A 144,179-nucleotide genomic window follows, 5' to 3' on the forward strand; every position below is an offset into this window, starting at 1 on the left:
ACTAAATATCCTTGTTTTAATTAATGATTTTAACGACGAGATTACGACGAATAATTAACTTTTTGTAATTTTAAGCTTTCTGCTACAAAGTGTAAAAAGTAGTGAATTTCTTACTTTAACTTGTAAAATACATATAACAATAAAAACCATTTATTAATTTTGTTTTTGGTATACTTTAAAAGTGTTTAAAAAAAAAACGTTTGAACTTACATTTTTTTTAAGCTTCCTACTTTATTTTCTATTACCTTTAGACTGACCAGTTAATGTATCTATGAGGTCAATACTTTTGAAATATTCACGTATGGTCCATTTGTTTGTGTATCACTTGAACTCTAATGGTAGATTTTATATAATGGTTTACCTAAGGTTTGACAGAATATCATCCAACATGTGACATAACAGTCTGAAAGTGAGCAACATAGATTGACATCAGCTTAAACGTTGTCTTTGATATATTTGGCAGGATTTTGCATGCCTCATGTTGTTACACTGCCGAGTCGTGTCATTATACACGTTATATATTTCACTACGTTCAAATTTTATTTTGATTGTGTAACGGTTAACAGTGAGTGTCATTTCTCTATTATTAACAGTCTTCAGCATTTTAAACTAAAGACTTGCTTTTTTTTAGAGAAATTGCATGACGTCGTAGCAACCTTAACTTGAAAAAGCCTCCCCTTTATTATCAACAAAATCAATAACTGATAGACTTACAGTTTTTCATCTATGCTTTCCACTTTCTTTTTCCTTTCACATAATTACCTTTAAACTGACCAGTAAATTATTTATAAGGTCAAAATTTTAATATATTCACGCATGGTCCAGTTATTTGTAAATCACTTTAACCCTAATTATAGATTAACTTTTATGGTTTACCTAAGGTTTGATATACAATCCAAAATGTGGCATAGCACATTTAAAGTGACCAACAAAGATTGACACCAGATTAAATTTTGCCTTTAATGTTTTTTTAAGAAGGGCAATTGTACCGGATATGAATCGAATTATTGAACCATTTTCACCTTTATAATATATCTATTAGAATCACAGGTGGGGTTTTCGTATCAATGTTATAGTCAATAGGTGTGTTTTGAATATATTATACATTTCATCGTTTAAAGGCATGTTTTGGAGGACTGTGTCAATGTCATTTTAACTACTGTATTGTTTACGTCTATATTTTGCCTTTTATTTTATTTTATTCCGATAATATCCATTGCATGTGATATATCATAAGTAAATGCTAGAAAATATATTGAACATGATAAGCTAATAAACTCATAATCTCAAACACTGTAAAACATTTTTTGTCAAATCAATATAGAATAAATACCCGTAATGTCATTTTATTGTAAAAAAATTGGGCTTGTAACTACAATCATGAATGTGACTTACCTAAATTTACTATTTACCGGGTTTGTAATAACACGAGTAACCCGACGGGTGCCACATGGTGAACTGGATCTGCTTAACATTCCGGAGCACCTGAGATCAACCCCAGGTTTTGGTGGGGTTCGTGTTGCTTAGTTTTTAGTTTTCTATGTTGTGTCATGTGTACTATTGTTTGTCTGGTTTTCTTTTTTCATTTTTAGCCATGGCGTTTTCAGTTTGTTTTCGATCTATGAGTTTGACTGTCCCTCTGGTATCTTTCGCCCCTCTTTTACATTTCTATATATCATCATTCCAGCAGCACCTGCACATGAAGTAAAAAATCTCCCAGTTGATACGGTATTCCAGTATGTCTGAAGACCCTATTCTATTGCAGACAGAACTTAAGTCAATATAATGGAAAATAATTCCGTAGAACATGCAGATTAGCCGGCAATGTACCGTTATTTGTATAACATGCAGATTAGCATACAAACAACGGTACATTGCCGGCTAATCTGAATGTTCCACGGAATAATTGTCCATTATATTGTCTGCTTCGCCTTTCTTGTACTTATGGCTACTCGTAAGATGCACATTAAAGTCTTAAACCATGCACTTAGTATACCCCTATCATAAGAACATTCATAACATTACAGACTTATCAATTAGTATACTTAAAGTATATATTTAAATCATTTATCACAGTTTAACTTACGTATGACTAAGCGACAAGTATACATCTAAAATCTAAAACAAAAAAAGTAGTTAAAAATTATCACTTATATAAGCTTTAATTATAACCACCTGACTGAATTTGAAATATTAAAATCTACCATAAGCTAAAATCTCTAAATGTCATTATCATCTTTAACACACTTTAAAAAAATATTTCACTAATTTGAAAAACTAAATGGACAGTCTTTACAGTAATACACTTGTTCTCTTCTTATGTAGAGCAAAACATAGGCTACCTGACAAGTAATAATAGTTTTAAAACAGGAATTTCGTACAGTCCACTATTAATTGTAATAGATTATTATCCAAGTTAAATAAATCTTCCACTAATACAAAATGTAGTAAGTTCGTCGTATCATTCAGTAGATTTCTAAGTAGAATATTGAATGTCAGTCTAACTCCTTCCAGTGGTAAACATTTTAATAGAAAGTGCATTAGATCTGCAGGTTGTTTAAAAAACAAAGAGCATAAAGAACTTGTTCTGTTTTTATTAAATTTAACTCGATCAGCTTGAAGAACATATGTCCCACTTACTACTTTGGCTTTGAAGCACCGGCTCTTTTAACAGATAATAGTTCTGATCCACTATCCCAGATATTATGGACAACACAAACATTAACGTTTTCAAAATTAAGCAGTTTCATAAATACTTTAGCCCTATCCTCAAGAATTAAACCAATAGTCATTCACTGCGTTATAACCATTTTTTTTCAATTATGCTTTTCTGGAACTTGATTCAGTACCTCTATTGGGGATGGCAATTCATATAGTTCTGTTAATTCTATAATTTGTCTTTCAGCAATGCTGCGTTCAACAGATCCATGATTATCCGCAATGTCCAAAATAGGGAAAGCATTTTTTATGAATTTCAGATTGAATAGGTAGCTGACCAGTTGAGATTAAAACAGCACAAATTGGCATTACGAGACGGTAGATGCTGGATTTGTTTCAGCAATTGAGTATAATACATGGATAGTTTAGTGATATCAGTTTTTGTTAATCGGATATCAGGCCATACAGTAGCCTTAGTATGACAAAACACTTCATCATGTGAACCGAGACCTTCGGACTAATCCCATTCAAGCCATAGAGACCTGCACCCATCACCGCATATACTGTTTTCGACCAGTTTGTATTTTATCTGGTACAACTTCTTTAACTCCAAATTTAGAATTTATGTTCCTTTTTATTCCTAAGTGGGTAGCATTAATCGGTGTATTTAACTTTTGATCATTCATTTACCAAGTAAGTTCTGACTTATCTCCTATTTTCAAGACACAAGATTACTGGTCACATATAGTATATCTAAACGTGTTTGCTCGGCCTTTTCAATATCTATCATTATAAATATAGTTTGTAGATCATTTGGATCATTAGGTATCAATGTAACATCGTTAGCTACAGTTGGATCATTGGGTATCAATGTAACATCGTTAGCTGCAGTTGGATCATTAGGTATCAATGTAACATCGTTAGCTACAGTTGGATCATTAGGTATCAATGTAACATCGTTAGCTACAGTTGGAACATTAGGTATCAATGTAACATCGTTAGCTACAGTTGGAACATTAGGTATCAATGTAACATCTTTAGCTACAGTTGGATCATTAGGTATCAATGTAACATCGTTAGCTACAGTTGGAACATTAGGTATCAATATAACATCGTTAGCTACAGTTGGATCATTAGGTATCAATGTAACATCGTTAGCTACAGTTGGAACACCATGCACAGTATATTCAACCTTCTGTATTTTCCTGATACGCTGTACTAGTAGATTTTAAGTAAAGAGAGTTAATAAAAAAATGCATACGCAGATGGAGACCAAACACCTCCTTGGCGGACGCCTTGGGGTTTTTTTTTAAACCCCCGTGAAATATTCCCTTCCCATTTTACTTTTGTAGTTGAGTCTTCAAATGTTATTAAACGTATATATGCAATGCTTAAGCTAATTATCACAAAACATAAATCATGTTTGAATTTTAATGGCCTCACTTTTACTGTGTTTGGGTAATGCCCCTTTACAAATGGAAAAATTGCAAAAATTTTCTATTATTCTCTGACTAAGTTTTACTCAAGCAAATGTTATGAAACTAATCCACAATTCTTATAACCTAAAAACACAGATTAAGCACACATTTGGGTAGTGTCACTTTTACCAATCTTGAGTTATGTATCTTTATAATCCTTTATACAAGAGGGTGCATCACCTTTGTCCCATGGACACATTCCCCATTTATCTTTATATTTGGTGCCTGTTTATCCATTATTTAATATCATAACATTTATGCTTAAATATTGAGGACATTTTTTTGCTTAAAGTTTTTATCAATTTGACAAGTTTTTGTCAAATAACAGTATACAGATGAACTAGAAATAACGTTTGTTCCAAAATGTACCTAATAGCATTTTCTAATAACATAAGTGCTTATAATCAATTATAAGAATTTAATTTGCATATTAATTCGTGTAATATAGCATTATTTCTTTTCATCAACCAATCGCTCAACATTGGAACGAAAGTCACGACGCCTCTTATCTCACGAATGATGTTCACTAAAAGCAAAGTTTTTATGCCTGGAAATGCAACAAATTCGAAAGTTGTCTATTTGTTTTGTCTTGCTGCAACGAAGTCTTTAAATCTTATATAAGGTACAAAAAATGTTTGCTGTTTTTGGCATAGCCAATGACCATGATCACATTAAAAATTTGTTAGGGTTATGCCCTTTTCCAAATGTACACATTGCTGTTTTTTTGGGTTTTTTTTCGTTCTCTAAGTTGAGGTAGTCTTCATTTTTTTACATAAATAAGGCCGTTAGTTTTCTCGTTTGAATTGTTTTACATTGTCTTATCGGGGCCTATTATAACTGACTATGCAGTATGGGCTTTGCTCATTGTTGAAGGCCGTACGGTGACCTATAGTTGTTAATGTCTGTGTCATTTTGGTCTTTTGTGGATAGTTGTCTCATTGGCAATCATACCACATCTTCTTTTTTATATTATCAACTAAATTTAATGAAAATCATATATAATACTTTTAACCACAAAACTCAGTCAAAGTTCATTTTTTGGAAGCGTCACTTTTACAGTTCTTGAGTTATGTCCCTTTATAGCATTATATGTAAGCGGGTGCATCATCTGTGTCCCTATGGACACATTTCACATTTAATTCAACTACCTTTACTCAGTTTCGTATACATAGGTCAATTTGATTGACATCTCGTTGACCTGTAAAATATGCAAAAAATCATTGCGAAAACGAAGCTTTAGAGTCTGTGACGTCACAGGCACTTTTCATTTTTTCTGACTGACAGCATCAGTCACTCATCATTTTCATTAGCAAAAAGAATGAAAATACGTTTTCGTAGGACACTGACATTAATGCAAACAAGCCATGGTGCATTGTGCAGCTTAAGCAATGTCTAACTAAATAAAATCTATGAAGGGCTGGCTTTGATTTCAGGGCATTTTTAATTTATTCTTTATTTGGGGACTGCTCTCCATGCAGTTATAACATTTCAACTGTCACAACCTTTGCAAATTTATGCAAAGTTGCCAACATCAAAACCCAATTCGTCAGCACAGTCACAAAGAAAAAATACAACATATTTATAACATCAAATTACAAAACGCAAAATTGCATTTACGTTCTAACGTTTGGAACTTGCAAATTACAATATGTTGGTGAAACAGAAACACCTTTTAACATCCGACTAAATAACCATCGGTCATGTTATACAAAAGAAAGAAACTGCCCAATTACAAGACACGTTTTAAGAGCAGGACATGATTTTGAAAACGTCACATTTCAAATCATTGAGAAAAATCAAAATTGGGATACACAAGGAAGACAAAAGAGAGAGAGAGAGATTTTTGATGCACCAGTTACGAACTCTTGAACTTGATGGACTTTAATGAGAGAGACGAAAAAAGATTTAAAAGCAAATCAAAACCATATTTAACTTGAAATTATACAAATTAATTTATAGAAATTCATACAATTAATCGAACATCTATAAATGTGTTAAACTTTTGTTTCAACTTTATGTAGTTGTAGCTACAAACATATTTTATGCAACATCAATTAATATGTGACACTTTTCCTCAAATCTTGCACACGCCTGATGAAGCTAACTTGTTTAGCGAAATATTGCGTATTTCTATTTAAAATCTAATAGAACTTTTTAATGTATTAATTAGTATGTTTATTCTTAGACATTTTTAATATATATAAACGAGTCTAAATTGAAAACTACGTTCAAACCTATGATTGCGTTGGATAAAAACCGCAGTTTTTATACGTGTGCATGTAAAACAAATTTCGTTGTAGAAGGGTCTAAATACAGCACAAACAACATTTTCAAAAAGACCAAAAAAGTGAAAAAGTATATTTAAACAAAACGCATTTGACTAACAGGTCGAACAACTGATGTTCTTTAACCCTGCTGACTGCCATTGGCGATTGCCAAATAAAATTGATCACAAGATGTAACAAAATGGATCTTAATATACATTTAATACTAAACAGAAAACAATTAACTTGTGGCCACGATGTTATGCCACAAACAAAACTTGTGTCAATATTTTTTTTGGTACATCAGATCCGGATTTCGACAATTAATGTCTCTTCATCGAAACGGTATTTGGGAGGCCATATAAAATGTACCATCATTTTAAGATAGTGTATTTTAACTGAATGTACAGTTTTCAACTACTTACAAAAAAATCGTAAACCCAGCTGACGTTTCCCGGTTAATTTGATTTCCTTGATACAAATTGATAAATTAAATCGTGACTTACATGAACACTGGTATTAAAGAGATAATCGTAACTGCAATTACGATTATCCCAATATGGCGACGGTAGATATAGGTAAAATCTTTACACTCATTTTTCTTAAATGTAGCATGTTTTTGTCAATAGTTACTCAGCTGCAAGGTTTATCTATACCATTTCATCATATTTGAATCGTAACGGTGCACTGGAATTGTCTGAGCGCTTTGAAAATAGCCGTTGAAAAATTCGGGATAATAATCGTAACTCGGAAAAAAGATAATCGTAATTATGGTATTTGAAATAAAAAAGATAATCGTAACTGGAAACTGTTTTATTGATATTGACACTAAAAACGTATATCTGATAGCATATTATGAAATTATGGCGATGAATTATTTACAAAACGTCCTAACATCTTATGACATTTCTTTTTATGCATATATAATTAATTGTTCTTTTATAGTTTGGCCAAAAGCCCGAAAATCAAAAAATAAAATTGATGTAGCTTTAAATTTTCTTACAAGAAATACTTATTCAAAGAATGACTGCAAAGATGAGAATATAATAACGCATATTCCGCAAAATTAGAAACAAACTTATTAAAAATTCATAAATACTCGGTATATGAAAAGTATGCTGCATACATAAGCATGGAAGATATTGTAGAGAAAAATATTGAAGGTACTGAACAAGGAACATTTTTGTATTTGCATACTTGCCATATAATTAGTACTTTTCTATTAAATGAAAACATAAATTAGCCTTTCCTAATTTTCATGCATTTTTCTGAAGCACAAAATATTTGTTTTAAAATCTATAAAAATCTTTGTAATTAAACCAGTTCCGACTGTAATAATCTACATGTTTGGCCCTTTGATGTAATTTATCAATATACATATTTGTGTTTTTTTTCGTCTGTCAAATGCTTCGTAAGACTATAGGTAAGGCTAATAAAAACAAAAAATAAAAGTAACAATAAACAAAAGTAACAATAAACAAAAGTAACAAAAAACAAAAGTGACAATAAACAATAGTAACAATAAACTGGTAACTATTCTGGATCCTTTACCATCCACACTGTTTAAAGAAACGTCCTAAAATACATGGGAATTTGATCAAAACATTTGAATTTAATTTTTAAAATCATATATCAGTATAAAATAGAAAAAAGTGAATCCAAAGGAAAAATATGGACGGCTGAATTTATTGATAAGAACTAAATCATCAGCGTATAACAGATATGATATATCATTATCATTTAACTTGGGTGGTTCACATGTTGAGTCAAAAATAGATGGTAAATCATTAATATATAAAGAAAATAATGTAGGGCTTAAAATCACCCTTGTTTTACCCCAACTGAGGAATTAAAAAAATCAGTGATACCTTCCGAGATCATTACCAAGTACAAAACCTCTTTATACATATCTTTCATTATACTAAAAAAAGGGACCATCTATGTTGTAATAAGACAATTTGTAAAAAAGGGCATCTCTATTAATAGTATCAAATGCCTTCCTGAAATCAATGAAACAGGCATATATCTTTTTTGACATATGAAAATGTGGTATACGTGACTTTCATTTTGAGCAATGAATTGAAAGGATTGCACTTTTGGAATATGGAATATAGTTAATCCATCCTTTTTCTCATCAATTAGAGATATATAGGTAAATTTATCCTAGATATTAACCTGTAAGTTTCTTCATTTATTTTTATATACGTTAATGTCATCGTTTAACTGGGCATTTACATTTTTAACACACAAAATACAATTGAAATGCTGAAAGACACATTTATTATGTTTCAGTTACTATTATCATATAAAGAAAATTACGATTATCAAAGAAGAAAAATACCATAGAGTTACGATTATCATCCCGAATTTTTCAACGGCTATTTTCACAGCTCTTAGACAATTCCAGTGCACCGTTACGATTCAAATATGATGTAATGATATAGATAAACCTTGCAGCTGAGTAACTATTGACAAAAACATGCTACATTTAAGAAAAACGAGTGTAAAGATTTTACCTATATCTACCGTCGCCATATTGGAATAATCGTAATTGCAGTTACTATTATCTCTTTAATACCAGTGATGAATAAGCTGGATATGGTGTTCTTTATATATTGTTCTTTTTATCTATACATTCCTTGTTATGTTAACTAACAAATTAATCAAATAACCACAAAATCATTAACGAATAAACTGTTTATTGAATCATATAATAATTCTTCAGAACCACGAGGCAAACCATGCATGGTAATTCCTAGTAATTGTTGTTTCAGTTTGGTATAAAAAAAAAAAAAAAAGTAAATACGGTTTCCGAATAACGCGGGTTGTATCAATATTGTAAGGCAGACGTTCGGTCTAAAGCTTCCCATACCGTATGAGTTTTGTTCGTAATTCAAGGCCGTACGGATATTAGGTAGCAATACACAGTAACGAGTGTGGTTTCGCATTTGATGCCCATGAGAAATCCAATAGGTTAAAGCCCTAAAAAACTCTCTTGTGGTTGAAAAACTTGGATGCAATAGGCTTGATGTAAGTATATGAAATTACATGTGTAGGCCTAGCTTTTTTTTTCGAAGTTATCATGTATAGTTTTTTGTACAGATTTCTGGTGGGAAATATTACTAATAGTTATAGCATCTAAACCTTTATTATAGAATTCTACTAAAATAAATACGTTTTTCTTAAACTGTGGAAGCAGTTGATACGGGTGTGAATAGTCTATGGCTAGCTGTGTCCAATATTATTGCAACTAATCTAAACAAAAGAGAAGTAGAATCAATAACGGAAGTATTTTGTCCTCTTAAAATACAGAAGATGGTGTATGATTTCTATGAACACGACTTCTATTTCGTCGAGCAGAAGTGTAAAATAATTATAGTTTACTGACAGTACTACACCTGGGACTAGGGCGACATGCAAACAGTTGACGTTCATTTAACAGTCTTGATAAAAGTTTTCCTATTTAATTAATTGGTTGACTGAAAAATCTGTTTGCAAACATATTAGCTGCAACTCATTTAAAACGTTTCTTCTTAACAACATTAATTTACGTTTCGGCAATAAAGTGTATCGACAAGTTGTATGTATTCATATGAGCACCAAGTGTGCTCCATTTATAGCAGACTTGTTACTATTCTAATATAAAAAAATGTTCGTTATTCTCATTTAATTCCATTATTTTGGTATACGTAATATCTCTCTTTTCAGCAGCTAATCTGCTTGTGCAGATCGAAGTTTTTGCTTCTGCTCTTTCATTCGAATATAGTTAATGCTAGATTTTACCCTCATCAACAACTTCAGTCATATCTGGGGTCCACTCCCTTTTTTTCTTAAATCGCTTTTTCAATTTTGGGCAGAGGATTTCGGCAGTAGTCACAATAATTTTAGAAAAAAAATGTTAAGATGTGCTCAATGTTTCCAACTGCTTCAACAAGTGACACATCATTAAATTCTTTTAATCTCTCTTGTAATAAATTTTCATACTTTTGTTTATCTTTTTTTTTTCCCATTTTATACGTTAAGGTCTAGGATTATGAGTGTCAGTTCTTTCAAGACAACAGTTTATTGAAATCATAATTGGATCATGTGTCGATTGATTTTGAAATTAACCATGTTTACGGTTAAATGACATGTATTTCTTGACCAACGTCCCAGTTTCCACAAAATAGTCAATTTGAGATTCATCTCTGTTATTGAAGTGGGAAAAAAAGTATTTAGCTTTTTTCAAGCGGATGGTATTGACAGTTCATTTGATTTCAAAAATTCATCAAAATCAGTGTCACGAGGTATTTTATGCTCATTTCTATATATGTCACCTATAATTATGTCAGAAGTCGGCAGATATTTTTCTATCATTTCATTTAGCTCATATAATACAGTTTTTTTTTATCTTTATTCTAATACAGTTTTAAGTCTTCAATTGTGATATTACCTTCTCTAGTTTACATGTAGACGCATATAAGCACCAGCGGCTGTTTTGTGTTAAAACGGATATTTATTACTCTATTAGTACGGTAACCAGAGTGAACATTTTAAAAACTTAATTGTCAAAAATGGTATACGGTTGTATCATATATCTTTCGATTCGAAAATATGTGTACTTTAAAATTAATGTGGTCGTCAAAACAAAATATGGTGCAGATTTTCAGAAATCGATATCAAAGGCCAACCACCATTTTCCATACACAATTGCAATGGCTATTAGATAACAACTAAAATACCTTATCGCATATATTTTTAGCAAAACAGCATGGATTATGTTTTCTCATTCAATTTTTCATCCAAAAAATTAAAAAATCGTCCAAAAATAAATTGTATCGATAAAGTGAAACACTTTTAAAAAAAAAGGGGGGGGGGTGATTTTTATCTTACAATGATGTATTTTTGTCGAAAAATTCATTATTACAAGCATCAAAACCATACTAAGTGAATATAAAACATGTCTGATTTAAGATAAATATCTTTTATTGCCCAATATAAGTTTAACAATTAAGTTTTTTACTCTTAGGATAGGGTTGGTACACGCCGAAATAACACACCGACTAATATGTGGCTTTAAAACAAATGTATGTAATACCATGCATTACAAGGACCACAAGTCAGTGCAGGACATAGTTTTACGAACAACTGTAAACAGGAGTTTGGATTACAAGAACTGCATTTAACTGTGCATTTAACTGTGTAGAAACTTTAGATTTTTAATAAAGGTCTTAGTGATGCATCAGAAATGCACATTCAATTTGAAAATCGCACCAAAAGCCTTACTGACAAATAAAATTTAGTTCTCAAACCTCTTCTATAAGGGCACGCGTTTGAACGATCTTGTAGGATTCTGATCCTTGGCAGGAACAGAAGTCGGTACATGCAAGGTTTTGGTCGACACAAACACATGACGTTTTACTTTGTGATTTTTCCCTTGCATGAACACACGAGATCATGAAGAAAATCTGCTGACATGTTGCATTCAAAGTAGACAGGATGCAATGAATCTTTAAATAATTTCCATCCGTTTTCCAATGGTGAAGGCAGGAGTTGTTTTACAAGACAGGAAGCATGCCAAATTTTGGTCTGAAATGAGGAACGAAGGATATGCTCTCGAAGCGCCGTTTCAGAGGGTGACAATTTGACCAGACTTGAATCCGTGATTGACAACAAATTTGTTACGTCGGAGGACGTGTTTTTCAACAGACTGTCGGCATTCCAATGGGTAAAACTGTGCCCCTCTTCTTGTCGACTTGTTTCTTTATTATTATGAGGCTGACTTCATGCAGGAACTTCTTAGGAAGAAAGATAAGAAGTTAGCAATATCCTTTAATTCTACTTTCCGCTATATAGATCTAGATGATGTTCTTTCACTAGATAATTCAAAATTGGTGACTTTGTGGAACGCATCTATCCCATCGAGCTAGAGATAAAGGATTCTACAGATACAGTTAAGTCGGCCTCATATCTTGACTTACATCTAGATATTGACAATGAGGGTCGGTTGAAAACAAAACTTTACAACAAAACAGATGATTTCAGCTTTCCAATTGTGAACTTTCCATTTCTAAATAGCAACATTCCAGCAGCACCTGCATACGGGGTATATATCTCCCAATTGATACGATATTCCCGTGCTTGCATTTCCTATCATGATTTTCTTGATAGAGGGTTGCTGCTCACAAGGAAGCTATTAAACCAAGAGTTCCAAATGGTGAAGTTGAAATCATCCCTTCGTAAATTTTACGGACGCCATCACGAGTTGGTTGACCGTTATCGAATAACCGTTTCACAAATGATATCGGATATGTTCCTTACGTCGTAACTACAATCCCCTTCCCTTTCATTAATGTGACCTACTGAATTAGACTATTTATCGGATTTGTTATCACACAAGCAACACGACGGGTGCCACATATGGAGCAGAATCTGCTTACCCTTCCGGAGCACCTAAGATCACTCCTAGTTTTTTGGTGGGGTTCGTGTTGTTTATTCTTTAGTTTTCTATGTTGTGTCATGTGTGCTGTTGTTTGTTTGTCTTTTTCATTTTTAGCCATGGCGTTGTCAGTTTGTTTTAGATTTATGAATTTGACTGTCCCTTTGGTATCTTTCGTCCCTCTTTTGTAGCAACCTTAATTCGCATTTGAGCATTCCTGAATAAGGTAAATCCAGAAAAGCGCTTCGGACACCTTGAAAGTACTTCACGTGTTGTTTTCAATTATTTACATCACTGAGTCGATACCTCTGCTGGTGCACTATCAGTCCCCGATGGTATCATCAGCTCAGTAGTCAGTACTTCGGTACTGACATTATTTAACAAACTTTTCCGTTTATAAATTTTAAAATTATTAAGAAACTAAGGTTTCAACTCCCTCAGACAAAGTTGACTTTAGAAGATTTGGCTATCAATTTTAGGTATTTTTGTCATATAGCTCTTCAACGATTTCTGCACTTATACATCCTCGGATTTCAAATGTTTGGCTGTGAGCGTTCATAATGGAGGTAAATCCAGAAAAGCGCTTCGGACGCATTGAAATTATTAAACGTGTTGTTTTCAATTTTTTGTTAATGCCCGATGGCAGGCTGCATATTTCTTTTTTTTTTTTGGTCGTAAAGTCTTGCCACAAACAATCTAGAGCATGATATGGCAGTATATGTTTCAGAATCTCTTAAATTGTACAAATCACTGAACTCCAGTACTGCATCTTTCAACACTTTATACACTGACCAATTCCAAATAAGGAAGATGTAGTGTCACACCCAGAGAGAGCATGTACGGTAGGATGAACTTTAAAATGATTTCAGGGAGAAAAGAACACAGCTGGTGAATTGGCAAAAACATTCGATTATCTTTTATAGTACCAATAATTCCTATTTGGACCCCAAATTCACACGTGTTGGTCATCTGCTTAAAAAAATGAATGCAGAGAACATTGACGTTTGTATCAGATGATTTTATAATGATCCTGCCTTTCTTTCCTATTTCTTTCAATCTTTTTGTCTGCATGTAAAGCCTGAAGTATCATGCGGGTGTCTGCCTCTTCCCGATTACCGAACAATTCAGGAAATTTAACGACTTCCTGGTCAGAAATAACTTTAGCAATTTCAGGCTCATCAAAGGAACCTGCCATATAATTAGTATGTCCAGGAAGCACTAACAGAGGATTGCTTTAATGAACTTTAACAGGAAGTCACCAAAACATTTAATAAGAGCCTGCTTGTTTTCTTTAACAGAAAGAAATTTCTTCCAGTTGGGGAATTTCTTCCTTCAATTACTAGTACTTGAAACACCTTTGCATGAGCAGTGACTTTCGTACGACGCTCTATTTCTGCTGACTTAATGGAATATTTTACATCATATCGATCAGAAACATCGGCTACTGTGTGTGATTTTGTAAAACAACTTGATAGATAATTGCAATAGACAAGAGCGAGATCTCCAATGGTTTTATGTTTCTTTGCATCCATGGACTGAACTATAGCCATACCGTCTCTAATATAAGTTATCAACGAAGGCTCAAAATCTGGCAAAGAAAGAACCAGCGAGACTTCAATTTCAAACTGTTTTACTAGATCTGATTTACAAGATTTTCTTATTGTTTCATTTTCATGGAACAAAGAAACCGGGGTAGGCCCAAGTGGAAGTGAGAGAATACTGTCAATAGTATAATCATCTCTGTTATTAGCCAAAATCAGAGCACGACTTAAAACATTTTCTGGATTGATATGGCCGGATATGATTTCGCCAAGATTTACCCTTACATGTTATGTTAGCGTTCATATGTTCAAATGTTTTCAATTTGGACTTGGTAATAGGGCTATAGAAGCATCCGGAATGGTTTACAGAAACGCTCTCTTAACAAATTTTGCACATACTTTCTCCTTCTTCATTTACTGCAGAAAGCTAAGAATCTTGAACTTCTCGAGTAGCATGCATCAAATTGAGATTGGAAATGGGGAATGTGCCAAAGAGACAACAACCCGACCATAGAAAAAAACAACAGCAGAAGGCCACCAACAGGTCTTCAATGTAGCGAGAAATTCCCGCACCCGGAGGCGTCCTTCAGCTGGCCCCTAAACAAATATATACTAGTTCAGTGATAATGAACGCCATACTAATTTCCAAATTGTACACAAGAAACTAAAATTAAAATAATACAAGACTAACATTTCTCAACCCTCCCCCTATACCTCTATCCAATGTAGAAAAGTAAACGCATAACAATACGCACATTAAAATTCAGTTATAGAGAAGTGCGAGTCTGATGTCAGAAGATGTAACCAAAGAAAATAAACAAAATGACAATAATACATAAATAACAACAGACTACTAGCAGTCAACTGACATGCCAGCTCCAGACGTCAATTAAACTGACTGAAAGATTATGATTTCATCATATGAACATCAGGCACAATCCTTCCCGTTAGGGGTTTAGTATCATACCATCATAACGTATATGAGAAGAACATAACCCGTGTCATGCCAACAACAACTGGTTTTTGAATAAATGTGTTTAGTTCCGATGCAAAGACCCTATAAGTGAATCAATATTAACGCCAAAATATGCTATATTTAATGACCTGACAACAGTATCGTAACTATATCCCTTCTTAATAAGTCTTTTCAAAGGTTTTGTTAGTTTTTTAGGTGAATACTGACACCTTTGTGCTTTATAAAGAATATTTCCATAAAAAAATTGGATGTGGAATACCTGAACGTATGAGAAGTCTGCATGTTGAGCTATATTTAGGAATGATGTCCTTATACCGATGATAAAATTTAGTAAATGTTTTGACTAGTTTGTGACAAGGGAACGTCACCATCTAAAAATGGATAATTAACGATAGGAAATGAAAAATTATCTCTTTTATCATAAATTTTAGTATTCAGCTTTCCGTTAGTGATATAGATATCAAGATCGAGGAAAGAACAGTGGTCATTGTTAGTATTAGCTTTATTTAAAGTAAGTTCAACAGGATAAATTTCTTTAATATACATACTGAAGTCGTCATTATTGAGAGCCAAAATATCATCCAAATATCTAAAAGTATTATTAAATTTGTTTACTAACGGGAAGGATTGTGCCTGATGTTCATATGATGAAATTATAATCTTTCAGTCAGTTTAATTGAAGTCTGGAGCTGGCATGTCAGTTAACTGCTAGTAGTCTGTTGTTATTTATGTATTATTGTCATTTTGTTTATTTTCTTTGGTTACATCTTCTGACATCAGACTCGGACTTCTCTTGAACTGAATTTTAATGTGCGTATTGTTATGCGTTTACTTTTCTACATTGGTTAGAGGTATAGGGGGAGGGTTGAGATCTCACAAACATGTTTAACCCCGCCGCATTTTTGCGCCTGTCCCAAGTCAGGAGCCTCTGGCCTTTGTTAGTCTTGTATTATTTTAATTTTAGTTTCTTGTGTACAATTTGGAAATTAGTATGGCGTTCATTATCACTGGACTAGTATATATTTGTTTAGGGGCCAGCTGAAGGACGCCTCCAGGTGCGGGAATTTCTCGCTACATTGAAGACCTGTTGGTGACCTTCTGCTGTTGTTTTTTATTTGGTCGGGTTGTTGTCTCTTTGACACATTCCCCATTTCCATTCTCAATTTTATTATCAGATGTTGTTTCGATGGGTCTTTGCTTATTTTTGTCATAAATTGTAACTCATAGCAATATAAAAACAGGTCCGCAATAAGTGGTGCACAGTTAGTTCCCATTGGAATTCCGATAATCTGACGATATACGGAATCCCCAAAGCGAACAAAAATGTTATCTAGTAAAAATTCAATGGCATATATAGTATCAAAGCATGTCCAATTGACATAGTTTGTTTGTTTATTGCAACTAAAAAATGACCTAAAAGAGTTTGAACATATATATTCACATTCTGATTTTTTTAAATGCCCATTTAATTAGGTGTGTGTATTTTTTCTTAATGAGAATGTGAGGCAATGTGGTATACAGGGTAGAAAAATCAAAACTTTGAACAGATTCAAAATCACCAATATAAGCATGCAATTTATCAAGTACTTCCAACGAGTTCTTGACACTCCAGAAGTAATTAATTCCACTATTTTCGAAGGCCTTATTTGAACAATTTATTATCAGGTTTTTAATTGTACCAAGTGTGCTGGTAAGAAGAATAGACAATTTAGTAGTGTAACAATGGCTTGAAGACAACGAAATAAATCTATATTTGTAAGGTGTTTTGTGTAGCTTTGTGTAGTTTTGTGCATGCATGTAGAGATATTAAAGAAACAAGGAGGGTGGGCATCTATATCAAAGGGATCATTCATGGTTTGGTTCAAATGGGTAACTATTGCTTGTACTTGTTCTTCGTCTCGCTTCAAAGCTGTTTGTTTGATTTCCTCATGCGAATTGTCACTTTTGCATGTAATGTAACGAATGATTGGCTCATAGTCAGAATAATGTATCTGGCTAAGGTGACATGCCTTTCTAAGGTCTGAACGACGACATTAAAATCAGATTCAGCGTGTTGGTCAATTATAGGGTAGGGTTAATATTCCTATTACATTAACATGTTAATATTCCTATAACATTAACATGTTCTCGTCCAGAATATCCATATTATCTTGCCGCTTAACATTAAGCATGAATAGTTATTAGAGGTTAGCAATTCATTCTTCAGTATATCTTTTTTAAACATTTAACTTTGTCAAAAAAGTGGTATGATTGCCTATAAATAAACTCATCATAGATACCAGGATTGAAATTTTATATTTACGCCAGACGTGTGTTTCCGACCTACAAAAGACTCAGCAGTGACGCTCAAATAGCCAACTCTCCATAATGGTATAGAAGTTAACAAATTTATGTGACCGTACAGCCTGCCATGTACAAACTTAATAGCTCATATTAAGTTGTAAAAGGCCCAGAAATGACAAATGATGAACAATCTGAACGAAAAAATTAATGACATGATTTATCTACAAAAAAAAGAGAAAATTAATGGCATGATCTATTTACAAAACAATAATCGAAAAACAATTATTACATACATCAAGAAACAACAACCACTGACAGACACTTACAAAATGTAGCGGCTTCAAACTTTTTTGCTAGCACCATACCCTCGCCATTCCATAGAATAGTGTTGAAATCGTATACCATAAGAAAAATTTAAATCATCGGATCGATACAAATCATAACAAATCATAACAAAACACAAAAAGAAACAATTTACAAATCTGAGAGTATTCACAATTAATTAAAATTCAAATCCAATAATAACTAAAACAAAAGCATGTGTCAAAAACTGAAATATCAAAAAATACACCCACACATCAAATATATTTATTATAAAAACGGCATTGACAGTCAGACAAAAACATGATCTAGTGCAATGCAAAAAAAGAGGTTACCTTGATCTTATCTATATGTATGGGCATGGTAAAGAATATCATCGTAAACATTAGAATATGTTATCTTGTTTGTTATACTTTATCTAATGCATGTTGAATTGTTTTAAATGTGTTTCATTTAATACTTCTAGATATTAACAAAAATTGTTTGATGTTTTTGGAACAGAAATCATATAACCAGTACTTTAGTTGTTCTATATAAGATGAGAGCACTTACGATATACCCTATGTAGCATCGTATGCTGTTTTATAATACCTCTTTTAAAGCTAGGGCATGTTCCCATTATAGTTGTCATTGACGAGGATATGTCCCTTTCATAAAAACAGCTTCTACAGATCTAGAGTTAAGACGAAAATCAACCAATACTGACACTGCATACGTTTTACGGTCACTATCTACGCATGTGTTGACCAATACGTTGTGTCTGTGTCTTAAGTCAAAGCAAATGTGATGCTAAAGTCGTCAACGTATCTGTATTCTCATTCTCAATTGTGACATTTTAACATACTCTCATGCTGAGTGATTAATGGAAAGTAGGAGACGCTTATCCTGTTGAAGTATCTACGTTATAACCATTTTAATGGTTTAAAAGGTTGTTTTAAACAAGGCGAAATTTGAAAGTTTCACCACAACGTCCGATTTTTGGAGGGCGTTGTATATCATTGAGGTGACCGTAAAAGAAACGGATTTTTCAACAAAAAGTCAATAGTGTTCACTGGTTGAAATTTCTTTGGTATGAATATCTGACAAGTAACATTGTCTTCGTTAGAAAAATGAATTGCACATATATAATATCGCCATGCTATAAGCATTAACACTTATACTTTCCAAGATTTTGCCTAGTCAATATCAATAATGTGGTCATTTTTATAAATTTCCCGTTTACAAAAGTTTGATTTTTTTGAAAAACTAAGGATTTTCTTATCCCAGGCATAGATTATCTTAGCCGTATTTGGCACAACCTTTTGGAATTTTGGATCCTCAAATACTCTTCAACTTTGTATTAATTTGGCTTTATACATATTTTGATATGAGCGTCACTGATGAGTCTTATGTAGACGAAACGCGCGTGTGGCGTACTAAATTATAATCCTGGTACCTTTGATAACTAATTACCCTATAAAATTCATCATAAATACCAGATTGAAAATTTCGCACGCTAGATGCGCGTTTTGTCTACAAAAATAACACAATCCGAGAAAAAATCAAAACGGAAAGTTCCTAATCAAATAACAAAAGCAAAAGCCCCAAAACATCAAACGAATGAAAAGCAAATGACTCACCAGTGAACTAAGAATCAAAAAAGTCAAAATAGAAAAAGTTGAAGAGTTTCGACGGCCTAAAATTCAGAAGATATTTGCCAAGTATAGCTACGGTAGTCTATTTAAAACGCGACTTTTGGTCAAGGGTGATAAATACAATGAAGACCGCTTACTCTTTTTTATATATACATAAACGAAGATTTACATAGTGCTATTCGATTTACACATTAATGTACATAAAAGTGCAGTTTATTTATATCTTTAAATTCATTTTGACATTTCTATAAGTAAATTACCACTGAAGCAGTCATCTGTTAAATGCGATGAGTGTAAAAGTATTACTAAATCACCTTAATTTTATTTGAATGTTTCTTTAGCAACAGAGATTAATAAAGTTTACTTGATTTGCGTTATACGGATGTACCAATAGCTACAGGATATATTATTTATTTAACCTTTTGTGAGCTAAGATATGCCAGTTGGACATACGGACAGTGTTGATGGAACAACAACAACAAAAGTCAAAGATAAGAAAACAAAACAATCGGTAACATTTTTTTAATTTTACGTGTTAATTTTAGCATGTTTTAGTATTTAGGAATATATCTAAAAAGTTTCATTGTTTTACAAGTTTAACACGACGTGCTTGTTGTTTATCTGGCCAAGAACTAATAGCAATGTATTTTTGCAAAAATATTTTCTGGTATTCCTATAAAATATCTCAGTTGATAGTTATCAAAGGTACCAGGATTATAATTAAGTACGCCAGACGCGCGTTTCGTCTACATAAAACGCATCAGTGACGCTCTTACCAACAAAGTTATAAAGCCAAACAAGTATAACATTGAAGAGCATTGAGGACCAAAAATTCCAAAAAGTTGAACGTTAGAGCTTTTTCGATTGAGGGCTGATGTGTCATGTTATAGAACAGCACTACAGATTTGATACGTAATTAGGTCTTTCCACCTTTCCGTGGAAAGACCTATTGGATTTCTTCTGATTATTAGGTCTTTCCACCTTTCCGTGGAAAGACCTATTGAATTTGTTCTGATTATTATTTTTTTTTTTTTTTTTTTTTTTCTTCCCCCTAATTTTTTTCTTGCGTAGTATTGTTGTTTCATAAGATGTCGCTTAGATATTTGGAATATGATTTCGTATAGTTTATACGCTTTAAAAATTTACAACGACATAACAAAATACTTTACGTTGTAAGAGTTATCTCCCCAAACACTGTTTTTCTTGTGGCCACTACTCCTTCGCAGCCGTAAAAGATTACGACAAATTTATTTTACCAAATTGCTCGTTACATCTTCAGGATTAGGCAATTCATTTGGACCGAAGCTTTCCAGAGACTCCATATGAGAGTTATTTCCCCTTATATAAATGATATAAGTAATATGCATTTCTAACTGGTAAACCATAAGTGATAGAGACCTAGGGTCTTCAGATTTGAGGTCCTTGGTCCAAAAAAATGAAAATGAGGTCAAGGTCAAAGGTCAAAGTCATGTCCTAAATTTTGATTTTTGCTTATTTTCACTAATTTTCTAATACCGTATGACATATCGACAAATAATTTTTCATAAATTGTTAGTTGCGACATGTCCTAACTTGTATATTTTGGTTGAAAAGGTGCACAGAAAATAAATGGGAGTTTTTGCCCATCTTACATTTAGAATTACGCGTAAAGTGATATTACTCTTTAACCAAACATATTAAAGACCTAGGGTCTTTTGAATTAAGGTCCTTGGTTTGTGACCTTGAAATTGAGGTCAAGGTCATAGGTTAATAGGACGTTCTAGATTTTGAACTTTGCTTTAAATTGATGTTAATACATCATAAAGCCATAGGAACTAACATTTTAAACTGATTTTCATATTTCAATATCAAAATACATCTTTACTAGTGGAAAGACCTTCAATTGTTCTCTGAACAATTGGTTTTTAATTATTATTATTATTTTTTTTTTTATTCTTCCGCCTAATTCTTTTCTTGCGTAGTATTGATGTTTCAAAAGATGTCGCTTAGATATTTGGAATATGATATCGTAAAGCGTATGCACTTTTAAAACTAACCATTGCGTAACCAAATACTTTACGTTGTAAGAGTTATCTCCCCAAACACTGTTTTTCTTGTGGCCACTACTCCTTCGCAACCATAAAAGATTACGACAAATTTATTTTACCAAATTGCTCGTTACATGCTCAGGATGTTCTGTTTTATTTTGACCGAAGCCGTATAGAGACTCCATATGAGAGTTAGTTCCCCTTTTGTATTTGAAATTTTGAAATGTATTTTAAACTGGAAAACCATAAGTGATAGAGACCTAGGGTCTTTTGTTTTGAGATCATTGGTCCAAAAAAATGAAAATTAGGTAAAGGTCAAAGGTCAAGGTCATATTCTAAATTTTGATTTTGGCCTATTTTCACTAATTTTCATTAACCTTATAAGATACCGACAAATTATTTTTACTATATTGTTAGTTGCGACATGTCGTTACTTATATATTTTGGTTAAAAGGGTGTGTAGACATAAAATGGGAGTTTTTGCCCCTCCTATATTAAGAATTAAACGTAAAGTGATATAACTCATTAACTATCTATAATACTAAAATTACGAGGTCCAATTTGTCAGCCGTCATCACGTAAAAACGACGAATCAAAGAATTCAACTTTATATACAACTAATATAGTACAAAGGTGTAGATTAAAAATTACACCACTCCAGGCTCTTTTGTTTTCCACGTAATTAATATTACCAATAATTAGGAAGTTCCGGGTCGAGTCCGATACCGATACCAATAGTATAATCACCTGTTACCTATTACCTTATCTGTACGTTCCGCATCTGACAGGCGCACCACCAAACGGTGTATTCAGGATTAATATGCTATATACACGGGTCATAATCACAGGGTTGACACTACTAAACTGTCAAATTGTTACCTATAGTAGTATTTTAATCCGTAAGACTTTCTAAGATTACAATACGAATACTAAAAATTTCAATTTTTAGCGGGCATGACGTAAAACAGCGAATCAAATAATTCAACGTTATTTATAACTAATATAGGACAATGCTGTTGATAAAAAAATACTCCATTCCAGGACCTTTTGTTTTCCAAATAATTAATATTACAAATAATTGTTAAGTTCCAGTTCGACGGGTTCAAACAAAAAGATTTGAAAGCAGAGAAAATTGTGTATCTTATAATCGGCATGACTTTATCAGATGACAGTACTAATACTAAGAGAAGGCTTGCGCATAGTTATATACTTTAATTCAGTCACGGACCCGCGATATCACGGGTGTGTTCTAGTACATATTACAGACCTAGGGTCTTTTTATTTGGGGTCCCTGGTTTATGACCTTGAAATAGAGGTCAAGGTCATCAGTAAATTTGACGTTCTAGATTTTGACCTTTGCTCAAAATTCATATGTATACATCATTAAGCCATAGGAACTGACATTTTCAACTGAATTTTAATATTTTCATATCAAAATAGATCCTTATTGGTGGAAAGACCATCAATTGTTCTCTGAACAATTGGTTTTTAATTTTCTTTGTATTCCGAAAAGAATTGCATAATACAATTTAACAACATAAATATAATCTATCAAATATACAAAATAATAGCATAGAGTAATAGATAACACTAGAATGGGTTGTATGCTCTTTAAAAAGCAACCAAACCAGAAGGAATTAGATTTTATATGAAGATATTCGAAAAAGTTCTGATATAAGACAAATGAAACAATGCTAGCATCTTCATCAGCTTTTTAATCAAATTAGTTTGTCAACACTTCCTAACGTGTGACATATTAGCAATCGACTGACCTTGACTACTTTATGATTAGTCGATGAGAATCATACAATTATAAAACATAAGATATAAACACCTTTGAACAATTATATTTAACATTATCAGAAATATTTGTTATCTATTATTTCTCTCCAGCAACAACAGTACACATGGCATTTGAGAGCACAATGATTATAAAACCCCAAAAAAATTATAAGATCATGTAGACGACTTTTAAAAAAATAAGGAGAAACAAATAATTGCTTTTTGATATCTTTGCATAATCTGATCAAACGGGTGAGAATATATTCTAGTTTATCTGGAAGGTTTTAGATTCTTCATAAAAACACATCACTGGAAGAGTTGACCTGTTCACAATAACTTCGAACGCCTCATTTAATATAGTAAAAATTGTCAAAATCATTGTAGGGAAAATTTAGTAGTGCATCTTATAGACCACGCTTTTTAACGTTTGTGATGTGGTTTTTGTATAGTTTTGGCAAAGGTGCAGGTTTTCCTCACTTTGAAAAGTATCAAAAAAGTTAAAAACAAAAAAAATGAACTATATATAGATATCACAATAGTTTTTTAATTATATATAGTTTCTTTAAACCTGTAAACCTGTTTCACTAGACATATATTTTGTTTTTCTTTTAGGATAAGAAATACTACGATGTAAAGAAAACTGTAGCTGAATGCTTGCTAGACTTGGCCATCCTGATAGTTAACATATTCATGTTGAAAGCCGTGGTCGATACCGGACCTAAAAATGAATATTTCGAAACACTAGTTGTTCTTATTTCAGTTTCAGTTTTCTGTCAGATTTGTGTTGGATTGCTTCTGTTAGTCATTGGAATTGGAGAAAGTAGAGATAGCGGTAATAAAGTATGGCTACATCGATTCAATACTGTCAATGTTGCGTTTATTATGCTGATTGCCATTTTGAATATTGTCATCGGTACTATAGGAATTGAACTCAATTCTGGTGATGATTCGAAATACAATCGGACTTTAGGCAATTAATATTCTATAGTGAAATACCTGCTTGAACTTCCAAAAACATTTTGCTGTATTTTATCATATGTAGAAGTCATAAAAACTATGAATAAACTTTTGAAATAAACCAATGTTTCAGTTTAAAATATTTTTAAACGAAAAAGTGTCTGCTGTTTCTAAAAGCAGTGATGACATTTATTAATTTTATACTGAGACCGTTGACCTCTTATATTGATTGCCAATCAGACACAAATCCACCAGAGTTTAAATGAAGTAAATGTTAGCAATTACAGGCAACCGTTTGGCCTTCAACGATGAAAAATCTCATACCGTGTATTCGTTTATAAAAGGTATTACAAATGTAGATGTAGAACAATTCAAACTAGAAAACTAATTGCCTATCATATAACAAAACAATATACCAAAAAGACACATGACAGACAAGAACCAAACACAGCCACTGAATAACAGTTTTTTGACTTCTTTGCAATTGTTCCCTAACCTGGGGCAGTAGTATAACATTACAACTTAAGACCAAACTGTAAAATACAATCCTTTAGCTCAAAGGATCGGTACGAAAAAGAAGTAAAACAAAAATACTGAACTCCAAAGAATATTTAAAGGGAGAGGTCAATAACAAGTGACAGAATCTTACGTTACCAGCCATTCATGTTTCTGCCTTTGCACATTCGGAGGGTTCTTCCTGTTTTATTGCCAGCTAAACCCCCACTTGTATGACATTTTATAATACCGTTATATTATAAACAGGTATAACATGTTAATGTGACTATAATTGGGACCAAGCAGCCAAACTTTTGTAAACATGTATCACAGACATGCAACACAGCGGTGTAAATATTTTAAAAAAAAACATTCCAATAAATATAACAAAGACATAGACTGTCATTTAACAATCTCTAGCTGTGTGACGATAACAAGAAAACATAGCTAGAAATATGTGTACTATATAACACACCAACGTCTTACTTTAAAAAAACGATAATATGACCATGAATACAGATCACGAGGGCAAAAATAAATTTAAAACAGTAACAGTACAAACGATCTAAATGATAAATTCTACCAATGTAAAACAAAGTTATGATTCTGAACATTTTAAGTTAACCTGTAAGTTAAAAATTGTTATATTCATTTCATATATAAACTGAAAACTTTTCGTATACAATCATGTTTATACGTTCTGTTAGGAGCTACAATTAATGATTAAAATCAGCAAAGACCAATCGAAACAACATCAGCTACAAAGATTTAATAACTCTTTACTATATATTGGCTCTAAAAAAAGACGACTTAAGTTTATATGTTAAAGAGATTTATCCTGCTGATGTGACTTTAAATCAAGCTAGTACTAACAATACACATTACCTATTACTGGATCTTGATTTCTATAGCTTTAACGGGAAGCTTAATACCAAAATTTATGACGGATTTGTCACCATCTTATGGTGTTTATATATCTTAATTTGTTCGATTTGCTTGTATCAACGTATTTGACATTTGGTTTGATGTTAACGAAATAAATTTCTGTATAACTCAACAAATATTACACCAAGGTTTTCAAAATCACGAATGACTCGAAATTTTATCCTCGATAAAATGACATCATTTGTAAATATAAAGCAATGTTCAGACATCTGGAAAGTTCATGTATTTCACCTCCAATCTTTTATGGTAAACTTCTATTCAAAGCAAACATATGTCGCGGCGTTTTCCTCAAAAACTCACCAAACCTTAGACTTATTTAGAAGGAATATAGTTACAATACTGTTGTCAGGTCATTATGGAAGTCATATTTTGGAATGAATATTGATTCCCTCATAGGGTCTTTGTATTGTATATTGAAAATATATTTAGTGGTTTCTTGTGTTTCAAATGTACGTCAGTCCATAATTTACGTTTTGCCATTTAAATAATTACAACCATATATTTAAACATACGAAAGAATATGCTTTGAAGCGCCTCGTGGACTTTGGTCATATATAAGCACGTGCTCCCGCTAAATTTTCATTCCACGAGTATTTTTCAACAAGATTGCACAACCCACCATCTCTCCCTTTAACAAACAAAATTGCTGCTGTTTTTAGTTTATTTTTCAGATTACATGGTGAACAGGTCCAAATGTTTTGACTGTTCCTACTAGGTTGTCTTGTATCATCAAAAGTGTCAGACGTTTCAATATTCATCGGCAGATCCAATGAAACCTGAATATTCAAGGAATTTGCAGGAATAATAAAAATAAAAAGAGTGTCTATCGTCATGGCATTCCGTTCAATATGGAAAGTGCGTGGGATGTCATCATCAACATGATTCAACTGGCAGTGATTTATTCAAATATCGTTCATTAAGCTGTTATGGATATGCCAAGCAGCTAGAAATTGTTATGCATTTACTGTTGGTTTCCCTTCAATGATCAATTGTCATCAAGTTTTAACTTGTTGGCCAGTTTGTTGGTGTTGGTTGTTTGTTGGTTTATATTGTTGAATATTGTTGAATAAATGCCATGACAAATAATCAACCAAATTTCAATTGTTTGTTTGTTGTTTATATTATTATTGCGAAAGAATGAAACAAAACAAATCTGCAGTTGTATATTCATTGCGCACATTGAATATGCAATAAACCATTTATTCTGAAACCAGTTGTTGGGATAATACGGGTTATGTTCTTCTTATATAATTTATGATGGTGTGATACTTAACCACTAATGGAAGGGATTGGACGTGATATTTTCATGTAATGAAGACATCATCTTTCAATCAGTTTAATTGGGGTTTTCGGCTGGCATGTCTGTAACTGCTAGTAGTCCCTGGTTAATGTATGTATCATTGTCAATTATTTGTTTATATAAAGGAATATGTGGTATCATTGCCAAGAAATAACTCTATACAAGAGACCAAATGACAGAAATTAACAGCTATAGATCACCATACGGCCATCCAAATCACAAATGTTAATCAATTCAAACGAGAAATCTAATGGATTTATTAATGTACAAAAACAAATATTTTTTCACATATTCTGACATCGGACTTAGTCTTCTTTTAAACTGTACGTACTCCTGTGTGAGGTAAAAGGGTATTACCCTACATCATTGTTTGCGACTGTCCCAAGTCTAAAGCCTGTGACCTTTGTTAATTATGTATGTTTTTTCTTAATTTTACTTCAGGTATATGTTTTCGGAGTTTAGTATGACGTCCATTTTCACTAAAATAGTACAAATTATTTTACGAAGTCTGCTGATGCCCGTCTCGGGGTGTGGTATTTCTCACTGTGTTGAAGACCCTTTGGTGGCCTTCGGTTGTTTTCTAACTTCTAATCGGGTAGTGGTCTTTTTGACACATTCCCCATTTCTATTCTAAATTTTATGCTAGAAAGGAAAATTTAAACAAAATATGATTATAGATAAACTATCATGCCGTGCTAATTGGTATTCGAAATATTCTAAATTAATGAAAGCAATACGGTGGTTACAGAAGATACCGTTAAATCAAAAGTTACTACTGACTCAAGATATAAAAGGAAATATCGTATAAATTTACATTTTAATCTTTAGCAATTAAAAAAAATATATATACCAAGATTCATATTATTTAATAATACTGAATATTAAAAAGTGTATCTCGATTCCCATTAAAGATAGCCGATTTCAATGATAACTGAATATAACCTTACATCAAAACGTTCATGTATATTTTGATGTATAAGGTAGGAAAATAAATGTCAATCATTTTTATTGAAAGTGTTAAAATCGATACAAATGTCAACGGTTTATTCATTCTGTCTGGTATCCTGGTATAAACTATTTGAAATTGTGAATACACGAAATTGATAATGAGTCATATATATTTGATATTTTGGGTTTATTCACATCGTTTGCTTACAATTTTTTTTAAATGACTTGGATCGTGATTTTAAGCCGATGTAAATAAATCACAACATATTTAGTAACCAAAACAGACTCTACACACACATGAAATAGATCTTTTACGTTTAAAATGTAACGGGTGAGATTTTCAAGTCTATTTTAACTTTTTTTAACATAGAAAAAAGGATGCAGAAAGGAAAATCGAATGAAGTAGTGCCGTCGGATACATCAAAGTCTAAACAGCAAACAATTAAGAAATCGGTGAGTTAACATATTTAAGCACATTCATTGTTTCATATTCATACCCTTAACAGCAAATGTGATATGTGGGATACATCGACAGCTTGAAATTTATATTTTTTTTAAATTGAAAAGGCACTTCTAAGAGAATCGCCAACAACGTCCGATCAAGCTCCTTTAACGGTTCAAGTTATTTCCTCGGTATCTGTTTGTTGCCTTCATTGTATACTCCTAATTAATTTATGAGCCTTTAACATAGGTAAATAATTGTCGACTTGTAACAGAGACGAACGATACCAAAGGGACATTCAAACTCATCAGTCAAAAATCAACTGACAACGCCATAAATAAAAACGAAAAAGACAAACAGGCAAAAAACATTATAACACAACACAGAGACTGAGCAACATAAAAACCAGCAAAAACGAAAGTGGGGGACATCCTCCCCCAAATATGGCACCGGTGGTGTTGCGGACGTACAAACCCGGTGGTGATAAGTTAATTCAGTAGGTTACATTTGGGCAAAGGGGACGGGATTTTACTTGGAACATATCTGTAGTCGTCTGTGAAACAGACATTCCGTAACAGTCAACCGACACATGATGGCATAATATTACGGGGGGAATGAATTTCAACTTAAACACTTTGAACTATTGTATGAAGCCAGCCTAATTTGAATAAAAGAATAATTCGGCACAAGCAGGGGCACAGTTGATTCTCATAGTTTGTTGCAAAATACACGTCACGTCTTTCAAACGTAACAAAGATGTTGTCAATCAGTGAGTCAAGAATGCAGATAATGTCAGTCTCAGAGAATTCGTTTGAATATGATTTGGTTTTTTTTCTCATAGTACGATGCATCTCTCTCTAAAACAGGACATTTGTATCTACGTAGGTCGTTTTTTGTTAAGAAACACAATGGGATCAATTCTTTCAGTTTGTCTTATAGTTGTGAATGAGGACTAGTTGTGTAAAGTGTAGAAAGGTTTAAAACTTTTGCTAGTTGAAAGAGTCTTAGATTGTTTGTACTCTTAAAAGTAAAATAAAAAATATATACTGAACTCAGAGAAAAATTTGAGCTTTGAAATTCGTATGTATCCACGCAGATGCTTGCAGATTGTATAATCAACAAAATGATACTTAATATGATTGTCAATGAGACAAATTTTCCCAGAAGTTCTAATAAAGTGGACGTAAGCTATACTAGGCAATCGTAAGGCCTTTAACAATGCGACAATTCCGGGTCATATAGTCGACTAGTTCCGTAGCAGCTGTCTTAAATTGTTTCACGTACTTATTACTTTACGAAAGTTCAATAGGTTCCTTAACTTGGACAATATCCCGGTTTAATAGGTTCCTTAACCGGGACATTCGAAATAACATCCCAGATCTGCTAATCATTTGCAAGTAAATAGTTCCTTTTGTCAAATCATCCAATTTGTCTGATAAGGCTTTTGGTGGTTTTTCATTCTTCACTTTTAAAAGTTAACGTTATGTTCGACTTTCGATTTTTAAACCTTGCTTAAAAACACAATGCATTTTTCTCTATAACTCATTAGCTCTTTTTAATTTTTCAGGATAAAAGATCCTATGATAAGAAAAAAACATTAGGACAGGGACTATTGGATGTAGCATTGTTAGCTTCAAATGTAGCTATACTAAAAGCAGTGGTCAAGGCAGGACCGTCATACGAGTATTTTGTTCCTATGATTGTGTTTATTGCTCTGTCGTTATTCGTCATAATTGTGGTCGCTATTCTTTTACTGATCATCGGAACTACAGAATATATTAACAATATTAGAAAAAAATCATTGGAAAGACTTGTAATTGCAAGCATTATTTTCATTCTGTTTGTATTGATATTTAATACTTTTATCGGTGCCCTCGGTTTAAAGGCGGACGACGAAGACGACTAAATATAACGCACAATAAATATTCATTAAACTTTATAAAAACAGTTTTACAATGTGATAACAACAGTTCTATTGTTTTTACTTTTTTACTTTTATACTCTGTTTATATTTAATCGTTGCATGTTTGATGGTTGCTTCAGATTTTGTGTGTAAAGCCGTTGACGCATTGTGGCTTTACTGTAGTACAGGTAGTTACTATAGTATAACCTTATTTTATGGTTCATGGCATTGCAGTTGAAGGTTCATCTGAAATCGTAATGGTTGATGAGAATGAGATGCAGTAGTTTACTGATGTTCCAATCTCATAAATCGATAACAAAGAGACAACTCACGGTAACATCAGAATGGAAAACAACTGTCCTATTCCTGACTTATACAGGCAATTTCTCATTTACCCTGGTTAAATAGCTAACTAAACCTCTCACTTGTATGACAGTCGCTTCAAAATCCATTATATTGACAACAATGCATGAGCAAATGCAAACAGACATAATACAAAAACTGCAGGAATCGAGCGAGACTGAGTGCCGCGATACGGCAAGTGTCTCTTAATATGCATGCATATGCCATACGAATCCACACTCATTCATAAACTACGCATTCGAACACAATGGTTCTGAGTGTATCTCAAGTGTTAATATTGTTAAGGGACTTACCTTTTAAAAATGGTAAATCACAAAAACTTCAAAATTTAACTAGGAATTTTGACATTGATTTAAAATCTCACAACTGTTCTAAATCAAATTAACTTATTAATAAGATCAATCCCAAAAAATATAAAGAAGATAAAACTTTTAAATTGTAAATCTCAACCATCGAAATAAAACTTCACTGAATTATACTATCAATGGCAATGTGTTCTTTCAGACGATTTGGTATAGGTATGCTTTGATTGTCATCCGGAAAACAAAGAAAACTCAGTTTTAAGGATGCTCATGGTATGGTTATTTTTATTGTGAATTAAATGCGAAACCTGACAAAATCTTATGACCCATATAAACATTGTGTTACAAATCGATACACTTAGTTAATCAGAACTATAGTATACATATGCATCAGAAAACCGAACGTGTGACGTGCATGGTCAACAAAATTGAACCAAAATTCTTACCGCGTTGAAGCCTTAGAATTATTTAATGTTTTATATTACATATTGTATAATAAAAAAGGTTAATCAATCTGGTATTTGGTCATTTATTACTAAATATTGATGGAAACCAAACGGACTATAATATAGTGTCCTACGAATAGAGACAAAATTGGCAAAGAACATTAAATAGTTTGACAAACACACAAATGGAACATTCAGTATGAACCTGACATAAAGTATATTATCCATTATAATAGCTTGTTATTTTTGTTATATCTCCTCACGCCATGGAGTTTCCATTGCTCTTGGATTTATGTTTAGTCCTTTCTCCTTTTTGATAAAACTGATTAGTTCTTCCTTGCTCTCAAATATGTGAACACTAAACGGACTTCCACGGACATTATGGCCCGACCATTTAACAGTAATGACGTATGCTCCCGGTTCTTGTGGATCATACTGACACAGAATTGTTCTATCATTATGTTCCTCTCTTTCCATATCCACTTTAAATGCACCTGAAAGACACATATTCAATTTAAAAACTTTATATTCGATCATGTTTTATGTTTTACATTTAAATAACACATGGTTTGAGTAATTATTGGTGTTTCAGGTTTACAAAACATCGAATACTAATCCGCTATTTTGTGATGCCTAGTCACTTATTACAATGTATCAACGTATTTTGTAGTAGGACCACGGGTGTTTATAGCCTTTATTTTCTATATACTAATTCAAAATATTTTGAAGAACTTACTTACATCTAGGTCAAAACATTTTGATTGATTGCTATTTGCTTACTTCTTGGAGCTCGTAATATCACATCATTTCTAATTCTAAGCCGTTGCGTTCTGAACACTTAATTTTAGACACTCAGATTATGCTTGTTGGCTTTGCTCTATGAAAGGTTTATTCAAATAGATAACTAACCTCTGGGTCCTTTGATTCTAACCGCTAATTGTCCTGCTCCAGCACCAGACGTTTCCACAAGAAATCTACTTTGGTATGAATGAAGTATTCCATCTTCAATACCGGGACCGTAGACATGAACTTTCCGGGGATCAGGAGGTTCCCCAATCGGTATTTTGAACGGACTTCCTAAAATAAAATTCAACTTCAACATAGAGTTTGATTTGTTGTAAAATTTCATGCAAAATTCATTGAACAATGTGTAACCATTTTATTAGCGAATACATTCGAAGTATGACAAATGTGTTAGCAAAGTTTAATGAAAAACAACCCAAAAGTACAGACATTATCAAATGTGTAATACTGAATGCGATTTATAACCATTAGTCTACCTGCATTAGTACCTACCTTCCAGAGGTGCCTTGTTTTGCTTACACCAGAATTAGGTGGAGTTCGTGCTGACAAAACTCTAAATGTCTGTGTTATATTGTTATTAATGTTAAGACCGATGGTGTTGCATGTTCAAAGAGGACTTGTGATTTTAGATCGCACCCTTGATGTCTTTTTTTCTCTTTTTACATTAACGTAACATTTGTTCAAGCTTCTGATGCTTTATTCTTACCGGACACATTTTCATGGTCATATTTGATTGTCAGTGTGTGATAAGCCGCCTCTGTAGGGAAAAACCTAATCAAATAATGGCCATTTCGTTGATCTATAACGTCACATCTTGCTGTATGAACTTGTCCCTGACACGATGCCGTAAGTTCACCTGAAATCAAATGCAGGCTAACATGTATGTATTAAAATGAATCATGAGTATACAAGAAAAAACAATAGTTTACCTGAGATCACCTCGTTTGGGTAAGGTTTGTGTTAATCATTCTAGCGTTTTCAATGTAGTGTTTTTAATCTGTTGGTTTTTTTTCTCGCGATTTGTCTTTTAGGCCATGATCTTTATATGTTAATTTTAACGCATTAGTAATTAAAAAAAAGTACTTCACACGGCGCGTCGATTAATCGGTCATTTTGTCTTCTCTGTCTCATTTTTGAATACCACTACTATAAAAATTCAAACTAATAAGCATTATGCCTCTAGCACGATGAGTATACTAAACATAGGGGTGATGATCTAGAAGAGTTTTTGGATAATCAAAATTAATTGAAAAGTTTGACTGATGTACACCTATCTTTGACGTTTTTACCTATTATGTCTGTTTTGTTCAAACATTGTTGTCAATAAAAATTAACTTTAGGCAATTGTGATACAATTGAGAGATTTAGCTAGTTATAAAATCATGTTTAATCCGCAAATGTCTACATAAGAAAATGCCAATACTAAGTCAGGAATGTGATAGTTGGTATCAATTCGTTTGATGTGTTTGACGTTTTGAGTTTGCCTTTGCTTAGGCTATTTCCGTTTAGGATTTCCCTCGGAGTTCGGTATTTTTGCCAATGTTTTCAGACAGTGCATCGTTTAATGATAATAATATGTATGGTTTTGGGTAATTAAAATTCATAGATTACAAACAGCAAAGACAACACTTAGCTGTCCTATGTTAATATTCTTTGTTTAATTCATTATTTCCTATCATAAGATTACAAATATAAGACTGGATATCAATGTTGGTTGTTATATCATATTTTGTAAACATTAGAACATTGTAATGTTTTGAGATAACCAATTGTATTACGCTTATTGACAATTAAGCTGAATAAAATAATTTAGGACAGCAGAGAAGATAATTCTGTTTTAATTGGTTATTACTAACCGACTTAAATAAAATAGTTATACTGTAAATTTATGATGTCTCTAGTCTGGTCAAAGGGTCAGAGTGTACTACCTAATTTAACAATAAATGTTTGAAATTAGATAACATGTTCACACGTGCATGATTGAATTTCATCTTTCTTATTGGTCACTGATCTTGCGGGTCAGCACGAGTTCACGTGTAAGTGCATTGTGGCCACTTCCTTTTATCATCAGTATTTGATGTGTTAACTTGTGATTCTTATTAAACAATTTGTTAAAAATTCCTACCCACATACCTCCCTTAATGTTATCTTTTGAAGTAAATATGTTTATTTATGGGGCAGATTTTTCTCCCAACCTTTGCTATTCTTTGTCATTTATTCAATTGATATGATATTAGTTGATGCAATTTCGTATTAATTGTGTATTATTATTTCATATTAAATATGAACTTTTATGTGAAATGTTTTATTTGCAAAACATATTTTTTGCATTTAATGATTTTGAGTAACTGACCTTTTTTCGTCAGTTTAGTTTTTTTATCATATAGCAAATCTAGCTGAGACTCTGGCCTGTGTATACCTAGCATGTTTATGTTATCTAGCTGTCTGTCTACAAATTAGATATGTCTTACCGTTACCAGCTTCTTCTGTATCTACAGTGACTTTAAGCTCCTGGCCTACATAACCTCCCTTTAAACCTTGACCGGAAACTTTCACCTTACTCCCAGCACCCTTCATTGTCAGTTCACGTGTAAGTGCATTGTGGCCACTTCCTTTTATCATCAGTATTTGATGTGTTAACTTGTGATTCTTATTAAACAATTTGTTAAAAATTCCTACCCACATACCTCCCTTAATGTTATCTTTTGAAGTAAATATGTTTATTTATGGGGCAGATTTTTCTCCCAACCTTTGCTATTCTTTGTCATTTATTCAATTGATATGATATTAGTTGATGCAATTTCGTATTAATTGTGTATTATTATTTCATATTAAATATGAACTTTTATGTGAAATGTTTTATTTGCAAAACATATTTTTTGCATTTAATGATTTTGAGTAACTGACCTTTTTTCGTCAGTTTAGTTTTTTTATCATATAGCAAATCTAGCTGAGACTCTGGCCTGTGTATACCTAGCATGTTTATGTTATCTAGCTGTCTGTCTACAAATTAGATATGTCTTACCGTTACCAGCTTCTTCTGTATCTACAGTGACTTTAAGCTCCTGGCCTACATAACCTCCCTTTAAACCTTGACCGGAAACTTTCACCTTACTCCCAGCACCCTTCATTGTTGCTGATATTTTGTACGGTGTACCGCCAATTAAGTGTTCAGACCAATAAACATATATCAAATATGCACCTATCAAATGTTCAGTCAAAATGAAATCAAGTTCTAAATTGCATTTTCACAGTAAAAGAGAATAAATAAATATATTAATTGTTTTCAGTTGTTAGGTTACATAATGATAACTTCATGAATCTGCATTATTTGATGAAACAGTCGAAACTTGTACAACATGTTAATTTATAAAGCAGTGTCTACTTGTACAATGTAACAGCGGTATACCAATGTTGCCTTTAATGTGCATCTTGAGAAACCAGAAAAGTCGTCAGAACTTTATATTAACCGTTTCTGTCCTATCTCCTAAAGTGATATTTGACTGATTTTGGCAATTAGGGAAGTGGTATGGTTAAAAATGAGACAATAGAAAACATTCCGTTGCCACAAAATGTAAGACAATTAAAACTAAGGCTAGGTTTGTTGGATTCGTTTGACAGGCGATAGCAGTAAACGTTTGCACCGTCACTGAACCCGGACTTGCGGTCATCAAGATTTCGAGCACGATAATTGTTTTCGGATTCAAAATCAACCAATCAAAATACTGCATTTGATGTTTTGCGCACAATCTTTGTTCTCCAGGTATTGGGTTAAGCTTTATGACCAAGTGCTCAAGTCTAGCTTCGTTTAGTGTTCAAACGATGCATCTCCTATTTTTTTTAAACTATGTTTGTGCATTTAAACAGTAGATACGACTTTTGAACATATGTTTATGCTATTATCCGTTTAATTGCATTTGAGACCGGCAAATCCCCTATTGAGGGTGACAACTCTTCAAATGCAGTACTGTTATTTCTTCATTTTAGTCGTATGACACATCTTACCGTGAAGAAATAAATAGTAGAGCCATCATTACCGACTTTTAAGACACCAAAATGCATCATTCAGTAAATCATTCGTTCTTACCTGGAAAAGGAGCTGTATAAGAGCACTGATAACGATCATATTTTAGTGGCTTGATTGATACTGATGGATCCATTTTTACACCTTTAGCAATTACTTTTGGTACACCTGATAAACAATAGTCATGATTTATCATATCTTTATGTGCTTGTAGGTGTAATGTGTATGTAAAACCTTATATAACTATTATGATAGGTTCAGAAATTTGACAGAAAAAAAGTATTATGAAACATGATTTTGTACACATAATAGTAAATGCTGGTAGTTAAATTATATAATCTATTAATAGATCAATTCCCCTCAGAAACTTACAAAACCTTTGAATAGACTTATTAAGAAGGGATATAATTACGATACTGTTGTCAAGTCATTAAAGATTGCTTATTTTGGCGTTAATATTGAGTCACTGATAAGGTCTTTGCATCGGAACTAAACACATTTATTCTAAAAACAGTTGTTGGCATGACACGGGTTATGTTCTTCTCATATATGTTATGATGGTATGATACTAAACCCCTAACGGGAAGGATTGTGCCTGATGTTCATATGATGAAATCATAATCTTTCAGTCAGTTTAACTGAAGTCTGGAGCTGGCATGTCAGTTAACTGCTAGTAGTCTGTTGTTATTTATGTATTATTGTCATTTTGTTTATTTTCTTTGGTTACATCTTCTGACATCAGACTCGGACTTCTCTTGAACTGAATTTTAATGTGCGTATTGTTATGCGTTTACTTTTCTACATTGGTTAGAGGTATAGGGGGAGGGTTGAGATCTCACAAACATGTTTAACCCCGCCGCATTTTTGCGCCTGTCCCAAGTCAGGAGCCTCTGGCCTTTGTTAGTCTTGTATTATTTTAATATTAGTTTCTTGTGTATAATTTGGAAATTAGTATGGCGTTCATTATCACTGGACTAGTATATATTTGTTTAGGGGCCAGCTGAAGGACGTCTCCGGGTGCGGGAATTTCTCGCTACATTGAAGACCTGTTGGTGACCCTCTGTTGTTGTTTTTTTATTTGGTCGGGTTGTTGTCTCTTTGACACATTCCCCATTCCCATTCTCAATTTTATCATTTATATAACTTACATCCAATATCGTTTCTTTATCTTTATAACAAATCCATCCTAAAGAGTTCTAACAAGCAGATTACTTATGTTTATACCTAAACAGACTTAACAAACCCGGGTTTATTTTCGATTAGTAGATGTATGACTATTGAACAGCGGTAAACTACTGTTGCCTTTTTTTATATAAAAGTTTTCTTACCAGGACCAGCTTTTTTCCCGTTGATTAGAAATTCGGCCGGAACCGCTGCTCTGGCTTCCCTTAGTCCGCTCCCTGTTAATATAACCTTGGAATGGTCCACAGATAATATTGGTCCTGGACAATAGGCAATAATTGGCGATGAATCCAGTGGAATATCTGACCAGTATAAATGTATGTAGTGGTCACCTTCAAATATAAATAAGTTAAAGTTTCACTAAAATCATTGTGCTCAAAATTTAAGATTGAACACTACAACTTTTACAGCTTTATAAGACGTTATCTTTTAAACAGAATGTTTGATCAAACTTCACTTTTCTCTTTTTAACCGATATTAATAATTCCAGAGTTTTGTGTTATAAAACAATCTTGTGTATTTCTTTGTTTTATAGCTGTCGCCTTATATGAAGACATTTTCTACTGCTTTGAATTCAGCATATTTGATTGCTGGTATGCCGTATCATGTCATAAGTTGAATATATCTATATTCATGTAATATATTTGTATATTTGGTAACACTTAATGATTTCTGAGTGTGTATATTGTTGGTAATATCTATGACAACAGGTACATACTAATAATCTCAATAATTAAAATATTTGAAGCATACCTTCTTCTTTTGCTATAAAAGCAACTTCTATCTGGTCAGTATCTGGTTTTCTCAAATTAACTTTCAATTTTCCACTAGGCGATAAAACTTCAGCATTAAATGAGCCTATAAAACAATTTCATATATTATGAAGATAGCACAACATTAATTTTTACACCTTCATCAAATCATTCATTGTTATCTTTTCTTTTGTTCTTTAAGTTTGTGGTATCTGTTGTCCGTTTTTAATGCTGTTTTTTTTGTCTTATTTCTTTTGAACTTTTAGTTTAAGTTCTAAAATATTCATTTTACCTGTCATTTTATTTTATTTGATACAACCAAATATGACACACTGAGCATGTGTTTGTACCATGAGTAACATGACGGGCAACACTAGTGAAACAGGTTTACATATCCTTTTGGATCACTTGAAAATAACCAATGCACATCTGCATATTAGACACTAAGAGTAAACATATTGTCATGTCGACACAATACACAAATAAAGGAGAAGTTGTGATTACGAAGTTGGTTTTGATAATGGTAAATCATTCTAAGGTGAAATAGACGTAATACTTGATAAACTAACCCGAATAAAAATCACACACAACATGATGCTTTTTAGATCATTATGATGAACAATTATTCAACAAGTTTAAAGTGGGTAAAACAAAGCGATATGAAGTTGGTCTGGACAGACAGACAATAAGACAGTTTGACTCCTATATAATTAACAAACCTATGTTTACGGTTTATACATATAATAAATACCTATAGTACCGTAGAATCGGAACAAAACAAGTAAAATTCTGACATTCTTTTCTTCACTAAAGAGATCATACATACCTGGCCCTGCATCGGTTATGTCATAATGTAATCGTGTTTCCTGATTACAAACTAAAGCCAAATGTCCGTTCTCATCCATTAACTCTGTTAAATCATCCATTAAGCTTACTCGAGAGCGGTCTGTTATTTTCGTATGAAATGGACTCCCTATGAACCATAAAACAACAAACATTAGAGAATTTCCTGAGATAGAATGCTCCACAATTGATATGCAATTTAACAAAGTCTTTGAAAAATTTATTCAATTTCGAATAAATTCAGATGAAAACACTAGATAGTGTTGATCATGTCAGGCATTGTATATTTTGTCTTCATCTGATGTGTCACAGTTCAAGGCATAGTATGTTTTTCATGTTCTTTAACAAAAAAATAGCTCCTTCTGACTATTACTTACACACTTTGAATTTCTGTTTATTTGTATTTATTTCTAAATAAGAACGGCATGTCAATCATAAAAACTTTACAATAATATGTGTTTGAATCTGCTACAAACTATAGATATACAATATGATCTTCCTTAAGGTTTAAAGTGAAAAGAAAAAATGTAGAGTTGCTTAGTCATTTGTTTTTCTGTTGGGTGTTTTGTGTACTGTTGCTTGTCCTTCCGTCCTTTTTTTTTTATTGCCATGGTATTGTCAGATCGTAATCAAAATATTGAAAGATTTGGACATGTAAAGATTTAAAGGAGACGACATTCCACCTATTAGTATGTAAAATTTAAAGAAGAGGGCATGTAAGCTATACATAGATTGGCAAGTAAAGTAAGGAAAGGTAGGGTGTACGCAAATAAGCAGCTTAAAGTCAAAGATAATCAAACATACTGTAGACTCAAAGACATTTATTGCGCATTTTTTAATAAATTGTCCATACCCAATATTTCTCTTTCGTTCCACATGACTTTAATTTTGTAAATACCAGCTCTTTCTGGTAGGTAAGAAAATTCTAAAGCTGTAGAACTTATTTCACGCCATCTGGTATCAATCTCCTTACCATTCCCTTTAAAAGAAAAAATATCGTAAGTGTTCATTTATATGAATGATATCTGGTGGAGTGAACTTCTTTTCCTAGATGTAGTTTCCAATGTTTACCTGTTTTGTTTTAATTAATAACTTCGTATTTATCCTTATAACTACATATGTTCTTAAAAGTTGTCTTAGAAGCAACTATCATGAGAGGGTAAATCATATTTCTAATTGAAGAATATTTTGTGCTTTGGGGGAAAAAATAGTTGTTCATATCTATATCTTTATCTCTTATTAATTTTAATAAAAACAACAACACCAAAATATACTTCAGAACTTTACAAGACGATTCTAAAAAAAACAGTCCTAAACAGGTCATACAGATTCTATTATACATATGTTATTTACTTACTTTCAACCAATACAGAAATGTTTCCTCCAATATCACCGGAATTAACCTGAAATTTGCATTCTTTTCCTTTTAATCCCCTGACGATACCCTCGCCTAGCACTGTTATCTGACCCGGATCTACTACATCCAAACTTTTTGGTGATCCTATTAATGATATATTGGATATAATTAAGCTTTTTAAACACAATACTAATATATAGATATCAGAAGGTGTGGTATGAGTGCCAATGAAACAACTCTCCATCCAAGTCACAATGTATTTAACTATTTTATTTAGCTACACCAACAATTATCTCTGGATTCGATATAAGTGTATTGATTCATACTATCTATTAGAAAAAGCATGAAATGATAAAATAATGTAAAGCAATAAATATATGGGTTTAAAAAATGAAGACAATAACAAAAATACCATGTGCAACTTCTTACGAGAACAATATACTCAAACTCTTCCTCTTTACCCTACAGAAAAACAAAAACTATAAAATCGAGTAAAATAGGATCTGAAGATAACAGAAAAAGACGCAACATAAACCCTTCATATCTTATTAAACAACTAAAGCTTAGAAAATATTAAAAGTCTGAAAATATGAGAAGTAAGGAATTCAAAAAAAATATAATTGTCCTGTTGGAAATCAAACTACATCTTCCCCATTTTATACATTACATTAGAAATAAGTGTAACACTGACAAAATTTGACCATTAAGACAATAACAATCAAAACCAAGGAGTAAATAATTGATACTGTAAAATCAAAAATGTGTATGCATTGACGAATATAATATGGCTCTGTAGGTTTGATTTGAAAATGTCTCTCATGGTATCTTGTTATCACCAGCCCAGTAGCCAGTACTCTGGTACTGGCATGAAAATACGGATGTTTTGTGTTATTAAATTTGCTGTTACAAAATGTTAAAAAATATTATAAATTAAGGAATGTATCTCCCTCATGCAAAGCTCTGATTCCTTTCACGGATTTGGCTATACTTTTTTGGAACTTTTGGAATATAGCTCTACATCTTTTATATAAGCTTTGGAATTTACATATTTTGGCCACGAGCATCACTGAAGAGACATTATTTGTCGAAATGCGCATCTGGTGCAGAAAAATTGGTACCGTTAATGTTATTGCTGTAAGCCGTAAATTATATCATACACTAACCATTAATGAAAGATAAGTATAAGAATTGTTTCATTGGTTGGGATATAACTTATAATAGCTCATATCATCGTTGATGGTTTGGCAAACCTGCATGTTCCTTTTGGTGTATCGCTAAATATTATAATCATTTAGACCCATAAAGAATTTTACACAAACCAAAATGGGTTCATTCAAAATAAACATAGACAGTGAAGTAAATCATAACCGAAACTTTGAAGATTATTTTCATACTTTTTTTTTATAAATAATTCAAAAACTAATCCCTCCTCAAAACCTAATCGTTCTATCATGAAAAGGGTCATATTTAGATACTGACAATCATCTAAGAACTGCATTTTTTCATTTCAGAAATAAAATGTATTTATTAATATCTAAGTGAGATATCTAAATTATCAATATTACGTTGAAAAATTAACTATAAGAAGCGTCAATAATAATTCTTCATCACAGATATCAATATGTACCTGCAATTTCCTGTCCGTTGAATTTGACGTAAACGAAATAAGTACCAGAGTCGCTTGGCTTAAATATAATTTGATATGAATCATTTTCTTCTTCATCCGACTTCACTTCACATTTCACTTCTTTCCCAACATGGCGTACATCTGCGGTTACAGTTCCTTCACCAGCTTCGGAGCAGTTCACTAAAATTTAATGTATAATTTAATTTTGAAGACTACGAATGACTGTTTCTGATCAACCAAAGAATCAATTAACTACAAATGAATCAGTTTCTCTAATAATTTACTTTTAAAACAGCTATGCATATTACCTAGAAAATTAGCATGTTCCCCAGCTACTCCTTTGCTTGGTCCAGTTAACCATGCTTTTTGTGGATCATGAGCAACAAACACAACTGGACTGTTGCTTATCTCTTCACCGTCAATGTATCCATGGATCTTCCATTCACCTGCGATGTGCAAATGAAATAGAAAATATCAGGATTTACGAAAGGTCATGCAAGGAAGCCATTCATCGTATTTGAGAATTGAATACATGTGTTATACGTGTGTAAGCAAATCAAATATTCATATTATAACGTATGATGTATTCACAGTGTTAGAAGTTAGTATGAGCTGCTTCATCCATAAACAGAAATTCCTCCAATTAGAGTTCTCTTGTTTGTTGTGTTCTTCCAATTGCTTATTTCTCTCTCTATTTTACATTTTGACATACGATAATTCCATTTAGATAAACCACTACTAAACATGTTAAAGTAATATATGTGTACAAATCTACTTGTTGTTATGTAAATATCGGGACAAACGTGAAGGCTCGAATTAACACTTGGTCTTAGATGAAACATACCAACATTTTTGGGTTGAAATATAGTTCGGTATATCCCATCTTCCTCTTGGCATTCCATGGTCTTCATATCACCATTTGGATTGTGTATTTCTATTGTCAATACACCTACGATTTTGTCTGCAGAATCAACCTAATTAGAAAAAGCAAACAAACCAAAATACCAAAGTCCGAGGACAATACAAAACCGAAAGTCCCTTATCAAATGACAAAATCAAAAGCTCAAATAGTTATCAAAGGTGCCAGGATTATAATTTAGTACATCAGACGCGCGTTTCGTCTACATAAGACTCATCAGTGACGCTTGAAAAGCATTGAGGTTCCAAAATTCCAAAACGTTGAGCAAATACGGCTAAGGTAATCTATGCCTGGGATAAGTTTTTCGAAAAATTCAAAGTTTTGTAAACAGGAAATTTATAAAAATGACCACATTATTGATGTTCATGTCAACACCGAAGTGTTGACTACTGGGCTGGTGATACCCTCGGGGACGAAACGTCCACCAGCAGTGGCATCGACCCAATGGTTTAAAAAGTTATCAAAGGTACCAGGATTATAATCTAGTACGCCAGACGCGCGTTTCGTCTACATAAGACTCCAACACATCAAACGAATGGAAACTACTGTGATAATCCTGACTTGTTTTTCCTTATGTAGATGTAGGTTAATTAATCCTGGTTGTATCGGTAGCTTAACCTCTCACCTGTATGATAGTCTCATAAAATTCCAATATATTGAAAATAATGTGTGATCAGAAAAAACGAACATAATAAGCAACAAATTCAAAGATAGGTTTACAGCAATCAATATTGGGTTATAACCTTAATCATTATAAAAAAGAAAGTATGTCAACAAAGAAAAACAAAATGTCATATAAAAAAAACACATAAGTAAAAATGAAAGACAAGAATACAAAAAATGACCACAGCACAATAACACAATGGTGGGATGTACAAGTAGTGCCACGCCAAAAGATATTACCAAAACTGAATTTATTTTACAAAGACAGGTAAAAGAACACTATTACACGTTATTATGAAGATAAATAAAGGCAACAGTAGTATACTGCTGTTTAAAATTCATAAATCGATAGAGAAAAAACAAATCCGGGTTACAAACTAAAACTGAGTGAAACGTATCAAATATAAGAGAACTACGAAACAACAGAGACACAACACCGAAACGTAACACACACAGAAACGAACTAAAATGTAACAATGGCCATTTTCCTGACTTGGTACAGGGCCTTTTACGAAAAAATGGTGGGTTGAACCTGGTTTTGCGGCATGCCAAACCTCCCGCTTTAATGGCAGTGTTAATTATAACATTAAAATGACAACATTACACGACAGGGTTACAATAATTAAACAGATAAATGGGAGCAAATATAGGACAGAGAAACAAACGAATAATAACCATCAAAAGGTAACAGGTTACGAAATATTTGTATGCGCTAGACGCGCAGTACGTCTATACAAAACTATGCTCAGATGTAAAAAGTTTGAAAGCCATAACAACTACAAAGTTGAAGATCGCCGAGGACCAAATGTTCCAAAAAGTTGTGAGGCCAGGGTTATCCGCCTGGGACAAAAACATCCTTATTATAAAGAATAATACATAGTTTTGCACACAGTAAATTTCATAAAATGACTATTTAATAGATATACATGATTAAACTTAAGTGGTGACTAGCTATAAACAACGTCAGTTACTAGAATCTATACTTTAAGACCATCATGTATTATTTATGATTTTGACACGAAATGTTTATCAACAAATTCTAAGTATCTTCCGATGAACCTTTTTAGAAAAAGGACGGAACATTACATGACATAACTATGGTTTCGTCGAATTTTCGCTTAGGCACCGTTAACGTTTTATACATTCTGAATGGCAGCTGAAGGTGAAGTTTGGTATATTGCTACTGAGGTGGGTAATCAAATTAAAATCGTCACGTTCGTTATAGATTCTGGTACTGAGATGACCGCTTATGTCAAATTCGAGTTATAAGTAAAACAATAGGGCAGAGGAAGACGTGTCTGTGTTTTTTTCAAATCAGAAAAGCTTGTATTGTTAATTGAAAGAACATTATTAATACATCTGAATGTGAAATTAAATGATCTTGTTTCTTTGGTTGTGAAAAGAGTTCGATGGAAATCTGACTCGTATGAAAACAAGAATGTGTCCATAGTACACGGATGCCCCACTCGCACTATCATTTTACATATTCACTGGACCGTGAAATTGGGGTCAATACTTTAATTTGGCATTAAAATTAGAAAGATCATATCATAGTTAACATGTGTACTAAGTTTCAAGTTGATTGGACTTCAACTTCCTCAAAAACTACCTTGACCAAAAACTTTAACCTGAGCTTCACACTATCTTCTTCTTTGTTCAGTGGACCATGAAATTAGGGTCAATACTTTAATTTGACATTACAATTAGAAAGATCATATCATAGGAAACATGTGTACTAAGTTTCAAATTGATTGGACTTCAACTTCATCAAAAACTACCTCGACCAAAAACTTTAACCTGAAGCGGGACGAACGAACGGACGAACGGACGAACGAACGAACGAACGGAGGCACAGACCAGAAAACATAATGCCCCTCTACTATCGTAGGTGGGGCATAAAAAGAAGAGGTCGGCAAAGAGTGGCGCACATGTCATTCCCATAAGAAAACCGTCTAGCTCCAAATGCAACAAATAGTTTGTCAATAAGAAACCCAAGCATATGCCAGTTGTAGAAGTACCGATAGTATCAAATGATCTAAACGACATCATCTATTAATGAAAGTTACAAAGCAGCTTACTTATCAAAATGATAGTATACGAACCTGTACCATACAAGTGGTAAGTCTAACAACTTAGCTTACCTGTAAGCTATTTTGTGATCCTACACGACATCTACTTTCTGTAGGAGTAATAAATCGTACTGTAGATAAGTCTTGTTTTACAGTAAACACTAACGGACATCCTACCAACTTTTTGTTGTTGTATGTGATATTCACCTAAAATAAAATGTGAATTGTTTAACCTGTTGTAGAAAGAATCTCAACAACAAATTGCAAAACGGATGAGCATTTATACATAGATATGCCATTACAATGTTCAAAAACTCAATATATATTTAATATAAATTTCAATCAGAACAGTTAAGGTAAAGAAATTATAGGCAGTCTTCTTCGAAAAAAACCGCCACCTTGTGAAAACAGAATATATAAATAAGTCTATGTTAGGAAAATTAAGCACTAGACACAACGTAGAGTTATTGTGTAAAGAGCAATGGCACAAATTAATATTTTACAGGAGATAACCCCATGTCAAGCATATCCTTTGCTCATAACATTGAATTGTATGTTCGATAAGGTAAGTACAAATGTTGTTGTTTCAACGAACGAATCGTCAACGAGGTTTATTGGTCTTGCAATAATAGACATGTTTTATTCAATCTATCTATCTGACAGTGTATTTTTGCAGTATGTTTCTTTGTATAGTGTAATGATCTTCCAAAATATTAAATGTATCCTTGAATTATATATGATGCATAAACAATTAATTAATATGTTGAGTGCATTGTAGAAAGATGTCACTATTAGAAGTGTACGGACCTAGCATATAACATAACTTTGTATGGAACTACCGGTATGTCCCTATAATAGCTTTACCTACCAAGCAATCATTTGCACTAGTACTAACATAGATAGAAAACATAAAGGTTTGATAAAACTAACATTGTATTCTCCAGCTTCCTTAGGTACAAATTTACACTCTGCATATTTCTCTTTCCATGCTGTATCACAATTGATTTGTTCGGATGATGGTCCAGCAATATCAACTTGTAGAAATTCCTTTTTTAAATCCTTTTCGTGGTAGAGTAGAGTAATTAAAGCCTACAAACAAAAATGATAAATGTTGTCGTCATTTTCGACAAACAGACAGGTAGTTAGAATGATTTGGTATCAGTATTGAAAGTCTTCAATATAAAGCATCATGTTAGGGAATTAACTTTTGTAGCCGCTTTCTTTAACAAAGTTGATTGTAGTTCTCAATGTATTGATTATTTTGACTGTGTAGAGATATGCTCTATAAATAGTTTATAAGCTAACAGTCAGGAAACATGACACCATTGGGTAGAAATTTGTAATGTAATGGTCTTTATTCCTATAAGGTGTCATTTGACAAGTTGAGGAAAAGGAAGTCTAATCTTTGGATCAAAATTGTAAACAAAGGACTAACCTGTACTCCAGTTCTTATGTTATTTAAATCTGCCTTGATTCCAATTTTCTCTTCGTCCTTCTTTTTCGGGACGAGATGTTGAAATCTTGATATGTACGTCATCAAACTAAGATGGTCAACTTTAGGGTCTGCTATTTCTTCTGCTGTCAATAGTGGCTCTACACCTAAGTCTTTTCCACCGTCGATTGCTGTTGAGAAATAATAACAACAGTCCATAGAGGCTATAAAAAAATCAACTTCATGTTCGATACTTAGTATATATGTTTTATTTATTTATTAGATCAAATAATATAAAATAGGAAAAACGTTTGTTGAATTGTATGAATCAGCTTAGACTAAATATATATATATATATATACAAATATATCTTTATTTATGTAATAGTGAAAACAAATGCAAATACACTCCACTACAGTAAACAAGAACTGAAAAAAAAACAATTGCTTACATTCACTGTTGTACTTTCGTTTGATAAGTTTGAGCTTTTGAGTTAACCATATGATTAGGGATTTCCGTTTTAAATTTTTCTAGGAGTTCAGTATTTTTGTGATTTGAGTTTTACAGGCAAACCTGTTTATTTTATGAAACTTAAATGCTGGCCTGTCCTCGTTTGGTTTTTTTAACAATTGCTTGTTAAGATTCGTTGACATTTAAAAGATATAGTATTACGTTTATGCAATTATCAACATCAATACCACCCTTTCATATATTGTAATGTTGGTAATAGATAAAACTCATTGAAAATGTATATATTTAAGACTCGGATAAGATATTATATCATTCAACAAGAGCAACAGACGTAATAAACAAACTATTTCCGTTTTATAGGATTCGTTCTTTTGTATGGTGTGGCAAATTTTAATATTGCAGCCGTATCTAACCGAATCTATATTTTCTTTTAGTGAAAGTGTTTAACAAAACGGCTGTGGATACGTTAGTAAGCTTCTTCCTGTATTAGCCAATAACAGTGCATTAGAAATTGAATAAATACTCGAATCACCAAGCTGATGGAGATTGAGTCTTCATCAGCAAAGTTATACATGATATTTTATCAAAAGAACATAAACGGTATCAATGTTAATGCACTAGATGTGCATATCGACAATTAATACATCTTCAGTGATACTGAAAACTAATCAAATTTAAAGTCCAACTCTGATACAATCGTTAAAGAGATGAAAAAAACAACAAAGAGGAAAATAGAAAACGAAACCTGGACACGGAATCAGACCTATACAATTCCATTTGAAAAATTCTTTAAATCTTTGTTTGCATGTTTAATAGGAGTATTTTGGATTTGAACAACTGCAACATAACACATAGTTACACTTATAAACTTGGCACTTTTGATGAGTTCTTTTACCTGTTCAGTTATCTAAAAAAAAATGATTAAATAGGAAATGTTTTATCTGTTAAAAGTAAATGAGAGGGAAGAATGCAAAGTAAAAGATATCACAACTGTGAATGGTAACGCACAGTTAATGTATGTCCACCTTGATTTGCATACCTTTCTGACAATTGCTGACATGATCCTTCCTGTCCAGATTCGGCCATCCTTCAATATGCCCACCCTGCGATGCTACTATTGCACACAAATTATAACCATCATTCCAGTCAGTCTGTAAACAGATATTATAGGGATGCACCTAATGCATAATTTGTTAGGTTGTACCTGTAGTAAAGTTTGTGGGATGTACTTGATATAGATGTTACAGGGGTGCCCTTTGTGTCGCTTTTATTGATTGTACTTGGTGTAAAGATTAAAGGATTGCACATTGTGTAAGGATTAGAGGGATGTTTCTAGAATACAGGCAGTTGATGCATTTGTGTCAGGAGCATGTATAGGTGTGCATTCGTGTCTACTTTATAGTTGTGTATTCGTATGTACTTCGTAGTTGTACATTTGATATTTCAAGGCGCATTGGGTGAAGACCAGCAAGTCTGTTAAAAGGGATACTCGTAATCTTGGTGTACTTGGTTTGGGCTAAAAGTGTCTATAAATATATATTGTGCATTTGTTGTAAGCTGAAGGTGTCTGCTAAAAGAGATTTTACGGGATGCGCTTGTTGTAGGTTGGAGATTATTTTGTATGAAAGAATAACGAATATCCGAATACGTTTATCGAGCAAACTTCGTGTACAGGCAAAGGGTATATATATGAAGTCTAATGATTTGCTTCGTAAGCCAACTAAATGTTTATTGCGTACTACGCAAACGCCAAAACATGGATTAATGTAGAATATCTGAATCTTAAAAATATGATGGAAACGTTAAGATTCTAAATATATATACAAAACTTAAAGATCGAGCAGGAACTTGGAACTTAAAAAAAATGCGTTTGACTTTCCATATCTACAGTCTGGATAAACGTGAGAGAAACACTTTCAAATAAATTATGCAAAACTGCTTGCACATTTTCAGCAAATAAAATTTCAACGTACCTCTAACATGACAACCTTAATTAAAAGAGGTGTAAATGTCACGGGCAATCATAAACCGGGTAAACCTGATTTTGACCTTTTTTCATGTTACGTCTAAGAATTATTGAATTTACCGTCAGGTTGGAAATTGTGGTAGTCTTCAACTGCTTGCAAACCCAGTTTAATGTAGCATAATAACCTGGTGAATTTGGTTTGACAAAATACGACAAGTAAGTCATGGCCGATAACTCGTCTAAAGCTGGATTGGCAAAATCTTCAGGGGAAATAACTCGTGGAATATTTAAATGATCTTTGGCTAATACCATCGCATCTCGACAGTTCTCCACTCTAAATATAAAATCATAATTAGCGATCAGAAAGTTGTTACAGAAAACGTGCATACAAAATTTGATAACTGATTCAGGAATACAGTGTTAAAGATCTTCAAGTATATATATGTTTTGTGTTTTTGTTGTATTTAAAAGTTGTTTTGTTCTATTTATTGGGTTTTTGTTTTCTGATGTATTTTTCTAAGAAACTGTCATGAGTACTTTTATATTCTTATTTCATAAATATATAAAGTAATATATTAAAGGGTCAGTTTCATTTGTATACGGTTATTAAAATTGCATGTCTAGTTTTTGTACCCGTTTTGTGTGTTGTGCTAATGGATATGTTTCCTTGTGAATACAGTAATACATATATATGTGTAAACAATTTTGCTCCTCCTAGTATTAGCTCAGATGAAAAAAAATTGAAAAAATAGATCATCTGATTTAATATGACATTAGCGCCGATTTTTAAAAAATCATTCTTTCATTTGCGCCGATTTTATTTTGTTCAATTGCGCCGATTTTATATTTGCTACTAATTAGATTTACAGGTAAGTTAATCCTTGTACATGTACTATACCATTGTTAAAATATGTAAAGCCCGAGTCACCACGGATTCTGATGGTCTAACTACTGTCAAGACACAGAACGAGCATAACCATGTGGCAGATGACCGAAAGATAGAGGCTAAAGAACTACGGGTAAGGTGAAAGAAAAAAGGTGAAGGAAAAGTGTGGAGACGTATTTTATAGGCCTTTTTCAACCTCCCTGTGGTGAGTGGGGGACAACAGTATATACATGTTATGATTGACAATTCATTACATTTGTACAAGTGGCTAACGGAAGAGGTCTATAATGATAAATGAAAAATAACATGACTTGGATGGAGAGTTGTCTCATTGACACTCATATCACATCTTCTTATATCTATTCACCTGTAATTTACCTGTAATTTATCTGTAAAAAAACAGCCGGATTTGATGATACAGCTAGGTACTTACTTATTTTGTTTGTTCAACTGACGCCACTGCGGTGATATTCCTGGTTTTAAGTTATCAATTAAAGCACTGAAATATAGTACAATACATTTGTTTCTTAAAGGGTTTTTATCATATTTCTCATTATCATTAGAAAGAGCATTGATTATACTATTAAGCTTGGTAAAAAAGGCACTTAATTGAGTGTACCATCGCATAAAATATCGGAAAGATCGTACCAAGAGTGCAATCAACATAATCAACATCATAAGATATATAAAACAATGGTTGGAAGATATTAGTGAAAAAGGTTCTTCTTTAACTTCGACGGTTTTAAAATCCGGTGTTCACTTGGGTCACATATATGAAGATAAAACACCAAAAAAATAGCAGATCGAAACATTTAATACTGAATTTGATTAAAAAAAAGTGGTAGTACAACCCGGCTGCAACAATAACATGAGCTATATTTTAGACTTCCTATAAATTTCTTAAATTTGTAGTGTACGTGTAAGAAGGATAAAAAACTTACTGTAAAGCTATTCCATCGTTCCAATCCGTTGTGAAGTTGTTGACACGGACGCCAGGTATTGACACTCGAAACCAGTTCATCATCAGCTGTTTCGGAGGAGACTTTGTCTTCCGAGTAGAAATCTGATATCGCATAACAAGGTGCCATGTTAATCCCAAAATTAATTTTAAGTTACCGTTAACTATATCTTCATTTCCTGAAAGATACATCAACAGTCTTTCATATCGAATAATCATAAGGACATTTTTTGCAGCCACAAAATTAGCCCATTCTCCAGAATATGCATGTGATATTTGTATCTTTTTGTTAGGCAGACTTTAATCATAGAACCATATAATTCAATTATTGATAGTTTTGCTTGCTTAACGTCCAGTGGCAAATATGTCATGCAAATTCAGAAAGAGAAAAATTTAACAATTACAACAATAAGTAGATCGACCATATTAAAGAGTTGGAAATATGGACAGCCATTGGAAATTACGGAGTCAGTTCGGAACGCAAAGAAATAGTGTCTTGCTACATGTGTATCCCTAAAAGAATTGTTGCAAGGTGTATTTATCACTCAGAGATATGACGATGATATAAAGAACTTTTTTTTTGTGAATGCGCAAACTTCCCCAAACATGGGCAAGTAGTGTAACAGAACAACATAAGACGAAACTATATAAATCAGTTGGAAAAGACCGGCCATTAAAAAACACAAACAAAGCTAACAAAAAGACAAAACAACATAACATACTGATCAAAAAGTACTCACAGTTACCAAAAGCCTAAAATGTATGTTCACTCAGGGCACCAAAACAACTACGGTAATGTATTAAATGACCTTATACTATAACTATTCAATTATACTCACTTGCTGATTGGTAATGCGTCTATTTGAATGTATATGAACTTTCATTTATTTTGAAAAACCAGATGTTTCGGGGTTTTTTAATAAACAAAATGAATTATTATTTTTGTTTTTCAATCTGATAAAACTCTATCAGACTGAGTGTTTACTATAACTTTTTAAAATATTGAGTTGTTCGTGAATAATAGCATGATTGATAAGCCAATGCATTTCTTCTTCTTCTTCTTCTTCCAAGTAAGGAACCGAATTCATACTGAATGTGTATGGTCCCGCGAAAACTTACCGCATTGCCGGGCAAGGCAGCAAGTCCTCTCAAAGTTATATACATTTAAAACATTCGCCAATTTACAATTAAAATTATATACACTTTATGCTGTTTACTTCCTTCCAAAGCCTGCTTTCAGAGCAGCTATGAAACCCTCTATCGAGTCAGCTGATGTTGTTTTACCTGGAAGTTGATTCCAATCCCTGCTGGTCTTTGGGAAGAATGACTGTCCATACGTTTCAGTTTTTGTTCTTTCTTGGTAAAACGGCCTAAACCTCTGGTCCGGCTGTCATTGGGTATTAGATATTGTTGTCTATCTATATCAATAAGCCCATGATGGATTTCAAATAGCATACATAGTCTGTTAATTTTTCTACGTTCTTCCAGGCTTTCTTACTGTAATTGTTTAATCATGTGTGTTACACAACCAGGTGTTCGATCTAAGTAGTTATTATGAACAAATCTTGCTGCTCTTTTTTGAATGAATCTAATGATTTAATCTTTTTTTTGTTGGCTCGATGGATCCCAAACTGTGCAGGCATATTCCACTGAAGGTTTTACCATGGCTGTATGCTGCTGCTTTTACTGGTTTTGTGCAGTCTTTTATATTTCTTTGGATACATCCCAATATTTTATTCCCTTTGCCTACAATATTGTCAATGTGTCTATCCCAAGGTAGGTTGTTGCTGATTGTTAAGCCTAAGTAATTGCTTGCATCAACATTGTCTAGTGTATGATCAACATTGTCTAGTGTATGTCCGTGGAGTTTATATGATGTATCTCTCACTTCCTTGTTCTTCTTATAACTATGCATTTTTTTGCGTTAAAACTCATTTGCCATTTATTCTCCCATTCTTCCAATGATGTTAAGTCTTTTTGCAAAAGGTCGCTGTCTGCCTGGCTGTTTACTGTTCTAAAAAGTAGGCTATTATCTGCAAATTATTTTGTTTCAGATGATGTTGATGTTTCTGGCATGTCATTTATGTAGGTCAGAAACAATAGCGGTTCAAGAACTGTGCCTTGTGGGACGCCTGAAAGTACCGGGACTTGAGAAGAGACAGCTCCTTCTAATATTACGCTCCGCATTCTGTTTTCAAAGAATGATTGAATCATTTTGTAGTTTAAGGGTTTACTCCATAAACTTCTAGTTTATGTAAAAGGCGGTGGTGCGGTACTTTGTCGAATGCCTTTGCAAAGTCAAGAAGGATGATGTCGACTTGGGATCCTTTTTCCAGTTTTTTAGCGATGTCGTTGATTGTTATTATAAGTTGCGATTCGCATGATCGTTTTTTGCGAAATCCATGCTGTGCGTTGGTAAGTATGTTGTATTTGTCAAAATGGTCCATAATACTGCTGTGTTCCAAGACCTTACATGTGATGAAGGTTAATGATACTAGTCTTTAGTTGGAAGTTAAATGTCTTTCATCTTTCTTGAATAGAAGTACAACGTTAGCATCTCTCCAATTTCGTGGGACTTCTCCGGTGTTAAGGGATGTTTGGTACAGATCTGTTAGAAAAGGAGCGAGTTGGTCTGCCACTGTTTTCATTAAAACACAAAAACACACAAAAAAGCAGTAGACTTAATATGCTCTGAAGACCTGAAAATATTATGTCATATTACTTTGCCTTAACTGTTGAATTATTTCGCTATATTTTTATAGTCTGTCTTCCCTACATGGAAATACTTCTTTTATTGATATTTTTGTATCTTGAAAAAAGTACCACCCTTGCCTGGACAATAAAATAGTTTAATAAGGATGACATTATTATGACACATGGATTAATATAGATTTTAAACGGGTACTTGTCGTTTTTGTGGTCATTAAATTTTATCAGATACTGGTTTTTCCTGAGGGTTAAGACATGTTTTTAAATGACTCTACATGTAGATTATTTACCCTTATCTTATCGCTTGTGATAGTAAGTAAACATTCCGACCAGTTGTTCAATACTGAGGTATTTTGATAGAGACATTTTACCTGTATTTCAGGTGTGCATTAAATTTTAACCATAAATTATTTAAGTATTTTCTGTGTAGTAGAAAGTGTGAAAATCAAATAATCGTAACATTTATTGATCACTTGACTTGTTTTACAAACTGCCGAATATACTTTTATTAGTACTTAAATGTAAATGTAGGTTGTCAACATTTACTTAGGGCTGATATGCTTGTTAAATTTAGGTTTTTAGAGAACTTTTTTGGTTATTTTACTTCTAAATTACATATAGAACGCTGAAAATGTAAAACTATTTTAATCAATAAAATTTTATTAAAATACAACAAACAATAAAGAAAAAATTAGAAACGTTTTACTTATAATTAAAATTGAATAATACCCTACCTATATTGACTAGTTTAATATTGTCCTCGGTAATAGCTTTACATGCTATCGCTACGTTTTGTATCATTTGAATCCGTGTCGTCGGCTTTGCATAAACCTTTCCAATTTTCTTTAATTGTAGGGATTCTACTAATGCCACTAAGTTAACTCCATCACAAAAGTCTGTTCCAAGATCACTAACAGAACGGTTACTAACTCTTAGTTCTTCGTTTACCCAGTTTGTAAAAGTATTTTTCTGAATTTCTATCCATTTTGTTTCCCTGTCATTAGTGTTGCTACTCATAATTTCACACCGATGTTTTAATTATCAGTTATTGATCAACAGAAGAAGTCTTGTCACATGTCTAGTTTCATTTTATCTGCCTTGGGTTTTTAATATTTATAAAAAGGGGAATGAACTCTAGGTTGATCGAAAAGCGATAACGTGAGTATTTGGACAGAAAATATCATAATACATTATAAAGTTTTTTATTAAAATTAAAAATCTAAATGCTTTGGGTTGGGTTTTTTGTAAAAAAACAAAAAACAAACCACGTAAACAGTTTCGTTTGTGTACAAGGACGTCGAATATGTTTTTTGGTTTTTTTTACAAATAAACTGTAATATGCTCTGATATTGTCAAATTGCAGAATAAAAACATTGAAAAACGAAAAATAAGGTGAGTTTTGTTTTTTCATTTCTTTGAACGCGTGGAACGAGTTGATTGTGAAATTTGAATAAAATGTCAATTGAATTTTTCACCTAAATTTGTTCAACCTCTCCCATTAGAAAATTGATTGTAAAAAGTACATTTATAATATACTTTGAAGAATTTTAGATATGACTTTTGTGAAAACTCAGGTGTCCAGAGTGTAAAGATTTGTTTTTCGTATTATTTCCAGACGCATGAAACTATTTTGGTTTTTACCAATTGTAATGACGCTATATCACATACACACATAAACTTTTAACGCCTAACCTCGCGTGTACCTGCACTCGGTCCTTATAAGGTAAAAAAGAAATGCGGCAAATACTTATTTGCTCAAGTTTTTGCGTACGATATTGATTGAGATTTCAATTTAGCATTTCCATACTCACATTTGGAGTCTGGTCATGTCGATATAGTGACGATACTGGTGAAGACTGCTGTTTAGCGTTCCTATATTTTACAAGTGAAGTATATTAATATTAGTCAATACCGCGACAGTGTTAATGAAGGTTGCTATTAAGTTTTTCTATTAGACTTCACAAGGAAAGTCTGTTCATGTCGATATTGTAACTATACGAATGAACATAGAATCACTATTTGCACATAAATAATTCAAAAAATATAGTTTTATCAATTCGTCGCACAAGATAACTTCATGTACATGACAAAAATAAAAATATATATCAATTCATACCACAAAATCACTACATGCAGATAACAAAGAAAAGAAATGGCGCTGTATTTCAGAATTTCGTGTCCTTCAGCAAACTGTAACCCCTTTGGACGTCAAAGATGCGCCCTAGTGTCGATAAGAATGGAGTTATTTGCTATTAGATGTTGCCGGATTAGGTTGCATATCTGAGCAATGAAGAACACATATTCGGGGTAATTTCGACAAATTATGAAATAGATGACAAAGAAATCTAGCAATGTTGTAAAACATTTTAGTAATTATCAGAGAGGTATTCTAAAACTTTGCGGGAAAATGTAATAAATTGACTGATTGGTTAAAACCAATGAAAAAGAGGGAACAGATATCAAAGCGATAATATCTAATCTAATTCGCCGTTGACAGAAAAGATAACTTAAACAATACGAACGTTACTAAATGCCAGGAACAGATAAGGTGCTCCAGAAGGTTTGGCATAATTCCTCCTCCACTTGTGCAACCTCTAACTTCTTTTTTTTCGAGTTACGTGTATAATGTTAAATCCTACTTTGTTTTAACTGTAGAAAAAAAAATGTTTAACTTGGCAAGGATATACTAAAAGTTTATGAGTTAGAGAATGAGCATTAAGTTACCAAAAAGATAAATCTTCATTCGTTCAAAAAGGCAACGACTGACGTTTAGAAAAGATGAGAGGAATGGTGCTTTACTTCTCTTTGTCCGAATATTTCTGTATATACACAACAAATCTTAGTCTACGAGATTACACAAACATCATTTAAAATGTTGTTCCTCTAGGACTACGATTAAATAAGTATCGTCTCTTGAAAATTAAGACATGAAATTGTTTACAAACAACTCCTGGAAATGTGAATCTTTTTTTATTTTTTTCAAATGCGTTCAGTATATAATATCATCAGTACTGATGATGCTTTACATTCTTTGTGAATGAATAAAGACATACATGTATATAGCAGGTATATTTTTTATAACTGGTTCTTTAGTCGATACTTCAACTTAAACTGTATATCGAACACCTGTACCTCTGTGTCACAGGTATCTAAAGATATTTTTCACAATCCCAATAAAAATGTCGAAATCATAAATTGTTGGTTTTTAATGTGTTCAAGGTCTTTTTTATATACTGCATCGAATGTTTATAATTTGATTTTTCTTTTAATTTAGATTACACAACCACAAATATCAATTAATTTTTTAAAAATAACATTTTAAGTTTGCGGCTCACTAGACTACTATGCAATGAGTCGTTGTTAGATCTTCGTGCATCGTTGCATCTTGTTGCATAAATAGTTTTTTTTTTTAGCTTTTCTTTAAATTAAGTGCATAATTTTCATTGATGCTTAAGTATCTAAATAAAGTTTGAATACTTGTATACCAGATCTTTTTCTGCTCAGCATGCATGTGTCATGTAGAGACTTTGAGAGGTTGAAAGTCTCTTTTGATAATGACAGACATAATGTTTTATTATAGTGTCACATACCAATACAGAACAATATCATACATCATAATATTAGTATAAAAATACAATTAAAAATTTAAATCGAAGTTAAAATATCGGTATCCAGCCATGACTAACTTATGAGACACTTTTGCTTTAAAACTTATTCTAACATTCATTACAAATGAATAAAAATAACCTTTTAAATTACATTAAAAATAACCAAAAAACAACCTGTTATACACAATATTTTCTGCGATTAAACATAAAATATGAGGATTTTGCTAAAAAGGGTTGTATACAGTCATGTGACATCAGAAAAATAAATTTGTCGTCATGATTAAAATCGTAAAAATTTGGGTTAATAGCACTTGCTTTTAAAAATATACCATATCGCAGATCTGAATAAAATTCACAATGCATTAAAAAATGTTTTTCGTCTTCTACACAATCAACTGTACAATATTTACATTTTCTGTCATTAAGAAGAGTTTTTGGCTTGGTGTAACGACCTGTCTCTATAGCTAAAGGTAGAGACCCACTTCTAAAATTAGATAAAATACGTCTATGTTGTCTATCGTTTACATTTTTGAGATATGAACTTGTTTCTAATACATTTTTATAAAGTCTATAAGTACGTAACTTGTTACCATTTGGTTCATTTCTATCTTGATACAATTTTTCAACCCATTCTTGTTTTTCAATTTCATACAATTTTGTTTTGATATCATACATTTTATGTCTGTTGGAATATTGGCTATCAATGATATCATATATATACCAAGTTTATGAGCTATTACAAAACATTTCTTGTCCCACGATCGAGAAATATTCATACCCCACATATGGACCTTGTGTGTAATAATCCGATATTTTCAAACGTATATATAGTATTTAAACATATTCAATAAAACCTCCAAAAATAGTGGATATCTTCCCAGTTCACCCATAACTGCGATTTTTGTTTTGCTTTTTTACTTCCTCCAAGTATAAATTTTTAATCAAACATTAACCTGAATCTGGTACTTTTATACGAATTCATGTTTTTATTCAGCGTTTACGACGTGACCTCATAATATGAACACATAATAAACATAAAAAAATCTTAGATGGTAAATTAATACATCTTTTATTATGCAAACTTAATCATCAATTACTACTTATTTATACGCAAGAAAACTCTTGTCTTTTTATATCATTCAGTCCACTCCATTAGAATCGTTTGTTTAATAAGCTTATTAAGAAATAACATAACATATGTCACATATGAATGTTGTTCTTTAGGTTTTCAGTAGTCATTCATTGATCTGGAGATTATTTACTGTTTTGCGCAGAGTGAACTATATTTATGTATTTACTAAAACAAAAAGAATAAAAACCAATTCTTCAGGAACAATTGAATGCCTTTCCACCTCGATAATACGAATGAAAAACGGTGTTGGAAAAAAACTGATATATAAAAAAGATTAAGATTTATAGGTACTTTTTCATAGGATTAGTCGGAAATAGGCTACTTCCGGTTAAAATACGGTATTTTCGAATGACCTGATAAATGATGAAATGTCTAAAACCAAATGCAGAAGACTAAATTGATTTATAATGAACCAGTATAAATTTTTAGCAGAGGTCAAAATATAGAACGTGAAATTGACCTTGACCTCAATTCAACACATAGGTCAGTCTCAAATCGAAAAAACTCAGGTCAATCACTTGTATGGTTGTCGAGTAATACTGATTTCAAATACATAAGGGGAGAAAACTCCTCTAAGGGATGACCAAAACACTTAAACTTAAATGGGTTGAAGTTGTGCCCTTATGTAAACAGTTATTTGGTAAACACATCATTGTTAACTGTTACTATTTCTTTTGAATAAAGATAACGAAGCAAAATTCAAAATTTAGAATATGACCTTTGACCTTGACCTCAATTTCCTCCAAATGGACCAAGGACTTCTATGAATTATAATACATGAATTTTTCCACATTTCACCTATGTTAAATTTTCAAAGGGAAATAACTGCTATAAGATGTCATCTTATTACATCAGTTTAACTTAACCAAGAACTAAATACTGTCGGTCACAAAATTGTTACCGCCATAAAAACAGTGGATAAAGTATCAAAACATCTTTATAAATTTTTTCTAGATAAAATAAAGGAAACCCCATCTCGCATACAAGAGAAGTGGAAAATACAATTGGGAATAGATATTGTGGCCGAAGAATGGAATTATTTGTTTAGTCTTCCTTTACTTATAACCGAAGATCCCACATTAAGGGTATTTCAATACAGGTTACTCCATAGAATTCTAGGAACGAATACTTATTTATGAAGTGTGAATATAGTGAAACAGAACTGTGCACTTTTTGTACAGAAACTAAAGAAACATATATGTCAATGAAATTGGAGGATAGTTACTGGCACGTGATTTATCTCCTTTCATGAAAATTGGAACAACAAAGGCTTCTTTCCATTCTGGTGGTATGGTGCCTTGACTGATTGACGCTTGAAAGAAAGTGGTAACTTATGCTGCTAGGTATGGTGTAAGCTCTTTGAAAAGTCTTGTTGTTATCTCATCTGGACCAGCTGTTTTTTGTTGATGTTCAAGTTGCTTTTCAATTTTTGTACACCATTTTCAGTTACTGTACATGTATTTTGTTCATTGTTAGATATGATCTATGTCCTATGTTAGGTATGATATTAATATCCTCACTTCTTCGTACAGATGAAAATTAATCATTCAGAATGTTTGCCTTTTTTCCATTTTCTGAGTAAGTGCGTCCATCTGTATCTTTGAGAGGTGAAACTCCAACTGATTCGCATTTCTTACTTTTAATAAATCCCCAGAATCTTTTAGGGTTTGCTGATAATTCAGAAATAATTATGTCGTTAATGTAGTCTCTTTAAAAGCCTTCCTGCATTCTTGTGTTGCGGTTTTTAATCGATGGTATCTGTTAAGATCAGATTTTCTTTTCAGTGGTCTTTCTTGCTTTTTCGAAGCTCATCTTTTTCTGTCTTGTGAGTTTTTTTTATTTTCTGGTTGATCATAGGTAGAATTAATATTGAGGATTACATTTTTTATGATACTATTTGTTCATGTATGGCAAGTAAGTTTGATTTTTTAAATTCCCACATTACAGTTATAGGGCTGTCCAGGTTAAATTTCTCCTTAAAGTCTGAATTCAATTTCCTAGCCTTTTCAACTTGTTCCTTAGCATCCGCCTTTTTTCAAATAAATATTTTTCTCTTCACAGGTCTGTTGATTTTAGCTGTTATGTCATTGTCGATGTATACAATGTCATGGTCACCAATGCCTGGTAATTGCTCGCATCGATTCACTTATGAAGGCCGGTTTGTTAGAAATATGTCATACATGTGGTTTTTCTTGTCGGAAAAGTGACCATCTGTTCCAGGTGGTTGTCTTGTACAAGGTACCTGTTACAGACATATCTGGCAGTATGATTTGGCACCATCTCGATTTTAGAGGTTTGTTCAACTGTGTGAGGGTCCCATACTGAACATGAATATTCCATTTTTTGTTCTCTTTCTCTTCTTCTTTTGTTACAGAAAACCATCAACGTACTGATGTTTACTTTCCGGCGCTTGCCTGTTAAATGTTTTTAAAATAAATTTATGTAAATAATTTTTGTCAAAACATAGATTAACAAAATATTTCTTGTTCAAAGTTGTTTTTGGTCATATATTTTCGTATTTTCAATTTTTACAATTTTTCTTTGTTTTTAATTTATACAATTTTGTATTTAGTTTTAAATATTACATTATTTTATTTTTATTTTTTGGTATAAGATGAAAACAAAAGTATCTGTTTATTTCAGATGAGGGTAAGTATCAAGGAGCACATCGTGTGTGAGTGCACCCTTGAGGTTTTCTGTAGTAGTGTTTTAGTAATTTCAGAGAATAGTTTATTCAAGTCTTTGATGGTTTGACCGAAATAAGAAAATGTATATGGCTGTCTTTAATGCATTGAATTTGCCTATAGGATTCTTTATTGGTGGATCTCGTAGTAGACTGACTCTGTTGTAATACATTATGCGATGGAATGGCTATATTTTCATTTACAATTTTGTGGAACATTATAAGCCTTGAAGTTGTTCATAGTCGGCGTTCTTGTAAGGTTTGCCATTTCATGGTGTTTAGCATCTCAGACACACTGCTGGTGTTGTGATGTCTATTGCACACATACCTTATCTCCCGTCTCTGTACTTTTTCTAGTGATTTTATATTGTCGTTTCTAAATGGGTCCCATACAGTACAACAGTATTCTAACTTTGGTCTTATAAGTTTTTGGTACGCTCTTTCTTTTATCGTTTGCGATTGGACTTTAAGGTTTCTTCTGAAGAAACCTAAGGATTTATTTGCTTTTGCAGCAGTTTGTTGGATGTGGATGTTCCATTTTAGGTCTGCTGAGATGGTGATACCTAAGTATTTTGCATGTTTTACAGATTCTAATATGTGTCCATACATGTTATAATAAAAGTGGATGGGATTTCTTTTTGTTGTTATATTCATTATGTTACACTTGTCTGGATGGAAAACATAAGCCAATCTTTTCCCCATTGTATGGCAGCTTCTAGGTCTTCTTGAAGCTTGAGGCAGTCGTTTAGAGTTTTAAATTGTCAGTAGATTATACTGTCATTTGCAAAGAGTCTGATTTTACTATGTTCGATGTAATCTGGGAAGTCTTTTATGTAGATTAAGAATAGTATTGGTCCTAGCACTGTACCCAGTGGGACACCTGATGAGACTGGTATTTTTGAAGATGACATGTTTTCTAAAAGTACTGTTTGCGTTCTGTTTGAAAGAAAGGATTCTATCCAGTTAATGATTTGATCTGATATGCAAAAGTATTTCATTTTGTATAGTAATCTTTTGTGAGGTATCTTGTCAAAAGCTTTAGCAAAATCCATGATTATAAGATCTGTTTGTATGTTCTTGTCGTTGTTTTGGAATAATGCATGTATCAGTGAGATGACTTGGGATTCACATGATCGTTTTGCCCTAAATCCATGTTGTAATTAAAACAGAGTGTTGTTTGTTTCTAAGTGATTCATCATGCTGCTTGCAAAGATATGTTCGAGTAATTTGCAAGTTATGCATGTTAAGGATATAGGCCTATAGTTGCCTGGGTTGTGTTTATCCCCTTTTTTGAATAAAGGTGTGACATTTGCGTGGTTCCAGTCAGATGGTACTGTGCCTGTTTGTAGTGATCTTGTAAATATTAAAGTGAGGATATCTGTACATATTTCGATGTTTTGTTTTCGTACTTTGCCTGCGATGGTGCCAGGACCAGTTGCTTTATTCGGGTTTATGTTTTTGATCAGTTTGTAAACACCATCCCTAGATATTCTAATGGGTTCCACTATAGGGTGTTTACTAGGACCTTTGTCTGGAATGTTAATGTTTGCTTCAGATGTAAAAGCAGACTGAAAATGTTTATTAAATATATTTGCTTTCTCAGATGGACTTGAGTGCAGTGTACCTTCACTTCGCAGAGGAGCTTTGCCGGTGTTTTCGTTTTTCTGGCTTTTAATGTAGGTGTACAGTTTTTTATGTGCATTATTGAAGCATGGTTGATGTGCACGTGGCTCCTTTATTTCAATATCGAAAATCATATTTTCTATGTATTGCCAGTACGAGTTTCTGTTTTCTTTCTGGAGCTTGGTTTTGATTTCTTGGTTTTAATTTCTTGGTATTGTTTTTTATACTTCGGATTTTTCTTTTTATATAGTTTGTTTTTCTTGTTGATGAGCTTTTTTTTAAGTAGGTTATTTACCCAAGGTAGTTTCGATTTGTTACCAATGCTTTTTGTTGGAATATTCTTGTTATACATTTTTGGATGTTGGCTTTGAACGTGTTCCAAAGTTCTTTGAGATTTAATTTATCTTGATCGTGTTTCAGTTGTTTGTATGTTTCAGTGAGATCTTTTTCTATTTGCTCTCAATTTGCCTTTTTGTAGTGAAGTACTTTATGAGCCTGTTGTTTATTTTGTGGCAGAGCTAAGTTTATTTCACTGTAGACAATGTCATGATCACTTGCTCCGATTGGTGGTAATGTTTCGACTCTATTAACAAATGATGGATTGGTCATACACAAAAGGTCTAGGGTTGTGTCGTTTCTGGTGTTCTTGTTAATGACCTGCGTTAAATTGTTGTCATTTAATATATCGAAGAGTTGTTGGTGTAGTGATGCATCATGTTTACTAGGTATGACTGCTGGTGTGTTCCAGTCTATGTGGCCAAGGTTGAAATCGCCACTTACCCAGATATTTGAGTTTGTTTTCTTGCATAGAACTCTGTTGAGTGAGATACCAAATTGTTCTAGGGATTCTCCTTTATCTGATTGTGGTCGATAGCAAGTGCATAGGTAAAGTGATTTGTTACCTTCATAAAATATTTTTGCCCACACATTTTCACAAGTTGTATCGAGGTCTTGATCGGTACCTGTATTTGTGATTTGTGTGGATGTAAACTGGTTTGAGATAGCTAGTAACACTCCCCCGTAGCAATCCTTTCTTTTTTTGTGTAAAGAGGTTGTATTAGGAGGCTGGGATGTATTCGTATGGAGAGGTGTCATTTGGGAGTCGTGTTTCAGTACCAAATATTATGCTGGGCTTACAAGAGTAAATGATGATTTCAACTTCAGGTTTTTTGTTCTTTATTGACTGAAAGTTTATTGTAAGCACTCTTAGTGGTTCTGAGTTTTTAGCTGTAGGATTTTTATTTTTGTTTTTATCTTGTTTTTTTGTTTGTTTTTGATTGTGTTTGATTTTTCTGGATTGGTGATGATGTATGTATTGGTGAACCAATATCTTCATTGTCAGATTCAATGCTTGTTTCTAATTATGAGCATGTATTTGACAATTCAAGTATCACTGGGGTAAAGCTGATGACCGTAACTGCATTCACGGTCATCCCAAGATGTCGGATGAAAAATTAGGTCAGTTTCTGTATTGTCTGTTAAAGTGTTTCTATATCATTTTCTTTACAAATCATACATTGAAACGATGAAAACTTATAAAAGATTCACACGGAAATCACTAATTACTACAGAGAAATGTGCATGAAACAGGAATTTCTATTTGAAAAAATCGTGAAGATGACCGTAAATCAGAATCGAGATGACCGTAACAGAAACAGCGATTCATAACAAGGGTGACCGTAATTGGTTTTAAGATGACCGTAATTTGTAAATGATGACCGTAACTTTTAAAGGATGACTCTCAATTATAAGAAATATCCGTATTTATATAACTACGTTTTTGTATCAAATGATAAATCGTGTTGGTATAAACATATTAATATGAGAGTATTATCCTATAGGTAGAAGAAAATAAGACGTGCTTCAAATGCAAAGTTTACCATATGTATCTTTTTGACGGTAGAGGGTTTAATTTTTAAAATGAATTTGCAAAAAGACATGCAAATAAACAGGTAGGGAAAACATGCTACAAAAGCGCGATAAAATGACACCTTACAAGTATAAGGAAAAAAATGCGGTGCACAGCCTCCAACTGCACGACAAAACTTTTTTTTTTATTTCTGGGATTCCTTTTAATGCATTATAGATCATTATAATAAATACACATTTTTAAAAATTCCAATGCATGTACACCCATTGATATTATATCGTCTTCCATTTTGTCGTTCAAATAAAATCACAGAAAATATTTTGAAAATATCATACGATTAAACTAGTGAAGGTGAGCTCCAGCAAAGTAGATCCTTAAAATAGTCTTGTACGAATAGCGTATCACAAGGCGGAACGTTGTCAATTTGTATATATACAGAAATGTTATAATATTCATACAGTCAGGATTATACTTCTTCAAAATTATCTCCCCATTACACCAGTTCATGCTCACAATCGTAGAAATGGAAGCCATTGTAGGGATGACGCTCTGCCAATTTTGCTCTTGAAAACTGGAAAATTGATCCACATAGCACCATTATGATCCTTATATATGTCAGTTGTATTTTAAAAGACAAATGTATCTACTAGCTAATGAGCATCAGTTAATGATCTTGTCTGCATTGATTCAACTTAAAAATATTGTCTGATCGGATGTCAGGTGGAATTTTCGAAATTTGTTAAGCATTTAAAAAAAAAATCTAATTAAATATTTCGTGGAAGGGCAGACTAAATATTTTCAGTGGTTGAAGATTATAAACCCTAGTTATCACACACAAGACAATCATATTTTATCGAAGATATTCATTTTCATCATCCAAATTAAAAGACTGTCGTCAAGAACTTTTAGAAAAAATAGCTATTCGAACACACTGTTTTTGTGATTCATTAGATAGGTATTTCACTTGACCCATATATTCTATTTTCATCTTTTCGTAATGTCATGTTTTACGTTATAAAGTCAACCTGTAGCTTTGATATATAAAAATGATAGAATCTGAAGCGAGATGATATATCAAATACTTTTGGTTTGTACGTTTTAAAGACAAAATATACACCTCAAACATGCCCTAACATAAAAAGGTGCACTTGATTTTCTCTTTTCGATACAATCGTTACCTATTTTGGGAATTTTTTCTTGATTCACATAATGAAAGGGCAGACACGAAACTTCTGAACTAAAAGATTGATATGTTCTCCGTCCCTCGTTAAAAAAAATTAAATAAATCGGAGGTTAAGCATTTTCTACATCCAACTTACAGATACCCATGTCGTCGACTTGATATCTTAGTGTTTTGCATTAGTATGTAATAGATAAATTGAAAACTTATGCAAATGGTGTTTTTTTTAAAAAACCACTTCGTAATTAAGAAGAAAATTGTCGTTGTATTTGTTTCTATTAACTTTTAAAAATTTTGTCACTATAGTAAACATTACAGTAAACATTTATCGCCTTCTCTAACAAAGAGCTTCGATTCTTTTGTTCTATGTCAAGAGTGTTTCCGCCTGCATATTTCAAGACAAATTAAGATTTTAATCTGCTTGCTCTGGAACCATACACATGGGCTCGATTACCGAATATCCATATGTATTATTAATGTTTTTCATGCTCCATTAATTGGCATAATGTTTTTCTGGTCTGGGCGTACGTTCGTCCGTTCGTCTGTTTGTTTGTCTGTTTGTCTAGCTTCAAGTTAAATCAACTTGAAACTTAGTACACATTTTCCCTATGGTATGATCTTTTTAATTCTAATGCCAAATAACAGTTTTATCCCATTTTCACAGTCCACTTAACATAGAAAATGATAGTGTAGATGAGGCATCTGTGTACCAGGGACACATTCATGTTTCTTCAAATTTTCGTCGTATCGCTGTCAATTTGTGTTAAAATTTTAACGTCGTTATCAATAAATATTTCATTGTTTACGAGAAATATGCAAAAATTACTATCATTGTCATAAATCCCAAATACGGCCAATTATATTATAGTTTAACATATTTATATCCGCCAACCGAGCCCCTATTGCGATCGACAAACTCAACAAAAAGCTTTCAATACAAATACGGATATTTCTTAGAATTGACGGTCATCCTATAAAAGTTACGGTCGTTCTATATAAATTACCAGTCAGTCTTTACAAATTACGGTCATCCTTGTTATATGTTACGGTCATCTTGAAAATATTTTGATTATGATTTACGGTCATCTTCAAGATTTTTTCAAATCGAATTTCCCGTTTCATGCACATTTCTCGGAAGAAATTAGTGATTTCCGAGTGATTCTTTTATTAATTTTCATCGTTTCAATGTATGATTTGTAAAGAAAATGATATAGAAACACTTTAATAGACAATACAGAAACTGACCTAATTTTTCATCCGACATCTTGGGATGACCGTGAATGCAGTTACGGTCATCAGCTTTACCCCAGTGAGTATGGTGCTATTAAAAAAATTGGCTGAAAAGTTTGGCATACCATAGTTTATACATTCCCATGATAGGTTGCTTTTGTCAAGTATTTTATACATTTTATTGTCGATACCTTGACAATTTATATGGTACCCTGATCACAGCTGTCACAGCATACTGCTTTTTGTTTCCAAGTGCAGGCTTTATTGCAGGATCCACGTGGATATTTTTGGTGGACCAGGGTTTGACTCTAGTGCATACAAGTTTGTTAAGAGAATGCTACATAGGTATGTCAATACCAGTCTATCATATTTGATAGTTTTAGTTTTTCTTGTAAGTATAATCATTGATGTTGTGTGTATATTTGATTTACATGTCTCTTGGTTTGATATTGTTACTGACCAAGATTTGTCTGGTGCCTCTTTATTTACTTTGATGTTTCTGTTTGAGCTTATAGTCTTGCAGTTGACAATTAAATCTAGCTTGACACAATTAGCCAAAAATAATATGAGGGTGGTTGTTTTGAGTACTGCTTTTACCGTGTTCATGGTGTTTGAGACAGTGGTAAAAGAATAGGAAAAATAGCTGGAAGTTAGTAAAGATAGACTTACAATATTAGTTCTTCGTCCCTTGGGCAACACAAGGGTACAGGTAACTTATGTTGGACAAGTGTTAGATATGCCTGAGTTTCAGTGATGTTCTGACATGGTGTTTTTAAGTTTCTTTTCAAGAAGCCCTAAAATTTGTTGCCATTAGCTATTATGTTGTCTGTATGTTTTGACCATTTTCAGTTCGCTTGTAGTGAATGCCCAGATATTTAGCTGTTCAGTGAGTAAATTGAAAAGAAAGTGCATAAACAACAGAAATGCCCCTAAAAAATGAACATGTGACCAAAATCACTATCCATAAAAAAAAATGTATAGAAATCGAGGTATCTATAATACTAAAATTACGAGGTCCAATTTGTCAGCCGTCATCACGTAAAAACGACGAATCAAAGAATTCAACTTTATATATAACTAATATAGTACTAAGGTGTAGATTAAAAATTACACCACTCCAGGCCCTTTTGTTTTCCACGTAATTAATATTGCCAATAATTAAGAAGTTCCGGGTCGAGTCCGATACCGATACCAATAGTATATTCACCTGTTACCTATTACCTTATCTGTACGTTCCGCATCTGACAGGCGCACCAACAAACGGTGTATTCAGGATTGATATGCTATATACACGGGTCATGATCACAGGGTTGACACTACTAAATTGTCGAATTGTTACCTATTGTACTATTTTATTTAGTAAGACTTTCTAAGATAACAATACGAATACTGGACTAAAAATAAGCCGTATATAGGTACAGTTTTCAATTTGTTAGCGGGCATGACGTAAAACAGCGAATCAAAGAATTCAACTTTATTTATAACTAATATAGGACAATGCTGTTGATTAAAAAATACTCCATTCCAGGACCTTTTGTTTTCCAAATAATTAATATTACCAAAAAAATAAGTTACAGTTCGACGGGTTCAAACAGAAAAATTTGAAAGCAGAGAAAACTGTGTATCTTATAATCGGCATGACTTTATCAGATGACAATACTAATACTAAAATAATGCTTGCGCATAGTTATATACTTTAATTCAGTCACGGACCCGCGATATCACGGGTGTGTTCTAGTACTAACAAAGAAAACAGGTTAACTGACAACTGGTCAGTATAGAAGAATCCAGACTGTCAAATTAAATTACATTCAATTTGTAACTGATAATTGTTCCGCAACTGACAAATTAAATTGATACGTTCTAATTAACAATTAAAATATGTGTAAAGTTCCACTCTATTTTTTTATTAAAGTTAATACGGTTGGTATTTTACCGAAATAAATCTAACATGACGGTACCCAAATTGCACCTATTTTGACCATTTTTTCACCTACGTTTTTTTATGATAAAGAAAAAAAAATCCATTCTGTGTTTATTTTGTAGCCGTATCCTTCTTTATTATATAGGTACACCAATTTGATTGTTAATCCATATGGAATCATAGAAAAATTGGTCTAAACTGACCCCCAAACCATCAATAATTCTGAAATGAGGAGTATCCAAATTGCATCCATGCTTAAATTCGCACTGTAAAAATTCTAATAACAGAGCTTTTGTTTAATTTCTTCAAATATTTTGAACAACTGGATGTTAGTCCATGCTTACTCTTTATTTTTTTTTATAACTGGAGACTTGTAACATATTGTATTTGATCATTTTAAAAAGATGACGTTTTGATGACGTCGCATGGTGACGTTTCAGTACATTTTGATTTTTCAGTAAACACTTCACCTGTTGATAAATACTGTGAACGTTTTGTGCATATCTAAATAGTTTTACCTATGTTGAAAGATGTGCGTGGTATCAAATCATAAAAATACAAATTGTTTACGGTCTCTAGGAAATCTTGTAAGATTATTTATACTATTTTGGCTTAATAGGTGCAATTTGGGTACCGTTACGTTATCTGTCTATTAGGAAACAGAATATCAAATAGGGCCGAGTCGTTACAACATTAGTGGGGCGACCACGTAAGGGGGCGAACGTGTTTTTGAGCCGATTCTTTATTTTTCGTATGTGTACTTATCCGATCCGCGGCTACGTTTCATGTTCGGAATTCTTTGAATTTACATAATATTTAGTTGGTAACTCAAGAGACATCCGAACGAGTATTATCACATGAAAATTCAACATGGCTGTCAAAGTGTTGAGTTTTCGACCGAAAACCTATATTTTGCCCATTTTAAGCATTTGTGAGTAACAATTTGTGAGAGACAGATTTAATTTAGCTGTTGAATTCCATTAATTCTTATTTGACTCTTAATTATTCTGCATTAGACTTGTGTGACACATTTATCTGTACTAATTTCCTGTTCAACAGCGGTACCTCGAATTACCGGATAACAGTGTTATTATCCGAATAACTCATGTAATTACCGAATAACTCTTCAAATATCAATATTAACACATTTAAGTGACTTTTAAACATATATTATTGAATAAAATTATAATAGAAGTGTATTTTATAACCTAAAAATAAAAAAAAAGTTGCAGGTAAGTTAATATTGGTCATTATAAAATTATGGATATCGGTGTGTACTTCCAAGATGGCGACCAAGGAAAACGTAAGAAATGAAGAAAAGAAAGATTGCATATATGCCTTCAAAGGAAAACGCTATGAAAATATAGTATTAAATAATTTACTGTATATACAGAGAATTGTCTAATAATTGTTTTTCAGAAAGGATTTGAAAATTTAACCAGTACATCAAAGCAATGCAATTACACCAATCACTAATTACTTTTCATAACAATTTACTCAACATTAAATAAAATGTAATTAAGAATTTTCACATATTCAATTCAAATCTAATCAAAAAATTATTATAATTGATTGTTTTAATAAAAACAAAGCTTCTGAATGGATGATTTTTATGTTTATTCTAATAAAATTTTCTCAAAACTAAATATAAGATTTTCATTGGCAAATATAAATGTTTTTACAAGTCACTTTAATTTTGTATAAAAAGCCATGAATACATGTGTGCTGTCTTCCATTTTCAAAATGGCTTTATATCCGTGTGTTCAATGTGATGAAGAATGTGTTGATTGCACCATTCAATGCAGTTGTTGTGATCGTTGGGTTCACAGTGCTTGTGTCCCAATGGATGATGCATTGTTATTGGCCTGGTCAGATGTGTCTCTAAAGTTCCTTTGTAAGGACTGTTGCTTTACAGACAACAAGTATGACATGGCCAAGGCGTTAGAAAGGTAAGTAATTTTCATACATACCTTTTATTATAAGCTATACAAATGCGAAATTGGGTTTTTTATATTATTAATAGAGAGTGAAACATGGTACAAGAAAAATAAAATAAAATATTTAATTTCAAAGAAGACAATCTTTCACCTAGTTTATTATATTTCATTTATTTCTTATTTCATTTAAAATGTATTTAATTTACTTAATTTAAATTACTAAAAAATCAGAATTAAAAATAATAAAATAATACTCAATTAATATTCTTCTAAAATTAGTATTTACGTTTTTTTTATTGCTACTTTTATTTATTTTCATACATTGAATAATTTGAAAGTGATAATGAGTTAATTAGTTCCAATAAACAAAATAATCATTACCTCACACTTCTGTTAGATTGTTAATTGGGTTGTTGTTTACTGACACGTGCCCATTACATAATTAATCATTAAGAGATAATGAAATTATATTACAGTATGGACACTCTGCATTAAACAGGCTTGTGACTGTCTTGGTATACCAAGGCTGCATTACCAACACCAATAATTATAATAATGAAAAATAGAACACAAATAAATATTTACAACTATATACAATATGTACATCCTATGTTAGTTTTCTGTCAAAGGGTAATAATGTTCAATGTTTCACCAATAATTTTTGATTATTTAAAATAAAAAATTATTAAAAAAAGATATTTTAATAAAGTTAATTTGAGTTTTCCTGTTAAAAAAAGCTTTCTTCTGGCAAATTCTAATTTGTAAATTATAAAATATGTAAGAACTTTTGGATTATTTTAGTCATTCGATGTTAAAAAAAACCCTCTTCTTAAACAAAATACATTGCACGTGGAGTCATTGAGAAAATAGTTCAGTTCATTTCCTAACTTTGTTAATAAACCAACTGACCGACTTCCTCAAAGCTACTAAGAAGGCACGGTAACCCTCTTCAGTGAAATGTATCCCGTCACGAGCTTCGTATTCCACCCTATAAACATTAGTTGGCTTGAAATAATGTACAAAATGATTTTCAAGAGCTATGCGTTTCATCATTTTGTTCACTATCTCTCGGCGAACTGTATGCTCATCGGGAGTGCAATACCAAGGCCCGGACCGCTTCATAACTGACATGAATACCACTGATACTCCTCTCGAAAGACAAGCATAAATGAAAGTATTCATGTCTGATCTGAAGGCAGTCTCATCAAAAGAATATCTGTCACAATCATTGCTGCCTTACGGCTAGGTGTTGCCACTTCGTGATATTGTTAATGCTTGGGTATTTTTACTGTTCTTGTATTGAAAAGTTTTTTAGTATGTGATTAAAAATATGAAATAAGCCATTTCCTTATATTGCGTTACCTTCTATAAATCAGAAATATATCAAGTTAAGAAAGCACAAATTATACCACATATTTTCTATTTAGAAGAAACACCAAAAAAATGATCACAACTGTATTGCGTTACTTTCTACAAATCAGAATTTTATATATATAGATATCTTATAAATAAGAATGATTATACAACATGTTATATATTTAAAATGAACATAAAAAAACACTGTATTGCGTTATTTCCTATAAATCTTTTCTATTATATAAGAAATTTTGTATATACAACTCGCCGATATGGACGCAGAACCCGTAGCCGATATCATAGACGCCGATTTAGCATTTGATATGAATTCGACAACACGATCCGACAACGTGGTAGATGAGAATTTATGCCCGTTCATCGATGCTTCCGATTCACAGAATATACATCCACTGTCAAACGGTTGCCTACAGAGCTCATTCTTGGAAACTAATGAAGTGATCGATCTGTTATCAACCTTCACCGACATTTTTTGTATTGTTCATTTTCAATTTCATTGTGTATATTTCGTATGTAGTTATACTGGTAAGTACATGTTTACGTTGCAACCAATGCAGGTTCAATTATCTTTTTTCAATATTTTAGTGTTTAAGTAAGTATACAGTTTTGTTTATGCAATTTATTTTTATTCTGTTTAATGCATTTTTCTTTTGTTGTTTCCCCACTGCTGTTTTATGCACTTGATACATAATGCATGTATAGTATTGTTTCGCATGTTTTCAGGTTGAAATTCTAAATAAAGTATTTCCGCGGACTATGACAGATAAGCCCGTGCCTTGTGCAGGATATCTTAGTAGTTATAAATTTTTTACAATAAATTCTAAATAAAGTATTTCCGCGGACTATGACAGATAAGCCCGTGCCTTGTGCAGGATATCTTAGTAGTTATAAATTTTTTACAATAAATTCTAAATAAAGTATTTCCGCGGACTATGACAGATAAGCCCGTGCCTTGTGCAGGATATCTTAATAGTTGTAATTTTATAGATTTAAAGGGGCTTAGTTAACATCCATTTCTAAATCACAAATATAAAAATATGATAAAGATAATATTTTTTTAATAACTAAAATTAAAACAAAAACTAATTTAAATAGTTTACTATTCCATATTTTATTTTAAAAAATGCCCACCCTCACATTGTTCATTGCCGTGACGTGGCGTGAGGGCTCCACTTTGGTGGTCTAAGATGAACACGTTGAGGGATTGTATGCAATCTTTCTTTTCTTCATTTCTTACGTTTTCCTTGGTCGCCATCTTGGAAGTACACACCGATATCCATAATTTTATAATGATCAATATTAACTTACCTGCAACTTTTTTTTTATTTTTATACGACCGCAAATTTTGAAAAAATTTTCGTCGTATATTGCTATCACGTTGGCGTCTGCGTCGTCGTCGTCGTCGTCGTCGTCGTCGTCGTCGTCGTCGTCGTCGTCGTCGTCGTCGTCGTCGTCGTCCGGCGTCCGAATACTTTTAGTTTTCGCACTCTAACTTTAGTAAAAGTGAATAGAAATCTATGAAATTTTAACACAAGGTTTATGACCATAAAAGGAAGGTTGGTATTGATTTTGGGAGTTTTGGTCCCAACATTTTAGGAATAAGGGGCCAAAAAGGGCCCAAATAAGCATTTTCTTGGTTTTCGCACCATAACTTTAGTTTAAGTTAATAGAAATCTATGAAATTTTGACACAAGGTTTATGACCACAAAAGAAAGATTGGGATTGATTTTGGGAGTTTTGGTTTCAATAGTTTAGGAATAAGGGGCCAATAAAGGGCCCAAATAAGCATTTTTCTTGGTTTTTGCACAATAACCTTAGGTTAAGTAAATGGAAATCTATGAAATTTAAACACAATGTTTATGACCACAAAAGGAAGGTTGGTATTTATTTTGGGAGTTTAGGACCCAACAGATTAGGAATTAGGGGCCAAAAAGGGACCCAAATAAGCATTTTTCTTGGTTTTCGCACTATAATGTTAGTATAAGTAAATACAAATCTATGAAATTTAAACACAAGGCTTATGACCATAAAAGGAAGGTTGGTATTGATTTTGGGAGTTTTGGTCCCAACAGTTTAGGAAAAAGGGGCCCAAAGGGTCCAAAATTAAACTTTGTTTGATTTCATCAAAATTGAATAATTGGGGTTCTTTGATATGCCGAATCTAACTGTATATGTAGATTCTCAACTTTTGGTCCCGTTTTCAAATTGGTCTACATTAAGGTCCAAAGGGTCCAAAATTAAACTTAGTTTGATTTTGACAAAAAATGAATCGGTTGGGTTCTTTGATATGTTGAATCTAAAAATGTACTTAGATTCTTGATTATTGAAGTTTTTTTGGTCCAGTTTTCAAATTGGTCTACATTAAGGTCCAAAGGGTCCAAAATTAAACTTTGTTTGATTTCATCAAAAATTGAATCCTTGGGGTTCTTTGATATGCCAAATCTAACTGTGTATGTAGATTCTTCATTTTTGGTCCTGTTTTCAAATTTCAAATTCTACATTAAAGTCCAAAGGGTCCAAAATTAAACTAAGTTTGATTTTAACAAAAATTGAATTCTTGGGCCTCTTTGATATGCTGAATCTAAACATGTACTTAGATTTTTGATTATGGGCCCAGTTTTCAAGTTGGTCCAAATCAGGATCTAAAATTATTATATTAAGTATTGTGCAATAGCAAGTCTTTTCAATTGCACAGTATTGTGCAATGGCAAGAAATATCTAATTGCACAATATTGTGAAATAGCAAATTTTTTTTTAATTAGAGTTATCTTTCTTTGTCCAGAATAGTAAGCAAGAAATATCCTATTTGTGCAATAGCAAGAATTTTTTTTTAATTGGAGTTATCTTTCTTTGTCCAGAATCAACTTAAATCTTTGTTATATACAATATACAATGTATATACACTTTTTACTACCAACTGATAAATTTAAATAATCTTTACCATTCAGTGATAACAAGCAGTTTTTTTACATCTTAATATTTTATGATGTATTTAAATGAGTAGTTATTGTTGCAAACTCCATTAGAAATTTGAATTGATATCAGTTTTGAAAAAGGGAAACGGGGATGTGAAAAAAAAGGGGGGGGGTTAAATTTTTCTCATTTCAGATTTCATAAATAAAAAGAAAATTTCTTCAAACATTTTTTTGAGAGGATTAATATTCAACAGCATAGTGATTTGCTCAAAGGCAAAAAAAACCTTTTAAGTTCATTAGACCACATTCATTCTGTGTCAGAAACCTATGCTGTGTCAACTATTTAATTTTAGATTTAAAAAGTTTGAAGAAGAAATCTTTAATTGATTTGTAAAATCTTGGCATTTGTTTTGTGTAAAAAAAACCCATGTAATGTCAAAAATTTGATCACAATCCAAATTCAGAGCTGTATCATGCTTGAATGTTTTGTCCATACTTGCCCCAACTGTTCAGGGTTCGACCTCTGCGGTCGTATAAAGCTGCGCCCTGCGGAGCACCTGGTTAGGTTATAAAATACACTTCTAATATAATTTTATTCAATAATATATGTTTAAAAGTCACTTAAATGTGTTAATATTGATATTTGAAGAGTTATTCGCTAATTACATGAGTTATTCGGATAATAACACTGTTATTCGGTAATTCGTGTTACCCGTTCAACAGTTCTATCGAGTTTCCGAGGCAGGGACCTTTATGAAAAAATACCAACAACAAAACACTCAATTATGTATGATTTCCCAACTAAAAGACATTTCAGTATATTCGCCCAACTAAGAACTGGCTATACAGAACTGAATTACTACAAGAACCGAGTAGGCCAAACCAACGCCATAGAGTCATGCAACTGTGGAGCACCTGAAACGCCTCAACATTTCCTTCTGGAGTGTCCCTACTATGAAAAAGAACGAGAAGATATGCTACACCAAATATCCAAAGAGGTCGGGGTCAGAAACTTGAATTTAGCTACTATGCTGACAAGACTGGACGGCGAAAACACAGAAGAGACAAAAGCCAAATTACAAACAGTGGCACATTACATTGACAGAACGGGCAGATTTAATACTGCTGTTCCTCAATCCCAATCTTAACCAGCGCATACCAAATTTAAAGCACAGAGAAGAAAATACATCGAGGAAAACGCACCAGAGAGTAAAACCGTACATTGGGACAATTCGTGCCAACAGGCCTTAAGATTGAGGATTGAGGACGATGTTTTACTTCATGTACATGTCCACAAAGGTGTTGTTCAATCAGGTTAAAATCCTGTACGAAAATGAATGATTTAATTACTTATATGTTGGGGTTTGGTTTTTTTTTTTGTTATATGAAACATTTATGAAATTGTATGACAAAGTTTTTCTGCATACAATCCATTAAAAAATATGTACATTTCATGTCATATTCTGTATTAAAAATAAATATTATAGTCAGATCATATGAATTCCTACTATTTTCGCAAATTATGCTGATTTTGATGTGAATGAATCTTTATTTATGTTGAGATACATGTAAACCATAAAATCTTGTCGGATCAGATTGCATTTATATGGGGACGAAGTCCCCTAAAGATGTATTTACACTTGCAATTGTATGCAAATTTGTCCACCATTACATAAAACTACACAGGTTCCCGAAAACTTTGACATCATAATTCAAAATATTTGATGTCACAACTAAAAAGTGATTGTTGTTTGGTGTCAGAAGGTTATTCGGAGGTAATACAAATGCAAGGTCAATCGGAGGCAAAATACAGCTAACTACCAAAATTGTAAATACATTTATCAGTCTGCACCAAAAACTTTTTCAACTCCTAGTCCGAAGACCAATATTCTGACATTTTTCTTATTAATCCAAACAAAGTTTTGCAAAAACTTACTAGTCTGAATGAAATTTTACTAGTCTGGGGCATCGGACTAGTGGCTAACCGTGCAGACTGTTTATTACAGTAGAAAAATAAATTTAAAAAAAATAGGGGGAAATATCCAGAAGTTTCATTGTACTAATGAACTCAAAATCATTAAACTTTTTTTTGGTAACTTTTTTTAATTCCTGCATTTGCGCAGAAATCAAAATTCTTCTTCCTTTTTCCAGTCTTGTTTTCATTAGACTTGGAGTAAATTATATATTTATCAGTCCAGTAAAACATAGGAAGGAACTCAATACCAATCATTTGCCAATTTCATTTTTAATAATTCTTCGATATATAAAAACCATACCTGATGATATTGTTTCTTTGTTTACATTGAATATGATATCAAAACTTAAATAACGTCACAACTAAAATCCCTAACAACAGAACCAAAATTGGAAACGTCGGAGTATTTTTATTTCTTTTGTTTATTAAACAGATTTTGAAGTTTAAATATGTTTGAATTGAAAAAAAAATCAAACAGACTTTGCTCCCTTTCACATGTAATGCCTGCCTCATATTATAAATTGAAGGCATGCCTAAATTGAAAGACATATTATCAGTTTCTGTTTATTTTTTATAGATTGTCTCATCAGCCAAGTTATATGTCAAGAATTGATTGTAACACATGCACCAAAATACATAACATTCCAACAGCAAGCAGACAACCTTCAGATAAGCGATGTTTCTAAAGTGATAACACATACACTTGGTGTTCCAACAGAGGTAAATAAAGCAGGAGTAAGGTTAAGGTCAAACAGATAAGAGTTATTTCTAAAGTATTTACACATACTCTTGGTGTTCCAACAGAGATACACAAAATGTAAATAAAGCAGAAGTTAGGTTAGGGTCAAACAGAGTTATTTCTAAAGTATTTACACATACTTTTGGTGTTCAAACAGAGGTAAAAAAAGCAAGAGTTAGGTTATGGTCAAACAGATAAGAGTTATTTCCAAAGTATGTACACATACTCTTGGTGTTCCAACAGAGGTAAATAAAGCAGGAGTAAGGTTGAGGTCAAACAGATAAGAGTTATTTCTAAAGTATTTACACATACTCTTGATGCTCATATGTACAAAGATATGAATTTACATAGAACTTTATCTTATTTGTGTGGAAAAGAACAAACAGCTTTAATTTAATTATCTGAATACAATGTATCATGACTTTGTATTTATGGCTATCTACTTGAATGGTTTTGTTAAAAATTATAAGTTTAACTGCTGCCTCTAAAATTTTTCATAGTTATAAAAATGGAACTAAGTCATTTGGTTTTTGTTATTGTAGGATGTAAAATGGTCAGGACTTAATCAGGGATCATTGTTTAACAGGCCAAAGGCAAACGTCCTAATGACAGTTGTAACAGCAGAAGGAAAGAAGCCATTGAGTGTGAAAAATGTTGCAAAATATCCTGTGAAAAGTGTAAGTTTTGTAATTATGGTAGAAAGTCATATCATGTGAACTTCCTAAGATTCTTTCTATCTTACCATGCTAACCAGCATGACTAGATTAAAATAAAAGTGAAATTGCACGCAATAATCAAGTTTTAACATGTTTAAGAAAAGACCAGCAGTTAGGATTATTCCAAAAATAATCATTTCACAGTGATACTATTCTAATGATACACAAATTCTACTGTCAACATTACTTTAAAAAAAAAGGATTGTATGAACAACATTTAGTTTATGAGTCAGTGATGTGACATAACTGTTTACCTCTTTCAGGACATTCCTTCAGTAGATGTTGGTCAGATGATGAATGTGGTACAGGATACATTCTTTAATACCAATCCTTTGATGATTGATACTGGTGTCGACAATAATGTAAGTTTTATTGATATTTTTGTCTCAGGAGTGCCACTTAAATACTTAATTGATAGGGGTGCCTCTGGGGTTCTGTTACCACCACCTTTTCATATGATTTAGATTTTAAAAATGTATACCTTTTGATAAATTGCGTAGTTAAAAATGTTACCTTTTCCAATATTGTTTGGGTCTCATGTTGCAAAATGTGTTGTGTAATGAACATTTTGTAAGAGTGAAATATCAAAGAGTGAAATATCAAAGAGTCAAAAAAGAGAAAACTGCTTGATAAAAACACAACCAAGAAAGATGACAAACAAAGATGTTATTGGAACTTTATTGAACTTATCATATATTTCTGATAGTTTTTCTGACCTATTCACATATGTCCAAGCTTGAAAAAGCAAGCCTATTCCAGCATCAAGTCCTATCACCTTGTTTATAGGGATATTATATATATCACACCAATAAGTACTTTGTAGTTACATTACAGTATGCAAACTGTGGTTTATCATGGTGTAAAAAAAGGTACTCTTGACTTTAAAAGTCAATCCTATGAAGAAAGATATTGCTATTATAATTATTCTATGTCTAAATTGGCTTTTGTTATTTTCATTGCAGTTCTTTGATGTGCATACAGATTTTGATGTTTTCCGTAAGTTACCCGATACAATGAGAAGAATGGCTGACAGACTATTAGACTCTGATTCTGTGCTGAACCAGCATACAGTAGGAACTTTGAATAGCAGTCATCCAACAGACCTGAAGTTAATGGGAGAACTTCAGATGGTTCAAGATGTTGTTAATACGGTATGTATAGCTCATGTGTGTGAAAAAGGGGAAATGTAGGGAAAGAGGCAGTCACTCAGTCATCCAACATATCTTAATTTCTCCATTTTAGAGGAGCCACAACCTGGAGGAAGTTGGCCAACAAAATAATGATGCTGTCTAAGCAATATATATTATCAATCATTTGCAATCCTTGGTGAATAATAAACATGAGGAAAAGAGTCCATATTAACTCTGATGTCACCTTTCAAAACTCACACAACATTAACTAAAAGACAGAAACTTAAATAAATTGGGCAATTTGTCTTGTTTTCAATTATATGACTTATTTGTCACAAACGTTACAACCTTCATCACCCAACAGGGAAAAGGTCAATTTTTTTTTTTAATTTCAAGCTGTTACCAGATCCTTTCTAATTTACTGTGACAGGGCTAAGTGACATCATTGACAAAACCATAACAGCCAATCATTTTATGATTAATATGACATTATTATTTCTTTTGTAGATATCAGACAAACCTGAGATGATGTCCACAAAGTCACCAGATTTATTCTCATTTACTGTGACAGGGTTACGTGACATCATGGACAAACATGGTGACCAATCAACACAAGCAGCTGATGCTAGTGACCTTGTTAATAATTTTATAAATAAGGTATTACATAATGTTATAATAAAGAAAAACTTCTTTGTTTGCAGCCATTTACCTAGCAACACCAATGTTCATGCATTCATCTTTTCCCTATTTTTCCTCGCCAAATTGGATCATTTATATTTGAGGGTGTGTATAAAATTTTCAACTTGTATTCAAAATCTCAGTCTTGTTAGACCATTTTAACAGGCAGCAGCACCTACCCTTTTTATTAGCTCACCTGGCCCAAAGGGCCAAGTGAGCTTTTCTCACCACTTGGCGTCCGGCGTCGTCGTCGTCGTTAACAATTTACATTTTGAACTTCTTCTAGAGAACCACTGAATGGAATGGAACCAAACATGGCATGAATGTTCCTTATGAGGTGTTGACCAAGTGTTGTTACTTTGTAGCCGATTCATCATCCAAGATGGCCGCCAGCGGGGGACTTAGTTTAACATAGGACACTATGGGAAATGCATACAAATGACTTCTTTTAGAGAACCATTGAATGGAATGAAACCAAACATGGCATGAATGTTTCTTATGAGGTGCTGACCAAGTGTTGTTACTTTGTTGCCGATCCATCATCCAAGATGGCCGCCAGCCGGGGACTTAGTTTAACATAGGACCCTATGGGAAATGCATACAAATGACTTCTTTTAGAGAACCACTGAATGGAATAAAACCAAACATAGCATGAATTATCCTTATGGGGTGCTGACCAAGTGTTGTTACTTTGTAGCGGATCCATCATCCAAGATGGCCACCAGCAGGGGACTTAGTTTAACATAGGACCCTATGGGAAATGCATACAAATGACTTCTTCTAGAGAACCACTAAATGGAATGAAACCAATTATAGCATGAATGTTCCTTATGGAGTGCTGACCAAGTGTTGTTACTTTGTAGCCAATCCATTATCCAAGATGGCCACCAGCGGGGACTTAGTTTAACATAGGACCCTATTGGAAATGCATACAAATGACTTCTTCTAGTGAACCACTGAATGGAATGAAACCAAACATGGCATGAATGTTCCTTATGTGGTACTGACCAAGTGTTGTTACTTTGTAGCCGATCCATCATCAAAGATGGCCGCCAGCAGGGGACTTAGTTTAACATAGGACCCTATGGGAAATGCATACAAATGACTTCTTTTAGAGAACCACTGAATGGAATAAAACCAAACATAGCATGAATGTTCCTTATGGGGTGCTGACCAAGTGTTGTTACTTTGTAGCCGATCCATCATCCAAGATGGCCCCCAGCGGGGGACTTAGTTTAACATAGGACCCTATGGGAAATGCATACAAATGACTTCTTTTAGAGAACCACTGAATGGAATAAAACCAAACATAGCATGAATGTTCCTTATGGGATGCTGACCAAGTGTTGTTACTTTGTAGCCGATCCATCATCCCAGATGGCCGCCAGCGGGGGACTTAGTTTAACATAGGACCCTATGGGAAATGCATACAAATGACTTCTTCTAGAGAACCACTAAATGGAATGAAACCAAACATAGCATGAATGTTCCTCATGGAGTGCTGACCAAGTGTTGTTACTTTGTAGCTGATCCATTATCCAAGAAGGCCACCAGCGGGGGACTTAGTTTAACATAGGACCCTATTGGAAATGCATACAAATGACTTCTTCTAGTGAACCACTGAATGGAATGAAACCAAACATGGCATGAATGTTCCTTATGTGGTGCTGACCAAGTGTTGTTACTTTGTAGCTGATCCATCATCCAAGATGGCCGCCAGCGTGGGACTTAGTTTAACATAGGACCCTATGGGAAATGCATACAAATGACTTCTTTTAGAGAACCACTGAATGGAATGAAATCAAACATGGCATGAATGTTCCTAATGTGGTGCTGACCAAGTGTTGTTACTTTATAGCCGATCCATTATCCAAGATGGCTGCCAGCGGGGGACTTAGTTTAACATAGGACCCTATGGGAAATGCATACAAATGACTTCTTTTAGAGAACCACTGAATGGAATAAAACCAAACATTGCATGAATGTTCCTTATGAGGTGCTGACCAAGTGTTGTTACTTTGTAGCCGATCCATCATCCATGATGGCCGCCAGCAGGGGACTTAGGTTAACATAGGACCCTATGGGAAATGCATACAAATGACTTCTTTTAGAGAACCACTGAATGGAATAAAACCAAACATAGCATGAATGTTCCTTATGGGGTGCTGACCAAGTGTTGTTACTTTGTAGCCGATCCTTCATCCAAGATGGCCGCCAGCGGGGGACTTAGTTTAACATAGGACCCTATGGGAAATGCATACAAATGACTTCTTTTAGAGAACCACTGAATGGAATAAAACCAAACATAGCATGAATGTTCCTTATGGGGTGCTGACCAAGTGTTGTTACTTTGTAGCCGATCCATCATCCAAGATGGCCCCCAGCGGGGGACTTAGTTTAACATAGGACCCTATGGGAAATGCATACAAATGACTTCTTTTAGAGAACCACTGAATGGAATAAAACCAAACATAGCATGAATGTTCCTTATGGGATGCTGACCAAGTGTTGTTACTTTGTAGCTGATCCATTATCCAAGAAGGCCACCAGCGGGGGACTTAGTTTAACATAGGACACTATGGGAAATGCATACAAATGACTTCTTTTAGAGAACCATTGAATGGAATGAAACCAAACATGGCATGAATGTTTCTTATGAGGTGCTGACCAAGTGTTGTTACTTTGTTGCCGATCCATCATCCAAGATGGCCGCCAGCCGGGGACTTAGTTTAACATAGGACCCTATGGGAAATGCATACAAATGACTTCTTTTAGAGAACCACTGAATGGAATAAAACCAAACATAGCATGAATTATCCTTATGGGGTGCTGACCAAGTGTTGTTACTTTGTAGCCGATCCATCATCCCAGATGGCCGCCAGCGGGGGACTTAGTTTAACATAGGACCCTATGGGAAATGCATACAAATGACTTCTTCTAGAGAACCACTAAATGGAATGAAACCAAACATAGCATGAATGTTCCTCATGGAGTGCTGACCAAGTGTTGTTACTTTGTAGCTGATCCATTATCCAAGAAGGCCACCAGCGGGGGACTTAGTTTAACATAGGACCCTATTGGAAATGCATACAAATGACTTCTTCTAGTGAACCACTGAATGGAATGAAACCAAACATGGCATGAATGTTCCTTATGTGGTGCTGACCAAGTGTTGTTACTTTGTAGCTGATCCATCATCCAAGATGGCCGCCAGCGTGGGACTTAGTTTAACATAGGACCCTATGGGAAATGCATACAAATGACTTCTTTTAGAGAACCACTGAATGGAATGAAATCAAACATGGCATGAATGTTCCTAATGTGGTGCTGACCAAGTGTTGTTACTTTATAGCCGATCCATTATCCAAGATGGCTGCCAGCGGGGGACTTAGTTTAACATAGGACCCTATGGGAAATGCATACAAATGACTTCTTTTAGAGAACCACTGAATGGAATAAAACCAAACATTGCATGAATGTTCCTTATGAGGTGCTGACCAAGTGTTGTTACTTTGTAGCCGATCCATCATCCATGATGGCCGCCAGCAGGGGACTTAGGTTAACATAGGACCCTATGGGAAATGCATACAAATGACTTCTTTTAGAGAACCACTGAATGGAATAAAACCAAACATAGCATGAATGTTCCTTATGGGGTGCTGACCAAGTGTTGTTACTTTGTAGCCGATCCTTCATCCAAGATGGCCGCCAGCGGGGGACTTAGTTTAACATAGGACCCTATGGGAAATGCATACAAATGACTTCTTTTAGAGAACCACTGAATGGAATAAAACCAAACATTGCATGAATGTTCCTTAAGGGATGCTGACCAAGTGTTGTTACTTTGTAGCCGATCCATCATCCCAGATGGCCGCCAGCGGGGGACTTAGTTTAACATAGGACCCTATGGGAAATGCATACAAATGACTTCTTCTAGAGAACCACTAAATGGAATGAAACCAAACATAGCATGAATGTTCCTTATGGAGTGCTGACCAAGTGTTGTTACTTTGTAGCTGATCCATTATCCAAGAAGGCCACCAGCGGGGGACTTAGTTTAACATAGGACCCTATTGGAAATGCATACAAATGACTTCTTCTAGTGAACCACTGAATGGAATGAAACCAAACATGGCATGAATGTTCCTTATGTGGTGCTGACCAAGTGTTGTTACTTTGTAGCTGATCCATCATCCAAGATGGCCGCCAGCGTGGGACTTAGTTTAACATAGGACCCTATGGGAATTGCATACAAATGACTTCTTTTAGAGAACCACTGAATGGAATGAAATCAAACATGGCATGAATGTTCCTAATGTGGTGCTGACCAAGTGTTGTTACTTTATAGCTGATCCATTATCCAAGATGGCTGCCAGCGGGGGACTTAGTTTAACATAGGACCCTATGGGAAATGCATACAAATGACTTCTTTTAGAGAACCACTGAATGGAATAAAACCAAACATTGCATGAATGTTCCTTATGAGGTGCTGACCAAGTGTTGTTACTTTGTAGCCGATCCATCATCCATGATGGCCGCCAGCAGGGGACTTAGGTTAACATAGGACCCTATGGGAAATGCATACAAATGACTTCTTTTAGAGAACCACTGAATGGAATAAAACCAAACATGGCATGAATGTTCCTTATGAGGTGCTGACCAAGTGTTGTTACTTTGTAGCTGATCCGTCATCCAAGATGGCCGCCAGTGGGGGACTTTAGAATGAAGTTAAACATGTTCCTTTCCTTATAAATGAGGTTGTGTTGTCACTTTTAGCCAAATTTTATATTTTTTATATGATTTCAAAGACCTAAGTAGAATCAGGTGAGCGATACAGGCTCTTGAGAGCCTCTAGTTTACAGCCTTGTAGGATTCAAAAAATTATGAAATGATAGCTTTATCTTCTAGTTATGTGTTTAAACCACTGCTGATGGACTGTAAGTCCCAGAAGGTATCATCAGCTTAGTAGTTGCGTTGAGTCTTCATCATGAAAATTGGGGTTAATAAGACTAATTAAGGAATTTTTAACAACAGAGTAAAATTTTATATCCAGCCCCCTTTTACACTTTTGAAAGTTGGGGGGAGCTATTCTGTTTGCCTCAATCCCCTAAATTTCCTTGGGGCATACTTTTCACCAAAACAGCATTGTTTTATAAAGTACATCATCAAATGAGTTATTTTCCCTGAGTAAAATGTTAGCATTCCAGTCTGTAGAAGGATCATATTTTTGCATGCTTCCAATTATCTTAATCCTCTTCTTAAATTATGCTAGCCCATTGGACGCATATAAACCAGTAAAAATAGTCAATTAGCAGATATATATTAATGATATGGTGTAGGTCAGACAAATTAATGACCATTCACCATGTTCAAATGACCCTATATTCTGGAACCAAAATCAGTGAAAATTCAAGTCTCAATACTTTTGTGTAGCTCCCTTGATTTTGATTATTTTTACTATCCTTTTCTGTCAAAATTCATGATTTATACAGTAAAGTATTGAGAAATTCATTAAAACTGGTTTAAAACAGATTTTGCATATAAACCAGTAAAAATAGTCAATTAGCAGATATATATTAATGATATCAGATTTCTCTGATTGTTTGATTCAAAGTTGGGGGCATAGTATTTTCTGGAACACCCCTTAACAGAAAACCCTATATTTAAGATAAAGAAAAGATAATATTTTTTTCATGTTTGTTTCATTGTAGATGACTGAAGATTTTAAAAAGTTATATAAAGATAATGTAATGATAGAAGTTTTGACCATTGTACCAGAGAAAGCAGGATATGTCCGTAAAGTTAGGAGTTTAAAAGCTGACCCCACACCTGTAAGTATTCGTTTGGGGAAGTTTTACTCCAGTTTGATTAAATGATGTCTTAAAAACCTGAGCAGTAGTTCTAGAATAATATGAATAGTTATGCTTTAAAAATATGTCGATATTTTCAAACACCACACCAGTATGTTATTTGGAATGAGAAGAAAGTTGTACATTTACACTAGTGATGAGTTTAAAACTGTTCTCCATCCAGTGGGGTACTGTACACAAAAAGAAGACTAACTTTTTTTTTAAATGACTCTATAGCATAGTATTTTGGAGGGACAAAGTGGGGTTCAAAACCTAACAGCATAGTTACTAGGAGGCCTTGACCCCACAGCATAGTTATGAAGAGGGGGAAAGCAAGATAAATTCTACATATCAGAAATTTGAACTGTATCAAATGAAATTGAGAAAGGAAATGGGGAATGTGTCAAAGCGACAACAACCCGACCATAGAGTAGACAACAGCCGAAGGCCACCAATGGGTCTTCAATGTAGTGAGAAACTCCCGCACGCTCTAGCCAAGGTAGAAAAGTAAACGCATAACATTACGCACATTAAAATTCAGTTCAAGAGAAGTCCGAGTTCGATGTCAGAAGATGTAACAAAAGAAAATAAATAAAATGACAAAAATACATAAATAAAACAGACTACTAGCAGTTATCTGACATGCCAGCTCCAGACCTCAATTAAACTGATTGAAAGATTATGTCTTCATCATATGAATATCGGGCACTATCCCTCCCGTTAGGGGTTGAGTATCATACTATCATAAAATAAATGAGAAGAACATAACCCATGTCATGCCAAAAACTGTTGTTTAAATAAATGTGTTTAGTTCTGATGCAAAGACCCTATAAGTGAATCAATATTAAAGCCAAAATATGCAATCTTTAATGACCTGACAACCATGACAACAGTATAGTAACTATATCCCTTCTTAATATAAGTCTGTCTAAAGGTTTTGTAAGCTTTTGAGAAAAATACTGACATTTTTGTGCTTTGTAAAGAATATTACCATAAAAGATTGGATGTGAAATACCTGAACGTATAGGATGTCTGCATGTTGAGTTATATTTACGAATTATTTCCTTATACCAATGATAAAATTTAGTGAATGTTTTGACAAGTTTGTGATATCGAAAACCCTGATGTAATAATTTTTCAGTAATACATAAATTTCTCTCGCTAAAATCTAATACGTTGTTACATACACGAGCGAATCGTACAAGTTGAGATATATAAACACCATAAGATGGTGACAAGGGAACTTCACCATATACAAATGGATAATTAATGATAGGAAATGAAAAATCATCTCTTTTATCATAAATTTTTGTATTAAGCTTCCCGTTAATGATATAGATATCAAGATCGAGGAAAGGGTCGTGGTCATTGTTAGTATTAGCTTTATTTAAAGTTAGTAACAGGATAGATTTCTTTAGTATACATACTGAAGTCGTCATTATTGAGAGCCAATATATCATCCAAATATCTAAAAGTATTGTTAAATTTTTGTATCAAATGTTGTTTCGATGGGTCTTTGCTAATTTTAGTCATAAATTGTAACTCATAACAATACAAAAACAGGTACGCAATAAGTGGTGCACAGTTAGTCCCCATTGGAATTCCAATAACTTGACGATATACGGAATCCCAAAGCAAACAAAAATGTTATCAAGTAAAAATTCAAGCGCATATTAAGTATCAAAGCATGTCCAATTGACATTGTTCTTTTGTTTATTGCTACTAAAAATGACCTAAAAGAGTTTGAACATATATACTCGCATCCTGACTTTTTAAATGCCCAAATATGATTCATTTGTCAGTATAAAGGTTAATCAAAAAGCTTAAGAACATAATGTTATCCACATCAACAAGTATAAAATGAATCTTATGAATTCCATTTATTTATTTTACAGACACCAGGACCTGATGATTCTATGAAACAACTAAATTTATCCAAAGACTATGATGAAGATTATCCCGCCATTTTCAACATTATATTATGGTTTATGATTATCCTTGCTATAGTTTTATTTAGTGTTAGCTATGGTATGTGGCACATGGACCCAGGAAGGGATAGTATTATATATAGAATGACAACAACTAGGCTAAAGAAAGATTAATTTACACTAGACTGGGGGAATAAAAATTAATTACAACTTGGTTGAAAAAAATAACTAGACTTTTGAACTATTTATTTGACTCAAGAATTTGTTTCATAGCACTTAATGTACTAATTGTTTTCTAACAATAAATGGTAGTCACATAAATTGATGTGTTTACTTATATATGTAATTTGGCAAGTGGCAGTCATGTGTGGTAGTCTTACTGTTGTCAGTACATATACCTGAAATTTATGATGACTATTATGACAGTTATTATGTGTGTGTGAGATATATTCCAGTCCCAAGTTTATTATGTAGACTTAAAATAATTTGATTAGCACATATGTACCTGAGGTTAAGTGTAATAGATGTGTAGTATACTATTGATTTGCTAGCACATGTGTACATGATTATAAGTGTGAAAGATAGTGGATGCTTAGTATGTTAAATGTATTATGATGATAAAAAATGAGCATATAATATTAATAGTACAAATGTATTTAACAAAAAAAAGGGTAACATAAGATAGCTCTAATGATTTCTTCTTTACAACATTTATCTTGTTGATGGTATATCTTTTGATGAAACAAAGTATATTTATACAGTAAACAATGTATTTTGCATTTAACATTATCCACATTGCTATTTAATCAGAATTGTTTGATTTTTATATTCTGTGATGTATTCATTTTCTTGTTGATTTACCATGCTATAACACTTGGGAAGTAGAGCTAATTTATATATAGACATTTAGTACTGAGATAGTAACATTCCTTAGTAGTTTAGTGTGTGTGTGTGTGTATATGTGAGTTGATGATTTATGAAAGATATCAATAGTGTATTTTTTATTAATATATATTAGATAAACTATTACAGTGTTTTATTTTTAATTTTGAAAAATTTATGCATGGAGATATAATAATGATTCTGTGGTGTATTGTGCTATGTTGTACAAATAGATATGTTCTCAAAACCTTTGCACTTACTCTCTCCTTATATGTCATATGTATTGATCACTGGATTACTTGATTGTGCCATCTGTTGTCCTTACAATCATTGATGCATTAACCATTACTTGTAATCAGGCCCTGAACCCAGATAGCTAACAATTGGTTAGTTGCAGAGATACCCCAAGATATTTCTGTCTCCATTTACTACCTGTATGACAGTTTGGAATCAATTATGATAAGGGACAGATTTGGGTAATAACAGTACTTGGCAACCTGCATATTGTCTTTCACTCTAAATGCTTTTAGGTGATGTTCATTTTTAATTTGAAAACTACTTTTACATTAATGTCATAGGTACTAGAGGGTTGTACCTTTCAGCAAGTCAGTATAAATTGATTTTATTCTACTATTAATTATTCAGGGTATACCACATATATCATCCTGTTAAATATTTAAAAATTTTTACCCTATCTTCTCTAAATTCTTTTCAGCCATGCATTCATAAAACCTACTGTTCAAATAATTGATATAAGAATTAGCCTGTTCAGCAACATCCATCTCCCAGACTATTATATAAGTTACACAAAAGAGGAATTATTTAGACATTACAACAGACGATATCACCCACTAATACCAGAATTCTCTGAGTAAAAGACATTCCTTGTTTTAAAGTATTCCTTCAATATTGGATGACATGAGTATTTTGTTAACATGATTTATTTATATGAATTCATATTATAGTTAAATTCAGAAAAGATTCAGTTTTAGATCATGTTCCAGTTATAGCTCTAAAATAAATGAATGATGGTTCCATACTGATATTAAATGATAGTACTGCTGTCTCTGTAAGCAATCGTGATTCCAAAACTTGTAATCTTTACATGGTATTTGTAATTATATATGAACTATGTTGTTGGTAATAAACAAGATCAAACTTATAGTAATGTTGTTGTCATAAACTCATAATCAAGTTATCATTGCTATATAAACAAGACTGTGTCCAAAGTACATTGATGCCCCACTTGAACTATCATTTTCCATGTTCAATGGACCGTGAAATTGGGTAAAAAGTCTACTTTGGCTTTAAAATTAGAAAGATGATATCATAAGGAACATGTGTACTAAGTTTCAAGTTGATTGGACTGCAGCTTCATCAAAAACTACCTTGACCAAAAACTTTAACCTGAAACAGGACAGACGGACGGAAGAACTGACGCACAGACCAGAAAACATAATGCCCCTCTACTATCGTAGGTGGTGCATAAAAAGAAGATGTGGTATGATTGCCAATGAAACAACTCTCCACAACAAACCAACTAACACAGAAGTAAATAAATATAGGTCACTGTATGGCCTTCAACAATGAGCAAATCCCATACCTTATAGTCAGATATAAAAGGCCCCTAAATGACAATGTAAAACAATTCAAATGAGAAAACTAATGGCCTAATTAATGTTCAAAAAAATAAACAAACAAGAATGTGTCCCCAGTACACGGATGCCTCATCTGTACTATACTTTTCAATGTTCAGAGAACTGTGAAAATAGGGTAAAATTTCTAATTTGGCATTAAAATTAAAGACCAGAAAACATATTGCCTATAAATGGGGAATAAAAACAAATATGTAACACAAAAATAAACAACAACCACTGAATTACAGGCACATAAATATGTCTGCATCTAGTAAACCTGTCTTCTAGAATTGTATCGCCGCGATATAGCTTTTTTGTGCTAATGAGGCGTAATGCAACCAACAATCAATAAATCTAGAAATGTGTCATAGAAAAGAAAGGATATGGAACCAAAATCATTATGAACACATGAATAAAGTGAAAGCAGTCTTAGCTGGATGTCAATTAGGCTGCACATTGAATGACAGATAAAATCAACAAATCATAAATTATATCTGACTTAACATTTAACAAATACTGTCAGTAATGAACTTCAAATCTAAGTGTTAAAACAAACTGTCACAATGCATGATATAGACAACTGCAGGACGCCTCGAGATATGTGTTAGTAAATCGGGGAAATTTCCCACTAGACTGCACCGTAACAGTTAAAAGTATTAAGCATACCTCACAAGAACCAAGAAACGTTTTGCTACAGCAGGAGAGATGAATGAAAAGCTCAAAAGCCAAAGATACCTACACTCTTGAAATAATGTTTTACAACAATCATCACAGTTTGTGCTATTCTTAACAAGAATCAACAACATGCAATCTATTACCGTTTAAATTGACAATGAGGGTCTGTTGAAAACAAAACTTTACGACAAAAGAGATGATTTCATCTTCCCAATAGTGAAATTTCCATTTCTATGTAGCAACATTCCAGCAGCGTCTGCATACAGAGTATAAATCTCCCAATTGATACAATATTCCTGGGCTCGTATTTCCTATCATGATTCCTTGATAGAGGGTTGCTGCTCACAAGGAAGCTATTAAACCAAGAGTTCCAAATGGTGAAGCTTAAAATCATCCCTTTGTAAATTTTACGGACGTCATCATGAGTTGGTTGGGTGGCGGGTCTATTATTAGTGAGCAGTAGCTCACAGTTTCACTTGTTTCAATCTATTCAATATACACACTGATTCAAACATTAAACTTATATTAAAATTCTGCACTTCACCTTCCTTTAACTTGGGACTTCCTTGGAATTCGGGGGCCTGGGTAACCAAGTGGTCTACTAATGTTATTACTAGCCAGTCAACACTGAGGTTGTGAGTTCACCCTCGCTTGTGCGGGTGCACTTGACTCCAATCATAATGGACTATATGGGATTGTAATTTTTCCTATTGAAGGTCTGTCATGTTCTCCAGGAACTCCAGCTTCCTCATGCAATAACCAGATGCTCCGCAGGGCGCAGCTTTATACGACCGCAGACGTTGAACCCTGAACAGTTGGGCAAGTATGGACACATCATTCAAGCTTGATACAGCTCTGAATTTGGATTGTGATTAAATAGTTGACACAACATAGGTTTCTGACACATAATGTAGTGGTCTAAGAACTTAAACTTAATAACTTAAAAATTTTAAATTGGACATTTACCTACTGTGGATTCATTTATTTTCGTGGGTACCAATTTTCGTGGATTGAGGAAAACTTGCATGTTCGTGGATATTTAAATTCATGGTTTTGGCAAAGTCTGCATACAATCCTTTAGAACATTTGTATTTCGTTGAACATTTAAATTCGTGGTTTCCCTGTACCCACGAAATCCACGAAAATTGGTATCCAACGAATATTAATGAATCCACAGTATTATGGTCCTATATCCAAAATCTAAAAACATGGTTAGATTCAGCATATCAAAGAACCCCAAGAATTCAATTTTTGATGAAATCAAATAAAGTTCAATTTTGGACCCTTTAGACCTCAATGTGGACCAATTTGATAACCTGGCCCAAATATCAAAAATCTAAATATATGGTTAGATTCAGCATATCAAAGAACCCCATATATTAAATTTTGTTGAAATCAAACAAAGTTTAATTTTGGACCCCGATTTGGACCAACTTGAAAACTGGGCCCATAATCAAAAATCTAAGTACCGGTACATGTTTAGATTCAGCATATCAAAGAACACCAAGAATTCAATTTTTGTTAAAATCAAACTAAGTTTAATTTTGGACCCTTTGGACCTTAATGTAGACCAATTTGAAAAAGGGACCAAAAATTAAGAATATAAATACACGGGTAGATTCAGCATATCAAAGAACTCCAATAATTCAATTTTTGATGAAATCAAACAAAGTTGGACCCTTTTGGCCCCTAATTCCTAAACTGTTGGGACTAAAACTCCCAAAATCAAACCCAACCTTCCTTTTGATGTCATAAACCTTGTGTTAAAATTTCATAGATTTCTATTAACTTATACTGAAGTTATTGTGCGAAAACCAAGAAAAATGCTTATTGGGCCCTTTTTTGGCCTCTAATTCCTACACTGTTGGGACCAAAACTCCCAAAATCAATCCCAACCTCATTTTTGTGGTCATAAACCTTGTGTTTAAATTTCATAGATTTCTATTAACTTATGCTTAAGTTATAGTGCGAAAACCAAATGACTTCTGACAACGACGACGACACCAACGTCATACCAATATACGACCGCAAAATTTTTACGGTCGTATAAAAAGTGGCACTTGAAAGCTTAAGTGGTTTTGAAACACCTACAATCAATCAATCAATCCTCAGAATTCCATATATCTGCATAATAATTTATACTGGATACATCAATGGTTTCATATTCCTTAAATTTAGAATCACGCACCATCTTAAGGTGGTACCCAACACCTTCACTAATATTAATTTGACTAGTTTAATTTTAATAAAATTTTGACAGAGTATTTACTTTGACTCTTTGACAAAAATATATAAAAATTTTAAAAATTGAACCAACTGTTTTATCGGAAAAATTACACTGGTTATATAGTAGTTTGACAAACACTAATTTTGATCATCGAGAAGCTTAATATTCCCTTATCCACACAACGTAATGAAAACGTTTAGCTGATTTTACAGAGTTATCTCCCTGTAGTGTTAGGTACCACCTTAATATCTAGACTGCTCACATAGACACTGATTGGCTGTCAGTAAAACAAAATACAAATTTGAATTGTAGAATTTATTTGAAGAAATAGTTAAATCATAAAGAATTCAGTATAGAATTCAGTGACAAGAAAATATTATTGCACAAACCCACAAATGAATAAATAAAAATAAAATAATTGATATACAGAAATAATCTGATTATTGATTACTGATACATGCCATTTTTCACAAACAAAATATCATAGTCTTAGAGGAAAACTTATATAAAAAATTGATCTAATTTTTCAAATAGGAAAAGCCTGTTTATTTCCAATATTCCTATTTACTAAATTCACAACATGTCGCATGTTAAAAATAACATTTGCCATATTTTAAGATGTATTTAGATTAAGAATACAACAACATTATCACTTCTTACAATTTGTAATTTATATGCATTTCATATTTCATTATTTTTTTTAATTTTGTCGACGCCCTTTTACTCATCTTTCATTATTATATCAAATATATCAGCTTTGTCACTTGTGTGAATATTAATTGGATAGAAAAAGGTTTTTGTGGAAAGAGAATGTTCATAAAAATAAAATATAAAATATTTTGTTTCTAATACAGTTTAGTGATCGTATTTATTAGGACTAGATATTCACGATAAAGAGGTAGAAGATAAAAAGGAATTCAAAGCAAAGCATTAATAACCAATAAAAAAACAAATGAATTACTATAAACCATTAACATGATTAACTTGACTAATTCAAATTCAATGCAAATAATACAAAATTCATATTCAATGCAAATAATAAAAAAAACATATTCATTGCAAATAATACAAAAATAAAATTCTCCTAGCCGTTCAAATTCCCCACAGACCAAATGTTCTGTGTTGAGAGAAGTCAGACTTTCATTTGAACTGTCACTGACAAAAATTAACAAATAAGACAGGTCCATTAATATCATAAATTATATGTCAAACATGCTAACTGAATATTTTATGACAATGATATGTCCATCAATACAATACAATAATAGTATGTAAAACATTTTCTAATTATTTTTTACAAAGCTATACAATTTGGTTTTTTTTCAAACAAATGTTACTATGTGGAGGATTTCTTTTGCCCTGGATTACCAAACAATATGAATCATACATATAAATTACATGACAGGTATGCTTGATAAGGAAAGTACAAACAAGTGGACAGTCAATTTGATCGTAACTTGAATAATGAAATGTTTTCTATTCATACAACACTTCAATCACTAAAAGAACCATTCATATATTGATTAAAGAAATGTATCATTCTCAAAGATTTCACCATGAATCTACCGAGCTCAGAAGTTGACATTAAGAACTTTTCTTCTGTGACATGATTACTATTGTTAACTTAATTTAGAAGAGTAGGCAAAATTCAAGAATTTTAACATTCAAAACAGTCAGAGAATATTAGTTTTATTCACTAGCTTTTATTGTCTTGTAAAACCCTCTTTATAATATTGAAATTCAAAACTTTCAATGGAAGATATGATTAATGGATTTATAAACATTTATAAATCTTCAAATTAATGATTTAAAAAAAATTGGAATGCATGTAATATAACACACATAAACAATAAACAACAAGCATTAATACAATATACTAATAAATAAATAATCAACAACAAAAATACATGATTGTCTTTGGAATAAAACAAGAAAAAAAAGCTACACAGATTACATTGTAATATAACAGTAATATGTTTACTATGGAATTTTGAACAAGTGTATATCAAAAGTAACTAGGTACATTAGTATTGAGCTAGACACAAACAATAGTTTGATACACTGACACAATAATGTGCTCTATGTACCATGCAAAAAACAATTGTTTTGTTAATCAAGCCATGCATGACTTGAGCACTAAGGCTAATGAACAAATCTGCTGCAATACTGTACTCCTCAAGGTTTTTTTTAAAGAGGATCTGATAAGGTAAAAAATCACAACCCACTTCAGCAAAAATTAAAAAATTAATTTTAAATGCAAATTTGGACCCTTTGATTTTTTACAAACCCAAACAGGGGTATTCATAAAGAATTCAAAGTTGACAAGAATGCCATGAAAGTCTAGCTTACTTAATTATACATGATTAATACTTCATGTAGTACAAAACATACTGATCATAACAATATAAAAATGAGGTCACGGTCACCAAACCCCTTTCACAAACACATCTGCAGTAGAATTAACTTGACCTATTATTTATGTAGTATTTATAGTCACTAGCTAGAAAATTGACATAAGCACAAAAAATTAACTGATGAGCACTTATATCATGACATAAAAAGAGGTTTTTCAGTGGAGATTTACAGCAAATACACAAAGATCTCAAAGGGTAAGAGGGCTTTTGTGAGTTAATTTAGTATATAGTTAAGAGAGAGTCATATTATTCCTGGTAATTCACAACTATCAGATAAATGTACACTGTAATCCATATAATCATGTCTTTCACTAATCTACACATTCCAAGCTTCAAATATCAGTGAAAAAAAATAGGCTAGCTTTAACATGGTGAAAAATCAAATGTTTTCAAAAAATCTTCAAATGCAGGCAGTGAAGGCTTTGCTTTATTTTAATTTACTAATTTCAAATGCTTTTTTTGTAAACCTGCAAGGTAAATTTGTTATCCTCAAACCCAACGAGTGCATCCCTGGCTTCTTTTATTGTTGTGATGTTTTACGAAAATTTGAAGCCTTGGCTTTCGGTTACAATAAAAAATTCTTTATACTAAGACATTCAGATCTTTAACAGAAACCTTTATTAGGTACAGGTTGGATAAAGAAAATTAAGTGGGAAAACAAAATTGCTGTCATTCTACTACACTGCATGGAAATGTTTTAAGACGTCTCTTGGCACATATGTCAGTTGATTTTATTTTTTAAACTTAAAAATGGCTTTACTGTAAACTATTAAACATAAACACTGAATGATAAAACTTTAAATAAAGGTGTGACGAAAACATACAATTGTATTATTTCATACCCCAACCCTCTCTTCAAGGCAAGGGTAAACATATTTAATCTACACTTCTAATAAATGGATGATTGTATAACTTTCAGTGGTATAAAAACAAATAAATAAAACAATGGCACAATCAAATGTATGATAAAAAGAAAAGATATGTGATAATGTCTGTTCACAATAATTAAGATTATGTTTGATAAGATATGTGACAATTATTTCTATTGATAATCATTTAACTGCAAGAATTATTTTTTTTATATCGAAAGAATAGATATAACAAGAAAACAGATTTCTTCCAAGATATTTTTAAATAGTATATAGTATTCAAGCTCAAAAACACTTGTACTTGGTAAATAATTTTTTTTTAACAAAATAAAATTGAATTCACCCTACTTGTGTCATTCCATGTAACTCATTGAAAAATAATCATTTCAAACCCTGCTGAATGAAAATGTAAAATTCTGTTTACTTTGAACATGTATGGTAAACAAATCCTTACAAAACTAAAAACCTAAGCATTTAATGTAAAGATAAAAAGATAAAAACCTTTTACCACCATAAAGCATTGTATCCCCAGCAACCTTACATAAGCTTTCAAAACTTTTATAGTCTCTGTACTTTTCTTAAGTTAATGTTCTAAAAAATATCAATATATTCATAGCCTTTCTGAACATTCTTCTTGTATTTTTTTCAATCTAGCTATTGGAAAGGATCCTAGTTCATTGAAACATTTCTGAAATTAGAGAAATACAACATTCAAAGTTAAATGAAATCCTTTAACAATGTAATATCTTTGCATTGACAACAAATTTTCAAGAGAAATTTGTGAAATCTTCCCATAGAAAGGATGACACGTGTAATAGTTCAGAAGTAATGATTTTATCTTCCAATGGTCTTATCTTTTTATTTTCCACTTAATAAAACCTGTTATAAGTGTCAATTGTTTCCGATTTTTGTTATTTCTTGCTGTTTGTCTTTGTATGTTTGTCCAATTCTTTCCCCAAGAAGTCAGGTGCTGGTATTTGATGTTGTTATGTGCTATATTTTTTGTAATTATCCCTTTACATGTATGACATGAAAATGAATAATTTCAAGGACCATAACTCTGCTAAAAATCATCAGACTGGAACAAAATTCAAACTTGGTCTGTAACTTGTCATGATAAAACTATATACCAATTATCAAATCAATATCTTCAAGCATGACAACAGAAGTGTGGAAAGCTGACTATTGGAGTGAATTTCAAAGTCCAAGGACTATAACTTGGCACAAAATCATCATAGTAACAGAATTGGAACTTGTCATGATAAAACTACACCAAATATCAAATCAATATCTTCAAGCATGACATTGCTTGATATATATGTATTTTTGTTTATTTAAAAGATGATTTTTTTACTTGGGTAAATCAATCAATGAATGATAGGTTTCTCTTCGAAGTCCTAGTGAATAAACTACACAGAGAACAATAGCTATAGTATTTATTGAAAAGGACAAAAGAACTTACAAAAGTATAAAAGATGGAACAATAGGAGATGAATCTGTAGAAAATTTTTATTTGGTTTATAATAATAATTTTTTTAAACACACTATTGATTCCGTTGTTAATTAACTTGCAGAAACTACTGCAAATGACAGATAGCAGACCATGATAGTATATTTCTTTAATGAAATCAATGGTCAAATCGTGGACAATTTCTATAAACAAATCAATGGTCAATGGACAGTTTCTACAAACTTATAAGTGATATCTTTAAATAAGGTGTACCTGTAAGAACGTATGACAGTCCACAATATTTGGATTATTAACGATTTCTTTAAAAACATCTGTTATTTCTGTGAATGATTTACAGGCCAATAATTTGTCTCTGTTCTGTATGACTAACATTGCACTAACTCTGTATAATATCTTAGCACCTTCATAAAACAAACAGTCCCATATTCTATATACTGTCTGAAAAAAAAAAAATATTCAAAAAACTTTGAACACAGATATGTTATCTATACTGGAAAATATAAAACTCTTGCTATTGTGTAAGAGAATAAGTTTTTTTTTCATGTATAAAGTTGAATAAAACTTAAATTGGGATAAAAGTATTCTTTGAATACACCACTTATGTTTTCAAGCATTATAAAATTTGGGAAATTTGAAATAAAGGAATCTTTTAAAATTGAGAGAAATTTTCTTGTTGTATAAAACTTGCATCCTTTATATTTTGTATAAAAAAAACCAGTTAGGCTCTTGTAAAAAGCTAAGTTTTTATAATGAGGATTGAAATGACTAGCAATATATATATATATGAATATTGAGGGGGTACAATACAAAGGTTAGGTAATTCCCCCTAAATACATTTGAAAGTATGCTAATACCAGACAAATACCAGAAAGAATAGTGTAATACATGGTACCTCACATCCTGTTCTATAAGAAAAAGGGTTGAAACAATAAATTTTCTTGAATGTGACAGTTGTAGGTAATTTACCATAAATTTCATAGCAGTAAACAAATTCTGTGTAATAAATATATTTTATTTGGATGGAGAGTTGTGTCATTGACACTCATACCACATCTGCTTATATCTATATATCTTGGGTGATTTAAAGCAACATTCTTTTTATGTTGGGTGTTTCTATAAAATATTTTCGAAAACTTAAGGTTACATGGTTACTTCAGCTTAACAAGTGAAAACAAGAATGTGTCCCCAGTACACGGATGCCTCACTTGCACTATCATTTTCCATGTTCAGTGAACCGTGAAATTGGGATCAAAACTCTTATTTGGCATTAAAATTAGAAAGATCATATTATAAGGAACATGTGTTTATTGGACTTCAACTTCATTAAAAACTATCTTGACCAAAAACTTTAACCTAAAGCAGGATGAACTGACGAACGGACGTATGAATGGACGGATGGATGGACGAACTATCGTAGGTGGGGCATAAAAAGGGGTTAACATTTAAATGGTTAACTTCCAGTGATAATTATTATCTTATATCCATTGAAATGGTATGAGAAACTTTGTCTGTAATACTTGACAGGATAAAACTTTGCTCATGCCAAGTATTTTTTTTTATTTTTTATTTGAAACAAAGATAAATTCTGCACAATTTTTTGAAAAGTGCAAATTTAGCAAAAACTTATCATTTTTCTAATAGGGGAAGACTTAGTGCGCAACAGTAATTAGCAAAAATACCATATATACAGGCAGTATTTCTATAATTCTAACATAGCGTAGTCTGAGGGACAATTGCATGCCACTGCCTTTAACTCGACCTTGAACACTGACAGTGGACATAATGGCTTACTAATATAGTAATATTTTCCCTATTTGGTCTATATATAGTTTAATACATAAATTAACAAATGGATGGGATATGTATATTTACTTACTTCTACTGGTAAAACATCAGCAAATAAACATATAAACCATTTTATACCAATCAGACACCATGAAACACTATGTTTCTCAATGTGGGCGTACACTTCTGGATCTTTCCATCTGTAAAATTAATCATTTAACATATGAACTGTGAAGTAATGTTAATCTGAAAATATATATTTTAAAAGTTGCAGAATCAGATAATGTCCTCAGGATAGTCAAATATAAAATAAAACTGCATCCACGACTTTTTATGTTTTTTGGGGGATATTAAAATAATAATAAGGAAAAAGATTTTTCCACAATAATCAAGGGAGTAGTTTGATTCTCAAAGAGAATATACATAATATGTTGATATGATCCTTGATGTATTAAATCAGGACACAATTCTTTACTTTAAAATAAAAAGAAAGCCTTAGAAAGGATATGACGTATTAGTTTATGATACAACTATCACAATATATATAAGCAATCTTTTCTCCTTCAGAGTAAAAGTTCAAATTTATTCGTTCATTTAAAAAAACAAGCAATATTATATTTCAGAAATAATTCATGGGAGCTTGAATATATCGTGATTTTACCATGGGTTGGCCCTTTATGACAAATATTTTACCCTGAGCGATAGGGAGGGGTAAAATATCGGTATAAAGGGACAACTCATGGTAGAATCATGATATATTCAAGCTGCCATGAATTATTTGGATTCTAATAGGACAAATACGACAATTCTTTTGGATCAAAGTGCTCTAGGTAGAGGCAAATATTTGCCGTTCCCATAATTAAACGCACTATTAAATTGTCGTAAAAGAACAGAGCCAACTGAATTTGTGACATGCTTAAACAATTTACAATAATGTATTTAGATAATTTAGGATGAATTTAAATGATAATTTACTTGTATGTCTCATATGTTTTAAAAGAAATGGCTTATTCCAAATTTTAGCATCGTATTTAAATTTTCCTTGTTGTGATGATTTTCGGTTTCACAAGCATGTATTTTCCCGTAAAATGCTTATATTCTTATGTCATCGTTCTATGACGTCGGGAAGCTCATTCATAAAAAGGCATAAGACGTGGGAGTATGATTGGAATAGCCCAGGAAATATATTCATATTTTACCAATGGTGTGTACTCAAAGCGTTTGAAGGACGTCATTTTAGAATCTTGAAATAAACAATTGGCTTCTAGTTGCATGGATCACAGATAACAATTATGCAATTCTTTTATTCATTTTTTATTATGCAGCATTTGGCATACATGTAAACTCAAGGCAGGAAAAAAAATGTTCTCCTTCAATGCCTTTGATAACATTAATCAATTATGTAACAAGAAAAAGTCGATGCCTGCACTCCTTAAATATCTTGCCATTTATGGAAATTTTAAGATTTTTGAAAATAGGCTTCAGCCCTTTTTATGTGTACAAACCCTGGATAATATAAAGGTTCTAGCATAAATACTATAGGAGTTAGCCAGACAAACCATGTACCTTGCATGCATAATTTTTCCTAAGAAAGACAACTAGAGGCTCTCAAGAGCCTGTATTGATCACCTGACTTTTCTTGGGTTTTTGAAACTATATAAAAAAAAACTAAAATTTGGCTACATAGTAACAACACTTGGCCAGCACCTCAAAAGGAAAGGAACAAACATGTTTGGTTTCATTCAATTCAGTGGTTCTCTAGAAGAAGAATTTTGTATGTATTTTCCATAGGGTCCTATGTTTAACTAAGTCCACAAGTTGGCGGCCATCTTGGGTGATGGATCGGCTACAAAGTAACAACACTTGGTCAGCACCTCATAAGGAACATTCATGCTATGTTTCGTTTCATTCCATTCTGTGGTTCTCGAAGTCATTTGTTTGCATTTCCCATAGGGTCCTATGTTAAACTAAGTCCCGCCGCTAGTGGCCATCTTGGATGATGGATCAGCTACAAAGTAACAAAACTAGGTCAGCACCTCATAAGGAACATTCATGCTATGTTTGGTTTCATTCCATTCAGTGGTTCTCTAAAAGAAGTCATTTGTATGCATTTCCCTTAGGGTCCTATTTTAAACTAAGTCCCCTGCTGGCGGCCATCTTGGATGATGGATCGGCTACAAAGTAACAACACTTGGTCAGCACCTCATAAGGAACATTCATGCTATGTTTGGTTTCATTCCATTCTGTGGTTCTGTAGAAGAAGTTCAAAATGTAAAAAGTTAACAACGCCGACGGACGAAAATGCCAAGTGATGAGAAAAGCTCACTTGGCCCTTTGGGCCAGGTGAGCTAAAAATTAGTTCAGAATTCTATCATTGGTGGAAAATGTTAAGAAAATCAAAATCCTTTCAATATGCACACCTTTAGTAATAAAGCATTAACACATCTAGAGTCCAAACTTTGGAAGTTAACAAGTCAATCCATGTACCATGCATGCATAGTTTCAACAAGACAATAGTTCAACATCCTGTTATTTGTAGAACATTTAAAGGAACTTAAAATCATGATAATATGCGCACCACTATTGCATAGAAATATTACTTTATAGGAAAAGATTATTTTCGTATAACAGAAATAATGGTTTTGTTTGGAAAATATCTTCAAATAAAGTTGTTTTTTTCTTCTTTTTTTTCTCTCCATCATTACCTCATTTATTCCGCTAAGTACCTCTTGCAAACCTTGCTATTTCTAATGGCTTTTAAATGGTGTTGATATATATATGTCTGAAGGTACTTGAATAACTGATGATTAATTACCTACACATTTGACTATAATATACATTTTGTAATTAACACGGTTAATATGTTCTTGTTTGTAAGTAGCATGCATTAAAATCAACGTTGTTAATATATATGAATTATATACCTTGTACATGTAATTGTGGAGAGAGCTATAGACTAAGACATGTTTTTCAATCCTTTTTATATCCTAATGAAGAAAATATGATTTAAATCAAAAAACTTTAAAACAAGGGTCCCGAATGTTTTTACAAGATATTCCGAAAGTCAGAAATCAATTTCCTCAAACTTGGCCAATTATTTACTTGTCTCACACATATTTGATTTCTTACTAGCCAAAACTAGTCAAATGATTATTATCGGCATAGTTGTAACATAAAAAGGAGAAGTTAGCTGGACAAACTGGGCAATGTGGAAAAACAGAATTCAGTATGGAGACTATAGAGAGATAGATAGGAGAAAGGTTGGAAGGACTGATATACAGGGGTAATGCAATATGCCCAGACATTTTGTTGAGCCTTGTATTTTGAATTGATGAGGTATAAAAATCAGGAATTTTTTTTTTACATCTTCAACCAGCTCCAATTTCAAATGGTATATTCTTTAGGAGTCATCACAAAATGGCCAATGACTACATGTATGCTATCTAAGAATGATGTTAAGTTTTGTTCCAATTGACCAAGTGGTAACAGAGAAGATTGTGTAACCAGATGCACTGCAGGGCACAGCTTTATACAACCGCAGAGGTTAAACCCTGTACAGTTGGGACATGTATGGAGACACAACATTCAAGTTTGAAACAGCTCTGAATTTGGATTGTGATTAAATAGTTGACACAGCATATGTTTCTGACACAGAATGAATGTGGTCTAATGTACTTGCTTTTTAATTTCCCCCCCCCCCCCCCATTTCACCTCCCCTTTTCCCTTATTCCAAAAAAATGGAGTTTGCAACAATAACTTCCCATTTATACATCATAAAATATTAAAATATAAAATGACATAGTCATGGTTAAAATTAATATTAATTAATAGTTACTTCTAAAAATGAATTTTCAGCTAATCATCTCAAGACAATCATTATTTCTTAATACATAATTTTCAAGCAGTGTATAGGAGGTAATCAAACATATATATAACAGTATTTTTTAGATTGAGTTGGATTGCTTTTAAATTATCCTTTAACCAGAAGTAGCCTTGTTTTCCCCTCTTTTTTGCCCTAATTGCTAAATGATTTGAGCCATAACTCCCCATAACCATCCCTTTGTAGTATGGAAACTTGAGGTATAATTTCTGAGAGATTTATACACATAAACACAAGTCATTGACTAGAAACTACAAAAATGATTATTGGGCCCCTATTCCCCAAACCTTTGGGACCATAACCCCCAAAATCAATCCCAACCTTCCTTTTGTGGTCATAAACATTGTGTTAAAATTTTATTGATTTCTATTTACTTATACTAAAGTTATTATCCAGAAACCACCTGTCTTTGGACGACCCTGATGACGACGTGATACCAATATAAGACCAAAAAATATTTAATTTTGCAGTGGTATAAAAAGGTGATGACAGATGCTGGATGCAAAAGCTACCAGCAATAAGTATATATTTTACCTGATAATTTCTCCTAATAATTCTTGGTCAGCCTTCACAGCTTTCATATCAGGGTTATAATAATCTACAACAGAACAGTGTATCAAGTAACATTGTTTATGTAGGTTATCAGGTAAAACTGTCCTACTTTTCTATTGCAGGTGTATTGTTTTCGGTTGGTCACAAAACTTTCCAAAATAAAAAAAACTGTCAACAGTTTGCCATATGTGGTTTAAATCGGTTTTTATTGAGTTTGGTTCATTTATCCATGTTATCAATCAATTCTTTATTATTTCTGGCTATTTCATGATTTGTTACATCAAAACCAATGTAAAAAGGGTTTGAAATCCCTCCTGGAAACCATCTGATCTTGCTGTTATTCTTGAAAGGCCTGTTTAAAGATTATAATGGTTTTCATATGTCAACTATAGGAGGCCTTATAAGTATATACCTTTTTTTATTTGATTGCTATTAATTTAGTATTTACTAGATTGATATTGTGCAAGTCGGGCAAAATGATATAGCGTTTTATAATCTAAGTGATATAAAACTACATCATTTTCTAGTTTTGAAGCTTTTACTTTCCCAAATTACAAGCCCTATTACATGTATACAGTATTTCCTTCCAAGTACTCTTACATTTATCTTGATGTGTCTCATGGTTGACATTATTTAAGTGACTTTTCCAGTTATTCTATGACAATTTTTGTTAGATTTTGTATGGTTATGGAGTTCTTAATTTTTTTAATCCTGTTAGTTTCCTGAATTACTAGCCCTATTCATACAGCATATCCTGCCAAGTAATCTAACATTTATCTTCATGTGTATTTGGGGTTGTTTATGAAAACGTTTGTTCTGTTCATTATATTTTAGGAGTGTACAAAATTTTGTTGGTAGTAAATTTGTTTTTCTTTGTAATACTCCACTAACCTGGTAACAAGTCATTGATTAGTGTATCCATCAACCAAAATACTTTTTCTTCATCTTTAATAAGCAGTAATAATAAACCAACAATGAAGTTCAATCCCTAGAAAATAAATGTAGTAATACATTATAAATACAGTATAATAGCTACAAAAAACATCATAGGTATGCCAAAAGCATGTTTTTATCTACATAAGTCATAAGTGTCATCCGTGGTTCACAAATCAAAACAATTCAATGAAAGTTCAATCTTTATATTATCCTAGGGGTCAAAGTCAAGGTCAAGAGTGATTTGACTTAGGTATGTAACATACCCCCATTTAAATGGTACCAACATTAGGCACCATCAACCAGTTTCTATAGGAATTTGGATAATTGAGCATCTTAGTCTAGATAAACATATTTTCTAGTGTAATCTGATGTAAAGGTTGTCATTTAAGTCTAATATTATGTTTATAATTATTTACAAACCTGACAGTAACCTTGGTCATGGTTTTTATGTGCGACAGCACCAAGCACATTTCTGAGAGGTTTACGTAACCCGTCAGATGTGGCAAAGTAAATATTTTCTGGGAATGTTCTGTGGAGATCTAAAATAGAAAATGAATAAGTACACACTAAATAAGGTATATCATCAACTTTTTCATTAATATTTTTTTCGTCATTTGACTGGCTATTGTCATGGTTATGCATACCCAAACTGATTAACTGATCTCGTGTCCATTTAACTTTCATCCTTTTTATACAATCTATAACGACATAGCTGATTTACCATATCTATTGTGTTCATTTAAAGAGGGGAAAAAGTTACAAGAGGGACATTCAAACTCATATATGTAGTAAATAAACAGACAATGCTATGGCTAAAAAATGGACCAATAGACAAGCAATATTACACAAACCACAACATAGAAAACTTAAGACTGGGCAACATGAACCCCACTAAAATCTGGGGGTGATATCAGGGGGGATGCTCCATCCCTTTGTGTCCATTTAACTTTAATCCTTTTTAAACAAACTGTCATGGTTGACTTACCAAGATTAATCAATTATATAAATAGGAAGATGTGATGTGAGAGCCAATATGGCAATGACAACTCCCCGTACAAGTCACAAGACCTCTAGTGTCCAATATACTAAATTTCATCTTTTTTACACCTTTTACATCATGGTTGACTTCCCAAGATTAATCAATTACATAAATAGGAAGATGTGATGTGAGAGCCAATATGGCAATGACAACTCCCCGTACAACATGTACAAGTCACAAGACCTCTAGTGTCCAATATACTAAATTTCATCTTTTTTACACCTTTTACATCATGGTTGACTTCCCAAGATTAATCAATTACATAAATAGGAAGATGTGATGTGAGAGCCAATATGGCAATGACAACTCCCCGTACAAGTCACAAGACCTCTAGTGTCCAATATACTAAATTTCATCTTTTTTACACCTTTTACATCATGGTTGACTTCCCAAAATCTAATGTGTCCAATAACTTTCATCCTTTTTAAACCTGTAGTGACATAGGTGACCTACCACATGTAAATATGTCCATACAGCTTTCATACTTTTTAAACAATCTGTAATGTCATGATTGGCTTACCAAGATCTATTGTGTCCATTAAACTTTGATCCTGTTGACTTAGTAACAGTTTTTTGTATGTATCAGGATTTCTTTTCATTTTCTCATCGGCCCCACTTACACACATCCAAACCTGAAATACAATCACTATAACAGTTCTATGTCTATCATCAACTAATATTCTTTACAGATATAGCTCCAGTTAACTGTTAGGAAAGCATTCAAAAAGTGTATTTTTGTTCATTATTTTTTCATATTTCTTTGGCCAGTTAGATGACTGTGAGTGACAATGTTTTGTATTCAGATCTGTACCAAAGGGAACCAGATTTGTTTACGTCTTATTTTTGAAAGATGACCTTTGCCCAACCCAAGACAACCAGACATAAGAGACATACAACATATAAAGCATTATTTAGAGTCAGTGAAGTGCCACTCTAGGAAATGAATTGTGAATTCAGTATAGATATGCCTTTTAAACAGTTTCTTATATTGGGAGTGTTTTAGAAGTGTTTTTTACCTTAAGACAGCAATCCATCAACAATATTAACCATAAGACATCTAGGGGTCAAGATACAGTCTGGAGGATAAGATTTAAATAGCAAACAAAGATCTTCTATCACATTTCACTCCAACATAAATTATTTTCTTACCATTGCACGGTGTCCATTTGGAATACCTTTCCTGCAAAATCTTTTCACTGAAATGAAAATTTAGAGATATTCAACACAAATCTTCCATTAACCTTTTGGGATTTGATTGCACTGACATGACTGATGAGTCTTTTTTAAATCCAAATCCTGGTATCATAATGATGAATTAACTTCAAACTCGTCTTACATGAACAGTAATATTATCAAGCCATTACATTACTTGATTTTGGTGAAATGATTAAGGCCATGGAAAATTAATCGTTGGTTTCCCCTAAAATGGGAAAATCTTAAAGACCCGGCATGCAGGGTTTTTTTTTTTTTTTTTTTTTTTGGAACTATAAAATTGCATATTTTCAACACTTTAAGTTGTCTCTGCAAAAAAATAAAAACATTACCGGCGGTAAAAAAATGACCCGGTCGGGTTAGGGGAAACCATCAATTACTTTTCCATGGCCTAAAAGTGATATTGTATTCAAACATCCACTCATACCACATCTTCCTATATCTATCTAGATTCTGAAACATTATATTGATATTTTCTTAAAGATAGAATCATTAGGAGTTAACAGTGACCAGGTTATTTTCTTCCTCATTTAGCTATCTTGTATTAGTGTTAGTGAAAGAATATATGTGCAATCGGATAACACAGTTTTTACCAGTTACAAGGCTAGAAAATTGAAGCAGTATATTCTGATTTTAATTATTCAAAATTTAGAAGCCTTACTTAAAACCTAAAGGCTGAATGTCTGTACCTGTAACCACCTGAATGTACTAAGGTCATTTACATTGCATATGTATGTGACTTCTAGTACATTATGTAGTATGTCCTAGTCTAATTGTCTCAAATGAGTTACTCCTATCAGTCCTCAGGTCATATACAGTTAATGGCTGTGACCCTGTCATAGTCTTAAGGTCAAATACAGTGGATGTCTGTGACCATGACTCTGTGCTAAAGTCATATTCATTGAACATCTGTGACCCTGTCTCAATCCTAAGCTCATATACAGTGAATGTCTATGACCATAATTCTGTCCTTAGGTCATATACAGTGAATGCCTGTGACCCAGTCTCAGTCTTCAGGTCATATTCAGTGAATGCCTGTGACCCAGTCTCAGTCCTTAGGTCATATTCAGTGAATGCCTGTGACCCAGTCTCAGTCTTCAGGTTGTATTCAGTGAATGTCTGTGAACGTGTCTCAGTCTTCAGGTCATATTCAGTGAATGTCTGTGACCGTGCTCAGTCTTCAGGTCATATACAGTGAATGTCTGTGACCGTGTCTCAGTCTTCAGGTCATATTTAGTGAATGTCTGTGACCGTGTCTCAGTCTTCAGGTCATATTCAGTGAATGCCTGTGACCCAGTCTCAGTCTTCAGGTTGTATTCAGTGAATGTCTGTGACCGTGTCTCAGTCTTCAGGTCATATTTAGTGAATGTCTGTGACCGTGTCTCAGTCTTCAGGTCATATTCAGTGAATGCCTGTGACCCAGTCTCAGTCTTCAGGTCATATTCAGTGAATGTCTGTGACCGTGTCTCAGTCTTCAGGTCATATTCAGTGAATGTCTGTGACCGTGCTCAGTCTTCAGGTCATATACAGTGAATGTCTGTGACCGTGTCTCAGTCTTCAGGTCATATTTAGTGAATGTCTGTGACCGTGTCTCAGTCTTCAGGTCATATTCAGTGAATGCCTGTGACCCAGTCTCAGTCTTCAGGTTGTATTCAGTGAATGTCTGTGACCGTGTCTCAGTCTTCAGGTCATATTCAGTGAATGTCTGTGACCGTGCTCAGTCTTCAGGTCATATACAGTGAATGTCTGTGAACCTGTCTCAGTCTTCAGGTCATATTTAGTGAATGTCTGTGACCGTGTCTCAGTCTTCAGGTCATATTCAGGGAATGTCTGTGACCGTGCCTCAGTCTTCAGGTCATATTCAGTGAATGTCTGTGACCCTGTTTCAGTCTTCAGGTCATAGTCATAAGGTCATATTCAGTGAATGTCTGTGACCCAGTCTCAGTCTTCAGGTTGTATTCAGTGAATGTCTGTGACCGTGCTCAGTCTTCAGGTCATATACAGTGAATGTCTGTGACCGTGTCTCAGTCTTCAGGTCATATTTAGTGAATGTCTGTGACCATAACTCTGTCCTCAGGTCATATTCAGTGAATGTCTGTGACCGTGTCTCAGTCTTCAGGTCATATTCAGTGAATGCCTGTGAACCTGTCTCAGTCTTCAGGTCATATACAGTGAATGCCTGTGAATCCCAGTCTCAATCTTCAGGTCATATACAGTGAATGTCTGTGACCCATTTTCAGTCATAAGGTCATATACATTGAATGTCTGTGACCATGACTCAGTCCTATAAAGGTCATATTCATTGAATGTCTGTAACCATGACTCAGTCCTAAGGTCATATTCAGTGAAGTATAACCAAGGCCAGTACATTGCACGTTCCTGACCTGGTTATTCATCTTGCTAGGTTGGGGGAACTAGCTGGTAGCTTTCATATGAATACATGTTAACGTAACACAGATTCAAAGTTCAATATATAATGTTTATTAAATCAGCATTCAGTATAATAGTTTATCAATCACAATAATCACAATAATCACATAAGTTCATGAGACATAATAAAACAGTATGTCTAATATAAATCCAAGTCTATATACGTGACTATCAGGCAAGTTTGCCAAACTGCATGGTCAACTAATATATCTTGTATATTTTATAATTCAATTTACATAACATTAATACTCGTATCTCTAATTTACATAATAATGCTAGTTTATCTATTTTCTCAAAATCAAGTCTTTGTGACATAACTTAAATCATCTTAAAAAGTAAGAAATCCCTTTTGTATATATAGCACTTCTCTAATCCTTAATTCGCTATTGTCATTTAGGCCTCAGGGGATTACATGATAATTTGCTTTACACTTATCTAAAATTGTGAAGATTTATATTAACTATTTATCAAGTGAATTATTTCTTAAGCTAGTGCTAAATATCTTAACTAATACTGAATTATAACAATTATTCAAATTCCACATTTTATCATTCTTGCATCTAAAATATACTGGTTATACCCTTCCCTTCGTCGCCAAGATTGCTCCTGCAATCTTCAATTAAAATACAAAATGCATCATGAAAAAAATAATATTATACACATATTATATAGCAACAATTGAATTACTGATTCCTGTCAATAAAGTAATACAATATATTGTGAAAGAATTGAATCACTGATTTCTGTCAATAAGATATTACAATATATATACAAAAAAAATGATGGTGAAAACATTAATTAATTCACTGATTCCTGTAATAAAACATTAATAAATATATATATATATATATATACATGTACCTGGATGGGGAATGGTCAAGTTTAGATTGTCCATATCAGGGAAGTTCTCTGAAGTTCACTAATATTGACAAGTCCAACTCTCACATAATTGATGACAATGAGCTCATTGCATACTTCATGAAGTATTTCTAAGGGCATAAAGGGGCATAAAAAATAGCAATATATACAATACAGCTGAAATATAAGATTATCAATGTTTTATCAAATAGGTCATCAGCTACAAGTTAAAAATATTAGTAATCATATCATAAATATTATTCTTAAAAATAAAATTACTTTATGCCTAACCCATAAGTATGTAATATATCAAAGAATTATCTAATTAATATAATTGAAACACAAAACAATATACAATGTATCAATAAAATATCATAAGCAATAATAACTGTTTTGTAATAAAAACATATTCAATACATATATATAGGCAATATATTTGTTCTTGAGCACAATCGTCATATTCCATGTTAACATCATTTTTGGGGAAACATCATATTGATAGTTTTTACGGATTAATGTTCATATTTTTCTGGTTCAAATTTTAACTTTATTGTCTCTTCATCTTCATCTGACACTAATCATGTACGGTTATAAAAATGTCACTATATATATATCACAAATCTCTGCTAATTTGTTCCTATAATATTAAATAAATTTTCACTAGATAAATATTATATGTCCATCATTGTTTGACTTCATTAACTTTTAAAAGCACAATATGGTCACTTCTATGGGTCCACCATTTCATCATATTGTGGGTCCACCATTATATCATTTTGTGGGTCCACCATTTCATCATTTTGTGGGTCTACCATTTCATCATTGTGTGGGTCCACCATTTCATCATTGTGTGGGTCCACCATTTCTTTATCTGTGGGTCCACCATTTCTTTATCTGTGGGTCCACCATTGGTAGGTTACTTCATGAATGTAAGTGCAACCAATATCATAATCATACATGACACCAATTAACCCTTATCTTTATTATAATTAATTCATTTGAATCGAGGGATTTTTTTTTTTTTAAATTTATTTATCTCTTATATTCACTAGAATACCTCAATTTTAGGCCAGTAACTGAACTACCTATTTGTAAATATTACAATAAATAACAATCTACATGTAAGAATTTCTAATTCTCTTCCTTTTATATTTTATCTTAATTTCCTATATTTTCTCGTCTTATTTCTATTTATTTAGCAACTGTATGCCAGTTTATTTTGTACTTTCTTATTTAGTACTCCTTAATTATTTTATCTCTTTAGCTAAAAATCTTTTAAGTCATAATAAAAAAAAAACACAGCTCAACACAGTGATGCCTATACACAATGTATGTATAGGGAACACTTGATAGTTCTATTTGTATCATTGATAAAGTACATTTTGTATAATCTGAAGTAAATTTGGTTTAAAAGTACATCAGTAGATGTGCCGTCTACCTGCAATATTTAAGGATCTAATAGTAAGAACTACTAATGTAATGAATACATTTGTCCAGCAGGATTAAATTAACAGACACTATAACTAATCTGAATATTGTGCACTTTAACCAGAAATTCAGAACAAACATAACATTTTTCAACGATACAAAAGAATATTGTCACAATTGCATTTAATTTATGTATGCTTATAATATACTGCTTGAATATCTTAAGTTTTAACATCCCTTTTTATATTTCTATACTCAGTTCCTTAGTCCAGTTAAATTTTTAAAAAAATTGTACGCAGCCTTTTCATTATTGTACATTAGCTAGCAATCATCTTGTATGATCTCAATTAAAATTGGTTGAAAGTACATCAGTAGATGTGCCGTCTACCTGCAATATTTAAGGATCTAATAGTAAGAACTACTAATGTAATGAATACATTTGTCCAGCAGGATTAAATTAACAGACACTATAACTAATCTGAATATTGTGTACTGTAACCCATAATTCAGAACAAAACAACTGCTTTTCAATAACACAAAAAAGTAAGCATTGTCTCATTGCATTGACTCATTTTCATTTAAAGTAAAACAAATATTATTTTCTACTTCAAAATCCTTAGCTTTTCTCTTATTCCTTATCAATTTGTTTTTCTACTTAATCTAGCAGAATTTAGATATATATGTTCAAAGTCTATCCATTAATTTTTTTCTCTGTATTATTTAAGGGTACATAGAATACATTTCTTTTATTTATACATATTATTTTCAAAATCTATGTGAGCTTTATTAGCTTTAAGAAAGTCTATCCAAAAATATTTTACTATCATTCACATTCTCAAGCTTTGCTGATATTTGATTTTTCTATATCTAACTTTATGTCTATGATTACCTAGTTTCAACTGTATAATATTTTCCAAAAAGGGGGCTATTATGATATTTTCCGTGAGGGGGGGTCAGGATAAACTGAATAAGACATGTTGAGTCTTTGTAGAGGGAAAATCCTATTAAAAGATCTTGACAACTTTAATTACAAAATAAAGTAAAATATAAAGATTTGGTGTCATATTAGATCATAAATAAAAGGTTGACTCACCTCTGCACACTCAGGAAAATGCACTGTTTCCTATATGGAGATATGCTGACTCTTGTCTTCAGGTATTCAGGTTCGCATCCTACGTGTATCCCTCCTTAGTACCGGAAAGCTGGGTCACTCCGCCACGTATAACCAAGGCCAGTACATTGCACGTTCCTGACCTGGTTATTCATCTTGCTAGGTTGGGGGAACTAGCTGGTAGCTTTCATATGAATACATGTTAACGTAACACAGATTCAAAGTTCAATATATAATGTTTATTAAATCAGCATTCAGTATAATAGTTTATCAATCACAATAATCACAATAATCACATAAGTTCATGAGACATAATAAAACAGTATGTCTAATATAAATCCAAGTCTATATACGTGACTATCAGGCAAGTTTGCCAAACTGCATGGTCAACTAATATATCTTGTATATTTTATAATTCAATTTACATAACATTAATACTCGTATCTCTAATTTACATAATAATGCTAGTTTATCTATTTTCTCAAAATCAAGTCTTTGTGACATAACTTAAATCATCTTAAAAAGTAAGAAATCCCTTTTGTATATATAGCACTTCTCTAATCCTTAATTCGCTATTGTCATTTAGGCCTCAGGGGATTACATGATAATTTGCTTTACACTTATCTAAAATTGTGAAGATTTATATTAACTATTTATCAAGTGAATTATTTCTTAAGCTAGTGCTAAATATCTTAACTAATACTGAATTATAACAATTATTCAAATTCCACATTTTATCATTCTTGCATCTAAAATATACTGGTTATAGAATGTCTATGACCCATTCTCAGTCCTTAGGTCATATACAGTGAATGTCTGTGACCATAACTCTGTCCTCAGGTCTTCAGTGAATGTCTATGACCCATTCTCAGTCCTTAGGTCATATTCAGTGAATGTCTGTGACCCTGTCTCAGTCTTCAGGTCATATTCAGTGAATGTATGTGACCCCGTCTCAGTCCTATAATGTTCACACAATGAAAAGTCACATACAGTGAAAATCTGGGACTAATTTCTTATTCAAACACATTTCTTGGAAGGCCTAATGAGAGATCATGAGAGATGTACCAATTACATTTTTATTCTTTTTCAAAGATTTAGAAACTTTGGATAAAAACATATTTTAAGACTCTGTTAACATTCATTTGTGAGAAATGTAAAGAATGTGTATTGATTCTGTTGACATACATGACATATGTTACTTTCTATTGATTTACATGTAGATACACTACAAGTTGGATAATAAGCCTTCTAAACTAACATTTACGTAAATCCCCATATACTGATATTTGTAATCAATTTTAAGTAATGGAAATATTATTGGATTTTTTTTTTAACAAAACCAAATCTCAAGTTAAAACCTTATCAGTGGTTAACTTTATGTTTTAGTCCTTGACTTCTAAAAGAAAAAGGTTAACTTTTATCCAAATACATGGCATTGCATGGGCTTGAATTCAAACTTTATTATAAAATATCAAAAAATAAGGATGTGTATATATGAAAGAATTTAGAAAATATTTTATGTAAATAATAATCAAGTCCATTCTTGCAGAAGTAGTCATATAAAATGATATAAATCACCATTATTGTATAAAAAGAATCATAAAAATTGTATCTTAGTCAAGTATATATATAATAGGAAATTATTACATCTCAATATATTTCCTGTCATGCCTGTGCAATTGTATTGTATTCCTAATAATTTGGATAGGACCCATTTCCTGTATGTAACTTTATTGGGAAACTTTAATTTGGAGAGAAAAAAAATCATTTCCCTGTAGAACAATATTGCATTTATAAATACACAATTGAAACAGAGCTAATTTTGATGTTGGCTCATTGGGATCTAAATCTATCTGCCTTTACTTACTTTCTTATCTTATCCTTGCTATACCTTACAAAAGACTACCTTACATCTGCCTTTACTTTACAGCAATATATATATATATATATATGACTTAATCAAGTACTTGATTATCATGATTATTCATTAAAAAAAATTTTTTTTAAATATTGCAAATATTTAACGTTTAATAATTAGTTCTTCAGGTTGATAATTAACAACATTGGTCAACATCCATGTGAAGTTTACATGTAGATCAAAACAAGTGAAACTGCGAGCTACTGCTCACTGATGATACCCCCACCGCAAGTGGATAATTTTAATAGTGTAAAAATATGCAAGTGTTCGGTAAACAGGAAGTTGTTGAGTGATGAATCTGAAAATGCATTACACGGTATAGCTGACTTGTATAAATCCTGAAACCAAATTTCAGAAATCCTTGTATAGTAATTCCTGAGAAAAATGTGACGATAATTTTCAACTTGGCTATCATATGTAAAATCATACAAGTGTTCAGTAAACAGGAAGTTGTTGAGTGATGAATCTGAAAACGCATCACACAGTATTGCAGAATTATATGAACCCTGAAACCAAATTTCAGAAATCCTTGTATTGTAGTTCCTGAGAAAAATGTGACAAAAATTTTCAACTTGGTTATCATGTGTAAAATAATACAAGTGTTCAGTAAACAGGAAGTTTTCGGTGATGAATCTGAAAACGCATCACACGGTATAGCTGACTTATATTAAGTCTGAAACCAAATATCAGAAATCCTGGTAGTGCAGTTCCTGAGAAAAATGTGACGAAAAATTTTCAACTTGGCTATCAGGTGTAAAAATGATACAAGTGTTCGGTAAACAGGAAGTTGTTGAGTGATGAATCTGAAAGCGCATCACACAGTATAGCTGACTTATATCAAGCCTGAAACCAAATTTCAGAAATCCTGGTAGTGTAGTTCCTGAGAAAAATGTGACGAAAAATATTCATGGGTCGGACGGACTGACGGACTGACGGAAGGACAGACAGAGGTAAAACAGTATACCCCCCTTTTATTCAAAGCGGGGGTATAATTAACAGGTAAATTTCAAATCTATCATTTCTATAGATATAAGAAATATCAAACATCATATTTTTGAGCACCCGTTACCAAGATTGCAGAGACCAACAATTGTGTATTGAGTTGAATTAAAAAGTGTCTGCATTTTAAATTATGTAAGACTGAAGTAATTTAGTTGATAAGTTAGGCTTTTTAAGAGAGTGGGGAATTCAATGTAAGGCACCAAATTGTATCTGATGGTTTCTCTGTCAAGGCAGTTTCTGAACTACCAACATATAATATAGAGCACTGCATATGTTGTCCTTTTGTGGGACAGACTGGGGCTGTGGGTCATTAACCATGTTAACTAGTATTTTACATAAAGATGGTGTTGGACATGTCTTACATACAAGACCTGACCCTTGCTTTCACTGAAAGATCTTACACTGGTTCTTTATATATATACATGATATATATACAAAAAAATACAAGTTTTGGGGGTGGACATGAACAAATTCCTATATTCATGTATTTGACATTTCATGGTCAAAGTTTATCTTCATAGTTAATGAGGATATGCCTAGAACTATATTATAAATATCTAAATTTTCATTTGACAGTCTCTCTCTCTTACCTTTTCTAGACTTTACTGTGTTACTACATGTATGTACACGATGTACATTCGAATGTTTTATTTTGGACAAAATTTCCTATTAATGACAATCTCTCTTACCTTTTCTAGACTTTACTAAGGATGTTTTATTTTGTACTAAAACTTCCCACTTAGAAGCTCTTCTCGCCAGGATAGAAATATATTTTGCCATGAACTCTTCATAGGTGTTGTGATCAAAATCTTCTCCCCTCTCAAATCCATATCCATCCACATTACTGGAATAATAAAGACCTTATTAATGTTTCTGTACAAACACAGACATGCATGTATAAAAAAAGTGGATACACTTAAATATCTTGCCAGCTTTGCTGACTAGCATCATGAGCATATATATCATGTATTTCTTGTATTTCTTGTATATACTCTTGTCTATGACTCAACTTTATACTAAAATTCATTGAAAATGAAATCAATCAACTACATAGCAAGTGCATGCTTCTGTCATGTCTGTGTTTGTTTAACTTTTAATATGCTTTAAAGAACTTTTGTGTTGCATGTGTACATATTGATATGAACTCCTGCTTTCTATCATGTCTATGTTTAATTGTCATGATTGTATGTGTGCATGACTTGATATACATGTACATGTATGCTTAGTTTAGTCGTACATGTATTATTGTTCTATCTGTTTTAAAAGCTCTTCAGAGCTTATGTTTGTACTTGTATATATAGCATATATATACCAACTTTAAATAAACTTTTATGTCTTATGTCTTATTTGTACAGTTATTACATGTATGGTAATACAGTGTAGCATGAATAGTATTACATTTGTAATATACAAATCCTAGGACATAGTAGCAACTTTAGAGTAGACAAATCAAATGAGTTTCTAGGGAATTAAAATATGCACCTAATTGTCAAAAATACTTGGCCGACATTTCCAGACCATTTTCCAAATGGCCTTGCGGGTACATGTAGCCATATCGGAATTTGTAGGCTACGCGTACCGCCAAATATTCATATATTGCATGTATTATCCGATCGGGAATAAAATGTGAAATAAACCTGGACATTATCACAATATAAAAGTGAAGAAAAAATGATTATTCAGAGATTTTCAGATTTGAAATGTCAAAATTTCTACTTTTCCAAATTTATTTTTACCACGTCCCCAATACCATGAATACCCTTTCATAGTAACGATCCTGGTTAATTTTTGAATATTTTTTCTTTAAATACTAATTTTAATTATAGATTATCTATTCATATATAGTAGACTCTGTTAGTGTTACATGACTGCATTCTGACAATGATAGGACATGCCAAGTCAAGGAGGATAGTTAGTCCAAATAATTCTGACGTCGACGGTCTGGCAAGGCTATTTGGACTAGGAGGATAGTCATCTATTTTTTTCATTTATTGTCATAGCTCTGTCTGATCTCAAACTGAAACCATAGTTGTATATGTGATGATGTGTGAACGGCACATTAAGGCCTTTCAATACTAATCATTATCTCACTCTCAGCTTGGAAACTCTTGTTCACCATGGCATGGGCCATGGCCATGATCATCTTTGCACTTTTTTGTATACATGTGTATGCCACTATATTCCCTATGCTCGAAGAATAAATTAACTATTTTACTTTTGGTATTCAGTTATTCATAAACAGTGATGATTACAGACCAATAAACATGTAAACTTCATAACTGTTTCTGAATAAAAAGTTATTCGTCGTTTTTGCTGGTTATCTGTACTTCATACCTTCTCATCGTATTGGTGTTAGCGTGAGACTCAACCATTGGAGCGACTGTTGATGTCTAAATCTTTATTTATTCACTAATTCCATGTTTTCATATTATAATGTCATCTGCTAGAGATTTGTCACGATCCTAAATTACAGACGACACCGAGTGGCAAGGGAAATAACTTCTTAGCGGTGCATATGAAAAAGTGGCGGAAATAGCTCATTTCGGCCATAAAACAATTTCGGCCTTGATCGGTCATATACTTAGTAAAATCAGACATATAACATGATGTCTCTTATAAAAAAAATACCTTTTTTGTTGTATCTCGATTATTTCAATTCTAATTTTATTTTCTGAAGACATTTATATTAAACAAAAAGTGAAACTTATACATGCTACATATAATGCTGTAGCCTTACTACAGTCATCATTCCCAAGGTATGTCAAACATGTGCCCTATGTCCAGTAATACATGGTTTTGTCCAGTAATGAGTCATCAATTGCTGGACCATTGACCACAGTAGACAAGGGACAGTCTATACTACTATGTTATTATAGCAAAAGTAAAAAGTTCACCGAATTGGTTAAAAAGGCTTTTTCTAATGATAATGTAAAAGATTCAAAAGTTTGGAACAAGTTTAGAAAATATCGCAATTTTAGAAGCATTTTCAAATTAAAAAAAAATAACAACAGTACCGTAAACCATATTTTGATCAAATAAAAAAATAAGAAGAATTTTAGTAAATTTTCGGATGAAAACATCCGATATATGCTAGCATCAACCTGTTTATTTTATAGTGTGCAACATCTTCAGTGGAATTTCTGACCGCTGATTATTTATAATTTTCATTTATCATTATGCTGACGATCAAGTAATCAAAGAGAGACGAATATTGCATTCCATTTGGGAACATTCAAGAATGGTTGTTTTTTTTGGGAGGGGAACGCAGTGTAACGGATAAAAAAGAGAAAACTGCGTATACACTGTGTAAAATATAGATTCGACTGTGGTGACTTTTATCATTTTAATTGGTTATGAGTAATGTTAAAGACGTCGCGCAAAATACTGGTGATAATAACGTAACGTCGGAAATATAGCAAAAAGCCGTCTTATTTTCTTGTTTTTTACGTAACGTTTTTCTAATGTGATTTCTAATGTGTAAGCATTGATTCATTCAGGGTTTTTTTCATGGGAATATTTTTTTTCAGTAAAGATATTCATGTATATTTTATTTAACGAAAAATGTATATATATATATATTTTATATTTTTTAATTATAAGCAGAGCCACGTTGAATCATTTCATTTGAATCGGAAAGGTCTACTAAAATATTTTATGAGTGGCTAAACAACAGTGCATGATGTTTTATAATTTAATTCTTATTTCAATCCAAATTGTCCAATACAGAAAGAATGTCTAGATGGGTGTCCTCTGAAATAGTTATACGATAAGAGGCATCTACATCAGCAAGTATGTATAGCAGAGATTTCGTCGGTACCAAAGCAGTCTTTGTCTTTAAAAGTTTATATTTTAACGGATCATTGTCACTGATTTTGTCATAATAATGACCCCGGAAAACCTCGAATCCAGGGGGATATGTAGCACCCCAGCTGTCACTCTCTGCTGAATTCAATACGTGTGAACCTTTGGAAATTTTCATTAAATAATAGTCAAAGTTATCATCGTCGGTTTTGACAGCCACAACAGAGTTTATGGATACCAAATCTGATATGTCTTCTGAAAGAATGTCAGTGTCTTGTGCTACTTCTTCTTCGTTAGAAGTTTGTGTTATTTCGCGTGGCTTAATAGTTTTCTTTACCCCGGTATTTTCTACATTTAAACAGTTAAGATAATTCCCCAAAATGCATTGATCGCACGTGTAACAAGAGAGATCGGAAACAATGATTTCATTACATGTACTAGTAAAAACATGATGTATTTGTCTATTTTGCTGGATCGGCTTAAATATTTTGGAATTGTGTCTATCAATTGAGTCCACATATCGAAATACCCTTCTTTTAAATAATGCACTTCTTGGCTTTTTAAGGCTACTTTCGCAGAACGTAAATAAATCCTTCGCATTCTGAATCACTGTATTGCCACGTAGAACAGATATGTCCGCCTGTCTTTTTATAAATCCCCCCGCGGCATCTTGAGGCCCTTTTGCATGGCTTGTTTCAAAGAAATTTCTATGGAATGTTTTATATCCGAAATCAGGGATGGCAGTAGATAAACTTCCTAAACAGTGCCGCGATTTATATTGGCTAGAACAACCGTCTGTGAATTCATGCATATGATCAACTGTGTATGATATTGAATCTAAATATTCCTTAATTTCTTTTGGACATATTTTGTAAAATCATTATCATGTTGCAGGTCCGGGGAAATTACGAAAAAATGTTCCGTAATTATTTCCGGAAATTCTTCTGTACTGTCTACACCATCGTATTCTAAAATGGCGTGTCGGTGCATGACGGTTACATGAATGCTGCATTCAGTTCTTTGGAAGTAATTGGATTGGATTTCTTCTTTCTCGACACAGCGATAATTTTCCGAATAATCGTGGATGCATATGCAATGATTGACTGGCAAGTTCTGAACATGACTTTTAAGTTGATTGCTTTGCCAGTTTGATCGGTGCTGGTGAGCGGGGAAAGTTTCGAGAAGCTTTTTTAAATTGAGAAACATTTCGTTTACGCTAGTTTTCTTTTTTATCAGGGTCAGTCGGCGCCTTACATTTTTACCCTTCGATTTTTCAGTTATATATTCATATTTTTGCCATTCAACAGTTGAAGACGACTGTGATTCGTTGGGTGAAAGTTTGAAATTACCAACTCCGCAAAGGCTACATTTTCGGTCAAGACAATTTTTTCTATAAAATCCATTTACTTTTGGACATAGCGTAATATGTAAAAGGTCTGACATTTTCTCAAATACGGGATAGTCACTTTCTTGCGAATCGGTTTCCCTGTCACACGATTTTCTGAACTTCATACATGCTTTGAAAACAAGGTTTGCTTCCACGTGATATCTACAACAGCATGTATTTCTATCTTTTTCAGATGCAGGTCTTACGAAAAACGGTCGAAGTTTCTCAAATGCTCTTTGTCCAATTTTAATTTCAGGATATTTGGCGACAAAATCTAAATACGCATCAGTTTGTGTTTTTTCCAGCACGTGTGTCATATGCGAAGTATATAAGTTTGGTCCCAATCGTTCTCTTTTGATATCGGATTTGTTGCCGGTCGGGTGTGATGTGCCATCAGAGAGCCAAAAGTTATAAACTGTTTTCTTTGTTTCTTCTGAAATGGAATCTTTTCTTGTTTTCTGTTGCGTAAGAGCCCATGCAGACGATTCACTTTTAAGAATTCTAGACCTAATACGCTGGCCTCCAGCAACTCTTCTTGCTGGCAAACCTAAATTTTTACACAGTTTAATTTTACCTCTCGAGTTTGCTAAATTTTCCCCGCTGATTGATGCAGTAACAGAATTCATTACCGAACGTGCATTCTTAGATCGCTTTAATTTTGTAGATTTTATTATTTCTTGAATATCTGCAACGACGGCCATTTCAACTGGCGAAACTGAATGTTTCAGATTAGCTATTGTTGGCGATCGAGGGGATCTGCGGGCCAAATAAGTCGATATAACTGCGCATCGTTTAGATGGAGATTTTGGTAAACCTTCTTTAAATTTTCTTAGGGCTCTGGCCTTTTCCATTCTGTTTTTGAAAACATTTGAACCTTCTGGTACAACAAGTGACATTGATGAAAGTTCTACATTTTTTTTACCTCTGTGTTTACGGACATTCATTTTATTTTTCAGTTTTCTTTCATTTATTTTCTTAGATTTCTCCCTTTGTTCTCTCTTTTTTCTTGCATTAATCGTTTGACTATATGTTTTTGTCTCGCTCTCTTTATTCTTGTACAACTTTCCATAAGATTTTCTACTCGTTTCATTTTTCTGAAGCCTTTTTCGTTCTCTGTTCCTAATAAGTATTTCCTTAGCCGAAAGTTTACTTTTTTTTCTGTTATTCATATTTCTGAAAGCATATTTATATTTGAATGTACACAAAATTTTGGTCTGATTTTTTTAAGTCCGATTATTTTAATTGATTGTTGGTTTATAAATACATTCAATAATTAAATATGAGTCTTTTTTGTCTCGTGTTTTATTTTTTTGGAACTAATCATTCTCCTGAAACACCAGAGATCATTTCGGTTGTTTGAAGGGATTGGTGCCTCTTGTTTTGTCTACGAAAATTATCTAGTATGGTAACTCTTCTTTTAGATTGTTTCAGAACTTCCTAAAGTCAAATCATATTTTACGAATTTTAATATAGAATAATATTTTTATTTCATTAAGGGAGCAACCATTTGATTTTAATGGGGGGGGGGGGGGGGGGGGGGGGTGCTAGGATGAAAAATTTTGTCCGGCATTTTTTTTAGTTGTTATCTCGGTCCTGCCTTTTTATTTTCACTATATTTGGTCCTGCCTTTTTTTACAAGTTTATCCTGGGTTTGTTTGCCAATTGCTCATCCTGACCTTTTAACCCCACCGCAGTTCGCGCCTGTCCTAAGTCAGGTACCTATAGCTTTTGTTAGTCTTTTATATTTTTTTACTTTTAGTTCATCTCTGTATTTCGAAGTGAAGAGTGGCGTCCATTATCTTGATCTAGTATACATTAGGATTTCGGGGCCTACTCAAGACCTCCTCTGGGTGCGGGATTTCTCGCATGTTGAAGACCCATTGGTGGCCTTGAGCTGTTTTCTACGTTTTGGTCGGGTTGTTATCTCTTTGACATATTCCCCGTTTCCATTCTTATTCATTATTTTTTTACTCGAAACTCCTGTCTGCCTTTTTTTTACACTCAAAACCCCTGTCCTCCCTCTTTTTCAAATTTCATTCTAGCCCCCCCCCCCCCCCCCCCCCTAAAAATCAAATGGAAGCTCCCTAAGGCAAAAACATGCCCATATCGTTTCATGTTTGAAGATCGATTCTTTACAAGTTCTTCTTATAATTTCTTTTGCGTATTGACTCTGTGTGAAATATGACGTTTCATTATTTTTCGACGTTTTTTGTCTCATTGGACATTTTTTCTGATTTTTCTTTTCTTTATTTGCGAAAAGGATAAAATATAAAAACAGCCAGTATTTATATTATCATGTTCAGTATTTGTTGTAATTTTTGAAATCTGTATCAGTATTTTTCTTCTGATTTAATCGCGATACATCGTAGATCCCGAAATCGTCAAAATGGAATATTTGTTTGGATTTCAGATGATACGGGACATTTTTTCTGATTTTAAATTTTTTCAATAGTTTTTTTTTTAAAACAAGTAAACTCAAAAAGTTTGGTACCAATTTAAACAGAAATGTTTGTAATTTATAAATTATAAATATAAACGATATCCTTTTAAAATTACCTTCAGTATATGAATTTGATCTTCAAAGTTTGCAGTTGGAGTCTAGATTATTTGTCACCATTACAAGATCAAAAAGTTGCTATGACGTCATTTTTCTACATGTATGACGTCATATATGTAAGTAAAATTATGTAATTCAAAACTTTACATATGGTTCTTAATTCCTTCCAAATGAGAACTACCTTTGGCTACTCAATCCATATTTCATTCTCAAAAATGTTTGGAGATCTCAATGTTCAATGTTACGCATTACACGGCAAAATTGCCTATTTCATAAAATTTCGCGCTTCAAATCGAAACCTATTCGTGAAAAAAATATCATGAAAAACAGATATTATGTTGCCATTAGATTGGGTAACGAAAATTATTTAGCGATTCTGCAAATTGTTGCGTCCTAAACGGACAGTTAGCCTTTTCGCCGATTTTTCTCGAATCACCTTCAAATTGTCACCAGTATCTTGCGCGACGTCTAACGATATTGTAATTGATACTGATAAAATTGAGAATGGGAATTAGATGATGTACTTTTTCATCCTTCCTTTTCATTTCTTACTATTTGATCATTTCCGATGAAGGTAAATAAAAAAAAGCGCCTCAGTACCATATATATATATACAATTTATGAATTGTATTTTTTTCTTCATCTGTTGTGTCAAATTTAAGTTATCGTACGCTTTCCTTGGCTTTTTTGCGGGATGCAAAATGCGTCGAAAAATTAGGACCGGAAACTTTGTTTCGTTTTTATTTTACTATAGAAATCCTTGGTTTAACCTGTATTTAACCTGTATAAAATTAAAATAATGGTTTCGAAATCACTTTTAAAAATACTGCAAAAAAACTAAACTGACAAGAAGAATGAGAGCAATTGTCTTAGAATAATAAAATAATAATAAAATAATAATAAAAACGATAGTATCAGTGTATGTAAAGTGCGGATCCTAAAATATCATTTTTACTGTATATGCCATAAATGTCTAATGTAGAATGATAAATAAACAGACGAACTTTTTTTAATTTTTGAAGAAAATGAAGAAAAATAGTTAAAATGTTTATGTTCAGAAATACATAATACTAATAAAACAAAGTAAGAGATGCGAGCGGGATTTATCGCGCCTAAAGCCATCCAACTGTGAAATATATACCAAAATAGGTGAATTTTTAGGACATTTCACGAACAGATCGTGCAGGTGCTTTATAACTAACAGGTGAGATGTTGTTGCAGTAAAAAATATTCATTTTAATACAATTATTAAAGTTGTTTAACGTAGAATATGTTTTGTCATTCAGTTTCTTCATATTTAACTAAATTCCACTATGATGATTTCGTAATGCTAGTCATGTTTACTGTCGAATAATGATACTATTCTTTCATTTTAACTGTGGAGCGAATCATTAGTATTGTATATGCGGTGCATTTTCACTGTATAATTATTATTTTTTTTATCTATTACAGCTCATTTCTTTAAGCATGTAGAGCAAGACTTTAGTTGATTTGCTTGCTTTTTTTATTGGATAATCATTATGATAACACCCAATTTAATTCAAATATTAAAAATACAGGTTAAACTATGCCTATTCATATTGTTTAAAAATGTCAATCTTATTTACAAAGTTTGTATAAACAATTATACAAAGAAAGCAAGCAAGCCAACCAAAGTTTTGCTTTCCATGCATTAGGAAATTAGCTGTAAAGCCTTAATTTAGCCGACTTGCTCAAATAATAGATAAAGTAAGAGAAAGATTTGATAAAATTTAACTTACGGATAATAGTTTGGTTTTAAAAAAAACACTCTACTAAATTCAATAGAAATAACATTTATTTCAAATGTATTCCATTTAGTTTCTTATAAAGCGTATAGAGATCTTTATCCTTATTTTTTTTTATCCATTTCCATGACACTTCACCACTAATTACGTACATCTTGATATATATTGCACCTTTGTTTTCCCGTTTAAAAGGTTTTACACTGGAGCCCTTTATAACTTGCTGTTCGGTGTGAGCCAAGACTCCATGTTGAAGACCGTATTTTGACGTATAATGGTCTACTTTTATAAATTGTGACTCGGATGGAGAGTTGTCTCATTGTCACATACGACATCTATATGGCTCAAAAACGAAACGAGACGGGATAAAAAGGGATGAAAAAATCTACGCTACTTTTTTAATATATTTATAATGGGCTTTATATGAGTCAAAATAGAGTAAAATAGTGGGTCGCATTTGGGTATAAGCGTCACGCCGGATTGCCGATTTTTTGCAAGCGTGACAGGTGAAAGTCAAATGATTGTGTAGAGAAAAACAGGAAATGAAGTCTAGCGGGACACGGATAATTACAAAAAATTAGAACTGCATAGTATAAGCGGGATACGGGAATCTGACAAAACAATAAGCGGAATACGGGAATCTGCCAAAACAGTAAGCGGGATCCGGGATCAGAACCCCCAAATGAGACCCCAGAAAAAGATATTTTTGTATATTCATCCTATTGTTACAGTCATGCCTTCAATAACAAAAGTATCCGATGCATGCATTTTTTCATATTTTTGGTCCCTTTTTCGATTTTGTGGGGTCCAAATTTATAGACAAAAGTCCTTTAATATAGATATTTGGAATTCGTTGACATGCTGAATCTGACCATGTATCAAGTTTGGGGATTTTTTGCCTAGTTGCTGAAATAGCCCACATAGAGTTCCAAAGGGTCTAAAATCAACAAAAATGAATTGTAGCATGCATTTCGTGTACAATAACCCAAATGTGCATGGTTTTACCTCTGTGGTAGTATCCATTCGCGGATCTAGAATTTTTCATAAGTAGGGGCCCACTGACTGCTTAAGAGGGCCCGCTGCTGTCACGCTCCAGTGATTCACTATATAAGTTAAAATCAAGGAGAAACGTAATCTGAAGAATACAATATGACATTTTGAGAATCGCTTTTGTTACAAGTTTGAAAAGCTATATATTTGATGAAGAATGAATGAGGAGTTTGTATTTCAATTGGAAAATACATGTATCATAAATCCTAAAGTCATCAACTAAGTTTTTTTTCATTTGTTGCAAGTGCATTTATCACATAATTCTACAATAAAAATTCCTCGCATCTTTGAAAATTCTACATTAATAATGACTGCACTAACAGTGATAATTCATCGCATCTATAGTTAAAATGGATCGCTTTCAATAATCGATATGCTATATTATGATGCTTTTATAACACTTATTTGAAGTTTAATGCTATGTTTGTATATTATAAAGATATATCACAATGAAAATATGTTAAAACTTAACTTAAAATCCTTTAACTTGATATTTTCAAAACGTAAACAAATACAGTTTTCCCATGATCCTTTATTCTACAATAGACATACCCGCATATAACAGTAAAAATGAACTAGCTGGATTCGCACTTTATATACACTGAGTATTGTATTAAAAAAAATTTTATATAATCGAAATTAGCAGATTTACCAAGACCCAGAACTACAGTCACGATGATAAGAAATCGTTGGAAATCGTGACCATATGAGGCAACGCGACTTTAAAATGCACTACCAAATCATGAAGCCGAAATATGACATTATTTGACCATTTCATAAAATCTAAATTTGTATGGTCAAAAACATGTTTTTGTAGTAACTACAAATATCAAACTCTACTGTCTCATGACTGTAAAATATATTTACTTTCAGCAATTCCAAAAAATGAAAAACGAAAAATTCAGTCATTTAAAACGTTTAAAATGAAATAAAAATGCAAAGTCATATGTCATAGGCCTGGCATAGCTATACGCTTTTCTTTACTTCTTCGTCGATTTATTCTTTTCTCGACCTGTTTTTCAAATTTATTTAATCAAAGTATGGTTACATATCTAATTTCTTCATTTGATTAAATTAAATTTTCTAGCTACTTATAAATTTCCTAATAAAAGTTCTTTCTGTTTTTGTTTCTTTTCCAAATTTTATTATTTATTATAACCTCATTGCTTTGATTTTTTTTTTTTATCATAGTCTATGTGCTTGTGTGACATTTTAAAAGTGCTTTTGGTTTATATTCTGATAACGGATGCTTGTTTTTTTTATGATCGACTTTATAACTGAATTTAGTTACATATATATTTTACGGAATTTTGTATGCTTGATTCCAATTATTGTCATTTTGTATGTATGGGTTGCTAATACTATTTATTTGTTAAGTTGGAAGTGCGAGGTTTGCATGGTTTGGTTATAATTTCACTGTAAAATATGTTCAAACTTCCATTTTCTTTAGGAATGCCTATGCAAAGTCAGGACTATAACAGTTGTTTTTCAGTTGATTTTTTTCGTTTGCACTGTACAGTGTTTGTGTTTTTCAGTTATGTAGAATATTGTTCAATTGACAAGCACCAGAAAACACGAAACACCGAACAACGGTTATTGCTTACCGTTTTTACTTACTTTATTATTAAGTTATGTATTTATATATCTCAGGTGGAACCTTAGACTTTATAAGATTTATTTGTGTTTATTTGTTAATATTTTGTTAATTTAGGATTTTGTTATAATAATTAAATGTTTTAAACGTCTAGATAGTCGATCCGGAACATAACACAGCATTGACTTTTATTGTACTCTTCTCGTTCGAGTTTAATTTAAAAACAATACGAAACTTAAATATAATTATTTGAAAGGAGAGTCTTTATTTGAAATAACAATACAAAACAAAGACTTGCTGAGTGCTGAATAGTGAAACAATGAATACTTAACAACAGAAACTAAATACACAACAAAAAAGAAAATGGCGAACGCATCAGAAATACAAAAGTTATATTAATGGTTTTTTAAGCAGTATACTGAAATGGTATGTATTATTTTTTCACAATTTTATTCAATTTAAATGTTCAAAAGCAAAAACGCTCTAAATTTAATGTTATGCATATGAGTATGTTTTGATTGTGACACTTCTAAAATATGTCCCTGTTATTAAGCATTATATTCTACATAAGAATAGATTGGAAAACATTTTTGGAAATATTGAAACAAGAAGTATCACAAATTTTTTTTTTTTTAAGCCAACACGAATCTCGCCGTATACCGTTCGCCACCATTAAAAAAAGTAATCCTGGTATATGACGCCTCTGGGTGCGGGAATTTCTCGCTAAATTGAAGACCTGTTGGTGACCCTCTGCTGTTGTTTTTTATTTGGTCGGGTTGTTGTCTCTTTGACACATTCCCCATTTCCATTCTCAATTTTATAGAACACATGGTCTCCGTGGCAATTGTGCATATATTCGTCTACGATATATCCATTAGTATGTGTAAAACATGAGGCGTAGCCAAACTCGACAAAATAAAATTAGGCACATTCTTCGAGTTGTGCAGTATCAAAGCCAATCTCGACAAAATAAAATTAGGCGTAGTCTTTGAGTTGTGTAGTATCAAAGAAACTTGCTAGCTTAATTTTATTCTGGTGTTGGCATGAATATCAATTATATGGTAATTTTAATAAATTTTATTGTTGACAAAACTTTAAATTTTTCGAAAAACTAAGGATTTTATTATCCCAGGAATAGATTACCTTAGCCGTATTTGGCACAACTTTTTGGAATTTTGGGTCATCAATGCTCCTCAACTTTGTACTTTTTTTGGCCTTATAACTATTTTGATCTGATGAGTCTTATGTTAACGCGCGTCTGGCGTATTAAATTATAATCCTGGTACCTTTGATAACTATTTATTTTTCATTCTGGAATCATCAGAATATGCTCTACATGCAAGTTATTGTTTAGATTATATAAATTTACAACATGTATCTATATACATATATGTAAACGCCGGAAGACTGTGTGTTGACCTCTAGATGTTCTTTTTGTCGATGGTTTGATGTATATCGTTGTCAAAACGTTAAACTGGTCAATCATTCGGCATTATATAATAGTCTTTTATCCAAGTAAAATAAGACACAGTATAATTCTAACAATGTCACCATTTTTACTGTAAGCTCAACATAGAAATATTGTGAAAACATTCATTTTGATAGAGGTATCGTGTATGATCATGTATACATACTCTGACAGTAGCATCCAATAAGTTTCAACATACTTTCATTGTACATGCTAACTGAGAAAACTTTGATCTTATTCCAGTTATCAAATTCAAAGTGAACTATCATTCTGTGATTCACAATGAACGATAAAATTGGAAATTTAATTATTTGAATTTTCTCCCCCATTACAATTTGCCATTATCTGCTCAATATTTGATTGTAAATGTAAATACAAGCTATTGACAAATAGTTGTCAAATTCCAGGTCTCTCGTGATTATTAAAAGAAAAACAAATAGTGTTTGACATAAAAAGTTTGTCTGGATTTTGAAATACTATGGTTTAATGTAATAAATAGAAAAACATCTGTATTTGTAAAACACTACATTTTATCTTCATGTGCTGACAATTTAAACACGGTAAGTGAATTATATAATGTCAAAATACTTTTAAACAAAAAACGAAAAATTAGAGTACATAAAAAAGAATAGAAAAAAAAAAAGAAAAACGGCACACATCTCACAAATATTTAAAATTCTAAATACATAAGTCCAGTATTCATTAACGTCGGAAAGGCAGAGATGTTTTAAGAAACATCTTGAGATTGTATGGCAGCTTAACCACATTACTAACTCTTTCTAAAAAAGTTGATTCCGGTATTGTCTTTCAAAAACGAGAAACTGGTATCGTGCTAAAGGTTTGATTCATTAGTCGAACAGACATATATATTAATATATTCATAAGATACGGATCACAAATTGCCTCAAAACGTTGAGAGTCATGAATTTTAAATAATTTTAATTTTTAAATACATGTCAAGAGACGCGTTGTGTTTGATACGGGTGTTAATTGTAAACCCACACTCTTATACTAACCTGAACATGTCCTTTTGACATCTTTTAGTCACATCTACAGAAAATCCTACAGAGAACGGCATGTTAGTTATGTTTCTGTCATAATATACCAATTTTACCAAATATACCAAACTATACATTGAATTTTACTTGTGTCATAATATCTGACCATCAAACCAAACTAAACTATACATTGAATTTTACTTGTGTCATAATATCTGACCATCAAACCAAACTATACATTGAATTTAACTTGTTTTGCAGACGGGTTACGTCCACAGAGGACGGCATGTTAGTTATGTTTCTTTCATAATATCTGGCCTTTATACCATTGTTTTATTCCAGACGGATCTCGTTCACAGAGGACGGCTCTATAAGTATGGAGCTGTCATATCTGGTCTTTATACCAAACTTTACATTGTTTTTTTATTTAACTTTCAGACAAGTTACGCCTACAGAGGACGATATGACAGAGATGTTGCTGCCATACCGGGACCGTATACCAAACCATTACCCAAAACAATAAATGTAGGTATAGAACTGGTTTCATAAATACATGATTTGTTAAAGATCAATGTTACATTTTTTTATAACATTTTTTTCAAATTGAACGTATGTCTAAAAGTGTAACATTAATTCTATCTGAGAGATATAGAAAAAAAAACCTGCATCATATGTATATTATTCTATATATATATATTCCCCACCCCTTCTATTCAGATGCAGTTAATTGATAAAAACTTTTCATTAAAAAAGAAAAAAGACCACAAGAGTTACCTATACCAGCTAGTTTCTTAATCTGTTTTTTTCCCAATTCATTTTAGGATTTAACACATTTTTTTCTAGATGATATTCATGTGTAAACTTGGGAGATTCACTCCTAAACGGAATAAAGTCCGAACTTTTGTGAGTTAGCGACCCAGTATATACATATATCATTTATAATATATTGTTCGACCTCGTATAATTTGTTTAAATCTGTTGTTCGATATGATATGGTAATATGAAGACACCCATGTATTCACACAAGTTGTGCTATAGACGTCCTTAATGTAGAACACTAGCTAGTTAATTTAAGTTTTGGCATTTTGAACTCTCGTGTGAATAGAATAGTTGTCCAGCATTTTATGGCTCTGTATGGATATGTGACCCTAGTTATTAGTAGAATGATCATAATTAATCCACAGGCACATACCGCTAAAGATGTATTTAATGTTCCTAAGGAACCGGCTGTTATCTTAGACAAAAACATGTACCATACAAATGAACAATTCGAGGATGGTTATCCTCAAGACAAAGTATATCAACATACTGGAAATGAGGTAGGTATCTGTGCGGAATTAAGACAGAGTTATAATTCGGAAGAAGCAACACATTCATTTTCTTCCGATCTAGTATTCTTGTTTCCGCACATAAAACATCGATCAATCGAATTCAAACTTTTCACCTTTTTTGTTATTTGGCATTACGCAACCTTGCTCATAACGTGACCAAAGACTCGTATGGCCAGGTTGCAATACTTGTAGTTTGTAATTTAAAAAGCGACAAGAAATTTCACTCTTGTACTATTTGCTTTGTTCTTCGAATAACATAATTGAATGCTAATAGATATAGGGAAAAAGACATATACCCTGATTAGTATAAAAAAAAAACACTATTATCCCCGAAAATGAATTAGATTTCTTCAAATCTGACATGAACATTTACCGTGGATAAACAAGCAGTTTAGGCTCTAAAAATGTCTCCATGTAGTTATAGACCTGTATCTCGTCAATGTATGTCGAAGGCCTCACTGTGACTTTTCGATGAAGAACAGCAATACAAGCACTGTTCCTTTGCTGTGCATATATACTAATTTTGTGGGATAAATGAATACCTGACATCCATTCTTTCTTTTAGATTTATTCTAGAAAGTCTGAATGCTACTATGGGAAACTCTAGGAGTTGAGCAAATAAAACCTATGACATAGGTGTCCTGCCAAAGTTTCATTTTGTACAATTACGAAGTTTTATTATCCGAAATATCTACAAATTATCCAAATACTAGTAGATTGTATGTGTACACATAATGAAATAATACAACAGAACAGTTGTGATGTATTCCCAAATGACAAAATCAAACTATTTTTTCAATAAAATACAGGGTTACATACTTTTTTTAAGAATATAAAAATATACTGTTTTATTTATGTTACAGGCAACTTACCTAGACAAGAAGCAAATAGACTATAAGAAAGACATTCCGTTCTACAAAGACATTAAGACAGGACCATCATATATAAAACCTCGTGAACCAATATCTTTTCGCGAGAAGGTAAGCTACCGGAACCAAGAGGAATGGGAGAGAACAAAACCCCCCGGACAGTACACAAAGGAAGGCGACTTCATTAAAGAAAGCATTAAAAAAGCCCGACAAGAACGAATGGCAAAAGAAAAGGAACTGATTAGTAGGAGAGAAAATTATAACTCAAAAGGGCCGCTTATGTCAACCCGTGCTGATCCTCCGCTAAAAGATGGATATGATACAAACGCAAAAGATGATTTTGATGTTCCCAAAGAACCTGCTATAGTTTTGGATAAAGGTTATCCAGATATGTCGACCAAATTTGGAGATGGGGGGTTTTACAATGACTCAGGTATACCAAGCGATATGATTGGAAGCATGAGTCCACGGAAAGGGATGGTCGGCAAAAGCTTTGGAAAACTCGAGGTTGCAGACGAGATTGCGATCATGTTACAAAGAAAGGGAGCCGGTGTGAAGGTGAGAGTAATGATAATCGTAACATTATTTTCAAATAACCTGTAAACATATAGTTAATAATTATGTTCCAAAAGTAATAGTGCTGTGGTCGGTTATTTTCTAAACTGGTGACAAAAATATATACACGAAAGTATATTCCCTTTCAACAGCCTTGTCGAGTTTATGATGACGAAAGAAATACATGATTATATAGCTCAATATAATATGTATGTGAAATACATTACCAATTATAAGTTTCAATCATTGCAAAATGAACAGTCCTTTCCTCATCAAACAAATACGAATGTTTTATAAATTAATACATCGTTTTAAACACATTTATATACCTTTGAGCAAAACTTTTAGGAATTTTGGTCAATGCTCCGAGTTCAACTTCGTACTTTATGTTTTTTTGTTTTTTTGTTTTTTTGTTTTTTGTTTTTTTGTTTTTTTTTATTTTTGTTTGTTTTTATAACTTTTTTGACTTCGAGCGACTCTGCTGAGTCTTTTGTAGACGAAACGCGCGTCTAGCGTAAATGCAAAATTTATTCATGGAATCTATGATGAGTTTGTTTATCTTTTCAAAAAGATTTGAATTTTGATATCCCATTTTTATAGAGGAATACAAGCAAACAAACAAGATTAAAGTTCAGACCCAATAATTATAGGGTTCAGGTTTCATAAAACAAACTAGCAAAAAATGTAACAATATTTAGCAATTTAATTTTGAAATCTAATTTACCATTTTAAGGACCAAGAAGATCCAAAATCCGCAGGGGGTCCAGCCTCAGCGATCAGAATAGACGACTTAAAAGATGATTTTCTGATATGTGAAAATTGTAAAAGGGAATATGATGAGAAAACCCATATACCAAGAGTATTGCCTTGTCTTCATACATACTGTCAACGTTGCCTAGGTGATATTACACGCGACTGGACAGTTGGATGTCCAACCTGTAAATCTCAGCATCACATCCCTGGAGACAGTGTAGCTAACTTTCCAAAAGATAATACCAGACGCAGCCTTCGTGATTTCGTCCATCTCAAAAAGAAAGGACAGCGAGTTGCATGCAGAGATTGTCCTGATTCAGGTGTTGCTGCTTTCTTTTGTAAGGACTGCTACTCTTTTATGTGTCATGAATGCCGTAAAGCTCATCTCCGAAACTTTATGTCTAGAAATCATAACATTGTTTTATTGGATCAAATTCAAAACTCTGGTATTGAACCGTTCCTACGAAATGAAACTTGTGACCGCCAAGGTCACGATGGGCAACCATTGGTCTACTTTTGTGTATCCAAGACATGCAACAAACCTGTTTGCAAAATGTGCACTGTCTTAGAACACCAGTCTGACAGAGGACATATGGTAAGGCGACTTGGAGATGCATATGAAGACCACAAAGAACAAGTAAGTAATTTGGTCAAACAAGTAGAAGATAAAATTACTCTTAGCAAAACAGTGATGATTGAAACGGAAGACGAGATGCGTAATTTAGATAAAAAACAGACCGACATTACCAAAGAAATAGACCATGAGATAGATGAAGGGGTTCACATGCTTGAAGTACGCAGAAGAGAACTCAAAGATACATTAAAAGAAAAATGTAAGAAAAAGAGAGGAGTATTGCAGTCACAAAGAGAAGGCTTGAAGTATAACCTGTCACTGATGTCATCTGCTAAGGAGTTTACAAGTCATATAATGACACACAGTATGCCTGCTGAGTTTGTCCTCCTAACAGACACGTTACGTAATCGTTTGGTCTTTCTAAGAGATAATCATATTGACAGCTGTCCATTAGAAAACTCATTTATAGCCTTTGATAAAGACAAGATGGGAGCAGCGTTTAAACAATACATCATTGATATGGGAAAGATAAGATCAACCGCCATTTTCCCTCCGAAGACATTGGTAGAGGCTATGGATGTTCCAGTTGAGAACGAGGCCGAAGTCTTGAAAGTGTTTCTCTATGACAGTAAAGGAACACCACAAAAAGATAGCTTCGATTGTGTATTGGTAGATATTAAAGATCCAAAGGGAAGAATGCACCCGGCGACAGTGGAAGATTCCAAAACCTTAGAAGGATGCTATAGGGTTTATTATACGGCAAACATGACTGGAGCACATATTGCCTACGTCAGAGTCCTTGGAAGACTTGTCAGAGAAGAAGGATTTCCATTCCTGTCCAAGTCTCCAGGTAATATTGATAGAATGATTTTATACTGTTAAACACAATACAATATTCTTATGATGTTATGACTGCTGGGTCGTTTTGTTTAACTTCCAACTGTTTTGATTTGAGCACACTGAGTTTTTATGTCGACGAAACGTGTCCAAATTAAAGGACTGTATCTTTTATAAGTTTTCATAACCACTAGGTCAATGCCACTGCTGGTGGACGTTTCACCGGCACATTAGTTAACTCTTTTGTGCCGACATAAAGTAGCAATGATATGTTCATTTTTTGTAAATTAACTGTTTAAAATGTTGAATTATTCGTCTCAATAGGGTTTTTGTTCAATCCCAAAGGTGATTGTATTAGCCGTATATTTTCGGAATGTTTGGTGATTTTTTTAATTGCTTTCAGTTTCAAATTTGATTTTAATCTCTCACTGTTTAAATTCTAACGCCATCGACGTCTTTTGTCGACTATACTTTCCTCTAGCGTACCAAATTATTCGTCTGGTATGATCTTTGATGAGTTTTTATAACCATTGGGTCGATGCCACTGCTGGTTGACGTTTCTTCCATGAAGGTATCACCAGCCGAGTTGTAAGCACTTCTGTGCTTACTTGGAATATCATTAAAATGTTAATTTTTGAAAATATACTGTTTATAAAACGTTCAATTCTTTGAGTTTTTCTATACCCACTCATATATTACACAAGCCGTATTTTACACAACTTTAAGGTTTTTTATGCTCTCCAATATCAAATATGGTTTAATCATCTAACTGCATGTTTCATAGTCATTGATGAACTGTATGTCAACGAAACTTTCATCTGGCGTATCAAATAATAGACCTGGTATCTTTGATGAAGGCCTTTGATGGCATAACCACATCAGTAGTCTACACTTCTGCATTGATCTGAAATATCATTGATATGTTCATTTTCTGTAACTTTACTGTTTATAAAATGCTAAATATTTGAAGCAATACGATTTGTCTACCCCATGACTTATATTGCCTTAACTGTATTTAGACACTATTTTAGAAATCTTATTAACTTCGAATTGGTTTGTCTTTCGAACATCACTCGTATTCACTAGTTAGTTTATTGTCGACGCAACGGGCATCTCACGAACTAAATTGCAGGACTATCATTGTATGAAGCATCTCGTGAATAATTTTAATGTTATTATGAGTAACTGTATGGTGATTCATATGCTGGGTGAAGTAAGGGTAACTTGTTTTCCCTCTTATAATATCAGCCATTAATCCTCGGTCTACTCTTGAGACTATTGTTATCGCACTATTACAAAGCCATTTCGATACAGCATATAACAAATTTATTTATTTTACCTTTTGAAACAAACCTTTATCAATAAATAATTATTTTATTTTCAGGAGAGATTGATAAAAGATTCGGGGATATACTGTGTAAGTATTCAATATTCGTATGCCCAGATAAAGACGGTAAAACGTACGAATTTTGCAGCTTTCAATGCGCTTTACTGGTTTATACTTGATAACCAGACTTTTTCAGTAAACGTCATCAGGAATCGTCAAAACCAGAAGAGTATAAATAATATCGTTTGGAAACAAACGAATTCAACAAATTCTAAAAGACATGTGCAAGGAAATGATAACATTTCATTTACAAATATCTTTTTACACAGTGTAGCGTTTGTTAATTGAAATTGCATCTATGCATGCCTATTTTCACACAGAACAGGGACTATACAAGTTTAAAATTGCAATTACGGGTCTTTTAACACAGCTGGGGCGCTAAGCTAATCTGAAGTACACTTACATACATGTCTCTGTACACCTTAAAAAAAAACACAATCTGCCACAAAAATTTCTGTTTTTTCTTCTCTCTCTCTCAATTATTCTAATGAATGAAGAATGCAAAAAAAAGTTAGGAATATACTACAGGTATATAGACATAAAATATGTTATCGTTACACTTGACACGTTCCAATACACAAAATCTGTTATCGTTACACTTGACACGTTTATATAAGTACATGAAAACTGTTAACGTTATACTTGACACAATTATAGACTTCATATCTTCTATCGTTGCACTCATGGTAATTCATTTTCATTTTTGAACAGGTCCTGGTTTCCTGTTTGATTCCAGTACAGCTCATTCCGAACGAGAAGTTAGTGGTAATGGACGAATGTTGAAATCTGACATCACAACGCTGAAAAAGAATACAACCCGCCATGTTAAAAAGTTTAAAGGTAAATGTATGTAGCGTCTATGTGATGCATGTTTATGTGTTACTGTAAATGTTTTACTTCTAGAAAGACTTAATTAGATTTGGTTCTTATTTCGTCTAGTGTCCAACTAGTGTCTCTTAATGAGAATAATTGCAATGAATTGACAAAATACAGCTATAATTGGTTAACGTACTCTCAAGCATATCGTATATTGGTTTCCGAGATTTCGTATCCAGTCTTCCTGGAAAGGTGTTGTTTAGAAGGGATTTGAACTCGGGTGTCTTTTTCGGAGGCGCTTGACATTATTCGTTTATATGTGGATTTTTTTTCTAAATTTTCAATGAACATATGTACATGTATTCGTATTTAAAGTATTTATCAATTCACGACAATACTATAATAATCTAACAACACAAAACAAACTCTTAATAGATCAAATGTACTGTAAATGTCAAATTTAACCACTTCGAATGTAAGGTATACAATTCCCTGTACCAATTCAGGAATATGACAATTGTTGTCCATTCGTTTGATATGTTTTATCATTTGATTTTGCCATTTGATTATAGACTTTCCGTTATGAATTTTCCTCTGAGTTCAGTATTTTTGTGATTATACTTTTTTCCATGCAATTTTTAGACATTTGTTTCAGTTTAAATTCAATTGAAAGGTGTATCTTCCTCTGACAAACATTAGTTACAACCTTCGACAAAATCGAATGTTTTATAAAAAGCTTTATGTGGACCAAATTCACTACAGAAAATGATGATGGTCAATGCATGTGGCGGAAACATTGTTTGAAGCAAAAAATGTCAAAATGCAGCAAACATATAGTCAATATTTGGAGACGTTTTTAGAATTCGTTTAATATGTTAACTCGTAAGAATCATGGTATATATTGTACATGATAATTTACTCAAGAGTTAAAATAGCCGTTTTGTTCAACACCACGTTGGTTATGGTATACAGTTAAAACTAATAATCTGTGATTGTTTTTAGTGAACGATGATTTTTTTTCTCTGCTGAATTGTTAACCAGATTTTAGAAAACATATTTGTTCGATAAATACCTTGATTTTCTGTTTAGGATCGGCAATAAACAGAAAGCTTTGTCGATTGCGTCTCCACATACCATTTATATTTAGATATGATGATAAATACATGTTTCTCGTTACAGCAGGGAAGGCGTTCCCGTGGGACGACCCTTCTCAGGATACTGGTAGGACAGAAAAGGGGAAACTTTTAGATGAAAGTGACGCAAAGAAGCTACGTAAATATTGTGGAGTAATTGGAACACGGCCATTTAGAGACACGGGTCGTTATTATTATGAGGCGATGATTTCTTTTCGTATACATGTCAATCTGGTTAGAAATGCATTAATATTTGAAGTTGGTCTCGGCCGTTGGGATAGTATCCATGCAAGCTTTTACGTTGGTGCACAGTCATATGCATGGTCGTTTTCAGCAGAAAGATGTAACGAGCATAAACAACTTTGTCACAAATTTCGCCATAAGAGGACGCTTTTGTTGCATTCTCCATTATCCTCCGACACTGCTGGTACTGTGATGACGATGACATACGGGTTCTTGGTGGATGTTGACAATCGTCAGTGGTCTATAATTGACAACCTCAGCCAGAAGATTCTGTATAGTTTCAGAAATCTTGACTTCAGCGAACCACTCTGGCCTGTATTTGGTACTTACAACCCATATTCTGCACATGTAGAGATGCATCTAAAATCAGGTAGCTCTGTTGGTAAAATACCTGCAATTGCTACATTGATATAACATTAGTAAAGAACGTTCACTTCATTATTCTCCTTTCCAGTCACGTGTCTCTTTATAGTTCTTGATATCTATGATACTTAAAATATATATTATAGTTTGTAAATATAGTATACGATTATGAATAAATAGTTTTGTATTTATGATGACTACAGTAAATAATAAATGTTTTTTTAAGTTGCAAACTTTGGAAACAAACAATAAGTAAATAGGACAACGGTTATGAATGGAAAAAAAAGATGTGATACGGTCACTTGTCGTCACTATATATTTTGAAAATCGTTAGAAAGAGAATGTCTATATTTATAAATTAACTGTTTACAAAATTTAGAATTTTTTGAAATACTAAGGCTTTTCTACCTCGGGCATAGATTACCTTAGCTGTATTTGGAAACACTTTTAGGAATTTTGGATCTCTATGCTCTCCAACTTCGTACTTTATTTGGCTTTTTTTTTTTTTTTTTTTTTAACTTTTTTGGATTCGAGCGTCACTGATGAGTCTTTTGTAGACGAAACGCGCGTCTGGCGTATGTATAAAATTTAGTCCTTGTATCTATGATGAGTTTATTTACAACCACTGGGTCGATGCCACTGCTGGTAGAGATTTATTTCCCCGAGGGTATCACAAGCCCAGTGGTCAGCACTTTTTGTGCTGACATGAATTATCATTGATATTGTTATATTTATAAATTAACTGTTTACAAAATTTTGAATTTTTTGAAATACTAGGGCTTTTCTACCTCAGGCATAGATTACCTTAGCTGTATTTGGAAACATTTTTAGGAATTTTGGATCTCTATGCTCTTCAACTTCGTACTTTATTTGGCTTTTTTTAACTTTTTTGGATTCGAGCGTCACTGATGAGTCTTTTGTAGACGAAACGCGTCTGGCGTATATATAAAATTTAGTCCTGGTATCTACACTGTAAATCTAAGTGTTAATAAATAGAACACTGCTTGAACGCTTTTTTGTAACACTTTTTGAACGTGTAATGGTGTTCCAAATGTTTACACGTCTAGTGTTCATCAATTGAATGTGTGGTGTCCAGTTTTTAATGCCTTTGTGTTTCATTTTTGAACACTTGATGTTAGAGACCTTAACATTAGTGTTCAACGATTTAACGTGTCCGAATGTTCAAAATCTTAATACGTCGACGCGAACAACAGCCATGTAACACTTTTTGAACACACTGAACATGTTCAAAACCAGAAATGTTAAGATCCAGAACACCAGATGTTAACATTCAGAACAGTTGACATAGGTGTTCAAAGTGATGGCGTTCAAATGTAGAACATGTTCTATTTTCAAGCGTACATAATGTTCCATAAATACTAAACTTAATTAAACTGTTATAAAAACTATATTGAATCAGGCAAAATATAACAATAAAACATATTTTAACAAGTAATTCTTTATATAATCAAATGAATAAAGGCAGATGTGGTGTGAGTGCCAATGAGGCAACTCTCCATCCAAATAACAATTTAAAAAAGTAAACCATTATAGGTTAAAGTACGGCCTTCAACACGGAGCCTTGGCTCACACCGAACAACAAGCTATATAGGGCCCCAAAATTACTAGTATAAAACCATTCAAACGGGAAAACCAACGGTCTAATCTATATAAACAAAACGAGAAACGAGAAACACGTATATATTACATAAACAAACGACAACTACTGTACATCAGATTCCTGACTTAGGACAGGTGCAAACATTTGAGCATATATGTAAGACATGTAAAAAAAGTACACAAGAATACCTTATGATATCACAAGTAACAGTCAGTGAAATCACATACATAATGTTTTTAAATTGACTTCATATCACAAATAAGTATTTACCCCTACATGAAAAGATAGTTGCTACATCATGTGTATCCTAACCGAAAAAGCATGTCAAAGTGATAAGTAGATAGTTTATGATATAGATATTTGTCACAATGAAAGTTTAAAAGTTTGCAAATTCCAAGAGTTCTTGTGCGATCACATACAATGAACGCTCCACTTTTCAGTGCATCTTCACTTAAAGCTATCAACTAAGTGGCATTTTATGTGTTGTTATCAACTTCCAAATGTCAAAGTCATCCACAACAAGTAATGTCTATGAGCCTATATATCCTGCAAAATAAAATTTAAAATTAATAGAAGATATATAGTTTTTTTTTATAAAACATCAAATTATGCAATGATTGTTATGCTTTAATTTCGATATATACTAGAGTACAAATTGATATTCTATGGCACTGAAATGCAAGTTTTGACATTATAAATTACAAAAGTCGATTTCTTGACCTAAGGTATACAGATATAGAAATGATACACCCACATAAGCTATTAATACACACATATTGTCATACCTTTTTTGATATCTTTTTTTTCCAACACTTTATAGCATGCAGAAATGACCTTCGTGGGATTATTGGCTACCGGTTCCTAATTCAAACATTTCAATCTAACGATTCCTGCAAATAAAAAAAAAACGAATGCATTTTCTAAGTCAACTGAAATGGTGTTCCAAATGTTTACACCAGTGTTCATCAATTGAATGTGTGGTGTTCAGTTTTTAATGCCTTTGTGTTTCACTTTTGAACACTTGATGTTAGAGTTATTTAACACTTAGTGTTCATCATTTGAATATGTGGTGTTCAGTTTTTAATGCCTTTGTGTTTCATTTTTGAACACTTCATGTTAGAGTTCTAAACACTTAGTGTTCATCAAATGAATGTGTGGTGTTCAGTTTTTAATGCCTTTGTGTTTCATTTTTGAACACTTGATGTTAGAGTTCTTAACACTTAGTGTTCAGCGATCTTCAGCTAATATACGTGGATAACTTGGCAACAATCATCATTTATTCTGTATAACAGACAGACGATCACAGACTGGTTATTCATCAGTTTAGGAAATCATTTGTTATGAACGTTTAATCTAAATCCTGTTCTTTAATTCGTCTTTTATTTTGTTGAATATTTGGATATAACAGTTATGAATATTTGACAAATATATATCTGACATGAGAAAATAACAAGGAAGCCATCGAACTACCTATGGAGATTATCCTAACTTGTTACTCACTTCTTTCATGTTCATATGGGATAGAAGTCCCTTCTCCAGTTCTCTTCCTTATGTGTATCCATTCTTCGTTAAACCGCCTAAATCACCAGCCGATATCTGTTTCCGGTATTTGGTACCCTGGTATATTTTTTTTTAACGCGATGTGTTCAAAATTTCGAGCGATTTGAACACTGATTGAACATGTAATGTTAATAAACTGAACGGATCATGAAATAAGATAAACATCGACATATTTTAATTACGATATTATCATAACAGGCCTAATTGATATGCATTATTTTGTCACTTATAAGTAAAACTAGTAATAATAATAAAATAAGTTCATAAACTATACATATATCATGTATATGCCAGCTTGGAAGTTTAATATTTCCCAATTACTTAAATATTAGTAAAAAATTCACAAGATCATCATCCTGCGTATACATTCATATATTTTAATGAATTTCTTTTTGAATTTGCCAATTAGAAGGATAGAAAATCGGACAAACGACTGTCTTCTTTTTTTTTAATCAGAATTTGAACACTGGTGTTCACTGTGTCTGAACACACATGTAAATAGTTTTAACACAAACGTTAAAACTTTGAACACGTCTCTAAGCATTAACATATGACGT

At 32.7% G+C, this 144,179-nt stretch overlaps 5 protein-coding genes and 2 long non-coding RNA genes across 11 annotated transcripts; 4 read left to right on the forward strand and 3 right to left on the reverse strand.

The window, feature by feature from the left end:
• The first annotated feature begins 19,856 nt into the window (after positions 1-19,856).
• Positions 19,857-24,464, forward strand: LOC139514995 (uncharacterized). The gene is made up of 2 exons (XR_011662791.1): positions 19,857-20,084; positions 23,995-24,464. It is a non-coding gene; the product is annotated as an uncharacterized lncRNA (long non-coding RNA).
• Positions 24,465-28,304: 3,840 nt separating this feature from the next.
• Positions 28,305-31,386, forward strand: LOC139517835 (uncharacterized). Its single transcript, XR_011663214.1, has 2 exons — positions 28,305-28,480; positions 30,037-31,386. It is a non-coding gene; the product is annotated as an uncharacterized lncRNA (long non-coding RNA).
• Positions 31,387-31,546: 160 nt separating this feature from the next.
• LOC139517834 (filamin-B-like) lies at positions 31,547-55,271 on the reverse strand. The gene is made up of 21 exons (XM_071309287.1): positions 54,880-55,271; positions 51,420-51,615; positions 50,912-50,977; positions 49,713-49,926; positions 48,666-48,777; positions 47,159-47,346; positions 46,654-46,812; positions 45,796-45,930; positions 42,917-43,046; positions 42,381-42,518; positions 42,073-42,252; positions 40,446-40,589; positions 39,942-40,067; positions 39,072-39,218; positions 38,247-38,351; positions 37,640-37,825; positions 36,375-36,479; positions 35,313-35,489; positions 32,994-33,143; positions 32,393-32,560; positions 31,547-31,977 (listed from the first exon to the last, which is right to left on the reverse strand). The coding sequence occupies exons 1-21, from the start codon at positions 55,160-55,162 to the stop codon at positions 31,733-31,735; spliced, it is 3,354 nt and encodes a 1,117-aa protein (XP_071165388.1). The 5' UTR covers positions 55,163-55,271; the 3' UTR covers positions 31,547-31,732.
• Positions 55,272-70,152: 14,881 nt separating this feature from the next.
• Positions 70,153-90,680, forward strand: LOC139517843 (renin receptor-like). 2 transcript variants are annotated; one of them, XM_071309299.1, is made up of 8 exons: positions 70,153-70,326; positions 78,174-78,316; positions 78,878-79,012; positions 79,315-79,413; positions 80,014-80,202; positions 80,689-80,838; positions 86,571-86,690; positions 88,604-90,680. In XM_071309299.1, exons 1-8 carry the CDS (start codon positions 70,266-70,268, stop codon positions 88,808-88,810), a joined length of 1,104 nt encoding a protein of 367 aa, XP_071165400.1. In that variant the 5' UTR covers positions 70,153-70,265; the 3' UTR covers positions 88,811-90,680. The 2 variants fall into 2 exon arrangements, with proteins under 2 accessions (XP_071165400.1, XP_071165403.1); XM_071309302.1 differs by lacking the exons at positions 70,153-70,326; positions 78,174-78,316 and adding an exon at positions 78,503-78,580.
• A 3,677-nt stretch (positions 90,681-94,357) lies between these two features.
• LOC139517844 (growth hormone-regulated TBC protein 1-A-like) lies at positions 94,358-119,451 on the reverse strand. 2 transcript variants are annotated; one of them, XM_071309303.1, is made up of 10 exons: positions 119,297-119,451; positions 117,652-117,806; positions 108,153-108,199; positions 107,524-107,635; positions 106,385-106,503; positions 105,920-106,016; positions 105,011-105,074; positions 100,688-100,796; positions 99,064-99,249; positions 94,358-98,028 (listed from the first exon to the last, which is right to left on the reverse strand). In XM_071309303.1, exons 1-10 carry the CDS (start codon positions 119,332-119,334, stop codon positions 97,951-97,953), a joined length of 1,005 nt encoding a protein of 334 aa, XP_071165404.1. In that variant the 5' UTR covers positions 119,335-119,451; the 3' UTR covers positions 94,358-97,950. The 2 variants fall into 2 exon arrangements, with proteins under 2 accessions (XP_071165404.1, XP_071165405.1); XM_071309304.1 differs by lacking the exons at positions 117,652-117,806; positions 119,297-119,451 and adding an exon at positions 117,553-117,563.
• A 1,188-nt stretch (positions 119,452-120,639) lies between these two features.
• Positions 120,640-125,177, reverse strand: LOC139517836 (uncharacterized). The gene is made up of 2 exons (XM_071309288.1): positions 124,707-125,177; positions 120,640-123,323 (listed from the first exon to the last, which is right to left on the reverse strand). The coding sequence occupies exon 2, from the start codon at positions 123,317-123,319 to the stop codon at positions 121,601-121,603; it is 1,719 nt and encodes a 572-aa protein (XP_071165389.1). The 5' UTR covers positions 123,320-123,323; positions 124,707-125,177; the 3' UTR covers positions 120,640-121,600.
• A 4,180-nt stretch (positions 125,178-129,357) lies between these two features.
• On the forward strand, positions 129,358-140,632 carry LOC139517837 (E3 ubiquitin-protein ligase TRIM45-like). 3 transcript variants are annotated; one of them, XM_071309289.1, is made up of 8 exons: positions 129,359-129,540; positions 132,019-132,105; positions 132,765-132,899; positions 133,775-134,338; positions 135,069-136,512; positions 137,884-137,916; positions 138,598-138,726; positions 139,882-140,632. In XM_071309289.1, exons 1-8 carry the CDS (start codon positions 129,538-129,540, stop codon positions 140,490-140,492), a joined length of 3,006 nt encoding a protein of 1,001 aa, XP_071165390.1. In that variant the 5' UTR covers positions 129,359-129,537; the 3' UTR covers positions 140,493-140,632. The 3 variants fall into 3 exon arrangements, with proteins under 3 accessions (XP_071165391.1, XP_071165390.1, XP_071165392.1); XM_071309290.1 differs by lacking the exon at positions 132,765-132,899 and having other exon boundaries at positions 129,358-129,540; XM_071309291.1 differs by lacking the exons at positions 129,359-129,540; positions 132,765-132,899 and having other exon boundaries at positions 131,998-132,105.
• The last annotated feature ends 3,547 nt before the right edge of the window (positions 140,633-144,179 follow it).

Source organism: Mytilus edulis, chromosome 3, assembly GCF_963676685.1.
Source record: "Mytilus edulis chromosome 3, xbMytEdul2.2, whole genome shotgun sequence".
In the NCBI taxonomy this organism is placed as follows: domain Eukaryota; kingdom Metazoa; phylum Mollusca; class Bivalvia; order Mytilida; family Mytilidae; genus Mytilus; species Mytilus edulis.

What these genes read in the sequence shown, in the direction of transcription:
- LOC139517834 (XM_071309287.1), bottom strand. Translation starts at nt 55,162, where the DNA reads ATGAGTAGCAACACTAATGACAGGGAAACAAAATGGATAGAAATTCAG. An exon ending in GAACGAAAGAGAAATATTGG is followed by an intron (nt 39,219 to 39,941) that starts GTATGGACAATT and finishes TATGGTTCATAG; the next exon opens with GGAGTCCATTTCATACGAAA. An exon ending in TTTTATAGCAAAAGAAGAAG is followed by an intron (nt 37,826 to 38,246) that starts GTATGCTTCAAA and finishes TTATATTTGAAG; the next exon opens with GTGACCACTACATACATTTA.
- LOC139517843 (XM_071309299.1), top strand. Translation starts at nt 70,266, where the DNA reads ATGGCTGTCAAAGTGTTGAGTTTTCGACCGAAAACCTATATTTTGCCC. An exon ending in TTAATAATTTTATAAATAAG is followed by an intron (nt 80,839 to 86,570) that starts GTATTACATAAT and finishes GTTTCATTGTAG; the next exon opens with ATGACTGAAGATTTTAAAAA. An exon ending in TAAAAGCTGACCCCACACCT is followed by an intron (nt 86,691 to 88,603) that starts GTAAGTATTCGT and finishes TTTATTTTACAG; the next exon opens with ACACCAGGACCTGATGATTC.
- LOC139517844 (XM_071309303.1), bottom strand. Translation starts at nt 119,334, where the DNA reads ATGGTTGAGTCTCACGCTAACACCAATACGATGAGAAG. An exon ending in AACACCAATACGATGAGAAG is followed by an intron (nt 117,807 to 119,296) that starts GTATGAAGTACA and finishes TTATTATTCCAG; the next exon opens with TAATGTGGATGGATATGGAT. An exon ending in ATGACCAAGGTTACTGTCAG is followed by an intron (nt 106,017 to 106,384) that starts GTTTGTAAATAA and finishes TTTATTTTCTAG; the next exon opens with GGATTGAACTTCATTGTTGG.
- LOC139517836 (XM_071309288.1), bottom strand. Translation starts at nt 123,319, where the DNA reads ATGAATAACAGAAAAAAAAGTAAACTTTCGGCTAAGGAAATACTTATT.
- LOC139517837 (XM_071309289.1), top strand. An exon ending in CATTACCCAAAACAATAAAT is followed by an intron (nt 132,106 to 132,764) that starts GTAGGTATAGAA and finishes ATTAATCCACAG; the next exon opens with GCACATACCGCTAAAGATGT. An exon ending in AAGATTCGGGGATATACTGT is followed by an intron (nt 137,917 to 138,597) that starts GTAAGTATTCAA and finishes ATTTTTGAACAG; the next exon opens with GTCCTGGTTTCCTGTTTGAT.